Source organism: Procambarus clarkii, chromosome 88, assembly GCF_040958095.1.
Source record: "Procambarus clarkii isolate CNS0578487 chromosome 88, FALCON_Pclarkii_2.0, whole genome shotgun sequence".
In the NCBI taxonomy this organism is placed as follows: domain Eukaryota; kingdom Metazoa; phylum Arthropoda; class Malacostraca; order Decapoda; family Cambaridae; genus Procambarus; species Procambarus clarkii.
Genome location: NC_091237.1, coordinates 6571434 through 6715612, shown reverse-complemented (window position 1 = coordinate 6715612; position 144179 = coordinate 6571434).

Below are 144179 nucleotides of genomic sequence, written 5' to 3'. Positions count from 1 at the left end.
TCGTATTATTTAGATCCAAGAAAAGACATATGACAATGTTGTTTCCAATACAAATGATAAAAATCAATGTGTTTTCATTAGAATTAACTAAAATGTTCCTGATTTTCCGTTTATATTGCCGATGGAAGATGTACACGTAAAACCGCTCAATTCCGGCTGAAACGTCGATATATGCAATAAAAACCGAACTTCTCCCCTTTTCAATATCTTACTCAGTATTTCAACGAGAAACAAATAGATGATTAAAGGTGAAGTATTTAAGTTTATTATCTAATCAATTACGTGTTTGCATCATTTTTATCGTATATTTAATGAATTAATACCAATAAACTGAAAATTAAAAAAAACGTGGAAAAATGGCAAAATATTGCCTAATTCGATGATATTTTGTTTAAATCACATAGAGTAACAGAAATAAACGTCAAAATATTGCTAAATTCGATGATGTTTAGTACGAAACAAAATGCAAGAAAGCTTGCTTAAAATGCAACATTTTGCGAAAATCTGAGATATGAAGGCCAAATTACATATCGTAATACTACATGAAATAGTATCGAAATATTGGTAAAAATGAATATATTTACGTAATATCAAACTACATAAAAAACGTGAAAAAACGTCAATATTTTTCAAAATTTGAGGATTTTAACTTCGAATCATAGAGCGATGTTTCGTATTATTTAGATCAAAGAAAAGATATATGACAATGTTGTTTCCAATAACAATGATAAAAATCAATGTGTTTTCATTAGAATTAACTAAAATGTTCCTGATTTTCCGTTTATATTACCGACGGAAGATGTACACGTAAAACAGCTCTAATCCGGTTGAAACGTCGATATATGCATTACAACCCGAACTTCTCCCCTTTTCAATATCGTACTCAGTATTTCAACGAGAAACAAATAGATGATTAAAGGTGAAGTATTTAAGTTAATTATCTAATCAATTACGTGATTGCATCATTTTTATCGTATATTTAATGAATTAATACCAATAAACTGAAAATTCACCAAAAACGTGGAAAAACGGCAAAATAATGCCTAATTCGATGATATTTTGTTTAAATCACATAAAGGAAAAGGGGATGATAAGCGTCAAAATATAGCTAAATTCGATGATGTTTAGTATGAAACAAAATGCAAGAATACTTGCTGAAAATGCAATATTATGCGAAAATCTGAGATATGAAGGCCAAATCACATATCGTGATACTACATGAAATAGTATCGAAATATTGGTAAAAATGAATATATTTACGTAATATCAAACTACATGAAAAACGTGAAGAGAGTCACTATTATTTCAAATTTGTGGATTTTAACTTCGAATCATAGAGCGAGGTTTCGTATTATTTAGATCCAAGAAAAGATATATGACAATGTTGTTTCCAATACAAATGATAAAAATCAATGTGTTTTCATTAGAATTAACTAAAATGTTCCTGATTTTCCGTTTATATTACCGTCGGAAGATGTACACGTAAAACTGCTCTAATCCGGCTGAAACGTCGATATATGCAATAAAAACCGAACTTCTCCCCTTTTTAATATCCTACTCAGTATTTCAACGAGAAACAAATAGATGATTAAATGTGAAGTATTTAAGTTTATTATCTAATCAATTACGTGTTTGCATCATTTTTATCATATATTTAATGAATTAATACCAATAAACTGAAAATTCACAAAAACGTGGAAAAACGGCAAAATATTGCCTAATTCGATCATATTTTGTTTAAATTACTTAAAGGAAAAGGGGACGATAAACGTCAAAATATTGCTAAATTCGATGATGTTTAGTATGAAACAAAATGCAAGAAAGCTTGCTGAAAATGCAATATTATGCGAAAATCTGAGATATGAAGGCCAAATCACATATCGTGATACTACATGAAATAGTATCGAAATATTGGTAAAAATGAATATATTTACGTAATATCAAACTACATGAAAAACGTGAAGAGAGTCACTATTATTCCAAATTTGTGGATTTTAAATTCGAATCATAGAGCGAAGTTTCGTATTATTTAGATCCAAGAAAAGACATATGACAATGTTGTTTCCAATACAAATGATAAAAATCAATGTGTTTTCATTAGAATTAACTAAAATGTTCCTGATTTTCCGTTTATATTACCGATGGAAGATGTACACGTAAAACCGCTCAATTCCGGCTGAAACGTCGATATATGCAATGAAAACCGAACTTCTCCCCTTTTCAATATCTTACTCAGTATTTCAACGAGAAACAAATAGATGATTAGAGGTGAAGTATTTAAGTTTATTATCTAATCAATTACGTGTTTTCATCATTTTTATCGTATATTTAATGAATTAATACCAATAAACTGAAAATTCACAAAAACGTGGAAAAATGGCAAAATATTGCCTAATTCGATGATATTTTGTTTAAATCACATAAAGGAACAGAAATAAACGTCAAAATATTGCTAAATTCGAAGATGTTTAGTACGAAACAAAATGCAAGAAAGCTTGCTTAAAATGCAATATTATGCGAAAATCTGAGATATGAAGGCCAAATTACATATCGTGATACTACATGAAATAGTATCGAAATATTGGTAAAAATGAATATATTTACGTAATATCAAACTACATAAAAAACATGAAAAAACGTCAATATTATTCCAAATTTGAGGATTTGAATTTCGAATCATAGAGCGAAGTTTCGTATTATTTAGATCAAAGAAAAGATATATGACAATGTTGTTTCCAATACAAATGATAAAAATCAATGTGTTTTCATTAGAATTAACTAAAATGTTCCTGATTTTCCGTTTATATTACCGACGGAAGATGTACACGTAAAACCGCTCTAATCCGGCTGAAACGTCGATATATGCAATACAACCGAACTTCTCCCCTTTTTAATATCTTACTCAGTATTTCAACGAGAAACAAATAGATGATTAAAGGTGAAGTATTTAAGTTTATTATCTAATCAATTACGTGATTGCATCATTTTTATCGTATATTTAATGAATTAATACCAATAAACTGAAAATTCACAAAAACGTGGAAAAACGGCAAAATATTGCCTAATTCGATGATATTTTGTTTAAATCACATAAAGGAAAAGGGGATGATAAGCGTCAAAATATAGCTAAATTCGATGATGTTAAGTATGAAACAAAATGCAAGAAAACTTGCTGAAAATGCAATATTATGCGAAAATCTGAGATATGAAGGCCAAATCACATATCGTGATACTACATGAAATAGTATCGAAATATTGGTAAAAATGAATATATTTACGTAATATCAAACTACATGAAAAACGTGAAGAGAGTCACTATTATTTCAAATTTGTGGATTTTAACTTCGAATCATAGAGCGAGGTTTCGTATTATTTAGATCCAAGAAAAGATATATGACAATGTTGTTTCCAATACAAATGATAAAAATCAATGTGTTTTCATTAGAATTAACTAAAATGTTCCTGATTTTCCGTTTATATTTCCGACGGAAGATGTACACGTAAAACTGCTCTAATCCGGCTGAAACGTCGATATATGCAATAAAAACCGAACTTCTCCCCTTTTTAATATCTTACTCAGTATTTCAACGAGAAACAAATAGATGATTAAAGGTGAAGTATTTAAGTTTATTATCTAATCAATTACGTGATTGCATCATTTTTATCGTATATTTAATGAATTAATACCAATAAACTGAAAATTCACAAAAACGTGGAAAAACGGCAAAATATTGCCTAATTCGATGATATTTTGTTTAAATCACATAAAGGAAAAGGGGATGATAAGCGTCAAAATATAGCTAAATTCGATGATGTTAAGTATGAAACAAAATGCAAGAAAACTTGCTGAAAATGCAATATTATGCGAAAATCTGAGATATGAAGGCCAAATCACATATCGTGATACTACATGAAATAGTATCGAAATATTGGTAAAAATGAATATATTTACGTAATATCAAACTACATGAAAAACGTGAAGAGAGTCACTATTATTTCAAATTTGTGGATTTTAACTTCGAATCATAGAGCGAGGTTTCGTATTATTTAGATCCAAGAAAAGATATATGACAATGTTGTTTCCAATACAAATGATAAAAATCAATGTGTTTTCATTAGAATTAACTAAAATGTTCCTGATTTTCCGTTTATATTACCGACGGAAGATGTACACGTAAAACCGCTCTAATCCGGCTGAAACGTCGATATATGCAATACAACCGAACTTCTCCCCTTATTAATATCTTACTCAGTATTTCAACGAGAAACAAATAGATGATTAAAGGTGAAGTATTTAAGTTTATTATCTAATCAATTACGTGTTTGCATCATTTTTATCGTATATTTAATGAATTAATACCAATAAACTGAAAATTCACAAAAACGAGGAAAAACGGCAAAATATTGCCTAATTCGATGATATTTTGTTTAAATCACATAAAGGAAAAGAAATAAACGTCAAAATATTGCCTAATTCGATGATGTTTATTACGAAACAAAATGCAAGAAAGCTTGCTTAAAATGCAATATTATGCGAAAATCTGAGATATGAATAGTATCGAAATATTGGTAAAAATTTATATATTTACGTAATATCAAACTACATGAAAAACGTGAAGAGAGTAACTATTATTCCAAATTTGTGGATTTTAACTTCGAATCATAAAGCGAGGTTTCGTATTATTTAGATCCAAGAAAAGACATATGACAATGTTGTTTCCAATACAAATGATAAAAATCAATGTGTTTTCATTAGAATTAAATAAAATGTTCCTGATTTTCCGTTTATATTGCCGATGGAAGATGTACACGTAAAACCGCTCAATTCCGGCTGAAACGTCGATATATGCAATAAAAACCGAACGTCTCCCCTTTTCAATATCTTACTCAGTATTTCAACGAGAAACAAATAGATGATTAGATGTGAAGTATTTAAGTTTATTATCTAATCAATTACGTGTTTGCATCATTTTTATCGTATATTTAATGAATTAATACCAATAAACTGAAAATTCACAAAAACGTGGAAAAATGGCAAAATATTGCCTAATTCGATGATATTTTGTTTAAATCACATAAAGGAACAGAAATAAACGTCAAAATATTGCTAAATTCGATGATGTTTAGTACGAAACAAAATGCAAGAAAGCTTGCTTAAAATGCAATATTATGCGAAAATCTGAGATATGAAGGCCAAATTACATATCGTGATACTACATGAAATAGTATCGAAATATTGGTAAAAATGAATATATTTACGTAATATCAAACTACATAAAAAACGTGAAAAAACGTCAATATTATTCCAAATTTGAGGATTTTAACTTCGAATCATAGAGCGAAGTTTCGTATCATTTAGATCAAAGAAAATATATATGACAATGTTGTTTCCAATACAAATGATAAAAATCAATGTGTTTTCATTAGAATTAACTAAAATGTTCCTGATTTTGATGAGATATGAAGGCCAAATCACATTTCGTGATACTACATGAAATAGTATCGATATATTGGTAAAAATTAATATATTTACGTAATATCAAACTACATAAAAACGTGAAAACAGTCAATATTATTCCAAATTTGAGGATTTTAACTTCGAATCATAGAGCGAGGTTTCGTATAATTTAGATCCAAGAAAAGACATATGACAATGTTGTTTCCAAAACAAATGATAAAAATCAATGTGTTTTCATTAGAATTAACTAAAATGTTCCTGATTTTCCGTTTATATTACCGATGGAAGATGTACACGGAAAACCACTCTTTTCCGGCTGAAACGTCGATATATGCAATAAAAACCGAACTTCTCCCCTTTTGAATATCTTACTCAGTATTTCAACGAGAAACAAATAGATGAGTTAAGGTGAAGTATTTAAGTTTATTATCTAATCAATTACGTGTTTTCATCATTTTTATCGTATATTTAATGAATTATTACCAATAAAATGAAAATTCACAAAAACGTGGAAAAACGGCAAAATATTGCCTAATTCGATGATATTTTGTTTAAATCACATAAAGGAAAAGAAATAAACGACAAAATATTGTAAATTCGATGATGTTTAGTACGAAACAAAATGCAAGAATGCTTGCTTAAAATGCAATATTATGCGAAAATCTGAGATATGAAGGCCAAATCACATATCGTGATACTTCATGAAATAGTATCGAAATATTGATAAAAATGAATATATTTACGTAATATCAAACTACATAAAAACGTGAAAAAAGTCCATATTATTCCAAATTTGAGTATTTTAACTTCGAATCATAGAGCGAGGTTTCGTATTATTTAGATCCAAGAAAAGACATATGACAATGTTGTTTCCAATACAAATGATAAAAATCAATGTGCTTTCATTAGAATTAAGTAAAATGTTCCTGATTTTCCGTTTATATTGCCGACGGAAGATGAACACGTAGAAGCGCTCTAATCCGGCTGAAATGTCGATATATGCAATAAAAATCGAACTTCTCCCCTTTTCAATATCTTACTTAGTATTTCAACGAAAAACAAATAGATGATTAAAGGTGAAGTATTTAAGTTTATTTTCTAATCAATTACGTGTTCGCATTATTTTTATCATATATTTAATGAATTAATACCAATAAACTGAAAATTCACAAAAACGTGGAAAAACGGCAAAATATTGCCTAATTCGATGATATTTTGTTTAAATCACATAAAGGAAAAGGGGATGATAAACGTCAAAATATTGCTAAATTCGATGATGTTTAGTGTGACACAAAATGCAAGAAAACGTGCTTAAAATGCAATATTATGCGAAAATCGTAGATATGAAGGCCAAATCACATTTCGTGATACTACATGAAATAGTATCGATATATTGGTAAAAATGAATATATTTACGTAATATCAAACTACATAAAAATTTGAAAAAAGTCAATATTATTCCAAATTTGAGGATTTTAACTTCGAATCATAGAGCGAGGTTTCGTATTATTTAGATCCAAGAAAAGACATATGACAATGTTGTTTCCAATACAAATGATAAAAATCAATGTGTTTTCATTAGAATTAACTAAAATGTTCCTGATTTTCCGTTTATATTACCGATGGAAGATGTACACGGAAAACCACTCTATTCCGGCTGAAACGTCGATATATGCAATAAAAACCGAACTTCTCCCCTTTTGAATATCTTACTCAGTATTTCAACAAGAAACAAATAGATGATTTAAGGTGAAGTATTTAAGTTTATAATCTAATCAATTACGTGTTTTCATCATTTTTATCGTATATTTAATGAATTATTACCAATAAACTGACAATTCACAAAAACGGGGAAAAACGGCAAAATATTGCCTAATTCGATGATATTTTGTTTAAATCACATAAAGGAAAAGAAATAAACGACAAAATATTGTAAATTCGATGATGTTTAGTACGAAACAAAATGCAAGAATGCTTGCCTAAAATGCAATATTATGCGAAAATCTGAGATATGAAGGCCAAATCACATATCGTGATACTTCATAAAATAGTATCGAAATATTGATAAAAATGAATATATTTACGTAATATCAAACTACATAAAAACGTGAAAAAAGTCAATATTATTCCAAATTTGAGGATTTTAACTTCGAATCATAGAGCGAGGTTTCGTATTATTTAGATCCAAGAAAAGACATATGACAATGTTGTTTCCAATACAAATAATAAAAATCAATGTGTTTTCATTAGAATTAAGTTAAATGTTCCTGATTTTCCGTTTATATTACCGACGGAAGATAAACACGTAAAAGCGCTCTAATCCGGTTGAAATGTCGATATATGCAATAAAAATCGAACTTCTCCTCTTTTCAATATCTTACTTAGTATTTCAACGAGAAACAAATAGATGATTAAAGGTGAAGTAATTAAGTTTATTATCTAATCAATTACGTGTTTGCATCATTTTTATCGTATATTTAATGAATTATTACCAATAAACTGAAAATTCAAAAAAACGTGGAAAAACGGCAAAATATTGCCTAATTCGTTGATATTTTGTTTAAATCACATAAAGGAAAAGGGGATGATAAACGTCAAAATATTGCTAAATTCGATGATGTTTAGTATGACACAAAATGCAAGAAAACGTGTTTAAAATGCAATATTATGCGAAAATCGTAGATATGAAGGCCAAATCACATTTCGTGATACTACATGAAATAGTATCGAAATATTGATAAAATTTTTTATATATACGTATTATCAAACTACATGAAAAACGTGAAGAGAGTCACTATTATTCCAAATTTGTTTATTTTAACTTCGAATCATAAAGCGAGGTTTCGTATTATTTAGATCCAAGAAAAGACATATGACAATTTTGTTTCCAATACAAATGATAAAAATCAATGTGTTTTCATTAGGATTAACTAAAATGTTCCTGATTTTCCGTTTATATTACCGATGGAAGATGTACACGTAAAACCGCTCAATTCCGGCTGAAACGTCGATATATGCAATAAAAACCGAACTTCTCCCCTTTTGAATATCTTACTCAGTATTTCAATGAGAAACAAATAGATGATTAAAGGTGAAGTATTTAAGTTTATTATCTAATTAATTACGTGTTTGCATCATTTTTATCGTATATTTAATGAATTAATACCAATAAACTGAAAATTCACAAAAACGTGGTAAAACGGCAAAATATTGCCTAATTCGATGATATTTTGTTTCAATCATATAAAGGAAATGAAATAAACGACAAAATATTGTAAATTCGATGATGTTTAGTACGAAACAAAATGCAAGAATGCTTGCCTAAAATGCAATATTATGCGAAAATCTGAGATATGAAGGCCAAATCACATATCGTGATACTTCATGAAATAGTATCGAAATATTGATAAAAATGAATATATTTACGTAATATCAAACTACATAAAAACGTGAAAAAAGTCAATATTATTCCAAATTTGAGGATTTTAACTTCGAATCATAGAGCGAGGTTTCGTATTATTTAGATCCAAGAAAAGACATATGACAATGTTGTTTCCAATACAAATAATAAAAATCAATGTGTTTTCATTAGAATTAAGTTAAATGTTCCTGATTTTCCGTTTATATTACCGACGGAAGATAAACACGTAAAAGCGCTCTAATCCGGTTGAAATGTCGATATATGCAATAAAAATCGAACTTCTCCTCTTTTCAATATCTTACTTAGTATTTCAACGAGAAACAAATAGATGATTAAAGGTGAAGTAATTAAGTTTATTATCTAATCAATTACGTGTTTGCATCATTTTTATCGTATATTTAATGAATTATTACCAATAAACTGAAAATTCAAAAAAACGTGGAAAAACGGCAAAATATTGCCTAATTCGTTGATATTTTGTTTAAATCACATAAAGGAAAAGGGGATGATAAACGTCAAAATATTGCTAAATTCGATGATGTTTAGTATGACACAAAATGCAAGAAAACGTGTTTAAAATGCAATATTATGCGAAAATCGTAGATATGAAGGCCAAATCACATTTCGTGATACTACATGAAATAGTATCGAAATATTGATAAAATTTTTTATATATACGTATTATCAAACTACATGAAAAACGTGAAGAGAGTCACTATTATTCCAAATTTGTTTATTTTAACTTCGAATCATAAAGCGAGGTTTCGTATTATTTAGATCCAAGAAAAGACATATGACAATTTTGTTTCCAATACAAATGATAAAAATCAATGTGTTTTCATTAGGATTAACTAAAATGTTCCTGATTTTCCGTTTATATTACCGATGGAAGATGTACACGTAAAACCGCTCAATTCCGGCTGAAACGTCGATATATGCAATAAAAACCGAACTTCTCCCCTTTTGAATATCTTACTCAGTATTTCAATGAGAAACAAATAGATGATTAAAGGTGAAGTATTTAAGTTTATTATCTAATTAATTACGTGTTTGCATCATTTTTATCGTATATTTAATGAATTAATACCAATAAACTGAAAATTCACAAAAACGTGGTAAAACGGCAAAATATTGCCTAATTCGATGATATTTTGTTTCAATCATATAAAGGAAATGAAATAAACGACAAAATATTGTAAATTCGATGATGTTTAGTACGAAACAAAATGCAAGAATGCTTGCCTAAAATGCAATATTATGCGAAAATCTGAGATATGAAGGCCAAATCACATATCGTGATACTTCATGAAATAGTATCGAAATATTGATAAAAATGAATATATTTACGTAATATCAAACTACATAAAAACGTGAAAAAAGTCAATATTATTCCAAATTTGAGGATTTTAACTTCGAATCATAGAGCGAGGTTTCGTATTATTTAGATCCAAGAAAAGACATATGACAATGTTGTTTCCAATACAAATGATAAAAATCAATGTGTTTTCATTAGAATTAAGTAAAATGTTCCTGATTTTCCGTTTATATTACCGACGGAAGATGAACACGTAAAAGCGCTCTAATCTGGCTGAAATGTCGATATATGCAATAAAAATCGAACTTCTCCTCTTTTAAATATCTTACTTAGTATTTCAACGAGAAACAAATAGATGATTAAAGGTGAAGTATTTAAGTTTATTATCTAATCAATTACGTGTTTGCATCATTTTTATCGTATATTTAATGAATTATTACCAATAAACTGAAAATTCACAAAAACGTGGAAAAACGGCAAAATATTGCCTAATTCGATGATATTTTGTTTAAATCACATAAAGGAAAAGGGGATGATAAACGTCAAAATATTGCTAAATTCGATGATGTTTAGTATGACACAAAATGCAAGAAAACGTGCTTAAAATGCAATATTATGCGAAAATCGTAGATATGAAGGCCAAATCACATTTCGTGATACTACATGAAATAGTATCGATATATTGGTAAAAATGAATATATTTACGTAATATCAAACTACATAAAAATTTGAAAAAAGGCAATATTATTCCAAATTTGAGGATTTTAACTTCGAATCATAGAGCGAGGTTTCGTATTATTTAGATCCAAGAAAAGACATATGACAATGTTGTTTCCAATACAAATGATAAAAATCAATGTGTTTTCATTAGAATTAACTAAAATGTTCCTGATTTTCCGTTTATATTACCGATGGAAGATGTACACGGAAAACCACTCTATTCCGGCTGAAACGTCGATATATGCAATAAAAACCGAACTTCTCCCCTTTTGAATATCTTACTCAGTATTTCAACAAGAAACAAATAGATGATTTAAGGTGAAGTATTTAAGTTTATTATCTAATCAATTACGTGTTTTCATCATTTTTATCGTATATTTAATGAATTATTACCAATAAACTGACAATTCACAAAAACGGGGAAAAACGGCAAAATATTGCCTAATTCGATGATATTTTGTTTAAATCACATAAAGGAAAAGAAATAAACGACAAAATATTGTAAATTCGATGATGTTTAGTACGAAACAAAATGCAAGAATGCTTGCCTAAAATGCAATATAATGCGAAAATCTGAGATATGAAGGCCAAATCACATATCGTGATACTTCATAAAATAGTATCGAAATATTGATAAAAATGAATATATTTACGTAATATCAAACTACATAAAAACGTGAAAAAAGTCAATATTATTCCAAATTTGAGGATTTTAACTTCGAATCATAGAGCGAGGTTTCGTATTATTTAGATCCAAGAAAAGACATATGACAATGTTGTTTCCAATACAAATGATAAAAATCAATGTGTTTTCATTAGAATTAAGTTAAATGTTCCTGATTTTCCGTTTATATTACCGACGGAAGATAAACACGTAAAAGCGCTCTAATCCGGTTGAAATGTCGATATATGCAATAAAAATCGAACTTCTCCTCTTTTCAATATCTTACTTAGTATTTCAACGAGAAACAAATAGATGATTAAAGGGGAAGTATTTAAGTTTATTATCTAATCAATTACGTGTTTGCATCATTTTTATCGTATATTTAATGAATTAATACCAATAAACTGAAAATTCACAAAAACGAGGAAAAACGGCAAAATATTGCCTAATTCGATGATATTCTGTTTAAGCAAGTTTTCTTGAATTTTGTTTCATACTAACATCATCGAATCCTCAAATATGTAATAATATTGACGTTTTTCACGTTTTTTATGTAGTTTGATATTACGTATATATATTCATTTTTACCAATATTTCGATACTATTTCATGTTGTATCACGATATGTGATTTGGCCTTCATATCTCAGATTTTCGCATAATATTGCATTTTAAGGAAGTTTTCTTGCATTTTGTTTCATACTAAACATCATCGAATTTAGCAATATTTTGACGTTCATCATCCCCTTTTCCTTTATGTGATTTAAACAGAATATCATCAAACTAGGCAATATTTTGCCGTTTTTCCTCGTTTTTGTGAATTTTCAGTTTATTGGTATTAATTCATTAAATATACGATAAAAATGATGCAAACACGTAATTGATTAGGTAATAAACTTAAATACTTCACCTTTAATTATCTATTTGTTTCTCGTTAAAATACTGAGTAAGATATTGAAAAGGGGAGAAGTTCGGTTTTTATTGCATATATCGACGTTTCACCCGGATTATAGCGGTTTAACGTGTACATCTTCCGTCGGTAATATAAACGGAAAATCAGGAACATTTTAGTTAATTCTAATGAAAACACATTGATTTTTATCATTTGTATTCGAAACAACATTATCATATGTCTTTTTTTGGATCTAACTAATACGAAACCTCGCTTTATGATTCGAAGTTAAAATCCACAAATTTGGAATAATAGTGACTCTCTTCACGTTTTTCACGTAGTTTGATATTACGTAAATATATTCATTTTTACCAATATTTCGATACTATTTCATGTAGTATCACGATATGTGATTTGGCCATTATATCTCAAATTTTCGCATAATATTGCATTTTAAGCAAGATTTCTTGCATTTTGTCATACTAAACATCATCGAATTTAGCAATATTTTGACGTTTATCATCCCCTTTTCCTTTATGTGATTTAAACAAAATATCATCGAATTAGGCAATATTTGGCCGTTTTTCCACGTTTTTGTTAATTTTCTGTTTATTGGTATTAATTCATTAAATATACGATAAAAATTATGCAAACACGTAATTGATTAGATAATAAACCTAGATACTTCACCTTTAATCATCTATTTGTTTCTCGTTAAAATACTGAGTAAGATATTGAAAAGGGGAGAAGTTCGGTTTTTATTGCATATATCGACGTTTCAGCCGGATTAGAGCAGTTTTACGTGTACATCTTCCGTCGGTAGTATAAACGGAAAATCAGGAACATTTTAGTTAATTCTAATGAAAACACATTGATTTTTCTCATTTGTATTGGAAACAACGTTGTCATATGTCTTTTCTTGGATCTAAATATTACAAAACCTCGCTCTATGATTCGAGGTTAAAGTCCTCAAATTTGGAATAATATTGGCTTTTTTTACGTTTTTTATGTAGGTTGATATTACGTAAATATATTCATTTTTACCAATATTTCGATACTATTTCATGTAGTATCACGATATGTGATTTGGCCTTCATATCTCAGATTTTCGCATAATATTGCATTTTAAGCAAGCTTTCTTGCATTTTGTTTCGTACTAAACATCATCGAATTTAGCAATATTTTGACGTTTATCATCCCCTTTTCTTTTATGTGATTTAAACAAAATATCATCGAATTAGGCAATATTTTGCCGTTTTTCCATGTTTTTTGTGAATTTTCTGTTTATTGGTATTAATTCATTAAATATACGATAAAAATGATGCAAACACGTAATTGATTAGATAATAATCTTAAATACTTCACCTTTAATCATCTATTTGTTTCTCGTTGAAATACTGAGTAAGATATTGAAAAGGGGAGAAGTTCGGTTTTTATTGCATATATCGACGTTTCAGCCGGAATTGAGCGGTTTTACGTGTACATCTTCCATCGGTAATATAAACGGAAAATCAGGAACATATTAGTTAATTCTAATGAAAACACATTGATTTTTCTCATTTGTATTGGAAACAACGTTGTCCTATGTCTTTTCTTGGATCTAAATAATACAAAACCTCGCTCTATGATTCGAGGTTAAAATCCTCAAATTTGGAATAATATTGACTTTTTTTACGTTTTTTATGTAGTTTGATATTACGTAAATATATTCATTTTTACCAATATTTCGATACTATTTCATGTAGTATCACGATATGTGATTTGGCCTTCATATCTCAGATTTTCGCATAATATTGCATTTTAAGCAAGCTTTCTTGCATTTTGTTTCGTACTAAACATCATCGAATTTAGCAATATTTTGACGTTTATTTCTTTTACCTTATGTGATTTAAACTAAATATTATCGAATTAGGCAATATTTTGCCGTTTTTCCACGTTTTTGTGAATTTTCAGTTTATTGGTATTAATTCATTAAATATACGATAAAAATGATGCAAACACGTAATTGATTAGATAATAAACTTAAATACTTCACCTTTAATCATCTATTTGTTTCTCGTTGAAATACTGAGTAAGATATTGATAAGGGGAGAAGTTCGGTTTTTATTGCATATATCGACGTTTCAGCCGGAATATAGCGGTTTTACGTGTACATCTTCCATCGGTAATATAAACGAAAAATCAGGAACATTTTAGTTAATTCTAATGAAAACACATTGATTTTTCTCATTTGTATTGGAAACAACGTTGTCATATGTCTTTTCTTGGATCTAAATATTACAAAACCTCGCTCTATGATTCGAGGTTAAAGTCCTCAAATTTGGAATAATATTGGCTTTTTTTACGTTTTTTATGTAGTTTGATATTACGTAAATATATTCATTTTTACCAATATTTCGATACTATTTCATGTAGTATCACGATATGTGATTTGGCCTTCATATCTCAGATTTTCGCATAATATTGCATTTTAAGCAAGCTTTCTTGCATTTTGTTTCGTACTAAACATCATCGAATTTAGCAATATTTTGACGTTTATCATCCCCTTTTCTTTTATGTGATTTAAACAAAATATCATCGAATTAGGCAATATTTTGCCGTTTTTCCATGTTTTTTGTGAATTTTCTGTTTATTGGTATTAATTCATTAAATATACGATAAAAATGATGCAAACACGTAATTGATTAGATAATAATCTTAAATACTTCACCTTTAATCATCTATTTGTTTCTCGTTGAAATACTGAGTAAGATATTGAAAAAGGGAGAAGTTCGGTTTTTATTGCATATATCGACGTTTCAGCCGGAATTGAGCGGTTTTACGTGTACATCTTCCATCGGTAATATAAACGGAAAATCAGGAACATATTAGTTAATTCTAATGAAAACACATTGATTTTTCTCATTTGTATTGGAAACAACGTTGTCCTATGTCTTTTCTTGGATCTAAATAATACAAAACCTCGCTCTATGATTCGAGGTTAAAATCCTCAAATTTGGAATAATATTGACTTTTTTTACGTTTTTTATGTAGTTTGATATTACGTAAATATATTCATTTTTACCAATATTTCGATACTATTTCATGTAGTATCACGATATGTGATTTGGCCTTCATATCTCCGATTTTCGCATAATATTGCATTTTAAGCAAGCTTTCTTGCATTTTGTTTCGTACTAAACATCATCGAATTTAGCAATATTTTGACGTTTATTTCTTTTACCTTATGTGATTTAAACTAAATATTATCGAATTAGGCAATATTTTGCCGTTTTTCCACGTTTTTGTGAATTTTCAGTTTATTGGTATTAATTCATTAAATATACGATAAAAATGATGCAAACACGTAATTGATTAGATAATAATCTTAAATACTTCACCTTTAATCATCTATTTGTTTCTCGTTGAAATACTGAGTAAGATATTGATAAGGGGAGAAGTTCGGTTTTTATTGCATATATCGACGTTTCAGCCGGATTAGAGCGGTTTTACGTGTATATCTTCCGTCGGTAATATAAACGGAATTATCAGGAACATTTTAGTTAATTCTAATGAAAACACATTGATTTTTATCATTTGTATTGGAAACAACGTTGTCATATGTCTTTTCTTGAATCTAAATAATACGAAACCTCGCTCTATGATTCGAAGTTAAAATCCTCAAATTTGGAACAATATTGACTTTTTTTACGTTTTTTATGTAGTTTGATATTACGTAAATATATTCATTTTTACCAATATTTCGATACTATTTCATGTAGTATCACGATATGGGATTTGGCCTTCATATCTCAGATTTTCGCATAATATTGCATTTTAAGCAAGCTTAATTGCATTTTGTCTCGTACTAAACACCATCGAATTTAGTAATATTTTGACGTTTATCATATCCTTTTCCTTTATGTGATTTAAACAAAATATCATCGAATTGGGCAATATTTGGCCGTTTTTCCTCGTTTTTGTGAATTTTCAGTTTATTGGTATTAATTCATTAAATATACGATAAAAATGATGCAAACACGTAATTGATTAGATAATAAACTTAAATACTTCACCTTTAATCATCTATTTGTTTCTCGTTGAAATACTGAGTAAGATATTGAAAAGGGGAGAAGTTCGGTTTTTATTGCATATATCGACGTTTCAGCCGGAATTGAGCGGTTTTACGTGTACATCTTCCACCGGTAATATAAACGGAAAATCAGGAACATTTTAGTTAATTCAAATGAAAACACATTGATTTTTCTCATTTGTATTGGACACAACGTTGTCATATGTCTTTTCTTGGATCTAAATAATACAAAACTTCGCTCTATGATTCGAGGTTAAAATCCTAAAATTTGGAATAATATTGACTTTTTTTACGTTTTCTATGTAGTTTGATATTACGTAAATATATTCATTTTTACCAATATTTCGATACTATTTCATGTAGTATCACGATATGTGATTTGGCCTTCATATCTCAGATTTTCGCATAATATTGCATTTTAAGCAAGCTTTCTTGCATTTTGTTTCGTACTAAACATCATCGAATTTATCAATATTTTGACGTTTATCATCCCCTTTTCCTTTATGTGATTTAAACAAAATATCATCGAATTAGGCAATATTTTGCCGTTTTTCCATGTTTTTTGTGAATTTTCAGTTTATTGGTATTAATTCATTAAATATACGATAAAAATTATGCAAACACGTAATTGATTAGATATTAAACTTAAATACTTCACCTGTAATCATCTATTTGTTTCTCGTTGAAATACTGAGTTAGATATTCAAAAGGGGAGAAGTTCGGTTTTTATTGCATATATCGACGTTTCAGCCGGAATATAGCGGTTTTACGTGTACATCTTCCATCGGTAATATAAACGAAAAATCAGGAACATTTTAGTTAATTCTAATGAAAACACATTGATTTTTCTCATTTGTATTGGAAACAACGTTGTCATATGTCTTTTCTTGGATCTAAATATTACAAAATCTCGCTCTATGATTCGAGGTTAAAGTCCTCAAATTTGGAATAATATTGACTTTTTTTACGTTTTTTATGTAGTTTGATATTACGTAAATATATTCATTTTTACCAATATTTCGATACTATTTCATGTAGTATCACGATATGTGATTTGGCCTTCATATCTCAGATTTTCGCATAATATTGCATTTTAAGCAAGCTTTCTTGCATTTTGTTTCGTACTAAACATCATCGAATTTAGCAATATTTTGACGTTTATCATCCCCTTTTCTTTTATGTGATTTAAACAAAATATCATCGAATTAGGCAATATTTTGCCGTTTTTCCATGTTTTTTGTGAATTTTCTGTTTATTGGTATTAATTCATTAAATATACGAAAAAAATGATGCAAACACGTAATTGATTAGATAATAAACTTAAATACTTCACCTTTAATCATCTATTTGTTTCTCGTTGAAATACTGAGTAAGATATTGAAAAGGGGAGAAGTTCGGTTTTTATTGCATATATCGACGTTTCAGCCGGAATTGAGCGGTTTTACGTGTACATCTTCCATCGGTAATATAAACGGAAAATCAGGAACATATTAGTTAATTCTAATGAAAACACATTGATTTTTCTCATTTGTATTGGAAACAACGTTGTCATATGTCTTTTCTTGGATCTAAATAATACAAAACCTCGCTCTATGATTCGAGGTTAAAATCCTCAAATTTGGAATAATATTGACTTTTTTTACGTTTTTTATGTAGTTTGATATTACGTAAATATATTCATTTTTACCAATATTTCGATACTATTTCATGTAGTATCACGATATGTGATTTGGCCTTCATATCTCTGATTTTCGCATAATATTGCATTTTAAGCAAGCTTTCTTGCATTTTGTTTCGTACTAAACATCATCGAATTTAGCAATATTTTGACGTTTATCATCCCCTTTTCCTTTATGTGATTTAAACAAAATATCATCGAATTAGGCAATATTTTGCCGTTTTGCCACGTTTTTTTTAATTTTAAGTTTATTGGTATTAATTCATTAAATATACGATAAAAATAATGCAAACACGTAATTGATTAGATAATAAACTTAAATACTTCACCTTTAATCATCTATTTGTTTCTCGTTGAAATACTGAGTAAGATATTAAAAAGGGGAGAAGTTCGGTTTTTATTGCATATATCGACGTTTCAGCCAGATTAGAGCGGTTTTACGTGTACATCTTCCGTCGGTAATATAAACGGAAAATCAGGAACATTTTAGTTAATTCTAATGAAAACACATTGATTTTTATCGTTTGTATTGGAAACAACATTGTCATATATCTTTTCTTGGATCTAAATAATACGAAACCTCGCTCTATGATTCGAAGTTAAAATCCACAAATTTGGAATAATAGTGACTCTCTTCACGTTTTTCATGTAGTTTGATATTAAGTAAATATATTCATTTTTACCAATATTTCGATACTATTGCATGTAGTATCACGATATGTGATTTGGCCTTCATATCTCAGATTTTCGCATAATATTGCATTTTAAGCAAGTTTTCTTGCATTTTGTTTCATACTAAACATCATCGAATTTAGCAATATTTTGACGTTTATCATCCCCTTTTCCTTTATGTGATTTAAACAGAATATCATCGAATTAGGCAATATTTTGCCGTTTTTCCTCGTTTTGTGAATTTTCAGTTTATTCGTATTAATTCATTAAATATACGATAAAAGTGATGCAAACACGTAATTGATTAGATAATAAACTTAAATACTTCACCTTTAATCATCTATTTGTTTCTCGTTGAAATACTGAGTAAGATATTGAAAAGGGGAGAAGTTCGGTTTTTATTGCATATATCGACGTTTCAGCCGGAATTGAGCGGTTTTACGTGTACATCTTCCATCGGTAATATAAACGGAAAATCAGGAACATTTTAGTTAATTCTAATGAAAACACATTGATTTTTATCATTTGTATTGGGAACAACATTGTCATTTGTCTTTTCTTGGATCTAAATAATACGAAACCTCGCTCTATCATTCGAAGTGAAAATCCTCAAATTTGGAATAATATTGACTTTTTTTACGTTTTCTATGTAGTTTGATATTACGTAAATATATTCATTTTTACCAATATTTCGATACTATTTCATGTAGTATCACGATATGTGATTTGGCCTTCATATCTCAGATTTTCGCATAATATTGCATTTTAAGCAAGCTTTCTTGCATTTTGTTTCGTACTAAACATCATCGAATTTATCAATATTTTGACGTTTATCATCCCCTTTTCCTTTATGTGATTTAAACAAAATATCATCGAATTAGGCAATATTTTGCCGTTTTTCCATGTTTTTTGTGAATTTTCAGTTTATTGGTATTAATTCATTAAATATACGATAAAAATTATGCAAACACGTAATTGATTAGATATTAAACTTAAATACTTCACCTGTAATCATCTATTTGTTTCTCGTTGAAATACTGAGTTAGATATTCAAAAGGGGAGAAGTTCGGTTTTTATTGCATATATCGACGTTTCAGCCGGAATATAGCGGTTTTACGTGTACATCTTCCATCGGTAATATAAACGAAAAATCAGGAACATTTTAGTTAATTCTAATGAAAACACATTGATTTTTCTCATTTGTATTGGAAACAACGTTGTCATATGTCTTTTCTTGGATCTAAATATTACAAAATCTCGCTCTATGATTCGAGGTTAAAGTCCTCAAATTTGGAATAATATTTACTTTTTTTACGTTTTTTATGTAGTTTAATATTACGTAAATATATTCATTTTTACCAATATTTCGATACTATTTCATGTAGTATCACGATATGTGATTTGGCCTTCATATCTCAGATTTTCGCATAATATTGCATTTTAAGCAAGCTTTCTTGCATTTTGTTTCGTACTAAACATCATCGAATTTAGCAATATTTTGACGTTTATCATCCCCTTTTCTTTTATGTGATTTAAACAAAATATCATCGAATTAGGCAATATTTTGCCGTTTTTCCATGTTTTTTGTGAATTTTCTGTTTATTGGTATTAATTCATTAAATATACGAAAAAAATGATGCAAACACGTAATTGATTAGATAATAAACTTAAATACTTCACCTTTAATCATCTATTTGTTTCTCGTTGAAATACTGAGTAAGATATTGAAAAGGGGAGAAGTTCGGTTTTTATTGCATATATCGACGTTTCAGCCGGAATTGAGCGGTTTTACGTGTACATCTTCCATCGGTAATATAAACGGAAAATCAGGAACATATTAGTTAATTCTAATGAAAACACATTGATTTTTCTCATTTGTATTGGAAACAACGTTGTCATATGTCTTTTCTTGGATCTAAATAATACAAAACCTCGCTCTATGATTCGAGGTTAAAATCCTCAAATTTGGAATAATATTGACTTTTTTTACGTTTTTTATGTAGTTTGATATTACGTAAATATATTAATTTTTACCAATATTTCGATACTATTTCATGTAGTATCACGATATGTGATTTGGCCTTCATATCTCTGATTTTCGCATAATATTGCATTTTAAGCAAGCTTTCTTGCATTTTGTTTCGTACTAAACATCATCGAATTTAGCAATATTTTGACGTTTATCATCCCCTTTTCCTTTATGTGATTTAAACAAAATATCATCGAATTAGGCAATATTTTGCCGTTTTTCCACGTTTTTTTTAATTTTAAGTTTATTGGTATTAATTCATTAAATATACGATAAAAATAATGCAAACACGTAATTGATTAGATAATAAACTTAAATACTTCACCTTTAATCATCTATTTGTTTCTCGTTGAAATACTGAGTAAGATATTAAAAAGGGGAGAAGTTCGGTTTTTATTGCATATATCGACGTTTCAGCCAGATTAGAGCGGTTTTACGTGTACATCTTCCGTCGGTAATATAAACGGAAAATCAGGAACATTTTAGTTAATTCTAATGAAAACACATTGATTTTTATCATTTGTATTGGGAACAACATTGTCATTTGTCTTTTCTTGGATCTAAATAATACGAAACCTCGCTCTATCATTCGAAGTGAAAATCCTCAAATTTGGAATAATATTGAGTTTTTTCACGGTTTTATGTAGTTTGATATTACGTAAATATATTCATTTTTTCCAATATTTCGATACTATTTCATATAGTATCACGATATGTGATTTGGCCTTCATATCTCAGATTTTCGCATAATATTGCATTTTTAGCAAGCTTTCTTGCATTTTGTTTCGCACTAAACATCATCGAATTTAGCAATATTTTGACGTTTATTTCTTTTCCTTTATGTGATTTAAACAAAATATCATCGAATTAGGCAATATTTTGCCGTTTTTCCACATTTTTGTGAATTTTCAGTTTATTGGTATTAATTCATTAAATATACGATAAAAATGATGCAAACACGTAATTGCTTAGATAATAAACTTAAATATTTCACCTTTAATCATCTACTTGTTTCTCGTGGAAATACTAAGTAAGATATTGAAAAGGGGAGAAGTTCGATTTTTATTGCATATATCGACATTTCAGCCGGATTAGAGCGGTTTTACGTGTACATCTTCCGTCGGTAATATAAACGGAAAATCAGGAACATTTTAGTTAATTCTAATGAAAACACATTGATTTTTATCATTTGTATTGGAAACAACATTGTCATATGTCTTTTCTTGGATCTAAATAATACGAAACCTCGCTCTATGATTCGAAGTTAAAACCCACAAATTTGGAATAATAGTGACTCTCTTCACGTTTTTTATGTAGTTTGATATTACGTAAATATATTCATTTTTTCCAATATTTCGATACTATTTCATGTAGTATCACGATATGTGACTTGGCCTTCATATCTCAGATTTTCGCATAATATTGCATTTTAAGCAAGCTCTCTTGCATTTTTTTTCGTACTAAACATCATCGAATTTAGCAATATTTTGACGTTTATTTCTTTTCCTTTATGTGATTTAAACAAAATATCATCGAATTAGGCAATATTTTGTCGTTTTTCCACGTTTTTGTGAATTTTGAGTTTATTGGTAATAATTCATTAAATATACGATAAAAATTATGAAAACTCGTAATTGATTAGATAATAAACCTAAATACTTCACCTATAATCATCTATTTGTTTCTCGTTGAAATACTGAGTAAGATATTGAAAAGGGAAGAAGTTCGGTTTTTATTGCATATATCGACGTTTCAGCCGGATTAGAGCAGTTTTACGTGTACATCTTCCGTCGGCAATATAAACGGAAAATCAAGAACATTTTAGTTAATTCTAATGAAAACACATTGATTTTTATCATTTGTATTGGAAACAACATTGTCATATGTCTTTTCTTGGATCTAAATAATACGAAACCTCGCTCTATGATTCCAAGTGAAAATCCTCAAATTTGGAATAATATTGACTTTTTTCATGTTTTTATGTAGTTTGATATTACGTAAATATATTCATTTTTACCAATATTTCGATACTATTTCATGTAGTATCACGATATGTGATTTGACCTTCATATCTCAGATTTTCGCATAATATTGCATTTTAAGCAACCTTTCTTGCATTTTGTTTCGTACTAAATATCATCGAATTTAGCAATATTTTGACGTTTATTTCTTTTCTTTTATGTGATTTAAACAAAATATCATCGAATTAGGCAATATTTTGCCGTTTTTCTACATTTTTGTGAATTTTCAGTTTATTGGTATTAATTCATTAAATATACGATAAAAATGATGCAAACACGTAATTGATTAGAATATAAACTTAAATACTTCACCTTTAATCATCTATTTGTTTCTCGTTGAAATACTAAGTAAGATATTGAAAAGGGGAGAAGTTCGGTTTTTATTGCATATATCGACGTTTGAGCCGGATTAGAGCGGTTTTACTTGTACATCTTTCGTCGGTAATATAAACGGAAAATCAGGAACATTTTAGTTAATTCTAATGAAAACACATTGATTTTTATCATTTGTATTGGAAACAACATTGTCATATGTCTTTTCTTGGATCTAAATAATACGAAACCTCGATCTATGATTCGAAGTTAAAATCCTCAAATTTGGAATAATATTGACTTTTTTCACGTTTTTATGTAGTTTGATATTACGTAAATATATTCATTTTTACCAATATTTCGATACAATTTCATGTAATATCACAATATGTGATTTGGCCTTCATATCTCAGATTTTCGCATAATATTGCATTTTTAGCAAGCTTTCTTGCATTTTGTTTCGCACTAAACATCATCGAATTTAGCAATATTTTGACGTTTATTTCTTTTCCTTTATGTGATTTAAACAAAATATCATCGAATTAGGCAATATTTTGCCGTTTTTCCACATTTTTGTGAATTTTCAGTTTATTGGTATTAATTCATTAAATATACGATAAAAATGATGCAAACACGTAATTGCTTAGATAATAAACTTAAATATTTCACCTTTAATCATCTACTTGTTTCTCGTGGAAATACTAAGTAAGATATTGAAAAGGGGAGAAGTTCGATTTTTATTGCATATATCGACATTTCAGCCGGATTAGAGCGGTTTTACGTGTACATCTTCCGTCGGTAATATAAACGGAAAATCAGGAACATTTTAGTTAATTCTAATGAAAACACATTGATTTTTATCATTTGTATTGGAAACAACATTGTCATATGTCTTTTCTTGGATCTAAATAATACGAAACCTCGCTCTATGATTCGAAGTTAAAACCCACAAATTTGGAATAATAGTGACTCTCTTCACGTTTTTTATGTAGTTTGATATTACGTAAATATATTCATTTTTTCCAATATTTCGATACTATTTCATGTAGTATCACGATATGTGACTTGGCCTTCATATCTCAGATTTTCGCATAATATTGCATTTTAAGCAAGCTCTCTTGCATTTTTTTTCGTACTAAACATCATCGAATTTAGCAATATTTTGACGTTTATTTCTTTTCCTTTATGTGATTTAAACAAAATATCATCGAATTAGGCAATATTTTGTCGTTTTTCCACGTTTTTGTGAATTTTGAGTTTATTGGTAATAATTCATTAAATATACGATAAAAATTATGAAAACTCGTAATTGATTAGATAATAAACCTAAATACTTCACCTATAATCATCTATTTGTTTCTCGTTGAAATACTGAGTAAGATATTGAAAAGGGAAGAAGTTCGGTTTTTATTGCATATATCGACGTTTCAGCCGGATTAGAGCAGTTTTACGTGTACATCTTCCGTCGGCAATATAAACGGAAAATCAAGAACATTTTAGTTAATTCTAATGAAAACACATTGATTTTTATCATTTGTATTGGAAACAACATTGTCATATGTCTTTTCTTGGATCTAAATAATACGAAACCTCGCTCTATGATTCCAAGTGAAAATCCTCAAATTTGGAATAATATTGACTTTTTTCATGTTTTTATGTAGTTTGATATTACGTAAATATATTCATTTTTACCAATATTTCGATACTATTTCATGTAGTATCACGATATGTGATTTGACCTTCATATCTCAGATTTTCGCATAATATTGCATTTTAAGCAACCTTTCTTGCATTTTGTTTCGTACTAAATATCATCGAATTTAGCAATATTTTGACGTTTATTTCTTTTCTTTTATGTGATTTAAACAAAATATCATCGAATTAGGCAATATTTTGCCGTTTTTCTACATTTTTGTGAATTTTCAGTTTATTGGTATTAATTCATTAAATATACGATAAAAATGATGCAAACACGTAATTGATTAGAATATAAACTTAAATACTTCACCTTTAATCATCTATTTGTTTCTCGTTGAAATACTAAGTAAGATATTGAAAAGGGGAGAAGTTCGGTTTTTATTGCATATATCGACGTTTGAGCCGGATTAGAGCGGTTTTACTTGTACATCTTTCGTCGGTAATATAAACGGAAAATCAGGAACATTTTAGTTAATTCTAATGAAAACACATTGATTTTTATCATTTGTATTGGAAACAACATTGTCATATGTCTTTTCTTGGATCTAAATAATACGAAACCTCGATCTATGATTCGAAGTTAAAATCCTCAAATTTGGAATAATATTGACTTTTTTCACGTTTTTATGTAGTTTGATATTACGTAAATATATTCATTTTTACCAATATTTCGATACAATTTCATGTAATATCACAATATGTGATTTGGCCTTCATATCTCAGATTTTCGCATAATATTGCATTTTTAGCAAGCTTTCTTGCATTTTGTTTCGTACTAAACATCATCGAATTTAGCAATATTTTGACGTTAATTTCTTTTCCTTTATGTGATTTAAACAAAATATCATCGAATTAAGCAATATTTTGCCGTTTTTCACGTTTTTGCGAATTTTCAGTTTATTGGTATTAATTCATTAAATATACGATAAAAATTATGCAAACACGTAATTGATTAGATAATAAACTTAAATACTTCACCTTTAATCATCTATTTGTTTCTCGTTGAAATACTAAGTATGATATTGAAAAAGGGAGAAGTTAAGTTTTTATTGCATATATCGACATTTCAGCCGGATTAGAGCGGTTTTACGTGTACATCTTCCGTCGGTAATATAAACGGAAAATCAGGAACATTTTAGTTAATTCTAATGAAAACACATTGATTTTTATCATTTGTATTGGAAACAACATTGTCATATGTCTTTTCTTGGATTTAAATAATACGAAACCTCGCTCTATGATTCGAAGTTAAAATCCACAAATTTGGAATAATAGTGACTCTCTTCACGTTTTTCATGTAATTTGATATTACGTAAATATATTCATTTATACCAATATTTCGATACTATTTCATGTAGTATCACGATATGTGATTTGGCCTTCATATCTCAGATTTTCACATAATATTGCATTTTCAGCAAGTTTTCTTGCATTTTGTTTCATACTAAACATCATCGAATTTAGCAATGTTTTGACGTTTATCATCCCCTTTTCCTTTATGTGATTTAAACGAAATATCATCGAATTAGGCAATATTTTGCCGTTTTTCCACGTTTTTGTGAATTTTCAGTTTATTGGTAATAATTCATTAAATATACGATAAAAATTATGAAAACACGTAATTGATTAGATAATAAACCTAAATACTTCACCTATAATCATCTATTTGTTTCTCGTTGAAATACTGAGTAAGATATTGAAAAGGGGAGAAGTTCGGTTTTTATTGCATATATCGACGTTTCAGCCGGATTAGAGCGGTTTTACGTGTACATCTTCCGTCGGTAATATAAATGGAAAATCAAGAACATTTTATTTAATTCTAATGAAAACACATTGATTTTTATCATTTGTATTGGAAACAACGTTGTCATATGTCTTTTCTTGGATCTAAATAATACGAAACCTCGCTCTATGATTCCAAGTGAAAATCCTCAAATTTGGAATAATATTGACTTTTTTCATGTTTTTATGTAGTTTGATATTACGTAAATATATTCATTTTTACCAATATTTCGATACTATTTCATGTAGTATCACGATATATGATTTGGCCTTCATATCTCAGATTTTCGCATAATATTGCATTTTAAGCAAGCTTTCTTGCATTTTGTTTCGTATTAAACATCATCGAATTTAGCAATATTTTGACGTTTATTTCTTTTCCTTTATGTGATTTAAACAAAATATCATCGAATTAGGCAATATTTTGCCGTTTTCCCACATTTTTGTGAATTTTCAGTTTATTGGTATTAATTCATTAAATATACGATAAAAATGATGCAAACACGTAATTGATTAGATAATAAACTTAAATACTTCACCTTTAATCATCTACTTGTTTCTCGTGGAAATACTAAGTAAGATATTGAAAAGGGGAGAAGTTCGGTTTTTATTGCATATATCGACATTTCAGCCGGATTAGAGCGGTTTTACGTGTACATCTTCCGTCGGTAATATAAACGGAAAATCAGGAACATTTTAGTTAATTCTAATGAAAACACATTGATTTTTATCATTTGTATTGGAAACAACATTGTCATATGTCTTTTCTTGGATCTAAATAATACGAAACCTCGCTCTATGATTCGAATTTAAAACCCACAAATTTGGAATAATAGTGACTCTCTTCACGTTTTTCATGTAGTTTGATATTACGTAAATATATTCATTTTTTCCAATATTTCGATACTATTTCATGTAGTATCACGATATGTGACTTGGCCTTCATATCTCAGATTTTCGCATAATATTGCATTTTAAGCAAGCTCTCTTGCATTTTTTTTCGTACTAAACATCATCGAATTTAGCAATATTTTGACGTTTATTTCTTTTCCTTTATGTGAATTAAACAAAATATCATCGAATTAGGCAATATTTTGTCGTTTTTCCACATTTTTGTGAATTTTCAGTTTATTGGTAATAATTCATTAAATATACGATAAAAATTATGAAAACACGTAATTGATTAGATAATAAACCTAAATACTTCACCTATAATCATCTATTTGTTTCTCGTTGAAATACTGAGTAAGATATTGAAAAGGGGAGAAGTTCGGTTTTTATTGCATATATCGACGTTTCAGCCGGATTAGAGCGGTTTTACGTGTACATCTTCCGTCGGTAATATAAATGGAAAATCAAGAACATTTTATTTAATTCTAATGAAAACACATTGATTTTTATCATTTGTATTGGAAACAACATTGTCATATGTCTTTTCTTGGATCTAAATAATACGAAACCTCGCTCTATGATTCGAAGTGAAAATCCTCAAATTTGGAATAATATTGAATTTTTTCACGTTTTCATGTAGTTTGATATTACGTAAATATATTCATTTTTACCAATATTTCGATACTATTTCATGTAGTATCACAATATGTGATTTGGCCTTCATATCTCAGATTTTCGCATAATATTGCATTTTTAGCAAGCTTTCTTGCATTTTGTTTCGCACTAAACATCATCGAATTTAGCAATATTTTGACGTTTATTTTTTTTCCTTTATGTGATTTAAACAAAATATCATCAAATTAGGCAATATTTTGCCGTTTTTTCCACATTTTTGTGAATTTTCAGTTTATTGGTATTAATTCATTAAATATACGATAAAAATGATGCAAACACGTAATTGATTAGATAATAAACTTAAATACTTCACCTTTAATCATCTACTTGTTTCTAGTGGAAATACTAAGTAAGATATTGAAAAGGGGAGAAGTTCGGTTTTTATTGCATATATCGACATTTCAGCCGGATTAGAGCGGTTTTACGTGTACATCTTCCGTCGGTAATATAAACGGAAAATCAGGAACATTTTAGTTAATTCTAATGAAAACACATTGATTTTTATCATTTGTATTGGAAACAACATTGTCATATGTCTTTTCTTGGATCTAAATAATACGAAACCTCGCTCTATGATTCGAAGTTAAAATCCACAAATTTGGAATAATAGTGACTCTCTTCACGTTTTTATGTAGTTTGATATTACGTAAATATATTCATTTTTACCAATATTTCGATACTATTTCATGTAGTATCACGATATGTGATTTGGCCTTCATATCTTAGATTTTCGCATAATATTGCATTTTTAGCAAGCTTTCTTGCATTTTGTTTCGTACTAAACATCATCGAATTTAGCAATATTTTGACGTTTATTTCCTTTCCTTTATGTGATTTAAACAAAATATCATGGAATTAAGCAATATTTTGCCGTTTTTCACGTTTTTGTGAATTTTCAGTTTATTGGTATTAATTCATTAAATATACGATAAAAATGATGCAAACACGTAATTGATTAGATAATATACTTAAATACTTCACCTTTAATCATCTACTTGTTTATCGTGGAAATACTAAGTAAGATATTGAAAAGGGGAGAAGTTCGGTTTTTATTGCATATATCGACATTTCAGCCGGATTAGAGCGGTTTTACGTGTACATCTTCCGTCGGTAATATAAACGGAAAATCAGGAACATTTTAGTTAATTCTAATGAAAACACATTGATTTTTATCATTTGTATTGGAAACAACATTGTCATATGTCTTTTCTTGGATCTAAATAATACGAAACCTCGCTCTATGATTCCAAGTGAAAATCCTCAAATTTGGAATAATATTGACTTTTTTCATGTTTTTATGTAGTTTGATATTACGTAAATATATTCATTTTTACCAATATTTCGATACTATTTCATGTAGTATCACGATATGTGATTTGGCCTTCATATCTCAGATTTTCGCATAATATTGCATTTTAAGCAAGCTTTCTGGCATTTTGTTTCGTACTAAACATCATCGAATTTAGCAATATTTTGACGTTTATTTCTTTTCTTTTATGTGATTTAAACAAAATATCATCGAATTAGGCAATATTTTGCCGTTTTTCTACATTTTAGTGAATTTTCAGTTTATTGGTATTAATTCATTAAATATACGATAAAAATGATGCAAACACGTAATTGATTAGATAATAAACTTAAATACTTCACCTATAATCATCTATTTGTTTCTCGTTGAAATACTGAGTAAGATATTGAAAAGGGGAGAAGTTTGGTTTTTATTGCATATATCGACGTTTCAGCCGGATTAGAGCGGTTTTACGTGTACATCTTCCGTCGGTAATATAAACGGAAAATCAAGAACATTTTAGTTAATTCTAATGAAAACACATTGATTTTTATCATTTGTATTGGAACAACATTGTCATATGTCTTTTCTTGGATCTAAATAATACGAAACCTCGCTCTATGATTCGAAGTGAAAATCCTCAAATTTGGAATAATATTGACTTTTTTCACGTTTTTATGTAGTTTGATATTACGTAAATATATTCATTTTTACCAATATTTCGATACTATTTCATGTAGTATCACAATATGTGATTTGGCCTTCATATCTCAGATTTTCGCATAATATTGCATTTTTAGCAAGCTTTCTTGCATTTTGTTTCGCACTAAACATCATCGAATTTAGCAATATTTTGACGTTTATTTTTTTTCCTTTATGTGATTTAAACAAAATATCATCGAATTAGGCAATATTTTGCCGTTTTTCTACATTTTAGTGAATTTTCAGTTTATTGGTTTTAATTCATTAAATATACGATAAAAATGATGCAAACACGTAATTGATTAGATAATAAACTTAAATACTTCACCTTTAATCATCTATTTGTTTCTCGTTGAAATACTAAGATATTGAAAAAGGGAGAAGTTCGGTTTTTATTGCATATATCGACGTTTGAGCCGGATTAGAGCGGTTTTACGTGTACATCTTCCGTCGGTAATATAAACGGAAAATCAGGAACATTTTAGTTAATTCTAATGAAAACACATTGATTTTTATCATTTGTATTGGAAACAACATTGTCATATGTCTTTTCATGGATCTAAATAATACGAAACCTCGATCTATGATTCGAAGTTAAAATCCTCAAATTTGGAATAATATTGACTTTTTTCACGTTTTTATGTAGTTTGATATTACGTAAATATATTCATTTTTACCAATATTTAGATACAATTTCATGTAATATCACAATATGTGATTTGGCCTTCATATCTCAGATTTTCGCATTATATTGCATTTTAAGCAAGCTTTCTTGCATTTTGTTTCGTACTAAACATCATCGAATTTAGCAATATTTTGACGTTTATTTCTTTTCCTTTATGTGATTTAAACAATAAATCATCGAATTAGGCAATATTTTGCCGTTTTTCCACATTTTTTGTGAATTTTCAGTTTATTGGTATTAATTCATTAAATATACGATAAAAATGATGCAAACACGTAATTGATTAGATAATAAACTTAAAAACTTCACCTCTAATCATCTACTTGTTTCTCGTGGAAATACTAAGTAAGATATTGAAAAGGGGAGAAGTTCGGTTTTTATTGCATATATCGACATTTCAGCCGGATTAGAGCGGTTTTACGTGTACATCTTCCGTCGGTAATATAAACGAAAAATCAGGAACATTTTAGTTAATTCTAATGAAAACACATTGATTTTTATCATTTGTATTGGAAACAACATTGTCATATGTCTTTCCTTGGATCAAAATAATACGAAACCTCGCTCTATGATTCGAAGTTAAAACCCAAAAATTTGGAATAATAGTGACTCTCTTCACGTTTTTCATGTAGTTTGATATTACGTAAATATATTCATTTTTACCAATATTTCGATACTATTTCATGTCGTATCACGATATGTGATTTGGCCTTCATATCTCAAATTTTCGCATAATATTGCATTTTAAGCAAGCTTTCTTGCATTTTGTTTCGTACTAAACATCATCGAATTTAGCAATATTTTGACGTTTATTTCTTTTCTTTTATGTGATTTAAACAAAATATCATCGAATTAGGCAATATTTTGCCGTTTTTCTACATTTTAGTGAATTTTCAGTTTATTGGTATTAATTCATTAAATATACGATAAGAATGATGCAAACACGTAATTAATAAGATAATAAACTTAAATACTTCACCTTTAATCATCTATTTGTTTCTCGTTGAAATACTAAGTAAGATATTGAAAAGGGGAGAAGTTCGGTTTTTATTGCATATATCGACGTTTGAGCCGGATTAGAGCGGTTTTACGTGTACATCTTCCGTCGGTAATATAAACGGAAAATCAGGAACATTTTAGTTAATTCTAATGAAAACACATTGATTTTTATCATTTGTATTGGAAACAACATTGTCATATGTCTTTTCTTGGATCTAAATAATACGAAACCTCGATCTATGATTCGAAGTTAAAATCCTCAAATTTGGAATAATATTGACTTTTTTCACGTTTTTATGTAGTTTGATATTACGTAAATATATTCATTTTTACCAATATTTCGATACAATTTCATGTAATATCACAATATGTGATTTGGCCTTCATATCTCAGATTTTCGCATTAGATTGCATTTTTAGCAAGCTTTCTTGCATTTTGTTTCGTACTAAACATCATCGAATTTAGCAATATTTTGACGTTTAATTCCTTTCCTTTATGTGATTTAAACAAAATATCATCGAATTAAGCAATATTTTGCCGTTTTTCACGTTTTGGTGAATTTTCAGTTTATTGGTATTAATTCATTAAATATACGATAAAAATGATGCAAACACGTAATTGATTAGATAATAAACTTAAATACTTCACCTTTAATCATCTATTTGTTTCTCGTTGAAATACTAAGTAAGATATTAAAAAAGGGAGAAGTTCAGTTTTTATTGCATATATTGACATTTCAGCCGGATTAGAGCGGTTTTACGTGTACATCTTCCGTCGGTAATATAAACGGAAAATCAGGAACATTTTAGTTAATTCTAATGAAAACACATTGATTTTTATCATTTGTATTGGAAACAACATTGTCATATGTCTTTTCTTGGATCTAAATAATACGAAACCTCGCTCTATGATTCGAAGTTAAAATCCACAAATTTGGAATAATAGTGACTCTCTTCACGTTTTTCATGTAGTTTGATATTACGTAAATATATTCATTTTTACCAATATTTCGATACTATTTAATGTAGTATCACGATATGTGATTTGGCCTTCATATCTCAGATTTTCGAATAATATTGCATTTTCAGCAAGTTTTCTTGCAATTTGTTTCATACTAAACATCATAGAATTTAGCAATGTTTTGACGTTTATGATCCCCTTTTCCTTTATGTGATTTAAACGAAATATCATCGAATTAGGCAATATTTTACCGTTTTTCCACGTTTTTGTGAATTTTCAGTTTATTGGTATTAATTCATTAAATATACGATAAAAATGATGCAAACACGTAATTGATTAGATAATAAACTTAAATACTTCACCTATAATCATCTATTTGTTTCTCGTTGAAATACTGAGTAAGATATTGAAAAGTGGAGAAGTTCGGTTTTTATTGCATATATCGACGTTTCAGCCGGAATAGAGCGGTTTTACGTGTACATCTTCCGTCGGTAATATAAACGGAAAATCAGGAACATTTTAGTTAATTCTAATGAAAACACATTGATTTTTATCATTTGTATTGGAAACAACATTGTCATTTGTCTTTTCTTGGATCTAAATAATACGAAACCTCGCTCTATCATTCGAAGTGAAAATCCTCAAATTTGGAATAATATTGACTTTTTTCACGTTTTTATGTAGTTTGATATTACGTAAATATATTCATTTTTACCAATATTTCGATACTATTTCATATAGTTTCACGATATGTGATTTGGCCTTCATATCTCAGATTTTCGCATAATATTGTATTTTAAGCAAGCTTTCTTGCATTTTGTTTCGTACTAAACATCATCGAATTTAGCAATATTTTGACGTTTATTTCTTTTCCTTTATGTGATTTAAACAAAAAATCATCGAATTAGGCAATATTTTGCCGTTTTTCCACATTTTTGTGAATTTTCAGTTTATTGGTATTAATTCATTAAATATACGATAAAAATGATGCAAACACGTAATTGATTAGATAATAAACTTAAAAACTTCACCTTTAATCATCTACTTGTTTCTCGTGGAAATACTAAGTAAGATATTGAAAAGGGGAGAAGTTCGGTTTTTATTGCATATATCGACATTTCAGCCGGATTAGAGCGGTTTTACGTGTCCATCTTCCGTCGGTAATATAAACGAAAAATCAGGAACATTTTAGTTAATTCTAATGAAAACACATTGATTTTTATCATTTGTATTGGAAACAACATTGTCATATGTCTTTTCTTGGATCAAAATAATACGAAACCTCGCTCTATGATTCGAAGTTAAAACCCAAAAATTTGGAATAATAGTGACTCTCTTCACGTTTTTCATGTAGTTTGATATTACGTAAATATATTCATTTTTTCCAATATTTCGATACTATTTCATGTAGTATCACGATATGTGACTTGGCCTTCATATCTCAGATTTTCGCATAATATTGCATTTTAAGCAAGCTCTCTTGCATTTTGTTTCGTACTAAACATCATCGAATTTAGCAATATTTTGACGTTTATTTCTTTTCCTTTATGTGATTTAAACAAAATATCATCGAATTAGGCAATATTTTGTCCTTTTTCCACGTTTTTGTGAATTTTCAGTTTATTGGTAATAATTCAATAAATATACGATAAAAATTATGAAAACACGTAATTGATTAGATAATAAACCTAAATACTTCACCTATAATCATCTAGTTGTTTCTCGTTGAAATACTGAGTAAGATATTGAAAGGGGAGAAGTTCGGTTTTTATTGCATATATCGACGTTTCAGCCGGATTAGAGCGGTTTTACGTGTACATCTTCCGTCGGTAATATAAACGGAAAATCAAGAACATTTTAGTTAATTCTAATGAAAACACATTGATTTTTATCATTTGTATAGGAAACAACATTGTCATATGTCTTTTCTTGGATCTAATTAATACGAAACCTCGCTCTATGATTCCAAGTGAAAATCCTCAAATTTGGAATAATATTGACTTTTTTCATGTTTTTATGTAGTTTGATATTACGTAAATATATTCATTTTTACCAATATTTCGATACTATTTCATGTCGTATCACGATATGTGATTTGGCCTTCATATCTCAAATTTTCGCATAATATTGCATTTTAAGCAAGCTTTCTTGCATTTTGTTTCGTACTAAACATCATCGAATTTAGCAATATTTTGCTACATACTAAGTAAGATATTGAAAAGGGGAGAAGTTCGGTTTTTATTGCATATATCCACGTTTGAGCCGGATTAGAGCGGTTTAACGTGTACATCTTCCGTCGGTAATATAAACGGAAAATCAGGAACATTTTAGTTAATTCTAATGAAAACACATAGATTTTTATCATTTATATTGGAAACAACATTGTCATATGTCTTTTCTTGGATCTAAATAATACGAAACCTCGATCAATGATTCGAAGTTAAAATCCTCAAATTTGGAATAATATTGACTTTTTTCACGTTTTTATGTAATTTGATATTACGTAAATATATTACCGACGGAAGATGTACACGTAAAACCGCTCTAATCCGGCTGAAACGTCGATATATGCAATAAAAACCGAACTTCTCCCCTTTTCAATATCTTACTCAGTATTTCAACGAGAAACAAATAGATGATTATAGGTGAAGTATTTAGGTTTATTATCTAATCAATTACGTGTTTTCATAATTTTTATCGTATATTTAATGAATTATTACCAATAAACTGAAAATTCACAAAAACGTGGAAAAAGGACAAAATATTGCCTAATTCGATGATATTTTGTTTAAATCACATAAAGGAAAAGAAATAAACGTCAAAATATTGCTAAATTCGATGATGTTTAGTACGAAACAAAATGCAAGAGAGCTTGCTTAAAATGCAATATTATGCGAAAATCTGAGATATGAAGGCCAAGTCACATATCGTGATACTACATGAAATAGTATCGAAATATTGGAAAAAATGAATATATTTACGTAATATCAAACTACATGAAAAACGTGAAGAGAGTCACTATTATTACAAATTTTTGGGTTTTAACTTCGAATCATAGAGCGAGGTTTCGTATTATTTAGATCCAAGAAAAGACATATGACATTGTTGTTTCCAATACAAATGATAAAAATCAATGTGTTTTCATTAGAATTAACTAAAATGTTCCTGATTTTCCGTTTATATTACCGACGGAAGATGTACACGTAAAACCGCTCTAATCCGGCTGAAATGTTGATATATGCAATAAAAACCGAACTTCTCCCCTTTTCAATATCTTACTTAGTATTTCCACGAGAAACAAGTAGATGATTAAAGGTGAAGTTTTTAAGTATATTATCTTATCAATTACGTGTTTGCATCATTTTTATCGTATATTTAATGAATTAATACCAATAAACTGAAAATTCACAAAAATGTGGAAAAACGGCAAAATATTGCGTAATTCGATGATTTTTTGTTTAAATCACATAAAGGAAAAGAAATAAACGTCAAAATATTGCTAAATTCGATGATGTTTAGTACGAAACAAAATGCAAGAAAGCCTGCTTAAAATGCAATATTATGCGAAAATCTGAGATATGAAGGCCAAATCACATATTATGATATTACATGAAATTGTATCGAAATATTGGTAAAAATGAATATATTTACGTAATATCAAATTACATAAAAACGTGAAAAAAGTCAATATTATTCCAAATTTGAGGATTTTAACTTCGAATCATAGATCGAGGTTTCGTATTATTTAGATCCAAGAAAAGACATATGACAATGTTGTTTCCAATCTAAATGATAAAAATCTATGTGTTTTCATTAGAATTAACTAAAATGTTCCTGATTTTCCGTTTATATTACCGACGGAAGATGTACACGTTAAACCGCTCTAATCCGGCTCAAACGTGGATATATGCAATAAAAACCGAACTTCTCCCCTTTTCAATATCTTACTTAGTATTTCAACGAGAAACAAATAGATGATTAAAGGTGAAGTATTTAAGTTTATTATCTAATCAGTTACGTGTTTGCATCATTTTTATCGTATATTTAATGAATTAATACCAATAAACTGAAAATTCACTAAAATGTAGAAAAACGGCAAAATATTGCCTAATTCGATGATATTTCGTTTAAATCACGTAAAGGAAAATGGGATGATAAAAGTCAAAACATTGCTAAATTCGATGATGTTTAGTATGAAACAAAATGCAAGAAAACTTGCTGAAAATGCAATATTATGCGAAAATCTGAGATATGAAGGCCAAGTCACATATCGTGATACTACATGAAATAGTATCGAAATATTGGAAAAAATGAATATATTTACGTAATATCAAACTACATGAAAAACGTGAAGAGAGTCACTATTAATCCAAATTTGTGGGTTTTAACTTCGAATCATAGAGCGAGGTTTCGTATTATTTAGATCCAAGAAAAGACATATGACAATGTTGTTTCCAATACAAATTATAAAAATCAATGTGTTTTCATTAGAATTAACTAAAATGTTCCTGATTTTCCGTTTATATTACCGACGGAAGATGTACACGTAAAACCGCTCTAATCCGGCTGAAATGTCGATATATGCAATAAAAACCGAACTTCTCCCCTTTTCAATATTTTACTTAGTATTTCCACGAATAACAAGTAGATGATTAAAGGTGAAGTATTTAAGTTTATTATCTAATCAATTACGTGTTTGCATCATTTTTATCGTATATATAATGAATTAATACCAATAAACTGAAAATTCACAAAAATGTGGAAAAACGGCAAAATATTGCCTAATTCGATGATATTTTGTTTAAATCACATAAAGGAAAAGAAATAAACGTCAAAATATTGCTAAATTCGATGATGTTTAGTTCGAAACAAAATGCAAGAAAGCTTGCTAAAAATGAAATATTATGCGAAAATCTGAGATATGATGGCCAAATCACATATTGTGATACTACATGAAATAGTATCGAAATATTGGTAAAAATGAATATATTTACGTAATATCAAACTACATAAAAACGTGAAAAAAGTCAATATTGTTCCAAATTTGAGGATTTTCACTTGGAATCATAGAGCGAGGTTTCGTATTATTTAGATCCAAGAAAAGACATATGACAATGTTGTTTCCAATACAAATGATAAAAATCAATGTGTTTCCATTAGAATTAACTAAAAGGTTCTTGATTTTCCGTTTATATTACCGACGGAAGATGTACACGTAAAACCGCTCTAATCCGGCTGAAACGTCGATATATGCAATAAAAACCGAACTTCTCCCCTTTTCAATATCTTACTCAGTATTTCAACGAGAAACAAATAGATGATTATAGGTGAAGTATTTAGGTTTATTATCTAATCAATTACGTGTTTTCATAATTTTTATTGTATATTTAATGAATTATTACCAATAAACTGAAAATTCACAAAAACGTGGAAAAAGGTCAAAATATTGCCTAATTCGATGATATTTTGTTTAAATCACATAAAGGAAAAGAAATAAACGTCAAAATATTGCTAAATTCGATGATGTTTAGTACGAAACAAAATGCAAGAGAGCTTGCTTAAAATGCAATATTATGCGAAAATCTGAGATATGAAGGCCAAGTCACATATCGTGATACTACATGAAATAGTATCGAAATATTGGAAAAAATGAATATATTTACGTAATATCAAACTACATGAAAAACGTGAAGAGAGTCACTATTATTCCAAATTTTTGGGTTTAAACTTCGAATCATAGAGCGAGGTTTCGTATTATTTAGATCCAAGAAGAGACATATGACAATGTTGTTTCCAATACAAATGATAAAAATCAATGTGTTTTCATTAGAATTAACTAAAATGTTCCTGATTTTCCGTTTATATTACCGACGGAAGATGTACACGTAAAACCGCTCTAATCCGGCTGAAATGTCGATATATGCAATAAAAACCGAACTTCTCCCCTTTTCAATATCTTACTTAGTATTTCAACGAGAAACAAGTAGATGATTAAAGGTGAAGTATTTAAGTTTATTATCTAATCAAATGCAATCATTATCTAATGATGCAAACGTGTTTGCATCATTTTTATCGTATATTTAATGAATTAATACCAATAAACTGAAAATTCACAAAAATGTGGAAAAAAGGCAAAATATTGCCTAATTCGATGATTTTTTGTTTAAATCACATAAAGGAAAAGAAATAAACGTCAAAATATTGCTAAATTCGATGATGTTTAGTACGAAACAAAATGCAAGAAAGCTTGCTTAAAATGCACTATTATGCGAAAATCTGATATATGAAGGCCAAATCACATATCGTGATACTATATGAAATAGTATCGAAATATTGGTAAAAATGAATATATTTACGTAATATCAAACTACATAAAAACGTGAAAAAAGTCAATATTATTCCAAATTTGAGGATTTTCACTTCGAATGATAGAGCGAGGTTTCGTATTATTTAGATCCAAGAAAAGACAAATGACAATGTTGTTTCCAATACAAATGATAAAAATCAATGTGTTTTCATTAGAATTAACTAAAATGTTCCTGATTTTCCGTTTATATTACCGACGGAAGATGTACACGTAAAACCGCTCTATTCCGGCTGAAACGTCGATATATGCAATAAAAACCGAACTTCTCCACTTTTCAATATCTTACTCAGTATTTCAACGAGAAACAAATAGATGATTATAGGTGAAGTATTTAAGTTTATTATCTAATCAATTACGTGTTTGCATCATTTTTATCGTATATTTAATGAATTAATACCAATAAACTGAAAATTCACAAAAACGTGGAAAAACGGCAAAATATTGCCAAATTCGATGATATTTCGTTTAAATCACATAAAGGAAAAGGGGATGATAAACGTCAAAACATTGCTAAATTCGATGATGTTTAGTATGAAACAAAATGCAAGAAAACTTGCTGAAAATGCAATATTATGCGAAAATCTGAGATATGAAGGCCAAATCACATATCGTGATACTACATGAAATATTATCGAAATATTGGTAAAAATGAATATATTTACGTAATATCAAACTACATGAAAAACGTGAAGAGAGTCACTATTATTCCAAATTTGTGGATTTTAACTTCGAATCATAGAGCGAGGTTTCGTATTATTTAGATCCAAGAAAAGACATATGACAATGTTGTTTCCAATACAAATGATAAAAATCAATGTGTTTTCATTAGAATTAACTAAAATGTTCCTGATTTTCCGTTTATATTACCGACGGAAGATGTACACGTAAAACCGCTCTAATATGGCTGAAATGTCGATATATGCAATAAAAACTGAACTTCTCCCTTTTTTAATATCTTACTTAGTATTTCAACGAGAAACAAATAGATGATTAAAGGTGAAGTATTTAGGTTTATTATCTAATCAATTACGTGTTTGCATCATTTTTATCGTATATTTAATGAATTAATACCAATAAACTGAAAATTCACAAAAACGTGAAAAACGGCAAAATATTGCTTAATTCGATGATATTTTGTTTAAATCACATAAAGGAAAGGAAATAAACGTCAAAATATTGCTAAATTCGATGATGTTTAGTACGAAACAAAATGCAAGAAAGCTTGCTAAAAATGCAATATAATGCGAAAATCTGAGATATGAAGGCCAAATCACATATTGTGATATTACATGAAATTGTATCGAAATATTGGTAAAAATGAATATATTTACGTAATATCAAACTACATAAAAACGTGAAAAAAGTCAATATTATTCCAAATTTGAGGATTTTAACTTCGAATCATAGATCGAGGTTTCGTATTATTTAGATCCAAGAAAAGACATATGAGAATGTTGTTTCCAATACAAATGATAAAAATCAATGTGTTTTCATTAGAATTAACTAAAATGTTCCTGATTTTCCGTTTATATTACCGACGGAAGATGTACACGTAAAACCGCTCTAATCCGGCTCAAACGTCGATATATGCAATAAAAACCGAACCTCTCCCCTTTTCAATATCTTACTTAGTATTTCAACGAGAAACAAATAGATGATTAAAGGTGAAGTATTTAAGTTTATTATCTAATCAATTACGTGTTTGCATCATTTTTATCGTATATTTAATGAATTAATACCAATAAACTGAAAATTCACTAAAATGTAGAAAAACGGCAAAATATTGCCTAATTCGATGATATTTTGTTTAAATCACATAAAAGAAAAGAAATAAACGTCAAAATATTGCTAAATTCGATGATGTTTAGTACGAAACAAAATGCAAGAAAGCTTGCTTAAAATGCAATATTATGCGAAAATTTGAGATATGAAGGCCAAATCACATATCGTGATACGACATGAAATAGTATCGAAATATTGGTAAAAATGAATATATTTACGTAATATCAAACTACATAAAAACATGAAAAAAGTCAATATTATTCCAAATTTGAGGATTTTCACTTGGAATCATAGAGCGAGGTTTCGTATTATTTAGATCCAAGAAAAGACATATGACAATGTTGTTTCCTATACAAATGATAAAAATCAATGTGTTTTCATTAGAATTAACTAAAATGTTCTTGATTTTCCGTTTATATTACCGACGGAAGATGTACACGTAAAACCGCTCTAATCCGGCTGAAACGTCGATATATGCAATAAAAACCGAACTTCTCCCCTTTCAATATCTTACTCAGTATTTCAACGAGAAACAACTAGATGATTATAGGTGAAGTATTTAGGTTTATTATCTAATCAATTACGTGTTTTCATAATTTTTATCGTATATTTATTGAATTATTACCAATAAACTGAAAATTCACAAAAACGTGGAAAAAGGACAAAATATTGCCTAATTCGATGATATTTTGTTTAAATCACATAAAGGAAAAGAAATAAACGTCAAAATATTGCTAAATTCGATGATGTTTAGTACGAAACAAAATGCAAGAGAGCTTGCTTAAAATGCAATATTATGCGAAAATCTGAGATATGAAGGCCAAGTCACATATCGTGATACTACATGAAATAGTATCGAAATATTGGAAAAAATGAATATATTTACGTAATATCAAACTACATGAAAAACGTGAAGAGAGTCACTATTATTCCAAATTTTTGGGTTTTAACTTCGAATCATAGAGCGAGGTTTCGTATTATTTTGATCCAAGAAAAGACATATGACAATGTTGTTTCCAATACAAATGATAAAAATCAATGTGTTTCATTAGAATTAACTAAAATGTTCCTGATTTTTCGTTTATATTACCGACGGAAGATGGACACGTAAAACCGCTCTTATCCGGCTGAAATGTCGATATATGCAATAAAAACCGAACTTCTCCCCTTTTCAATATCTTACTTAGTATTTCCACGAGAAACAAGTAGATGATTAAAGGTGAAGTTTTTAAGTTTATTATCTAATCAATTACGTGTTTGCATCATTTTTATCGTATATTTAATGAATTAATACCAATAAACTGAAAATTCACAAAAATGTGGAAAAACGGCAAAATATTGCCTAATTCGATGATTTTTTGTTTAAATCACATAAAGGAAAAGAAATAAACGTCAAAATATTGCTAAATTCGATGATGTTTAGTACGAAACAAAATGCAAGAAAGCTTGCTTAAAATACAATATTATGCGAAAATCTGAGATATGAAGGCCAAATCACATATCGTGAAACTATATGAAATAGTATCGAAATATTGGTAAAAATGAATATATTTACGTAATATCAAACTACATAAAAACGTGAAAAAAGTCAATATTATTCCAAATTTGAGGATTTTCACTTCGAATGATAGAGCGAGGTTTCGTATTATTTAGATCCAAGAAAAGACAAATGACAATGTTGTTTCCAATACAAATGATAAAAATCAATGTGTTTTCATTAGAATTAACTAAAATGTTCCTGATTTTCCGTTTATATTACCGACGGAAGATGTACACGTAAAACCGCTCTATTCCGGCTGAAACGTCGATATATGCAATAAAAACCGAACTTCTCCACTTTTCAATATCTTACTCAGTATTTCAACGAGAAACAAATAGATGATTATAGGTGAAGTATTTAAGTTTATTATCTAATCAATTACGTGTTTGCATCATTTTTATCGTATATTTAATGAATTATTACCAATAAACTGAAAATTCACAAAAACGTGGAAAAACGGTAAAATATTGCCTAATTCGATGATATTTCGTTTAAATCACATAAAGGAAAAGGGGATCATAAACGTCAAAACATTGCTAAATTCTATGATGTTTAGTATGAAACAAAATGCAAGAAAACTTGCTGAAAATGCAATATTATTCGAAAATCTGAGATATGAAGGCCAAATCACATATCGTGATACTACATTAAATAGTATCGAAATATTGGTAAAAATGAATATATTTACGTAATATCAAACTACATGAAAAACGTGAAGAGAGTCACTATTATTCCAAATTTGTGGATTTTAACTTCGAATCATAGAGCGAGGTTTCGTATTATTTAGATCCAAGAAAAGACATATGACAATGTTGTTTCCAATACAAATGATAAAAATCAATGTGTTTTCATTAGAATTAACTAAAATGTTCCTGATTTTCCGTTTATATTACCGACGGAAGATGTACACGTAAAACCGCTCTAATCCGGCTGAAATGTCAATATATGCAATAAAAACTGAACTTCTCCCTTTTTTAATATCTTACTTAGTATTTCAAGGAGAAACAAATAGATGATTAAAGGTGAAGTATTTAAGTTTATTATCTAATCAATTACGTGTTTGCATCATTTTTATCGTATATTTAATGAATTAATACCAATAAACTGAAAATTCACCAAAACGTGAAAAACGGCAAAATATTGCTTAATTCGATGATATTTTGTTTAAATCACATAAAGGAAAGGAAATAAACGTCAAAATATTGCTAAATTCGATGATGTTTAGTACGAAACAAAATGCAAGAAAGCTTGCTAAAAATGCAATCTAATGCGAAAATCTGAGATATGAAGGCCAAATCACATATTGTGATATTACATGAAATTGTATCGAAATATTGGTAAAAATGAATATATTTACGTAATATCAAACTACATAAAAACGTGAAAAAAGTCAATATTATTCCAAATTTGAGGATTTTAACTTCGAATCATAGATCGAGGTTTCGTATTATTTAGATCCAAGAAAAGACATATGACAATGTTGTTTCCAATACAAATGATAAAAATCAATGTGTTTTCATTAGAATTAACTAAAATGTTCCTGATTTTCCGTTTATATTACCGACGGAAGATGTACACGTAAAACCGCTCTAATCCGGCTCAAACGTCGATATATGCAATAAAAACCGAACTTCTCCCCTTTTCAATATCTTACTTAGTATTTCAACGAGAAACAAATAGATGATTAAAGGTGAAGTATTTAAGTTTATTATCTAATTAATTACGTGTTTGCATCATTCTTATCGTATATTTAATGAATTAATACCAATAAACTGAAAATTCACTAAAATGTAGAAAAACGGCAAAATATTGCCTAATTCGATGATATTTTGTTTAAATCACATAAAAGAAAAGAAATAAACGTCAAAATATTGCTAAATTCGATGATGTTTAGTACGAAACAAAATGCAAGAAAGCTTGCTTAAAATGCAATATTATGCGAAAATTTGAGATATGAAGGCCAAATCACATATCGTGATACGACATGAAATAGTATCGAAATATTGGTAAAAATGAATATATTTACGTAATATCAAACTACATGAAAAACGTGAAGAGAGTCACTATTATTCCAAATTTTTGGGTTTTAACTTCGAATCATAGAGCGAGGTTTCGTATTATTTTGATCCAAGAAAAGACATATGACAATGTTGTTTCCAATACAAATGATAAAAATCAATGTGTTTTCATTAGAATTAACTAAAATGTTCCTGATTTTTCGTTTATATTACCGACGGAAGATGTACACGTAAAACCGCTCTAATCCGGCTGAAATGTCGATATATGCAATAAAAACCGAACTTCTCCCCTTTTCAATATCTTACTTAGTATTTCCACGAGAAACAAGTAGATGATTAAAGGTGAAGTTTTTAAGTTTATTATCTAATCAATTACGTGTTTGCATCATTTTTATCGTATATTTAATGAATTAATACCAATAAACTGAAAATTCACAAAAAATGTGGAAAAACGGCAAAATATTGCCTAATTCGATGATATTTTGTTTAAATCACATAAAGGAAAAAAAATAAACGTCAAAATATTGCTAAATTCGATGATGTTTAGTGCGAAACAAAATGCAAGAAAGCTTGCTAAAAATGCAATATTATGCGAAAATCTGAGATATGAAGGCCAAATCACATATTGTGATACTACATGAAATAGTATCGAAATATTGGTAAAAATGAATATATTTACGTAATATCAAACTACATAAAAACGTGAAAAAAGTCAATATTATTCCAAATTTGAGGATTTTCACTTCGAATCATAGAGCGAGGTTTCGTATTATTTAGATCCAAGAAAAGACATATGACAATGTTGTTCCAATACAAATGATAAATATCAATGTGTTTTCATTAGAATTAACTAAAATGTTCTTGATTTTCCGTTTATATTACCGACGGAAGATGTACACGTAAAACCGCTCTAATCCGGCTGAAACGTCGATATATGCAATAAAAACCAAACTTCTCCCCTTTTCAATATCTTACTCAGTATTTCAACGAGAAACAAATAGATGATTATAGGTGAAGTATTTAAGTTTATTATCTAATCAATTACGTGTTTGCATCATTTTTATCGTATATTTAATGAATTAATACCAATAAACTGAAAATTCACTAAAATGTAGAAAAACGGCAAAATATTGCCTAATTCGATGATATTTTGTTTAAATCACATAAAAGAAAACAAATAAACGTCAAAATATTGCTAAATTCGATGATGTTTAGTACGAAACAAAATGCCAGAAAGCTTGCTTAAAATGCAATATTATGCGAAAATCTGAGATATGAAGGCCAAATCACATATCGTGATACTACATGAAATAGTATCGAAATATTGGTAAAAATGAATATATTTACGTAATATCAAACTACATAAAAACATGAAAAAAGTCAATATTATTCCAAATTTGAGGATTTTCACTTGGAATCATAGAGCGAGGTTTCGTATTATTTAGATCCAAGAAAAGACATATGACAATGTTGTTTCCAATACAAATGATAAAAATCAATGTGTTTTCATTAGAATTAACTAAAATGTTCCTGATTTTCCGTTTATATTACCGACGGAAGATGTACACGTAAAACCGCTCTAATCCGGCTGAAATGTCGATATATGCAATAAAAACCGAACTTCTCCCCTTTTCAATATCTTACTTAGTATTTCCACGAGAAACAAGTAGATGATTAAAGGTGAAGTATTTAAGTTTATTATCTAATCAATTGCGTGTTTGCATCATTTTTATCGTATATTTAATGAATTAATACCAATAAACTGAAAATTCACAAAAACGTGAAAAACGGCAAAATATTGCTTAATTCCATGATATTTTGTTTAAATCACACAAAGGAAAGGAAATAAACGTCAAAATATTGCTAAATTCGATGATGTTTAGTACGAAACAAAATGCAAGAAAGCTTGCTAAAAATGCAATATTATGCGAAAATCTAAGATATGAAGGCCAAATCACATATCGTGATACTACATGAAATAGTATCGAAATATTGGTAAAAATGAATATATTTACGTAATATCAAACTACATAAAAACGTGAAGAGAGTCACTATTATTCCAAATTTGTGGATTTTAACTTCGAATCATAGAGCGAGGTTTCGTATTATTTAGATCCAAGAAAAGACATATGACAATGTTGTTTCCAATACAAATGATAAAAATCAATGTGTTTTCATTAGAATTAACTAAAATGTTCCTGATTTTCCGTTTATATTACCGACGGAAGATGTACACGTAAAACCGCTCTAATCCGGCTGAAATGTCGATATATGCAATAAAAACCGAACTTCTCCCCTTTTCAATATCTTACTTAGTATTTCCACGAGAAACAAGTAGATGATTAAAGGTGAAGTATTTAAGTTTATTATCTAATCAATTACGTGTTTGCATCATTTTTATCGTATATTTAATGAATTAATACCAATAAACTGAAAATTCACAAAAATGTGGAAAAACGGCAAAATATTGCCTAATTTGATGATATTTTGTTTAAATCACATAAAGGAAAAAAAATAAACGTCAAAATATTGCTAAATTCGATGATGTTTAGTGCGAAACAAAATGCAAGAAAGCTTGCTAAAAATGCAATATTATGCGAAAATCTGAGATATGAAGGCCAAATCACATATTGTGATACTACATGAAATAGTATCGAAATATTGGTAAAAATGAATATATTTACGTAATATCAAACTACATGAAAACGTGAAAAAATTCAATATTATTCCAAATTTGAGGATTTTCACTTCGAATCATAGAGCGAGGTTTCGTATTATTTAGATCCAAGAAAAGACATATGACAATGTTGTTTCCAATACAAATGATAAAAATCAATGTGTTTTCATTAGAATTAAATAAAATGTTCTTGATTTTCCATTTATATTACCGACGGAAGATGTACACGTAAAACCGCTCTAATCCGGCTGAAACGTCGATATATGCAATAAAAACCGAACTTCTCCCCTTTTCAATATCTTACTCAGTATTTCAACGAGAAACAAATAGATGATTATAGGTGAAGTATTTAGGTTTATTATCTAATCAATTACGTGTTTTCATAATTTTTATCGTATATTTAATGAATTATTACCAATAAACTGAAAATTCACAAAAATGTGGAAAAACGACAAAATATTGCCTAATTCGATGATATTTTGTTTAAATCACATAAAGGAAAAGAAATAAACGTCAAAATATTGCTAAATTCGATGATGTTTAGTACGAAAAAAAATGCAAGAGAGCTTGCTTAAAATGCAATATTATGCGAAAATCTGAGATATAAAGGCCAAGTCACATATCGTGATACTACATGAAATAGTATCGAAATATTGGAAAAAATGAATATATTTACGTAATATCAAACTACATGAAAAACGTGAAGAGAGTCACTATTATTCCAAATTTGTGGGTTTTAAATTCGAATCATAGAGCGAGGTTTCGTATTATTTAGATCCAAGAAAAGACATATGACAATGTTGTTTCCAATACAAATGATAAAAATCAATGTGTTTTCATTAGAATTAACTTAAATGTTCCTGATTTTCCGTTTATATTACCGACGGAAGATGTACACGTAAAACCGCTCTAATCCGGCTGAAATGTCGATATATGCAATAACAACCGAACTTCTCCCCTTTTCAATATCTTACTTAGTATTTCCACGAGAAACAAGTAGATGATTAAAGGTGAGGTATTTAAGTTTATTATCTAATCAATTACGTGTTTGCATCATTTTTATCGTATATTTAATGAATTAATCCCAATAAACTGAAAATTCACAAAAACGTTAAAAACGGCAAAATATTGCTTAATTCGATGATATTTTGTTTAAATCACATAAAGGAAAAGAAATTAACGTCAAAATATTGCTAAATTCGATGATGTTTAGTACGAAAAAAATGCAAGAAAGCTTGCTAAAAATGTAATATTATGCGAAAATCTGAGATATGAAGGCCAAATCACATATTGTGATATTACATGAAATTGTATCGAAATATTGGTAAAAATGAACACATTTACGTAATATCAAACTACATAAAAACGTGAAAAAAGTCAATATTATTCCAAATTTGAGGATTTTCACTTCGAATGATAGAGCGAGGTTTCGTATTATTTAGATCCAAGAAAAGACAAATGACAATGTTGTTTCCAATACAAATGATAAAAATCAATGTGTTTTCATTAGAATTAACTAAAATGTTCCTGATTTTCCGTTTATATTACCGACGGAAGATGTACACGTAAAACCGCTCTATTCCGGCTGAAACGTCGATATATGCAATAAAAACCGAACTTCTCCACTTTTCAATATCTTACTCAGTATTTCAACGAGAAACAAATAGATGATTATAGGTGAAGTATTTAGGTTTATTATCTAATCAATTACGTGTTTTCATAATTTTTATCGTGTATTTAATGAATTATTACCAATAAACTAAAAATTCACAAAAACGTGGAAAAAGGACAAAATATTGCCTAATTCGATGATATTTTGTTTAAATTACATAAAGGAAAAGAAATAAACGTCAAAATATTGCTAAATTCGATGATGTTTAGTACGAAACAAAATGCAAGAGAGCTTGCTTAAAATGCAATATTATGCGAAAATCTGAGATATGAAGGCCAAGTCACATATCGTGATACTACATGAAATAGTATCGAAATATTGGCAAAAATGAATATATTTACGTAATATCAAACTACATGAAAAACGTGAAGAGAGTCACTATTATTCCAAATTTTTGGGTTTTAACTTCGAATCATAGAGCGAGGTTTCGTATTATTTAGATCCAAGAAAAGACATATGACAATATTGTTTCCAATACAAATGATAAAAATCAATGTGTTTTCATTAGAATTAACTAAAATGTTCCTGATTTTCCGTTTATATTACCGACGGAAGATGTACACGTAAAACCGCTCTAATCCGGCTGAAATGTCGATATATGCAATAAAAACCGAACTTCTCCCCTTTTCAATATCTTACTTAGTATTTCCACGAGAAACAAGTAGATGATTAAAGGTGAAGTATTTAAGTTTATTATCTAATCAATTACGTGTTTGCATCATTTTTATCGTATATTTAATGAATTAATACCAATAAACTGAAATTTCACAAAAATGTGGGAAAACGGCAAAATATTGCCTAATTCGATGATATTTTGTTTAAATCACATAAAGGAAAAGAAATAAACGTCAAAATATTGCTAAATTCGATGATGTTTAATACGAAACAAAATGCAAGAAAGCTTGCTTAAAATGCAATATTATGCGAAAATCTGAGATATGAAGGCCAAATCATATATCGTGATACTACATGAAATAATATCGAAATATTGGTAAAAATGAATATATTTACGTAATATCAAACTACATAAAAACATGAAAAAAGTCAATATTATTCCAAATTTGAGGATTTTCACTTGGAATCATAGAGCGAGGTTTCGTATTATTTAGATCCAAGAAAAGACATATGACAACGTTGTTTCCAATACAAATGATAAAAATCAATGTGTTTTCATTAGAATTAAATAAAATGTTCTTGATTTTCCATTTATATTACCGACGGAAGATGTACACGTAAAACCGCTCTAATCCGGCTGAAACGTCGATATATGCAATTAAAACCGAACTTCTCCCCTTTTCAATATCTTACTCAGTATTTCAACGAGAAACAAATAGATGATTATAGGTGAAGTATTTAGGTTTATTATCTAATCAATTACGTGTTTTCATAATTTTTATCGTATATTTAATGAATTATTACCAATAAACTGAAAATTCACAAAAACGTGGAAAAACGGCAAAATATTGCCTAATTCGATGATATTTCGTTTAAATCACATAAAGGAAAAGGGGATGATAAACGTCAAAACATTGCTAAATTCGATGATGTTTAGTATGAAACAAAATGCAAGAAAACTTGCTGAAAATGCAATATTATGTGAAAATCTGAGATATGAAGGCCAAATCACATATCGTGATACTACATGAAATAGTATCGAAATATTGGTATAAATGAATATATTTACGTAATATCAAACTACATGAAAAACGTGAAGAGAGTCACTATTATTCCAAATTTGTGGATTTTAACTTCGAATCATAGAGCGAGGTTTCGTATTATTTAAATCCAAGAAAAGACATATGACAATGTTGTTTCCAATACAAATGATAAAAATCAATGTGTTTTCATTAGAATTAACTAAAATGTTCCTGATTTTCCGTTTATATTACCGACGGAAGATGTACACGTAAAACCGCTCTAATCCGGCTGAAATGTCGATATATGCAATAAAAACTTAACTTCTCCCTTTTTCAATATCATACTTAGTATTTCAACGAGAAACAAATAGATGATTAAAGGTGAAGTATTTAAGTTTATTATCTAATCAATTACGTGTTTGCATAATTTTTATCGTATATTTAATGAATTAATACCAATAAACTGAAAATTCGCAAAAACGTGAAAAACGGCAAAATATTGCTTAATTCGATGATATTTTGTTTAAATCACATAAAGGAAAAGAAATTAACGTCAAAATATTGCTAAATTCGATGATGTTTAGTACGAAACAAAATGCAAGAAAGCTTGCTAAAAATGCAATATTATGCGAAAATCTGAGATATGAAGGCCAAATCACATATTGTGATATTACATGAAATTGTATCGAAATATTGGTAAAAATGAATATATTTACGTAATATCAAACTACATAAAAACGTGAAAAAAGTCAATATTATTCCAAATTTGAGGATTTTAACTTCGAATCATAGATCGAGGTTTCGTATTATTTAGATCCAAGAAAAGACATATGACAATGTTGTTTCCAATACAAATGATAAAAATCAATGTGTTTTCATTAGAATTAACTAAAATGTTCCTGATTTTCCGTTTATATTACCGACGAAAGATGTACAAGTAAAACCGCTCTAATCCGGCTCAAACGTCGATATATGCAATAAAAACCGAACTTCTCCCCTTTTCAATATCTTACTTAGTATTTCAACGAGAAACAAATAGATGATTAAAGGTGAAGTATTTAAGTTTATATTCTAATCAATTACGTGTTTGCATCATTTTTATCGTATATTTAATGAATTAATACCAATAAACTGAAAATTCACAAAAATGTAGAAAAACGGCAAAATATTGCCTAATTCGATGATATTTTGTTTAAATCACATAAAAGAAAAGAAATAAACGTCAAAATATTGCTAAATTCGATGATATTTAGTACGAAACAAAATGCAAGAAAGGTTGCTTAAAATGCAATATTATGCGAAAATCTGAGATATGAAGGTCAAATCACATATCGTGATACTACATGAAATAGTATCGAAATATTGGTAAAAATGAATATATTTACGTAATATCAAACTACATAAAAACATGAAAAAAGTCAATATTATTCCAAATTTGAGGATTTTCACTTGGAATCATAGAGCGAGGTTTCGTATTATTTAGATCCAAGAAAAGACATATGACAATGTTGTTTCCAATACAAATGATAAAAATCAATGTGTTTTCATTAGAATTAACTAAAATGTTCTTGATTTTCCGTTTATATTGCCGACGGAAGATGTACACGTAAAACTGCTCTAATCCGGCTGAAACGTCGATATATGCAATAAAAACCGAACTTCTTCCCTTTTCAATATCTTACTCAGTATTTCAACGAGAAACAAATAGATGATTGTAGGTGAAGTATTTAGGTTTATTATCTAATCAATTACGAGTTTTCATAATTTTTATCGTATATATAATGAATTATTACCAATAAACTCAAAATTCACAAAAACGTGGAAAAACGACAAAATATTGCCTAATTCGATGATATTTTGTTTAAATCACATAAAGGAAAAGAAATAAACGTCAAAATATTGCTAAATTCGATGATGTTTAGTACGAAAAAAAATGCAAGAGAGCTTGCTTAAAATGCAATATTATGCGAAAATCTGAGATATGAAGGCCAAGTCACATATCGTGATACTACATGAAATAGTATCGAAATATTGGAAAAAATGAATATATTTACGTAATATCAAACTACATGAAAAACGTGAAGAGAGTCACTATTATTCCAAATTTGTGGGTTTTAACTTCGAATCATAGAGCGAGGTTTCGTATTATTTAGATCCAAGAAAAGACATATGACAATGTTGTTTCCAATACAAATGATAAAAATCAATGTGTTTTCATTAGAATTAACTAAAATGTTCCTGATTTTCCGTTTATATTACCGACGGAAGATGTACACGTAAAACCGCTCTAATCCGGCTGAAATGTCGATATATGCAATAAAAATCGAACTTCTCCCCTTTTCAATATCTTACTTAGTATTTCCACGAGAAACAAGTAGATGATTAAAGGTGAAATATTTAAGTTTATTATCTAAGCAATTACGTGTTTGCATCATTTTTATCGTATATTTAATGAATTAATACCAATAAACTGAAAATTCACAAAAATGTGGAAAAACGGCAAAATATTGCCTAATTCGATGATATTTTGTTTAAATCACATAAATGAAAAGAAATAAACGTCAAAATATTGCTAAATTCGATGATGTTTAGTGCGAAACAAAATGCAAGAAAGCTTGCTAAAAATGCAATATTATGCGAAAATCTGAGATATGAAGGCCAAATCACATATCGTGATACTATATGAAATAGTATCGAAATATTGGAAAAAATGAATATATTTACGTAATATCAAACTACATAAAACCGTGAAAAAACTCAATATTATTCCAAATTTGAGGATTTTCACTTCGAATGATAGAGCGAGGTTTCGTATTATTTAGATCCAAGAAAAGACAAATGACAATGTTGTTCCCAATACAAATGATAAAAATCAATGTGTTTTCATTAGAATTAACTAAAATGTTCCTGATTTTCCGTTTATATTACCGATGGAAGATGTACACGTAAAACCGCTCAATTCCGGCTGAAACGTCGATATATGCAATAAAAACCGAACTTCTCCCCTTTTCAATATCTTACTCAGTATTTCAACGAGAAACAAATAGATGATTAAAGGTGAAGTATTAAGTTTATTATCTAATCAATTACGTGTTTGCATCACTTTTATCGTATATTTAATGAATTAATACGAATAAACTGAAAATTCACAAAACGAGGAAAAACGGCAAAATATTGCCTAATTCGATGATATTCTGTTTAAATCACATAAAGGAAAAGGGGATGATAAACGTCAAAATATTGCTAAATTCGATGATGTTTAGTATGAAACAAAATGCAAGAAAACTTGCTTAAAATGCAATATTATGCGAAAATCTGAGATATGAAGGCCAAATCACATATCGTGATACTACATGCAATAGTATCGAAATATTGGTAAAAATGAATATATTTACTTAATATCAAACTACATGAAAAACGTGAAGAGAGTCACTATTATTCCAAATTTGTGGATTTTAACTTCGAATCATAGAGCGAGGTTTCGTATTATTTAGATCCAAGAAAAGATATATGACAATGTTGTTTCCAATACAAACGATAAAAATCAATGTGTTTTCATTAGAATTAACTAAAATGTTCCTGATTTTCCGTTTATATTACCGACGGAAGATGTACACGTAAAACCGCTCTAATCTGGCTGAAACGTCGATATATGCAATAAAAACCGAACTTCTCCCCTTTTTAATATCTTACTCAGTATTTCAACGAGAAACAAATAGATGATTAAAGGTGAAGTATTTAAGTTTATTATCTAATCAATTACGTGTTTGCATTATTTTTATCGTATATTTAATGAATTAATACCAATAAACTTAAAATTAAAAAAAAACGTGGAAAAACGGCAAAATATTGCCTAATTCGATGATATTTTGTTTAAATCACATAAAGGAAAAGGGGATGATAAACGTCAAAATATTGCTAAATTCGATGATGTTTAGTACGAAACAAAATGCAAGAAAGCTTGCTTAAAATGCAATATTATGCGAAAATCAGAGATATGAAGGCCAAATCACATATCGTGATACTACATGAAATAGTATCGAAATATTGGTAAAAATGAATATATTTACGTAATATCAAACTACATAAAAAACGTAAAAAAAGTCAATATTATTCCAAATTTGAGGATTTTAACCTCGAATCATAGAGCGAGGTTTTGTATTATTTAGATCCAAGAAAAGACATATGACAACGTTGTTTCCAATACAAATGAGAAAAATCAATGTGTTTTCATTAGAATTAACTAATATGTTCCTGATTTTCCGTTTATATTACCGATGGAAGATGTACACGTAAAACCGCTCAATTCCGGCTGAAACGTCGATATATGCAATAAAAACCGAACTTCTCCCCTTTTCAATATCTTACTCAGTATTTCAACGAGAAACAAATAGATGATTAAAGGTGAAGTATTTAAGTTTATTATCTAATCAATTACGTGTTTGCATCATTTTTTTCGTATATTTAATGAATTAATACCAATAAACAGAAAATTCACAAAAAACATGGAAAAACGGCAAAATATTGCCTAATTCGATGATATTTTGTTTAAATCACATAAAAGAAAAGGGGATGATAAACGTCAAAATATTGCTAAATTCGATGATGTTTAGTACGAAACAAAATGCAAGAAAGCTTGCTTAAAATGCAATATTATGCGAAAATCTGAGATATGAAGGCCAAATCACATATCGTGATACTACATGAAATAGTATCGAAATATTGGTAAAAATGAATATATTTACGTAATATCAAACTACATAAAAAACGTAAAAAAAGTCAATATTATTCCAAATTTGAGGACTTTAACCTCGAATCATAGAGCGAGATTTTGTAATATTTAGATCCAAGAAAAGACATATGACAACGTTGTTTCCAATACAAATGAGAAAAATCAATGTGTTTTCATTAGAATTAACTAAAATGTTCCTGATTTTTCGTTTATATTACCGATGGAAGATGTACACGTAAAACCGCTATATTCCGGCTGAAACGTCGATATATGCAATAAAAACCGAACTTCTCCCCTTTTGAATATCTAACTCAGTATTTCAACGAGAAACAAATAGATGATTACAGGTGAAGTATTTAAGTTTAATATCTAATCAATTACGTGTTTGCATAATTTTTATCGTATATTTAATGAATTAATACCAATAAACTGAAAATTCACAAAAAACATGGAAAAACGGCAAAATATTGCCTAATTCGATGATATTTTGTTTAAATCACATAAAGGAAAAGGGGATGATAAACGTCAAAATATTGATAAATTCGATGATGTTTAGTACGAAACAAAATGCAAGAAAGCTTGCTTAAAATGCAATATTATGCGAAAATCTGAGATATGAAGGCCAAATCACATATCGTGATACTACATGAAATAGTATCGAAATATTGGTAAAAATGAATATATTTACGTAATATCAAACTACATAGAAAACGTAAAAAAAGTCAATATTATTCCAAATTTTAGGATTTTAACCTCGAATCATAGAGCGAGGTTTTGTATTATTTAGATCCAAGAAAAGACATATGACAACGTTGTGTCCAATACAAATTAGAAAAATCAATGTGTTTTCATTTGAATTAACTAAAATGTTCCTGATTTTCCGTTTATATTACCGGTGGAAGATGTACACGTAAAACCGCTCAATTCCGGCTGAAACGTCGATATATGCAATAAAAACCGAACTTCTCCCCTTTTCAATATCTTACTCAGTATTTCAACGAGAAACAAATAGATGATTAAAGGTGAAGTATTTAAGTTTATTATCTAATCAATTACGTGTTTGCATCATTTTTATCGTATATTTAATGAATTAATACCAATAAACTGAAAATTCACAAAAACGAGGAAAAACGGCCAAATATTGCCCAATTCGATGATATTTTGTTTAAATCACATAAAGGAAATGGATATGATAAACGTCAAAATATTACTAAATTCGATGGTGTTTAGTACGAGACAAAATGCAATTAAGCTTGCTTAAAATGCAATATTATGCGAAAATCTGAGATATGAAGGCCAAATCCCATATCGTGATACTACATGAAATAGTATCGAAATATTGGTAAAAATGAATATATTTACGTAATATCAAACTACATAAAAAACGTAAAAAAAGTCAATATTGTTCCAAATTTGAGGATTTTAACTTCGAATCATAGAGCGAGGTTTCGTATTATTTAGATTCAAGAAAAGACATATGACAGCGTTGTTTCCAATACAAATGATAAAAATCAATGTGTTTTCATTAGAATTAACTAAAATGTTCCTGATAATTCCGTTTATATTACCGACGGAAGATATACACGTAAAACCGCTCTAATCCGGCTGAAACGTCGATATATGCAATAAAAACCGAACTTCTCCCCTTATCAATATCTTACTCAGTATTTCAACGAGAAACAAATAGATGATTAAAGGTGAAGTATTTAAGTTTATTATCTAATCAATTACGTGTTTGCATCATTTTTATCGTATATTTAATGAATTAATACCAATAAACTGAAAATTCACAAAAACGTGGAAAAACGGCAAAATATTGCCTAATTCGATGATATTTTGTTTAAATCACATAAAAGAAAAGGGGATGATAAACGTCAAAATATTGCTAAATTCGATGATGTTTAGTACGAAACAAAATGCAAGAAAGCTTGCTTAAAATGCAATATTATGCGAAAATCTGAGATATGAAGGCCAAATCACATATCGTGATACTACATGAAATAGTATCGAAATATTGGTAAAAATGAATATATTTACGTAATATCAAACTACATAAAAAACGTAAAAAAAGTCAATATTATTCCAAATTTGAGGACTTTAACCTCGAATCATAGAGCGAGGTTTTGTAATATTTAGATCCAAGAAAAGACATATGACAACGTTGTTTCCAATACAAATGAGAAAAATCAATGTGTTTTCATTAGAATTAACTAAAATGTTCCTGATTTTTCGTTTATATTACCGATGGAAGATGTACACGTAAAACCGCTATATTCCGGCTGAAACGTCGATATATGCAATAAAAACCGAACTTCTCCCCTTTTGAATATCTAACTCAGTATTTCAACGAGAAACAAATAGATGATTACAGGTGAAGTATTTAAGTTTATTATCTAATCAATTACGTGTTTGCATCATTTTTATCGTATATTTAATGAATTAATACCAATAAACTGAAAATTTACAAAAAACATGGAAAAACGGCAAAATATTGCCTAATTCGATGATATTTTGTTTAAATCACATAAAGGAAAAGGGGATGATAAACGTCAAAATATTGATAAATTCGATGATGTTTAGTACGAAACAAAATGCAAGAAAGCTTGCTTAAAATGCAATATTATGCGAAAATCTGAGATATGAAGGCCAAATCACATATCGTGATACTACATGAAATAGTATCGAAATATTGGTAAAAATGAATATATTTACGTAATATCAAACTACATAAAAAACGTAAAAAAAGTCAATATTATTCCAAATTTGAGGACTTTAACCTCGAATCATAGAGCGAGGTTTTGTAATATTTAGATCCAAGAAAAGACATGACAACGTTGTTTCCAATACAAATGAGAAAAATCAATGTGTTTTCATTAGAATTAACTAAAATGTTCCTCATTTTCCGTTTATATTACCGGTGGAAGATGTACACGTAAAACCGCTCAATTCCGGCTGAAACGTCGATATATGCAATAAAAACCGAACTTCTCCCCTTTTCAATATCTTACTTAGTATTTCAATGAGAAACAAATAGATGATTAAAGGTGAAGTATTTAAGTTTATTATCTAATCAATTACGTGTTTGCATCATTTTTATCGTATATTTAATGAATTAATACCAATAAACTGAAAATTCACAAAAACGAGGAAAAACGGCCAAATATTGCCCAATTCGATGATATTTTGTTTAAATCACATAAAGGAAAAGGATATGATAAACGTCAAAATATTACTAAATTCCATGGTGTTTAGTACGAGACAAAATGCAATTAAGCTTGCTTAAAATGCAATATTATGCGAAAATCTGAGACATGAAGGCCAAATCCCATATCGTGATACTACATGAAATAGTATCGAAATATTGGTAAAAATGAATATATTTACGTAATATCAAACTACATAAAAACATGAAAAATGTCAATATTATTCCAAATTTGAGGATTTTCACTTCGAATCATAGAGCGAGGTTTCGTATTATTTAGATCCAAGAAAAGACATATGACAATGTTGTTTCCAATTTAAATGATAAAAATCAATGTGTTTTCATTAGAATTAACTAAAATGTTCCTGATTTTCCGTTTATACTACCGACGGAAGATGTACACGTAAAACTGCTCTAATCCGGCTGAAACGTCGATATATGCAATAAAAACCGAACTTCTCCCCTTTTCAATATCTTACTCAGTATTTTAACGAGAAACAAATAGATGATTAAAGGTGAAGTATCTAGGTTTATTATCTAATCAATTACGTGTTTGCATAATTTTTATCGTATATTTAATGAATTAATACCAATAAACAGAAAATTAACAAAAACGTGGAAAAACGGCCAAATATTGCCTAATTCGATGATATTTTGTTTAAATCACATAAAGGAAAAGGGGATGATAAACGTCAAAATATTGCTAAATTCGATGATGTTTAGTATGACAAAATGCAAGAAATCTTGCTTAAAATGCAATATTATGCGAAAATTTGAGATATAATGGCCAAATCACATATCGTGATACTACATGAAATAGTATCGAAATATTGGTAAAAATGAATATATTTACGTAATATCAAACTACGTGAAAAACGTGAAGAGAGTCACTATTATTCCAAATTTGTGGATTTTAACTTCGAATCATAAAGCGAGGTTTCGTATTAGTTAGATCCAAAAAAAGACATATTATAATGTTGTTTCCAATACAAATGATAAAAATCAATGTGTTTTCATTAGAATTAACTAAAATGTTCCTGATTTTCCGTTTATATTACCGACGGAAGATGTACACGTTAAACCGCTATAATCCGGGTGAAACGTCGATATATGCAATAAAAACCGAACTTCTCCCCTTTTCAATATCTTACTCAGTATTTTAACGAGAAACAAATAGATAATTAAAGGTGAAGTATTTAAGTTTATTATCTAATCAATTACGTGTTTGCATCATTTTTATCGTATATTTAATGAATTAATACCAATAAACTGAAAATTCACTAAAATGTAGAAAAACGGCAAAATATTGCCTAATTCGATGATATTTTGTTTAAATCACATAAAAGAAAAGAAATAAACGTCAAAATATTGCTAAATTCGATGATGTTTAGTACGAAACAAAATGCAAGAAAGCTTGCTTAAAATGCAATATTATGCGAAAATTTGAGATATGAAGGCCAAATCACATATCGTGATACGACATGAAATAGTATCGAAATATTGGTAAAAATGAATATATTTACGTAATATCAAACTACATAAAAACATGAAAAAAGTCAATATTATTCCAAATTTGAGGATTTTCACTTGGAATCATAGAGCGAGGTTTCGTATTAATTAGATCCAAGAAAAGACATATGACAATGTTGTTTCCTATACAAATGATAAAAATCAATGTGTTTTCATTAGAATTAACTAAAATGTTCTTGATTTTCCGTTTATATTACCGACGGAAGATGTACACGTAAAACCGCTCTAATCCGGCTGAAACGTCGATATATGCAATAAAAACCGAACTTCTCCCCTTTCAATATCTTACTCAGTATTTCAACGAGAAACAACTAGATGATTATAGGTGAAGTATTTAGGTTTATTATCTAATCAATTACGTGTTTTCATAATTTTTATCGTATATTTATTGAATTATTACCAATAAACTGAAAATTCACAAAAACGTGGAAAAAGGACAAAATATTGCCTAATTCGATGATATTTTGTTTAAATCACATAAAGGAAAAGAAATAAACGTCAAAATATTGCTAAATTCGATGATGTTTAGTACGAAACAAAATGCAAGAGAGCTTGCTTAAAATGCAATATTATGCGAAAATCTGAGATATGAAGGCCAAGTCACATATCGTGATACTACATGAAATAGTATCGAAATATTGGAAAAAATGAATATATTTACGTAATATCAAACTACATGAAAAACGTGAAGAGAGTCACTATTATTCCAAATTTTTGGGTTTTAACTTCGAATCATAGAGCGAGGTTTCGTATTATTTTGATCCAAGAAAAGACATATGACAATGTTGTTTCCAATACAAATGATAAAAATCAATGTGTTTTCATTAGAATTAACTAAAATGTTCCTGATTTTTCGTTTATATTACCGACGGAAGATGGACACGTAAAACCGCTCTTATCCGGCTGAAATGTCGATATATGCAATAAAAACCGAACTTCTCCCCTTTTCAATATCTTACTTAGTATTTCCACGAGAAACAAGTAGATGATTAAAGGTGAAGTTTTTAAGTTTATTATCTAATCAATTACGTGTTTGCATCATTTTTATCGTATATTTAATGAATTAATACCAATAAACTGAAAATTCACAAAAATGTGGAAAAACGGCAAAATATTGCCTAATTCGATGATTTTTTGTTTAAATCACATAAAGGAAAAGAAATAAACGTCAAAATATTGCTAAATTCGATGATGTTTAGTACGAAACAAAATGCAAGAAAGCTTGCTTAAAATACAATATTATGCGAAAATCTGAGATATGAAGGCCAAATCACATATCGTGAAACTATATGAAATAGTATCGAAATATTGGTAAAAATGAATATATTTACGTAATATCAAACTACATAAAAACGTGAAAAAAGTCAATATTATTCCAAATTTGAGGATTTTCACTTCGAATGATAGAGCGAGGTTTCGTATTATTTAGATCCAAGAAAAGACAAATGACAATGTTGTTTCCAATACAAATGATAAAAATCAATGTGTTTTCATTAGAATTAACTAAAATGTTCCTGATTTTCCGTTTATATTACCGACGGAAGATGTACACGTAAAACCGCTCTATTCCGGCTGAAACGTCGATATATGCAATAAAAACCGAACTTCTCCACTTTTCAATATCTTACTCAGTATTTCAACGAGAAACAAATAGATGATTATAGGTGAAGTATTTAAGTTTATTATCTAATCAATTACGTGTTTGCATCATTTTTATCGTATATTTAATGAATTATTACCAATAAACTGAAAATTCACAAAAACGTGGAAAAACGGTAAAATATTGCCTAATTCGATGATATTTCGTTTAAATCACATAAAGGAAAAGGGGATCATAAACGTCAAAACATTGCTAAATTCTATGATGTTTAGTATGAAACAAAATGCAAGAAAACTTGCTGAAAATGCAATATTATTCGAAAATCTGAGATATGAAGGCCAAATCACATATCGTGATACTACATTAAATAGTATCGAAATATTGGTAAAAATGAATATATTTACGTAATATCAAACTACATGAAAAACGTGAAGAGAGTCACTATTATTCCAAATTTGTGGATTTTAACTTCGAATCATAGAGCGAGGTTTCGTATTATTTAGATCCAAGAAAAGACATATGACAATGTTGTTTCCAATACAAATGATAAAAATCAATGTGTTTTCATTAGAATTAACTAAAATGTTCCTGATTTTCCGTTTATATTACCGACGGAAGATGTACACGTAAAACCGCTCTAATCCGGCTGAAATGTCAATATATGCAATAAAAACTGAACTTCTCCCTTTTTTAATATCTTACTTAGTATTTCAAGGAGAAACAAATAGATGATTAAAGGTGAAGTATTTAAGTTTATTATCTAATCAATTACGTGTTTGCATCATTTTTATCGTATATTTAATGAATTAATACCAATAAACTGAAAATTCACCAAAACGTGAAAAACGGCAAAATATTGCTTAATTCGATGATATTTTGTTTAAATCACATAAAGGAAAGGAAATAAACGTCAAAATATTGCTAAATTCGATGATGTTTAGTACGAAACAAAATGCAAGAAAGCTTGCTAAAAATGCAATCTAATGCGAAAATCTGAGATATGAAGGCCAAATCACATATTGTGATATTACATGAAATTGTATCGAAATATTGGTAAAAATGAATATATTTACGTAATATCAAACTACATAAAAACGTGAAAAAAGTCAATATTATTCCAAATTTGAGGATTTTAACTTCGAATCATAGATCGAGGTTTCGTATTATTTAGATCCAAGAAAAGACATATGACAATGTTGTTTCCAATACAAATGATAAAAATCAATGTGTTTTCATTAGAATTAACTAAAATGTTCCTGATTTTCCGTTTATATTACCGACGGAAGATGTACACGTAAAACCGCTCTAATCCGGCTCAAACGTCGATATATGCAATAAAAACCGAACTTCTCCCCTTTTCAATATCTTACTTAGTATTTCAACGAGAAACAAATAGATGATTAAAGGTGAAGTATTTAAGTTTATTATCTAATTAATTACGTGTTTGCATCATTCTTATCGTATATTTAATGAATTAATACCAATAAACTGAAAATTCACTAAAATGTAGAAAAACGGCAAAATATTGCCTAATTCGATGATATTTTGTTTAAATCACATAAAAGAAAAGAAATAAACGTCAAAATATTGCTAAATTCGATGATGTTTAGTACGAAACAAAATGCAAGAAAGCTTGCTTAAAATGCAATATTATGCGAAAATTTGAGATATGAAGGCCAAATCACATATCGTGATACGACATGAAATAGTATCGAAATATTGGTAAAAATGAATATATTTACGTAATATCAAACTACATGAAAAACGTGAAGAGAGTCACTATTATTCCAAATTTTTGGGTTTTAACTTCGAATCATAGAGCGAGGTTTCGTATTATTTTGATCCAAGAAAAGACATATGACAATGTTGTTTCCAATACAAATGATAAAAATCAATGTGTTTTCATTAGAATTAACTAAAATGTTCCTGATTTTTCGTTTATATTACCGACGGAAGATGTACACGTAAAACCGCTCTAATCCGGCTGAAATGTCGATATATGCAATAAAAACCGAACTTCTCCCCTTTTCAATATCTTACTTAGTATTTCCACGAGAAACAAGTAGATGATTAAAGGTGAAGTTTTTAAGTTTATTATCTAATCAATTACGTGTTTGCATCATTTTTATCGTATATTTAATGAATTAATACCAATAAACTGAAAATTCACAAAAAATGTGGAAAAAACGGCAAAATATTGCCTAATTCGATGATATTTTGTTTAAATCACATAAAGGAAAAAAAATAAACGTCAAAATATTGCTAAATTCGATGATGTTTAGTGCGAAACAAAATGCAAGAAAGCTTGCTAAAAATGCAATATTATGCGAAAATCTGAGATATGAAGGCCAAATCACATATTGTGATACTACATGAAATAGTATCGAAATATTGGTAAAAATGAATATATTTACGTAATATCAAACTACATAAAAACGTGAAAAAAGTCAATATTATTCCAAATTTGAGGATTTTCACTTGGAATCATAGAGCGAGGTTTCGTATTATTTAGATCCAAGAAAAGACATATGACAACGTTGTTTCCAATACAAATGATAAAAATCAATGTGTTTTCATTAGAATTAAATAAAATGTTCTTGATTTTCCATTTATATTACCGACGGAAGATGTACACGTAAAACCGCTCTAATCCGGCTGAAACGTCGATATATGCAATTAAAACCGAACTTCTCCCCTTTTCAATATCTTACTCAGTATTTCAACGAGAAACAAATAGATGATTAAAGGTGAAGTATTTAAGTTTATTATCTAATTAATTACGTGTTTGCATCATTCTTATCGTATATTTAATGAATTAATACCAATAAACTGAAAATTCACTAAAATGTAGAAAAACGGCAAAATATTGCCTAATTCGATGATATTTTGTTTAAATCACATAAAAGAAAAGAAATAAACGTCAAAATATTGCTAAATTCGATGATGTTTAGTACGAAACAAAATGCAAGAAAGCTTGCTTAAAATGCAATATTATGCGAAAATTTGAGATATGAAGGCCAAATCACATATCGTGATACGACATGAAATAGTATCGAAATATTGGTAAAAATGAATATATTTACGTAATATCAAACTACATGAAAAACGTGAAGAGAGTCACTATTATTCCAAATTTTTGGGTTTTAACTTCGAATCATAGAGCGAGGTTTCGTATTATTTTGATCCAAGAAAAGACATATGACAATGTTGTTTCCAATACAAATGATAAAAATCAATGTGTTTTCATTAGAATTAACTAAAATGTTCCTGATTTTTCGTTTATATTACCGACGGAAGATGTACACGTAAAACCGCTCTAATCCGGCTGAAATGTCGATATATGCAATAAAAACCGAACTTCTCCCCTTTTCAATATCTTACTTAGTATTTCCACGAGAAACAAGTAGATGATTAAAGGTGAAGTTTTTAAGTTTATTATCTAATCAATTACGTGTTTGCATCATTTTTATCGTATATTTAATGAATTAATACCAATAAACTGAAAATTCACAAAAAATGTGGAAAAACGGCAAAATATTGCCTAATTCGATGATATTTTGTTTAAATCACATAAAGGAAAAAAAATAAACGTCAAAATATTGCTAAATTCGATGATGTTTAGTGCGAAACAAAATGCAAGAAAGCTTGCTAAAAATGCAATATTATGCGAAAATCTGAGATATGAAGGCCAAATCACATATTGTGATACTACATGAAATAGTATCGAAATATTGGTAAAAATGAATATATTTACGTAATATCAAACTACATAAAAACGTGAAAAAAGTCAATATTATTCCAAATTTGAGGATTTTCACTTGGAATCATAGAGCGAGGTTTCGTATTATTTAGATCCAAGAAAAGACATATGACAACGTTGTTTCCAATACAAATGATAAAAATCAATGTGTTTTCATTAGAATTAAATAAAATGTTCTTGATTTTCCATTTATATTACCGACGGAAGATGTACACGTAAAACCGCTCTAATCCGGCTGAAACGTCGATATATGCAATTAAAACCGAACTTCTCCCCTTTTCAATATCTTACTCAGTATTTCAACGAGAAACAAATAGATGATTATAGGTGAAGTATTTAGGTTTATTATCTAATCAATTACGTGTTTTCATAATTTTTATCGTATATTTAATGAATTATTACCAATAAACTGAAAATTCACAAAAACGTGGAAAAACGGCAAAATATTGCCTAATTCGATGATATTTCGTTTAAATCACATAAAGGAAAAGGGGATGATAAACGTCAAAACATTGCTAAATTCGATGATGTTTAGTATGAAACAAAATGCAAGAAAACTTGCTGAAAATGCAATATTATGTGAAAATCTGAGATATGAAGGCCAAATCACATATCGTGATACTACATGAAATAGTATCGAAATATTGGTATAAATGAATATATTTACGTAATATCAAACTACATGAAAAACGTGAAGAGAGTCACTATTATTCCAAATTTGTGGATTTTAACTTCGAATCATAGAGCGAGGTTTCGTATTATTTAAATCCAAGAAAAGACATATGACAATGTTGTTTCCAATACAAATGATAAAAATCAATGTGTTTTCATTAGAATTAACTAAAATGTTCCTGATTTTCCGTTTATATTACCGACGGAAGATGTACACGTAAAACCGCTCTAATCCGGCTGAAATGTCGATATATGCAATAAAAACTTAACTTCTCCCTTTTTCAATATCATACTTAGTATTTCAACGAGAAACAAATAGATGATTAAAGGTGAAGTATTTAAGTTTATTATCTAATCAATTACGTGTTTGCATAATTTTTATCGTATATTTAATGAATTAATACCAATAAACTGAAAATTCGCAAAAACGTGAAAAACGGCAAAATATTGCTTAATTCGATGATATTTTGTTTAAATCACATAAAGGAAAAGAAATTAACGTCAAAATATTGCTAAATTCGATGATGTTTAGTACGAAACAAAATGCAAGAAAGCTTGCTAAAAATGCAATATTATGCGAAAATCTGAGATATGAAGGCCAAATCACATATTGTGATATTACATGAAATTGTATCGAAATATTGGTAAAAATGAATATATTTACGTAATATCAAACTACATAAAAACGTGAAAAAAGTCAATATTATTCCAAATTTGAGGATTTTAACTTCGAATCATAGATCGAGGTTTCGTATTATTTAGATCCAAGAAAAGACATATGACAATGTTGTTTCCAATACAAATGATAAAAATCAATGTGTTTTCATTAGAATTAACTAAAATGTTCCTGATTTTCCGTTTATATTACCGACGAAAGATGTACAAGTAAAACCGCTCTAATCCGGCTCAAACGTCGATATATGCAATAAAAACCGAACTTCTCCCCTTTTCAATATCTTACTTAGTATTTCAACGAGAAACAAATAGATGATTAAAGGTGAAGTATTTAAGTTTATATTCTAATCAATTACGTGTTTGCATCATTTTTATCGTATATTTAATGAATTAATACCAATAAACTGAAAATTCACAAAAATGTAGAAAAACGGCAAAATATTGCCTAATTCGATGATATTTTGTTTAAATCACATAAAAGAAAAGAAATAAACGTCAAAATATTGCTAAATTCGATGATATTTAGTACGAAACAAAATGCAAGAAAGGTTGCTTAAAATGCAATATTATGCGAAAATCTGAGATATGAAGGTCAAATCACATATCGTGATACTACATGAAATAGTATCGAAATATTGGTAAAAATGAATATATTTACGTAATATCAAACTACATAAAAACATGAAAAAAGTCAATATTATTCCAAATTTGAGGATTTTCACTTGGAATCATAGAGCGAGGTTTCGTATTATTTAGATCCAAGAAAAGACATATGACAATGTTGTTTCCAATACAAATGATAAAAATCAATGTGTTTTCATTAGAATTAACTAAAATGTTCTTGATTTTCCGTTTATATTGCCGACGGAAGATGTACACGTAAAACTGCTCTAATCCGGCTGAAACGTCGATATATGCAATAAAAACCGAACTTCTTCCCTTTTCAATATCTTACTCAGTATTTCAACGAGAAACAAATAGATGATTATAGGTGAAGTATTTAGGTTTATTATCTAATCAATTACGAGTTTTCATAATTTTTATCGTATATATAATGAATTATTACCAATAAACTCAAAATTCACAAAAACGTGGAAAAACGACAAAATATTGCCTAATTCGATGATATTTTGTTTAAATCACATAAAGGAAAAGAAATAAACGTCAAAATATTGCTAAATTCGATGATGTTTAGTACGAAAAAAAATGCAAGAGAGCTTGCTTAAAATGCAATATTATGCGAAAATCTGAGATATGAAGGCCAAGTCACATATCGTGATACTACATGAAATAGTATCGAAATATTGGAAAAAATGAATATATTTACGTAATATCAAACTACATGAAAAACGTGAAGAGAGTCACTATTATTCCAAATTTGTGGGTTTTAACTTCGAATCATAGAGCGAGGTTTCGTATTATTTAGATCCAAGAAAAGACATATGACAATGTTGTTTCCAATACAAATGATAAAAATCAATGTGTTTTCATTAGAATTAACTAAAATGTTCCTGATTTTCCGTTTATATTACCGACGGAAGATGTACACGTAAAACCGCTCTAATCCGGCTGAAATGTCGATATATGCAATAAAAATCGAACTTCTCCCCTTTTCAATATCTTACTTAGTATTTCCACGAGAAACAAGTAGATGATTAAAGGTGAAATATTTAAGTTTATTATCTAAGCAATTACGTGTTTGCATCATTTTTATCGTATATTTAATGAATTAATACCAATAAACTGAAAATTCACAAAAATGTGGAAAAACGGCAAAATATTGCCTAATTCGATGATATTTTGTTTAAATCACATAAAGGAAAAGAAATTAACGTCAAAATATTGCTAAATTCGATGATGTTTAGTATGAAAAAAATGCAAGAAAGCTTGCTAAAAATGTAATATTATGCGAAAATCTGAGATATGAAGGCCAAATCACATATTGTGATATTACATGAAATTGTATCGAAATATTGGTAAAAATGAACACATTTACGTAATATCAAACTACATAAAAACGTGAAAAAAGTCAATATTATTCCAAATTTGAGGATTTTCACTTCGAATGATAGAGCGAGGTTTCGTATTATTTAGATCCAAGAAAAGACAAATGACAATGTTGTTTCCAATACAAATGATAAAAATCAATGTGTTTTCATTAGAATTAACTAAAATGTTCCTGATTTTCCGTTTATATTACCGACGGAAGATGTACACGTAAAACCGCTCTATTCCGGCTGAAACGTCGATATATGCAATAAAAACCGAACTTCTCCACTTTTCAATATCTTACTCAGTATTTCAACGAGAAACAAATAGATGATTATAGGTGAAGTATTTAGGTTTATTATCTAATCAATTACGTGTTTTCATAATTTTTATCGTGTATTTAATGAATTATTACCAATAAACTAAAAATTCACAAAAACGTGGAAAAAGGACAAAATATTGCCTAATTCGATGATATTTTGTTTAAATTACATAAAGGAAAAGAAATAAACGTCAAAATATTGCTAAATTCGATGATGTTTAGTACGAAACAAAATGCAAGAGAGCTTGCTTAAAATGCAATATTATGCGAAAATCTGAGATATGAAGGCCAAGTCACATATCGTGATACTACATGAAATAGTATCGAAATATTGGCAAAAATGAATATATTTACGTAATATCAAACTACATGAAAAACGTGAAGAGAGTCACTATTATTCCAAATTTTTGGGTTTTAACTTCGAATCATAGAGCGAGGTTTCGTATTATTTAGATCCAAGAAAAGACATATGACAATGTTGTTTCCAATACAAATGATAAAAATCAATGTGTTTTCATTAGAATTAACTAAAATGTTCCTGATTTTCCGTTTATATTACCGACGGAAGATGTACACGTAAAACCGCTCTAATCCGGCTGAAATGTCGATATATGCAATAAAAACCGAACTTCTCCCCTTTTCAATATCTTACTTAGTATTTCCACGAGAAACAAGTAGATGATTAAAGGTGAAGTATTTAAGTTTATTATCTAATCAATTACGTGTTTGCATCATTTTTATCGTATATTTAATGAATTAATACCAATAAACTGAAATTTCACAAAAATGTGGGAAAACGGCAAAATATTGCCTAATTCGATGATATTTTGTTTAAATCACATAAAGGAAAAGAAATAAACGTCAAAATATTGCTAAATTCGATGATGTTTAATACGAAACAAAATGCAAGAAAGCTTGCTTAAAATGCAATATTATGCGAAAATCTGAGATATGAAGGCCAAATCATATATCGTGATACTACATGAAATAATATCGAAATATTGGTAAAAATGAATATATTTACGTAATATCAAACTACATAAAAACATGAAAAAAGTCAATATTATTCCAAATTTGAGGATTTTCACTTGGAATCATAGAGCGAGGTTTCGTATTATTTAGATCCAAGAAAAGACATATGACAACGTTGTTTCCAATACAAATGATAAAAATCAATGTGTTTTCATTAGAATTAAATAAAATGTTCTTGATTTTCCATTTATATTACCGACGGAAGATGTACACGTAAAACCGCTCTAATCCGGCTGAAACGTCGATATATGCAATTAAAACCGAACTTCTCCCCTTTTCAATATCTTACTCAGTATTTCAACGAGAAACAAATAGATGATTATAGGTGAAGTATTTAGGTTTATTATCTAATCAATTACGTGTTTTCATAATTTTTATCGTATATTTAATGAATTATTACCAATAAACTGAAAATTCACAAAAACGTGGAAAAACGGCAAAATATTGCCTAATTCGATGATATTTCGTTTAAATCACATAAAGGAAAAGGGGATGATAAACGTCAAAACATTGCTAAATTCGATGATGTTTAGTATGAAACAAAATGCAAGAAAACTTGCTGAAAATGCAATATTATGTGAAAATCTGAGATATGAAGGCCAAATCACATATCGTGATACTACATGAAATAGTATCGAAATATTGGTATAAATGAATATATTTACGTAATATCAAACTACATGAAAAACGTGAAGAGAGTCACTATTATTCCAAATTTGTGGATTTTAACTTCGAATCATAGAGCGAGGTTTCGTATTATTTAAATCCAAGAAAAGACATATGACAATGTTGTTTCCAATACAAATGATAAAAATCAATGTGTTTTCATTAGAATTAACTAAAATGTTCCTGATTTTCCGTTTATATTACCGACGGAAGATGTACACGTAAAACCGCTCTAATCCGGCTGAAATGTCGATATATGCAATAAAAACTTAACTTCTCCCTTTTTCAATATCATACTTAGTATTTCAACGAGAAACAAATAGATGATTAAAGGTGAAGTATTTAAGTTTATTATCTAATCAATTACGTGTTTGCATAATTTTTATCGTATATTTAATGAATTAATACCAATAAACTGAAAATTCGCAAAAACGTGAAAAACGGCAAAATATTGCTTAATTCGATGATATTTTGTTTAAATCACATAAAGGAAAAGAAATTAACGTCAAAATATTGCTAAATTCGATGATGTTTAGTACGAAACAAAATGCAAGAAAGCTTGCTAAAAATGCAATATTATGCGAAAATCTGAGATATGAAGGCCAAATCACATATTGTGATATTACATGAAATTGTATCGAAATATTGGTAAAAATGAATATATTTACGTAATATCAAACTACATAAAAACGTGAAAAAAGTCAATATTATTCCAAATTTGAGGATTTTAACTTCGAATCATAGATCGAGGTTTCGTATTATTTAGATCCAAGAAAAGACATATGACAATGTTGTTTCCAATACAAATGATAAAAATCAATGTGTTTTCATTAGAATTAACTAAAATGTTCCTGATTTTCCGTTTATATTACCGACGAAAGATGTACAAGTAAAACCGCTCTAATCCGGCTCAAACGTCGATATATGCAATAAAAACCGAACTTCTCCCCTTTTCAATATCTTACTTAGTATTTCAACGAGAAACAAATAGATGATTAAAGGTGAAGTATTTAAGTTTATATTCTAATCAATTACGTGTTTGCATCATTTTTATCGTATATTTAATGAATTAATACCAATAAACTGAAAATTCACAAAAATGTAGAAAAACGGCAAAATATTGCCTAATTCGATGATATTTTGTTTAAATCACATAAAAGAAAAGAAATAAACGTCAAAATATTGCTAAATTCGATGATATTTAGTACGAAACAAAATGAAAGAAAGGTTGCTTAAAATGCAATATTATGCGAAAATCTGAGATATGAAGGTCAAATCACATATCGTGATACTACATGAAATAGTATCGAAATATTGGTAAAAATGAATATATTTACGTAATATCAAACTACATAAAAACATGAAAAAAGTCAATATTATTCCAAATTTGAGGATTTTCACTTGGAATCATAGAGCGAGGTTTCGTATTATTTAGATCCAAGAAAAGACATATGACAATGTTGTTTCCAATACAAATGATAAAAATCAATGTGTTTTCATTAGAATTAACTAAAATGTTCTTGATTTTCCGTTTATATTGCCGACGGAAGATGTACACGTAAAACTGCTCTAATCCGGCTGAAACGTCGATATATGCAATAAAAACCGAACTTCTTCCCTTTTCAATATCTTACTCAGTATTTCAACGAGAAACAAATAGATGATTATAGGTGAAGTATTTAGGTTTATTATCTAATCAATTACGAGTTTTCATAATTTTTATCGTATATATAATGAATTATTACCAATAAACTCAAAATTCACAAAAACGTGGAAAAACGACAAAATATTGCCTAATTCGATGATATTTTGTTTAAATCACATAAAGGAAAAGAAATAAACGTCAAAATATTGCTAAATTCGATGATGTTTAGTACGAAAAAAAATGCAAGAGAGCTTGCTTAAAATGCAATATTATGCGAAAATCTGAGATATGAAGGCCAAGTCACATATCGTGATACTACATGAAATAGTATCGAAATATTGGAAAAAATGAATATATTTACGTAATATCAAACTACATGAAAAACGTGAAGAGAGTCACTATTATTCCAAATTTGTGGGTTTTAACTTCGAATCATAGAGCGAGGTTTCGTATTATTTAGATCCAAGAAAAGACATATGACAATGTTGTTTCCAATACAAATGATAAAAATCAATGTGTTTTCATTAGAATTAACTAAAATGTTCCTGATTTTCCGTTTATATTACCGACGGAAGATGTACACGTAAAACCGCTCTAATCCGGCTGAAATGTCGATATATGCAATAAAAATCGAACTTCTCCCCTTTTCAATATCTTACTTAGTATTTCCACGAGAAACAAGTAGATGATTAAAGGTGAAATATTTAAGTTTATTATCTAAGCAATTACGTGTTTGCATCATTTTTATCGTATATTTAATGAATTAATACCAATAAACTGAAAATTCACAAAAATGTGGAAAAACGGCAAAATATTGCCTAATTCGATGATATTTTGTTTAAATCACATAAAGGAAAAGAAATAAACGTCAAAATATTGCTAAATTCGATGATGTTTAGTGCGAAACAAAATGCAAGAAAGCTTGCTAAAAATGCAATATTATGCGAAAATCTGAGATATGAAGGCCAAATCACATATCGTGATACTATATGAAATAGTATCGAAATATTGGAAAAAATGAATATATTTACGTAATATCAAACTACATAAAACCGTGAAAAAACTCAATATTATTCCAAATTTGAGGATTTTCACTTCGAATGATAGAGCGAGGTTTCGTATTATTTAGATCCAAGAAAAGACAAATGACAATGTTGTTCCTAATACAAATGATAAAAATCAATGTGTTTTCATTAGAATTAACTAAAATGTTCCTGATTTTCCGTTTATATTACCGATGGAAGATGTACACGTAAAACCGCTCAATTCCGGCTGAAACGTCGATATATGCAATAAAAACCGAACTTCTCCCCTTTTCAATATCTTACTCAGTATTTCAACGAGAAACAAATAGATGATTAAAGGTGAAGTATTTAAGTTTATTATCTAATCAATTACGTGTTTGCATCACTTTTATCGTATATTGAATGAATTAATACGAATAAACTGAAAATTCACAAAACGAGGAAAAACGGCAAAATATTGCCTAATTCGATGATATTCTGTTTAAATCACATAAAGGAAAAGGGGATGATAAACGTCAAAATATTGCTAAATTCGATGATGTTTAGTATGAAACAAAATGCAAGAAAACTTGCTTAAAATGCAATATTATGCGAAAATCTGAGATATGAAGGCCAAATCACATATCGTGATACTACATGCAATAGTATCGAAATATTGGTAAAAATGAATATATTTACTTAATATCAAACTACATGAAAAACGTGAAGAGAGTCACTATTATTCCAAATTTGTGGATTTTAACTTCGAATCATAGAGCGAGGTTTCGTATTATTTAGATCCAAGAAAAGATATATGACAATGTTGTTTCCAATACAAACGATAAAAATCAATGTGTTTTCATTAGAATTAACTAAAATGTTCCTGATTTTCCGTTTATATTACCGACGGAAGATGTACACGTAAAACCGCTCTAATCTGGCTGAAACGTCGATATATGCAATAAAAACCGAACTTCTCCCCTTTTTAATATCTTACTCAGTATTTCAACGAGAAACAAATAGATGATTAAAGGTGAAGTATTTAAGTTTATTATCTAATCAATTACGTGTTTGCATTATTTTTATCGTATATTTAATGAATTAATACCAATAAACTTAAAATTAAAAAAAACGTGGAAAAACGGCAAAATATTGCCTAATTCGATGATATTTTGTTTAAATCACATAAAGGAAAAGGGGATGATAAACGTCAAAATATTGCTAAATTCGATGATGTTTAGTACGAAACAAAATGCAAGAAAGCTTGCTTAAAATGCAATATTATGCGAAAATCAGAGATATGAAGGCCAAATCACATATCGTGATACTACATGAAATAGTATCGAAATATTGGTAAAAATGAATATATTTACGTAATATCAAACTACATAAAAAACGTAAAAAAAGTCAATATTATTCCAAATTTGAGGATTTTAACCTCGAATCATAGAGCGAGGTTTTGTATTATTTAGATCCAAGAAAAGACATATGACAACGTTGTTTCCAATACAAATGAGAAAAATCAATGTGTTTTCATTAGAATTAACTAATATGTTCCTGATTTTCCGTTTATATTACCGATGGAAGATGTACACGTAAAACCGCTCAATTCCGGCTGAAACGTCGATATATGCAATAAAAACCGAACTTCTCCCCTTTTCAATATCTTACTCAGTATTTCAACGAGAAACAAATAGATGATTAAAGGTGAAGTATTTAAGTTTATTATCTAATCAATTACGTGTTTGCATCATTTTTTTCGTATATTTAATGAATTAATACCAATAAACAGAAAATTCACAAAAAAACATGGAAAAACGGCAAAATATTGCCTAATTCGATGATATTTTGTTTAAATCACATAAAAGAAAAGGGGATGATAAACGTCAAAATATTGCTAAATTCGATGATGTTTAGTACGAAACAAAATGCAAGAAAGCTTGCTTAAAATGCAATATTATGCGAAAATCTGAGATATGAAGGCCAAATCACATATCGTGATACTACATGAAATAGTATCGAAATATTGGTAAAAATGAATATATTTACGTAATATCAAACTACATAAAAAACGTAAAAAAAGTCAATATTATTCCAAATTTGAGGACTTTAACCTCGAATCATAGAGCGAGATTTTGTAATATTTAGATCCAAGAAAAGACATATGACAACGTTGTTTCCAATACAAATGAGAAAAATCAATGTGTTTTCATTAGAATTAACTAAAATGTTCCTGATTTTTCGTTTATATTACCGATGGAAGATGTACACGTAAAACCGCTATATTCCGGCTGAAACGTCGATATATGCAATAAAAACCGAACTTCTCCCCTTTTGAATATCTAACTCAGTATTTCAACGAGAAACAAATAGATGATTACAGGTGAAGTATTTAAGTTTAATATCTAATCAATTACGTGTTTGCATAATTTTTATCGTATATTTAATGAATTAATACCAATAAACTGAAAATTCACAAAAAACATGGAAAAACGGCAAAATATTGCCTAATTCGATGATATTTTGTTTAAATCACATAAAGGAAAAGGGGATGATAAACGTCAAAATATTGATAAATTCGATGATGTTTAGTACGAAACAAAATGCAAGAAAGCTTGCTTAAAATGCAATATTATGCGAAAATCTGAGATATGAAGGCCAAATCACATATCGTGATACTACATGAAATAGTATCGAAATATTGGTAAAAATGAATATATTTACGTAATATCAAACTACATAGAAAACGTAAAAAAAGTCAATATTATTCCAAATTTTAGGATTTTAACCTCGAATCATAGAGCGAGGTTTTGTATTATTTAGATCCAAGAAAAGACATATGACAACGTTGTGTCCAATACAAATTAGAAAAATCAATGTGTTTTCATTTGAATTAACTAAAATGTTCCTGATTTTCCGTTTATATTACCGGTGGAAGATGTACACGTAAAACCGCTCAATTCCGGCTGAAACGTCGATATATGCAATAAAAACCGAACTTCTCCCCTTTTCAATATCTTACTCAGTATTTCAACGAGAAACAAATAGATGATTAAAGGTGAAGTATTTAAGTTTATTATCTAATCAATTACGTGTTTGCATTATTTTTATCGTATATTTAATGAATTAATACCAATAAACTTAAAATTAAAAAAAACGTGGAAAAACGGCAAAATATTGCCTAATTCGATGATATTTTGTTTAAATCACATAAAGGAAAAGGGGATGATAAACGTCAAAATATTGCTAAATTCGATGATGTTTAGTACGAAACAAAATGCAAGAAAGCTTGCTTAAAATGCAATATTATGCGAAAATCAGAGATATGAAGGCCAAATCACATATCGTGATACTACATGAAATAGTATCGAAATATTGGTAAAAATGAATATATTTACGTAATATCAAACTACATAAAAAACGTAAAAAAAGTCAATATTATTCCAAATTTGAGGATTTTAACCTCGAATCATAGAGCGAGGTTTTGTATTATTTAGATCCAAGAAAAGACATATGACAACGTTGTTTCCAATACAAATGAGAAAAATCAATGTGTTTTCATTAGAATTAACTAATATGTTCCTGATTTTCCGTTTATATTACCGATGGAAGATGTACACGTAAAACCGCTCAATTCCGGCTGAAACGTCGATATATGCAATAAAAACCGAACTTCTCCCCTTTTCAATATCTTACTCAGTATTTCAACGAGAAACAAATAGATGATTAAAGGTGAAGTATTTAAGTTTATTATCTAATCAATTACGTGTTTGCATCATTTTTTTCGTATATTTAATGAATTAATACCAATAAACAGAAAATTCACAAAAAAACATGGAAAAACGGCAAAATATTGCCTAATTCGATGATATTTTGTTTAAATCACATAAAAGAAAAGGGGATGATAAACGTCAAAATATTGCTAAATTCGATGATGTTTAGTACGAAACAAAATGCAAGAAAGCTTGCTTAAAATGCAATATTATGCGAAAATCTGAGATATGAAGGCCAAATCACATATCGTGATACTACATGAAATAGTATCGAAATATTGGTAAAAATGAATATATTTACGTAATATCAAACTACATAAAAAACGTAAAAAAAGTCAATATTATTCCAAATTTGAGGACTTTAACCTCGAATCATAGAGCGAGATTTTGTAATATTTAGATCCAAGAAAAGACATATGACAACGTTGTTTCCAATACAAATGAGAAAAATCAATGTGTTTTCATTAGAATTAACTAAAATGTTCCTGATTTTTCGTTTATATTACCGATGGAAGATGTACACGTAAAACCGCTATATTCCGGCTGAAACGTCGATATATGCAATAAAAACCGAACTTCTCCCCTTTTGAATATCTAACTCAGTATTTCAACGAGAAACAAATAGATGATTACAGGTGAAGTATTTAAGTTTAATATCTAATCAATTACGTGTTTGCATAATTTTTATCGTATATTTAATGAATTAATACCAATAAACTGAAAATTCACAAAAAACATGGAAAAACGGCAAAATATTGCCTAATTCGATGATATTTTGTTTAAATCACATAAAGGAAAAGGGGATGATAAACGTCAAAATATTGATAAATTCGATGATGTTTAGTACGAAACAAAATGCAAGAAAGCTTGCTTAAAATGCAATATTATGCGAAAATCTGAGATATGAAGGCCAAATCACATATCGTGATACTACATGAAATAGTATCGAAATATTGGTAAAAATGAATATATTTACGTAATATCAAACTACATAGAAAACGTAAAAAAAGTCAATATTATTCCAAATTTTAGGATTTTAACCTCGAATCATAGAGCGAGGTTTTGTATTATTTAGATCCAAGAAAAGACATATGACAACGTTGTGTCCAATACAAATTAGAAAAATCAATGTGTTTTCATTTGAATTAACTAAAATGTTCCTGATTTTCCGTTTATATTACCGGTGGAAGATGTACACGTAAAACCGCTCAATTCCGGCTGAAACGTCGATATATGCAATAAAAACCGAACTTCTCCCCTTTTCAATATCTTACTCAGTATTTCAACGAGAAACAAATAGATGATTAAAGGTGAAGTATTTAAGTTTATTATCTAATCAATTACGTGTTTGCATCATTTTTATCGTATATTTAATGAATTAATACCAATAAACTGAAAATTCACAAAAACGAGGAAAAACGGCCAAATATTGCCCAATTCGATGATATTTTGTTTAAATCACATAAAGGAAATGGATATGATAAACGTCAAAATATTACTAAATTCGATGGTGTTTAGTACGAGACAAAATGCAATTAAGCTTGCTTAAAATGCAATATTATGCGAAAATCTGAGATATGAAGGCCAAATCCCATATCGTGATACTACATGAAATAGTATCGAAATATTGGTAAAAATGAATATATTTACGTAATATCAAACTACATAAAAAACGTAAAAAAAGTCAATATTGTTCCAAATTTGAGGATTTTAACTTCGAATCATAGAGCGAGGTTTCGTATTATTTAGATTCAAGAAAAGACATATGACAACGTTGTTTCCAATACAAATGATAAAAATCAATGTGTTTTCATTAGAATTAACTAAAATGTTCCTGATAATTCCGTTTATATTACCGACGGAAGATATACACGTAAAACCGCTCTAATCCGGCTGAAACGTCGATATATGCAATAAAAACCGAACTTCTCCCCTTATCAATATCTTACTCAGTATTTCAACGAGAAACAAATAGATGATTAAAGGTGAAGTATTTAAGTTTATTATCTAATCAATTACGTGTTTGCATCATTTTTATCGTATATTTAATGAATTAATACCAATAAACTGAAAATTCACAAAAACGTGGAAAAACGGCAAAATATTGGCTAATTCGATAATATTTAGTTTAAATCACATAAGGTAAAAGAAATAAACGTCAAAATATTGCTAAATTCGATGATGTTTAGTACGAAACAAAATGCAAGAAAGCTTGCTTAAAATGCAATATTATGCGAAAATCTGAGATATGAAGGCCAAATCACATATCGTGATACTACATGAAATAGTATCGAAATATTGGTAAAAATGAATATATTTACGTAATATCAAACTACATAAAAAACGTAAAAAAAGTCAATATTATTCCAAATTTGAGGATTTTAACCTCGAATCATAGAGCGAGGTTTTGTATTATTTAGATCCAAGAAAAGACATAGGACAACGTTGTTTCCAATACAAATGAGAAAAATCAATGTGTTTTCATTAGAATTAACTAATATGTTCCTGATTTTCCGTTTATATTACCGATGGAAGATGTACACGTAAAACCGCTCAATTCCGGCTGAAACGTCGATATATGCAATAAAAACCGAACTTCTCCCCTTTTCAATATCTTACTCAGTATTTCAACGAGAAACAAATAGATGATTAAAGGTGAAGTATTTAAGTTTATTATCTAATCAATTACGTGTTTGCATCATTTTTATCGTATATTTAATGAATTAATACCAATAAACAGAAAATTCACAAAAAACATGGAAAAACGGCAAAATATTGCCTAATTCGATGATATTTTGTTTAAATCACATAAAAGAAAAGGGGATGATAAACGTCAAAATATTGCTAAATTCGATGATGTTTAGTACGAAACAAAATGCAAGAAAGCTTGCTTAAAATGCAATATTATGCGAAAATCTGAGATATGAAGGCCAAATCACATATCGTGATACTACATGAAATAGTATCGAAATATTGGTAAAAATGAATATATTTACGTAATATCAAACTACATAAAAAACGTAAAAAAAGTCAATATTATTCCAAATTTGAGGACTTTAACCTCGAATCATAGAGCGAGGTTTTGTAATATTTAGATCCAAGAAAAGACATATGACAACGTTGTTTCCAATACAAATGAGAAAAATCAATGTGTTTTCATTAGAATTAACTAAAATGTTCCTGATTTTTCGTTTATATTACCGATGGAAGATGTACACGTAAAACCGCTATATTCCGGCTGAAACGTCGATATATGCAATAAAAACCGAACTTCTCCCCTTTTGAATATCTAACTCAGTATTTCAACGAGAAACAAATAGATGATTACAGGTGAAGTATTTAAGTTTATTATCTAATCAATTACGTGTTTGCATCATTTTTATCGTATATTTAATGAATTAATACCAATAAACTGAAAATTCACAAAAAACATGGAAAAACGGCAAAATATTGCCTAATTCGATGATATTTTGTTTAAATCACATAAAGGAAAAGGGGATGATAAACGTCAAAATATTGATAAATTCGATGATGTTTAGTACGAAACAAAATGCAAGAAAGCTTGCTTAAAATGCAATATTATGCGAAAATCTGAGATATGAAGGCCAAATCACATATCGTGATACTACATGAAATAGTATCGAAATATTGGTAACAATGAATATATTTACGTAATATCAAACTACATAAAAAACGTAAAAAAAGTCAATATTATTCCAAATTTGAGGACTTTAACCTCGAATCATAGAGCGAGGTTTTGTAATATTTAGATCCAAGAAAAGACATGACAACGTTGTTTCCAATACAAATGAGAAAAATCAATGTGTTTTCATTAGAATTAACTAAAATGTTCCTCATTTTCCGTTTATATTACCGGTGGAAGATGTACACGTAAAACCGCTCAATTCCGGCTGAAACGTCGATATATGCAATAAAAACCGAACTTCTCCCCTTTTCAATATCTTACTTAGTATTTCAATGAGAAACAAATAGATGATTAAAGGTGAAGTATTTAAGTTTATTATCTAATCAATTACGTGTTTGCATCATTTTTATCGTATATTTAATGAATTAATACCAATAAACTGAAAATTCACAAAAACGAGGAAAAACGGCCAAATATTGCCCAATTCGATGATATTTTGTTTAAATCACATAAAGGAAAAGGATATGATAAACGTCAAAATATTACTAAATTCCATGGTGTTTAGTACGAGACAAAATGCAATTAAGCTTGCTTAAAATGCAATATTATGCGAAAATCTGAGACATGAAGGCCAAATCCCATATCGTGATACTACATGAAATAGTATCGAAATATTGGTAAAAATGAATATATTTACGTAATATCAAACTACATAAAAACATGAAAAATGTCAATATTATTCCAAATTTGAGGATTTTCACTTCGAATCATAGAGCGAGGTTTCGTATTATTTAGATCCAAGAAAAGACATATGACAATGTTGTTTCCAATTTAAATGATAAAAATCAATGTGTTTTCATTAGAATTAACTAAAATGTTCCTGATTTTCCGTTTATACTACCGACGGAAGATGTACACGTAAAACTGCTCTAATCCGGCTGAAACGTCGATATATGCAATAAAAACCGAACTTCTCCCCTTTTCAATATCTTACTCAGTATTTTAACGAGAAACAAATAGATGATTAAAGGTGAAGTATCTAGGTTTATGATCTAATCAATTACGTGTTTGCATAATTTTTATCGTATATTTAATGAATTAATACCAATAAACAGAAAATTAACAAAAACGTGGAAAAACGGCCAAATATTGCCTAATTCGATGATATTTTGTTTAAATCACATAAAGGAAAAGGGGATGATAAACGTCAAAATATTGCTAAATTCGATGATGTTTAGTATGACAAAATGCAAGAAATCTTGCTTAAAATGCAATATTATGCGAAAATTTGAGATATAATGGCCAAATCACATATCGTGATACTACATGAAATAGTATCGAAATATTGGTAAAAATGAATATATTTACGTAATATCAAACTACGTGAAAAACGTGAAGAGAGTCACTATTATTCCAAATTTGTGGATTTTAACTTCGAATCATAAAGCGAGGTTTCGTATTAGTTAGATCCAAAAAAAGACATATTATAATGTTGTTTCCAATACAAATGATAAAAATCAATGTGTTTTCATTAGAATTAACTAAAATGTTCCTGATTTTCCGTTTATATTACCGACGGAAGATGTACACGTTAAACCGCTATAATCCGGGTGAAACGTCGATATATGCAATAAAAACCGAACTTCTCCCCTTTTCAATATCTTACTCAGTATTTTAACGAGAAACAAATAGATAATTAAAGGTGAAGTATTTAAGTTTATTACCTAATCAATTACGTGTTTGCATCATTTTTATCGTATATTTAATGAATTAATACCAATAAACTGAAAATTCACAAAAACGAGGAAAAACGGCAAAATATTGCCTAGTTTGATGATATTCTGTTTAAATCACATAAAGGAAAAGGGGATGATGAACGTCAAAATATTGCTAAATTCGATGATGTTTAGTATGAAACAAAATGCAAGAAAACTTCCTTAAAATGCAATATTATGCGAAAATCTGAGATATGAAGGCCAAATCACATATCGTGATACAACATGAAATAGTATCGAAATATTGGTAAAAATGAATATATATACGTAATATCAAACTACATAAAAAACGTGAAAAACGTCAATATTATTACATATTTGAGGATTCGATGATGTTAGTATGAAACAAAATTCAAGAAAACTTGCTTAAACAGAATATCATCGAATTAGGCAATATTTTGCCGTTTTTCCTCGTTTTTGTGAATTTTCAGTTTATTGGTATTAATTCATTAAATATACGATAAAAATGATGCAAACACGTAATTGATTAGGTAATAAACTTAAATACTTCACCTTTAATTATCTATTTGTTTCTCGTTAAAATACTGAGTAAGATATTGAAAAGGGGAGAAGTTCGGTTTTTATTGCATATATCGACGTTTCACCCGGATTATAGCGGTTTAACGTGTACATCTTCCGTCGGTAATATAAACGGAAAATCAGGAACATTTTAGTTAATTCTAATGAAAACACATTGATTTTTATCATTTGTATTGGAAACAGCATTGTCATATGTCTTTTCTTGGATCTAAATAATACGAAACCTCGCTCTATGATTCGAAGTTAAAATCCTCAAATTTGGAATAATATTGCCTTTTTTCAAATTTTTATGTAGTTTGATATTACGTAAATATATTCATTTTTACCAATATATCGATACTATTTCATGTAGTATCACGAAATGTGATTTGGCCTTCATATCTACGATTTTCGCATAATATTGCATTTTAAGCACGTTTTCTTGCATTTTGTGTCATACTAAACATCATCGAATTTAGCAATATTTTGACGTTTATCATCCCCTTTTCCTTTATGTGATTTAAACAAAATATCATCGAATTAGGCAATATTTTGCCGTTTTTCCACGTTTTTGTGAATTTTCAGTTTATTGGTAATAATTCATTAAATATACGATAAAAATGATGCAAACACGTAATTGATTAGATAATAAACTTAAATACTTCACCTTTAATCATCTATTTGTTTCTCGTTGAAATACTAAGTAAGATATTTAAAAGAGGAGAAGTTCGATTTTTATTGCATATATCGACATTTCAGCCGGATTAGAGCGCTTTTACGTGTTCATCTTCCGTCGGTAATATAAACGGAAAATCAGGAACATTTTACTTAATTCTAATGAAAACACATTGATTTTTATCATTTGTATTGGAAACAACATTGTCATATGTCTTTTCTTGGATCTAAATAATACGAAACCTCGCTCTATGATTCGAAGTTAAAATCCTCAAATTTGGAATAATATTGACTTTTTTCACGTTTTTATGTAGTTTGATATTACGTAAATATATTCATTTTTATCAATATTTCGATACTATTTCATGAAGTATCACGATATGTGATTTGGCCTTCATATCTCAGATTTTCGCATAATATTGCATTTTAGGCAAGCATTCTTGCATTTTGTTTCGTACTAAACATCATCGAATTTACAATATTTTGTCGTTTATTTCATTTCCTTTATGTGATTGAAACAAAATATCATCGAATTAGGCAATATTTTGCCGTTTTACCACGTTTTTGTGAATTTTCAGTTTATTGGTATTAATTCATTAAATATACGATAAAAATGATGCAAACACGTAATTAATTAGATAATAAACTTAAATACTTCACCTTTAATCATCTATTTGTTTCTCATTGAAATACTGAGTAAGATATTCAAAAGGGGAGAAGTTCGGTTTTTATTGCATATATCGACGTTTCAGCCGGAATTGAGCGGTTTTACGTGTACATCTTCCATCGGTAATATAAACGGAAAATCAGGAACATTTTAGTTAATCCTAATGAAAACACATTGATTTTTATCATTTGTATTGGAAACAAAATTGTCATATGTCTTTTCTTGGATCTAAATAATACGAAACCTCGCTTTATGATTCGAAGTTAAAATCCACAAATTTGGAATAATAGTGACTCTCTTCACGTTTTTCATGTAGTTTGATAATACGTATATATAAAAAATTTTATCAATATTTCGATACTATTTCATGTAGTATCACGAAATGTGATTTGGCCTTCATATCTACGATTTTCGCATAATATTGCATTTTAAACACGTTTTCTTGCATTTTGTGTCATACTAAACATCATCGAATTTAGCAATATTTTGACGTTTATCATCCCCTTTTCCTTTATGTGATTTAAACAAAATATCAACGAATTAGGCAATATTTTGCCGTTTTTCCACGTTTTTTTGAATTTTCAGTTTATTGGTAATAATTCATTAAATATACGATAAAAATGATGCATACACGTAATTGATTAGATAATAAACTTAATTACTTCACCTTTAATCATCTATTTGTTTCTCGTTGAAATACTAAGTAAGATATTGAAAAGAGGAGAAGTTCGATTTTTATTGCATATATCGACATTTCAACCGGATTAGAGCGCTTTTACGTGTTTATCTTCCGTCGGTAATATAAACGGAAAATCAGGAACATTTAACTTAATTCTAATGAAAACACATTGATTTTTATCATTTGTATTGGAAACAACATTGTCATATGTCTTTTCTTGGATCTAAATAATACGAAACCTCGCTCTATGATTCAAAGTTAAAATCCTCAAATTTGGAATAATATTGACTTTTTTCACGTTTTTATGTAGTTTGATATTACGTAAATATATTCATTTTTATCAATATTTCGATACTATTTTATGAAGTATCACGATATGTGATTTGGCCTTCATATCTCAGATTCTCGCATAATATTGCATTTTAGGCAAGCATTCTTGCATTTTGTTTCGTACTAAACATCATCGAATTTACAATATTTTGTCGTTTATTTCTTTTCCTTTATGTGATTTAAACAAAATATCATCGAATTAGGCAATATTTTGCCGTTTTTCCCCGTTTTTGTGAATTGTCAGTTTATTGGTAATAATTCATTAAATATACGATAAAAATGATGAAAACACGTAATTGATTAGATAATAAACTTAAATACTTCACCTTAAATCATCTATTTGTTTCTTGTTGAAATACTGAGTAAGATATTCAAAAGGGGAGAAGTTCGGTTTTTATTGCATATATCGACGTTTCAGCCGGAATAGAGTGGTTTTCCGTGTACATCTTCCATCGGTAATATAAACGGAAAATCAGGAACATTTTAGTTAATTCTAATGAAAACACATTGATTTTTATCATTTGTATTGGAAACAACATTGTCATATGTCTTTTCTTGGATCTAAATAATACGAAACCTCGCTCTATGATTCGAAGTTAAAATCCTCAAATTTGGAATAATATTGACTTTTTTCAAATTTTTATGTAGTTTGATATTACGTAAATATATTCATTTTTACCAATATATCGATACTATTTCATGTAGTATCACGAAATGTGATTTGGCCTTCATATCTACGATTTTCGCATAATATTGCATTTTAAGCACGTTTTCTTGCATTTTGTGTCACACTAAACATCATCGAATTTAGCAATATTTTGACGTTTATCATCCCCTTTTCCTTTATGTGATTTAAACAAAATATCATCGAATTAGGCAATATTTTGCAGTTTTTCCACGTTTTTGTGAATTTTCAGTTTATTGGTATTAATTCATTAAATATATGATAAAAATAATGCGAACACGTAATTGATTAGATAATAAACTTAAATACTTCACCTTTAATCATCTATTTGTTTTTCGTTGAAATACTAAGTAAGATATTGAAAAGGGGAGAAGTTCGATTTTTATTGCATATATCGACATTTCAGCCGGATTAGAGCGCTTCTACGTGTTCATCTTCCGTCGGTAATATAAACTGAAAATCAGGAACATTTTACTTAATTCTAATGAAAGCACATTGATTTTTATCATTTGTATTGGAAACAACATTGTCATATGTCTTTTCTTGGATCTAAATAATACGAAACCTCGCTCTATGATTCGAAGTTAAAATACTCAAATTTGGAATAATATGGACTTTTTTCACGTTTTTATGTAGTTTGATATTACGTAAATATATTCATTTTTATCAATATTTCGATACTATTTCATGAAGTATCACGATATGTGATTTGGCCTTCATATCTCAGATTTTCGCATAATATTGCATTTTAAGCAAGCATTCTTGCATTTTGTTTCGTACTAAACATCATCGAATTTACAATATTTTGTCGTTTATTTCTTTTCCTTTATGCGATGTAAACAAAATATCATCGAATTAGGCAATATTTTGCCGTTTTTCCACGTTTTTTGTGAATTTTCATTTTATTGGTAATAATTCATTAAATATACGATAAAAATGATGAAAACACGTAATTGATTAGATAATAAACTTAAATACTTCACCTTAACTCATCTATTTGTTTCTCGTTGAAATACTGAGTAAGATATTCAAAAGGGGAGAAGTTCGGTTTTTATTGCATATATCGACGTTTCAGCCGGAAAAGAGTGGTTTTCCGTGTACATCTTCCATCGGTAATATAAACGGAAAATCAGGAACATTTTAGTTAATTCTAATGAAAACACATTGATTTTTATCATTTGTTTTGGAAACAACATTGTCATATGTCTTTTCTTGGATCTAAATTATACGAAACCTCGCTCTATGATTCGAAGTTAAAATCCTCAAATTTGGAATAATATTGACTGTTTTCACGTTTTTATGTAGTTTGATATTACGTAAATATATTAATTTTTACCAATATATCGATACTATTTCATGTAGTACCACGAAATGTGATTTGGCCTTCATATCTCATCAAAATCAGGAACATTTTAGTTAATTCTAATGAAAACACATTGATTTTTATCATTTGTATTGGAAACAACATTGTCATATATATTTTCTTTGATCTAAATAATACGAAACTTCGCTCTATGATTCGAAGTTAAAATCCTCAAATTTGGAATAATATTGACGTTTTTTCACGTTTTTTATGTAGTTTGATATTACGTAAATATATTCATTTTTACCAATATTTCGATACTATTTCATGTAGTATCACGATATGTAATTTGGCCTTCATATCTCAGATTTTCGCATAATATTGCATTTTAAGCAAGCTTTCTTGCATTTTGTTTCGTACTAAACATCATCGAATTTAGCAATATTTTGACGTTTATTTCTGTTCCTTTATGTGATTTAAACAAAATATCATCGAATTAGGCACTATTTTGCCATTTTTCCACGTTTTTGTGAATTTTCAGTTTATTGGTATTAATTCATTAAATATACGATAAAAATGATGCAAACACGTAATTGATTAGATAATAAACTTAAATACTTCACATCTAATCATCTATTTGTTTCTCGTTGAAATACTGAGTAAGATATTGAAAAGGGGAGACGTTCGGTTTTTATTGCATATATCGACGTTTCAGCCGGAATTGAGCGGTTTTACGTGTACATCTTCCATCGGCAATATAAACGGAAAATCAGGAACATTTTATTTAATTCTAATGAAAACACATTGATTTTTATCATTTGTATTGGAAACAACATTGTCATATGTCTTTTCTTGGATCTAAGTAATACGAAACCTCGCTTTATGATTCGAAGTTAAAATCCACAAATTTGGAATAATAGTTACTCTCTTCACGTTTTTCATGTAGTTTGATATTACGTAAATATATAAATTTTTACCAATATTTCGATACTATTCATATCTCAGATTTTCGCATAATATTGCATTTTAAGCAAGCTTTCTTGCATTTTGTTTCGTAATAAACATCATCGAATTTAGCAATATTTTGACGTTTATTTCTTTTCCTTTATGTGATTTAAACAAGATATCATAGAATTAGGCAATATTTTGCCGTTTTTCCTCGTTTTTGTGAATTTTCAGTTAATTGGTATTAATTCATTAAATATACGATAAAAATGATGCAAACACGTAATTGATTAGATAATAAACTTAAATACTTCACCTTTAATCATCTATTTGTTTCTCGTTGAAATACTGAGTAAGATATTAAAAAGGGGAGAAGTTCGGTTGTATTGGATATATCGACGTTTCAGCCGGATTAGAGCGGTTTTACGTGTACATCTTCCGTCGGTAACATAAACGGAAAATCAGGAACATTTTAGTTAATTCTAATGAAAACACATTGATTTTTATCATTTGTATTGGAAACAACATTGTCATATGTCTTTTCTTGGATCTAAATAATACGAAACCTCGCTTTATGATTCGAAGTTAAAATCCACAAATTTGGAATAATAGTTACTCTCTTCACGTTTTTCATGTAGTTTGATATTACGTAAATATATAAATTTTTACCAATATTTCGATACTATTCATATCTCAGATTTTCGCATAATATTGCATTTTAAGCAAGCTTTCTTGCATTTTGTTTCGTAATAAACATCATCGAATTTAGCAATATTTTGACGTTTATTTCTTTTCCTTTATGTGATTTAAACAAAATATCATCGAATTAGGCAATATTTTGCCGTTTTACCTCGTTTTTGTGAATTTTCAGTTTATTGGTATTAATTCATTAAATATACGATAAAAATGATGCAAACACGTAATTGATTAGATAATAAACTTAAATACTTCACCTTTAATCATCTATTTGTTTCTCGTTGAAATACTGAGTAAGATATTAAAAAGGGGAGAAGTTCGGTTGTATTGCATATATCGACGTTTCAGCCGGATTAGAGCGGTTTTACGTGTACATCCTCCGTCGGTAATATAAACGGAAAATCAGGAACATTTTAGTTAATTCTAATGAAAACACATTGATTTTTATCATTTGTATTGGAAACAACATTGTCATATATCTTTTCTTTGATCTAAATAATACGAAACTTCGCTCTATGACTCGAAGTTAAAATCCACAAATTTGGAATAATAGTGACTCTCTTCACGTTTTTCATGTAGTTTGATATTACGTAAATATATTCATTTTTACCAATATTTCGATACTATTTCATGTAGTATCACGATATGTGATTTGGCCTTCATATCTCAGATTTTCGCATAATATTGCATTTTCAGCAAGTTTTCTTGCTTTTTGTTTCATACTAAACATCATCGAATTTAGCAATATTTTGACGCTTATCATCCCCTTTTCCTTTATGTGATTTAAACAAAATATCATCGAATTAGGCAATATTTTGCCGTTTTTCCACGTTTTTGTGAATTTTCAGTTTATCGGTATTAATTCATTAAATATACGATAAAAATTATGCAATCACGTAATTGATTAGATAATAAACTTAAATACTTCACCTTTAATCATCTAATTGTTTCTTGTTGAAATACTGAGAACGATATTGAAAAGGGGAGAAGTTCGGGTTGTATTGCATATATCGACGTTTCAGCCGGATTAGAGCGGTTTTACGTGTACATCTTCCGTCGGTAATATAAACGGAAAATCAGGAACATTTTAGTTAATTCTAATGAAAACACATTGATTTTTATCATTTGTATTGGAAACAACATTGTCATATATCTTTTCTTTGATCTAAATAATACGAAACTTCGCTCTATGATTCGAAGTTAAAATCCTCAAATTTGGAATAATATTGACGTTTTTTCACGTTTTTTATGTAGTTTGATATTACGTAAATATATTCATTTTTACCAATATTTCGATACTATTTCATGTAGTATCACGATATGTAATTTGACCTTCATATCTCAGAATTTCGCATAATATTGCATTTTAAGCAAGCTTTCTTGCATTTTGTTTCGTACTAAACATCATCGAATTTAGCAATATTTTGACGTTTATTTCTGTTCCTTTATGTGATTTAAACAAAATATCATCGAATTAGGCAATATTTTGCCATTTTTCCACGTTTTTGTGAATTTTCAGTTTATTTGTATTAATTCATTAAATATACCATAATAATGATGCAAACACGTAATTGATTAGATAATAAACTTAAATACTTCACCTTTAATCATCTATTTGTTTCTCGTTGAAATACTGAGTAAGATATTGAAAAGGGGAGAAGTTCGGTTTTTATTGCATATATCGACGTTTCAGCCGGAATTGAGCGGTTTTACGTGAACATCTTCCATCGGCAATATAAACGGAAAATCAGGAACATTTTAGTTAATTCTAATGAAAACACATTGATTTTTATCATTTGTATTGGAAACAACATTGTCATATGTCTTTACTTGGATCTAAATAATACGAAACCTCGCTTTATGATTCGAAGTTAAAATCCTCAAATTTGGAATAATAGTGACTCTCTTCACGTTTTTCATGTAGTTTGATATTACGTAAATATATAAATTTTTACCAATATTTCGATACTATTCATATCTCAGATTTTCGCATAATATTGCATTTTAAGCAAGCTTTCTTGCATTTTGTTTCGTAATAAACATCATCGAATTTAGCAATATTTTGACGTTTATTTCTTTTCCTTTATGTGATTTAAACAAAATATCATCGAATTAGGCAATATTTTGCCGTTTTTCCTCGTTTTTGTGAATTTTCAGTTTATTGGTATTAATTCATTAAATATACGATAAAAATGATGCAAACACGTAATTGATTAGATAATAAACTTAAATACTTCACCTTTAATCATCTATTTGTTTCTCGTTGAAATACTGAGTAAGATATTAAAAAGGGGAGAAGTTCGGTTGTATTGCATATATCGACGTTTCAGCCGGATTAGAGCGGTTTTACGTGTACATCTTCCGTCGGTAATATAAACGGAAAATCAGGAACATTTTAGTTAATTCTAATGAAAACACGTTGATTTTTATCATTTGTATTGGAAACAACATTGTCATATGTCTTTTCTTGGATCTAAATAATACGAAACCTCGCTTTATGATTCGAAGTTAAAATCCACAAATTTGGAATAATAGTTACTCTCTTCACGTTTTTCATGTAGTTTGATATTACGTAAATATATAAATTTTTACCAATATTTCGATACTATTCATATCTCAGATTGTCGCATAATATTGCATTTTAAGCAAGCTTTCTTGCATTTTGTTTCGGAATAAACATCATCGAATTTAGCAATATTTTGACGTTTATTTCTTTTCCTTTATGTGATTTAAACAAAATATCATCGAATTAGGCAATATTTTGCCGTTTTACCTCGTTTTTGTGAATTTTCAGTTTATTGGTATTAATTCATTAAATATACGATAAAAATGATGCAAACACGTAATTGATTAGATAATAAACTTAAATACTTCACCTTTAATCATCTATTTGTTTCTCGTTGAAATACTGAGTAAGATATTAAAAAGGGGAGAAGTTCGGTTGTATTGCATATATCGACGTTTCAGCCGGATTAGAGCGGTTTTACGTGTACATCCTCCGTCGGTAATATAAACGGAAAATCAGGAACATTTTAGTTAATTCTAATGAAAACACATTGATTTTTATCATTTGTATTGGAAACAACATTGTCATATATCTTTTCTTTGATCTAAATAATACGAAACTTCGCTCTATGACTCGAAGTTAAAATCCACAAATTTGGAATAATAGTGACTCTCTTCACGTTTTTCATGTAGTTTGATATTACGTAAATATATTCATTTTTACCAATATTTCGATACTATTTCATGTAGTATCACGATATGTGATTTGGCCTTCATATCTCAGATTTTCGCATAATATTGCATTTTCAGCAAGTTTTCTTGCTTTTTGTTTCATACTAAACATCATCGAATTTAGCAATATTTTGACGCTTATCATCCCCTTTTCCTTTATGTGATTTAAACAAAATATCATCGAATTAGGCAATATTTTGCCGTTTTTCCACGTTTTTGTGAATTTTCAGTTTATCGGTATTAATTCATTAAATATACGATAAAAATTATGCAATCACGTAATTGATTAGATAATAAACTTAAATACTTCACCTTTAATCATCTAATTGTTTCTTGTTGAAATACTGAGAACGATATTGAAAAGGGGAGAAGTTCGGGTTGTATTGCATATATCGACGTTTCAGCCGGATTAGAGCGGTTTTACGTGTACATCTTCCGTCGGTAATATAAACGGAAAATCAGGAACATTTTAGTTAATTCTAATGAAAACACATTGATTTTTATCATTTGTATTGGAAACAACATTGTCATATATCTTTTCTTTGATCTAAATAATACGAAACTTCGCTCTATGATTCGAAGTTAAAATCCTCAAATTTGGAATAATATTGACGTTTTTTCACGTTTTTTATGTAGTTTGATATTACGTAAATATATTCATTTTTACCAATATTTCGATACTATTTCATGTAGTATCACGATATGTAATTTGACCTTCATATCTCAGAATTTCGCATAATATTGCATTTTAAGCAAGCTTTCTTGCATTTTGTTTCGTACTAAACATCATCGAATTTAGCAATATTTTGACGTTTATTTCTGTTCCTTTATGTGATTTAAACAAAATATCATCGAATTAGGCAATATTTTGCCATTTTTCCACGTTTTTGTGAATTTTCAGTTTATTTGTATTAATTCATTAAATATACCATAATAATGATGCAAACACGTAATTGATTAGATAATAAACTTAAATACTTCACCTTTAATCATCTATTTGTTTCTCGTTGAAATACTGAGTAAGATATTGAAAAGGGGAGAAGTTCGGTTTTTATTGCATATATCGACGTTTCAGCCGGAATTGAGCGGTTTTACGTGAACATCTTCCATCGGCAATATAAACGGAAAATCAGGAACATTTTAGTTAATTCTAATGAAAACACATTGATTTTTATCATTTGTATTGGAAACAACATTGTCATATGTCTTTACTTGGATCTAAATAATACGAAACCTCGCTTTATGATTCGAAGTTAAAATCCTCAAATTTGGAATAATAGTGACTCTCTTCACGTTTTTCATGTAGTTTGATATTACGTAAATATATAAATTTTTACCAATATTTCGATACTATTCATATCTCAGATTTTCGCATAATATTGCATTTTAAGCAAGCTTTCTTGCATTTTGTTTCGTAATAAACATCATCGAATTTAGCAATATTTTGACGTTTATTTCTTTTCCTTTATGTGATTTAAACAAAATATCATCGAATTAGGCAATATTTTGCCGTTTTTCCTCGTTTTTGTGAATTTTCAGTTTATTGGTATTAATTCATTAAATATACGATAAAAATGATGCAAACACGTAATTGATTAGATAATAAACTTAAATACTTCACCTTTAATCATCTATTTGTTTCTCGTTGAAATACTGAGTAAGATATTAAAAAGGGGAGAAGTTCGGTTGTATTGCATATATCGACGTTTCAGCCGGATTAGAGCGGTTTTACGTGTACATCTTCCGTCGGTAATATAAACGGAAAATCAGGAACATTTTAGTTAATTCTAATGAAAACACGTTGATTTTTATCATTTGTATTGGAAACAACATTGTCATATGTCTTTTCTTGGATCTAAATAATACGAAACCTCGCTTTATGATTCGAAGTTAAAATCCACAAATTTGGAATAATAGTTACTCTCTTCACGTTTTTCATGTAGTTTGATATTACGTAAATATATAAATTTTTACCAATATTTCGATACTATTCATATCTCAGATTGTCGCATAATATTGCATTTTAAGCAAGCTTTCTTGCATTTTGTTTCGGAATAAACATCATCGAATTTAGCAATATTTTGACGTTTATTTCTTTTCCTTTATGTGATTTAAACAAAATATCATCGAATTAGGCAATATTTTGCCGTTTTTCCTCGTTTTTGTGAGTTTTCAGTTTATTGGTATTAATTCATTAAATATACGATAAAAATGATGCAAACACGTAATTGATTAGATAATAAACTTAAATACTTCACCTTTAATCATCTATTTGTTTCTCGTTGAAATACTGAGTAAGATATTAAAAAGGGGAGAAGTTCGGTTGTATTGCATATATCGACGTTTCAGCCGGATTAGAGCGGTTTTAGGTGTACATCTTCCGTCGGTAATATAAACGGAAAATCAGGAACATTTTAGTTAATTCTAATGAAAACACATTGATTTTTATCATTTGTATTGGAAACAACATTGTCATATGTCTTTTCTTGGATCTAAATAATACGAAACTTCGCTCTATGATTCGAAGTTAAAATCCACAAATTTGGAATAATAGTGACTCTCTTCACGTTTTTCATGTAGTTTGATATTACGTAAATATATTCATTTTTACCAATATTTCGATACTATTTCATGTAGTATCACGATATGTGATTTGGCCTTCATATCTCAGATTTTCGCATAATATTGCATTTTCAGCAAGTTTTCTTGCATTTTGTTTCATACTAAACATCATCGAATTTAGCAATATTTTGACGCTTATCATCCCCCTTTTCCTTAATGTGATTTAAACAAAATATCATCGAATTAGGCAATATTTTGCCGTTTTTCCACGTTTTTGTGAATTTTCAGTTTATTGGTATTAATTCATTAAATATACGATAAAAATGATGCAATCACGTAATTGATTTGATAATAAACTTAAATACTTCACCTTTAATCATCTATTTGTTTCTCGTTGAAATACTGAGAACGATATTGAAAAGGGGAGAAGTTCGGGTTGTATTGCATATATCGACGTTTCAGCCGGATTAGAGCGGTTTTACGTGTACATCTTCCGTCGGTAATATAAACGGAAAATCAGGATCATTTTAGTTAATTCTAATGAAAACACATTGTCTTTTATCATTTGTATTGGAAACAACATTGTCATATATCTTTTCTTTGATCTAAATAATACGAAACTTCGCTCTATGATTCGAAGTTAAAATCCTCAAATTTGGAATAATATTGACGTTTTTTCACGTTTTTTATGTAGTTTGATATTACGTAAATATATTCATTTTTACCAATATTTCGATACTATTTCATGTAGTATCACGATATGTAATTTGGCCTTCATATCTCAGATTTTCGCATAATATTGCATTTTAAGCAAGCTTTCTTGCATTTTGTTTCGTACTAAACATCATCGAATTTAGCAATATTTTGACGTTTATTTCTGTTCCTTTATGTGATTTAAACAAAATATCATCGAATTAGGCAATATTTTGCCATTTTTCCACGTTTTTGTGAATTTTCAGTTTATTGGTATTAATTCATTAAATATACGATAAAAATGATGCAAACACGTAATTGATTAGATAATAAACTTAAATACTTCACCTTTAATCATCTATTTGTTTCTCGTTGAAATACTGAGTAAGATATTGAAAAGGGGAGAAGTTCGGTTTTTATTGCATATATCGACGTTTCAGCCGGAATTGAGCGGTTTTACGTGTACATCTTCCATCGGCAATATAAACGGAAAATCAGGAACATTTTAGTTAATTCTAATGAAAACACATTGATTTTTATCATTTGTATTGGAAACAACATTGTCATATGTCTTTTCTTGGATCTAAATAATACGAAACCTCGCTTTATGATTCGAAGTTAAAATCCACAAATTTGGAATAATAGTGACTCTCTTCACGTTTTTCATGTAGTTTGATATTACGTAAATATATAATTTTTTACCAATATTTCGATACTATTCATATCTCAGATTTTCGCATAATATGGCATTTTAAGCAAGCTTTCTTGCATTTTGTTTCGTAATAAAGATCATCGAATTTAGCAATATTTTGACGTTTATTTCTTTTCCTTTATGTGATTTAAACAAAATATCATCGAATTAGGCAATATTTTGCCGTTTTTCCACGTTTTTGTGAATTTTCAGTTTATTGGTATTAATTCATTAAATATACGATAAAAATGATGCAAACACGTAATTGATTAGATAATAAACTTAAATACTTCACCTTTAATCATCTATTTGTTTCTCGTTGAAATACTGAGTAACATATTAAAAGGGCAGAAGTTCGGTTTTTATTGCATATATCGACGCTTCAGCCGGATTAGAGCGGTTTTACGTGTATATCTTCCTTCGGTAATATAAACGTAAAATCAGGAACATTTTAGTTAATTCTAATGAAAACACATTGATTTTTATCATTTGTATTGGAAACAACACTGTCATATATCTTTTCTTGGATCTAAATAATACGAAACCTCGCTCTATGATTCGAAGTTAAAATCCACAAATTTGGAATAATAGTGACTCTCTTCACGTTTTTCATTTAGTTTGATATTATGTTGTGACAATAATCTCCTTCAAGAGATTGAGCCTGCTCTTCCCTCCACAATTACGTCGTTACAACTATATAAAACTACTATGGAAGAAATGTCCAACAACGACAACAACACCAGCAAGGTTTGCCAGAGAGCAAAACGTATGCAGCCAGGGACACCTGCTCAGACTCAAACCGCCAAACTACCTGTCTTACTGCCGGCTCCCCGCTGATTGGTCGCCGGTCTGGCTGCAACTGCACTCGCCCCCCCCCATACTACTTGATGTCTGGGGCCGCCACGACCTCAGTCCTCAGAATATTCCGTGCTTTCACAGTTAATACTTCTCCCTGCTAAACGTAAGCTTTGGCGTACGTGTACTAAGAGAGGTGATAGCTTAAAGCCAATATTCCAGCACCTTTCATTTACTTGTATATTGCACTTCTTGTTATTTTGCTCACTTGTCTTAACGTAACTTTTCATTGTGTCATTTAATTATTCTTATTATTTTGATTGATTAATTTTATTATACGAATTTGTTTGACCATTTTATTCATGTTTTATTTCTTTAACGTAATTAAAATTGCATTGTTAAAGTTTACTTGTGTTTTGTGTGTCTTCTCCTTACCTTACCACAGACGAAGTTCCAGATTTTCTATTTTTTTTTAATACTATGTGACGAGGCCATACCCCTAGCTTTGAACAGCCGAACACCAACGCGTTACCGTCACATATTATATGGGGGCCTGTCCTAGGAGCTTCACTCAGGTACTGGTGCCAAGTGGTAATTTATGGTAAGCGTATTTAACTTTGTTAACGTAGCTTTTACTATTTTTCATATTCAATTTCATTTTTTATAAGGTGCGGTGTATTGTGCATTACGAGAGTAACATATGGTGAAGGTGAGACAACTTTGGATTACGTGGTGACTGTAGGCCTCAGTCATACTCTTAATTGGTCATCTCTCCCTCCGTGTTATTACTCGTGTTTACCATCTTTGTCCCTTTGATATTTCTCATTTAGACAGATCATCATATTGGTACCCTGGTACTGTGGTCTGCCCCGGGTCAAGAGTACCCAATCTTCTGCAATCTGACTGTAGGAGGACAAAGAGGGCCATAGTTCCTCTAGCTCGAACTTTAGTTGCTGAATTGGGACCTCAGCAGCAGTTCTCGTCACCAGTTGACACCTCGCACCCCTACACGTCAGTCAGAGATGATGATACATACAACGGTAGGGAATTAGCTTATTTTTTCAGAGCACAAAAGTTCGCTAATTCTGTAAGTATCATATTAAATTCAGTAGGAAAAACTTGCTTTATGTCCTATAGAGACTTGGCAAGGTATGCCTACATCCTTGGACTACCAATTTTACTTTTGAGGCAATTAACTGTTTCATTTGTTTTCGAAACTCTGTTTCATTTGTTAGTAGGATTTTCTTGCCCTTATCCTCTTACATGAGTACCGGGTACAAGATTTCCTGCGCCCTTGATTTAATTTAATCATTTAACATCTTTTACTTAACTTTAATTGTTAAAGATCTCACAGGATAGGTACCAGTTGCCACGTTGTCCTGTTTCTGACATTCACTATAACTGAATATTCGTTGTACCTTTATTTGCTAATTTCATCATGTTTCGTCTCCAAGCTTTCCGTGCAGATCCAGCAGGTGCAATAGGGACTTTAAGTCATGCCAAGAAGACTGAATTACAAACTCTTGCACATGAGTATCAGCTAACAGTTCCCTACCAATCCAAAAAGAGTGAAATATACAATCTGTTGCTGGATCATTTCTTAGAGCAAGGTAAGATAGACTCTGAAACTCATGAAACTTACTATATTGCAGATAAAACTGATTTGGCGACGATGAAACTCAAACTAGAGCTGGCCAAGATTGAACGTGAGCAGCAAAGGGAAGCCCGCGAACAGCAAAGGGAAGCCCGCGAACAACAAGAACGAGCAGCTGCCATACGAAGGGAAGAACACGAACGTGAGGCTGCTTTGAGGAGAGAAGAACACGAACGCGAAGCTGCCTTGAGGAGAGAAGAACACGAACGTGAGGTCGCATTACTCCGTGAACGTGAACGAGTACAGCTTGAAACACTCCAGGAGCGGGAACGAGTACAGCTTGAAACCAAACAACGCGAGTTGGAGATGCAACGCGAACATGACAAGCAACAAGCGACTCTGGCTCTAGAGTGTCGTCAACGAGAAATCGCCTTGGAAACTTCACACTTCACTCAACGCAAACAAGCTACTGCCAATCTTCCCGTCAGTTTTAATATATCACATGCAAGTAAGTTAATGCCATCCTTTGTAGAAGCAGAAGTTGATGTGTTTTTCACCACCTTTGAAACCCTTGCTAATCAACTCAGTTTGCCTGTCGACCAATGGGCCACACTTCTCAGAGTCCATCTTACAGGTAGAGCTGCAGTCACACTCAGTACTCTGGCGTCTGAGAATGACTACCAGACTCTGAAACAAGCAGTGTTAGACGCCTACCTACTTTCCACAGAAAGTTATAGAAGGAAATTCCGTGACCACCTGAAGGCAAGTACCACTACCTTCCTCGAGTTTGCTAACACGAAACGGAGGTATTTCATGAAATGGCTGGAAGCAGCACAGGTCTCTACTTTTACAGAACTCGTCAACCTGATGCTTGTTGAAGAATTCTTGAGACGTGTGCCGCCTCCTGTCCGCCTCTACTTAGCAGATAAAGAAGAAACCGACTACCTGAAGTGTGCTAAGTCGGCTGACACTTACAGCCTCATCCACCGGCTGACACCCGAACCATCCTCCAGTAAGAAGTCGTGGTACAGTTACGAGAAAGTGAGCCCCGATCAAGCTGGTTCACAACTGTACTGCAAGTATTGTAGACTCTATGGACATACCATAGACAAGTGTGGTAAGTCTCAATACAAGGGAACCACTGACCAACAAAAACCCAAACCAACTCCTCCTAAGTCCGGTAAGCCTGTGATGAATGTTGGTGTTAATGTTAATGATCTTTCTCTTTTCAGTAACCACCTGTATACTGGAACTGTCTCTGCCAACGGGTCGAATCCGGAGGGACGTTTCAAATTGAAGATCTTGAGGGACACAGCGGCTCTTCAATCGATCATCTTGAAGTCGGCTGTGCCCAACATCACCTACACCGGAGAAACTGTCTTCATCACTGACCTCACTGCTACCACTCCATACCCTCTCGCCAGAGTCCACCTGGATTGTCCCTACGTGAACGGGGAAGTCCAAGTCGCCGTCAGGGAAAAGCCTTTTCCCATGCCTGGAGTGCAACTTCTCCTAGGCAACGACTTGGCAGAAGACCTGCAACTGACCAACCTCATCGTCATGGACAAACCCCAGGTGTGTAACTCTGTGCCAAGTAACCCTATTCTAGAGTATGTTCCAGCAGAGGTTCAAGAGAGTGATGAAGTTTCTCCTCCGGTTCTCGTGACCACCCGTGCACAAGCCGCACGTCCACAGCCAGCTGACTCTACTGCTACCGCTGTCCCTCAAGACCCTCAGAAACTCCCCCCGCATCTGACCAAGTTGGAGTTCCGTAAGTTGCAGAGGGAAGATCTTACTTTAACACCATTGTTTTTCCAGGCTGAGACTCAACCCGACAGTATTCCTGGGTTCTTCCTAGAGAACAACTTGCTCTACCGTAGATATAGACCCAGTAAACTGAAGGAGGAGGACGATTGGGCCAACATCGAACAACTTGTGATTCCTACCAGCCTGCGGCCCACTATTCTACACCTGGCCCACGGAGCACTCTCCCACTACGGCTTCAACAAAACTTACCATGGAATTCGTCAAGACTACTACTGGCCAGGTATGGTAAATAACGTCAAACAGTACGTAAAACAGTGTCATACATGTCAGATGGCAGGCAAACCGAACATCTCCATTCCCAGAGCGCCACTGATTCCCATACAGGTGCCTGCGGAACCTTTCCACAGACTCATAATAGACTGTGTTGGTCCTTTACCTCGGACCAGTTCAGGTAACGCCTACATCCTAACCATCCTGAGTCCTACCACCAGATTTCCCATAGCAGTTCCAGTAAAGAACATCACGGCTGCTACGGTTATAAAACATCTATTGAAGATCTTCACTCAATACGGATTTCCCAGGGAGATTCAGAGCGACTGTGGTACCAACTTCACCAGTGATCTCTTCAAAAAGACACTGGAGGAGTTCAACATCAAACAGGTATTGTCCAGCCCCTATCATCCTGCTTCACAGGGTTCTCTTGAACGTAGTCATCAGACTATCAAAGCACTCTTGAAAAAGTTTTGTGGTGAAACCTCTAAGGATTGGGATAAGCAGATTGACCTTATAATGTGTATTTACAGAAGTCTCCCCAATGAGTCCCTAGGAGTATCTCCTTATGAGATGCTCTACGGCCGTAAGTGCCGTACTCCCCTTAAGGCTTTCAAAGACTCTCTCAGAGATGCCACCTTCCGTGAGCATCAGAATGTGCCCCAGTTTCTTCAAAACCTTTAACACATTCTAGAGAGAGTCCACCGTTTTGCCCATGATAATCTATTGAAAGCCCAGGAGAGAATGAAGACTCATTATGACCAGACCAGCAAAGTAAGAAAATTCAAGCCGGGAGACTTCGTCCTTGCATATTTCCCTATCCCAGGTTCACCTTTACAAAACAGGTTTTCAGGACCCTACCGCGTCAAAGAGTGCAGGAATAATAACAACTACGTAATAGAGACTCCAGATAGGCGGCGGAAGACCCAGCTGTGCCACGTCAACCTCCTGAAGCAATATAATGGTACTCCTCCCACTGTCCTAATAAACTGTTCTACCTTCACAGAACCCTACGTCCACAGTGAGACCTTCCCAGCTTCTCCTCCCGAAAGCACTGACAAGGAGTCAGCGCTTTCTAATTCCGAAATCCTTAATGATCTTCCCAAATACTTTCAGGATAATAATCGTGCTCCTTGGCCATATTCTAATTCCACTCTCACCTCGTCAGATAAGCCCTTCATCCTCCATGTCAACGCCAGTGGTACCGACGTTGGTGGTGTCGTGATGCAGCAACGAGGCGAGAAGAATACACCTGTCAGCGACTACTGCTACAAGGAACTACGGAACAATTGGCAAGGAGCTACTCTTCCTCATCCTGAAGCTTCAGCACTTCACTCCACACCTGAAAAGTGCTCGGTCCACCATCAACACGGACCACACCACCCTACACCTCCTGCAGCACGCCCACTTCTCATTTCAACGTCTTCTACTATGGGCTTGCTAACTGCAGAAATTCAACCTGGAGACACGCTATACCAAGAGTCTGACAACATCTTAGCCCATGATCTCTCCAGAGTTTATGAAGTAGAAGCGACTCCATCTAATATTCCACCACATAACGACGTACTTCTTCCAGAACCGCAGGCTTCGGGGGAGAGTTGTGACAATAATCTCCTTCAAGAGATTGAGCCTGCTCTTCCCTCCACAATTACGTCGTTACAACTATATAAAACTACTATGGAAGAAATGTCCAACAACGACAACAACACCAGCAAGGTTTGCCAGAGAGCAAAACGTATGCAGCCAGGGACACCTGCTCAGACTCAAACCGCCAAACTACCTGTCTTACTGCCGGCTCCCCGCTGATTGGTCGCCGGTCTGGCTGCAACTGCACTCGCCCCCCCCCATACTACTTGATGTCTGGGGCCGCCACGACCTCAGTCCTCAGAATATTCCGTGCTTTCACAGTTAACACTTCTCCCTGCTAGACGTAAGCTTTGGCGTACGTGTACTAAGAGAGGTGATAGCTTAAAGCCAATATTCCAGCACCTTTCATTTACTTGTATATTGCACTTCTTGTTATTTTGCTCACTTGTCTTAACGTAACTTTTCATTGTGTCATTTAATTATTCTTATTATTTTGATTGATTGATTTTATTATACGAATTTGTTTGACCATTTTATTCATGTTTTATTTCTTTAACGTAATTAAAATTTCATTGTTAAAGTTTACTTGTGTTTTGTGTGTCTTCTCCTTTCCTTACCACAGACGAAGTTCCAGATTTTCTATTTTTTTTTAATACTATGTGACGAGGCCATACCCCTAGCTTTGAACAGCCGAACACCAACGCGTTACCGTCACAACGTAAATATATTCATTTTTACCAATATTTCGATACTATTTCATGTAGTATCACGATATGTGATTTGGCCTTCATATCTCAGATTTTCGCATAATATTCCATTTTCAGCAAGCTTTCTTGCATTTTGTTTCGTACTAAACATCATCGAATTTAGCAATATTTTGACGTTTATTTCTGTTCCTTTATGTGATTTAAACAAAATAACATCGAATTAGGCAATATTTTGCCGTTTTTCCACGTTTTTGAGAATTTTCAGTTTATTGGTAATAATTCATTAAATATACGATAAAAATGATGCAAACACGTAATTGATTAGATAATAAACTTAAATACTTCACCTTTAATCATCTATTTGTTTCTCGTTGATATACTGAGTAAGATATTTAAAAGGGGAGAAGTTCGGTTTTTATTGCATATATCGACGTTTCAGCCGGAATTGAGCGGTTTTACGTGTACATCTTCCATCAGCAATATAAACGGAAAATCAGGAACATTTTAGTTAATTCTAATGAAAACACATTGATTTTTATCATTTGTATTGGAAACAACATTGTCATATGTCTTTTCTTGGATCTAAATAATACGAAACCTCGCTTTATGATTCGAAGTTAAAATCCACAAATTTGGAATAATAGTCTCTCTCTTCACGTTTTTCATGTAGTTTGATATTACGTAAATATATAAATTTTTACCAATATTTCGATACTATTTCATGTAGTATCACGAAATGTGATTTGGCCTTCATATCTCAGATTTTCGCATAATATTGCATTTTAAGCAAGCTTTCTTGCATTTTGTTTCGTACTAAACATCATCGAATTTAGCAATATTTTGACGTTTATTTCTTTTCCATTATGTGATTTAAACAAAATATCATCGAATTAGGCAATATTTTGCCGTTTTTCCACGTTTTTGTGAATTTACAGTTTATTGGTATTAATTCATTAAATATACGATAAAAATGATGCAAACACGTAATTGATTAGATAATAAACTTAAATACTTCACCTTCAATCATCTATTTGTTTCTCGTTGAAATACTGAGTAAGATATTAAAAAGGGGAGAAGTTCGGTTTTTATTGCATATATCGACGTTTCAGCCGGATTAGAGCAGTTTTACGTGTACATCTTCCGTCGGTAATATAAACGGAAAATCAGGAATATTTTAGTTAATTCTAATGAAAACACATTGATTTTTATCATTTGTATTGGAAACAACATTGTCATATATCTTTTCTTGGATCTAAATAATACGAAACCTCGCTCTATGATTCGAAGTTAAAATCCACAAATTTGAAATAATAGTGACTCTCGTCACGGTTTTCATGTAGTTTGATATTACGTAAATATATAAATTTTTACCAATATTTCGATACTATTTCATGTAGTATCACGATATGTGATTTGGCCTTCATATCTCAGATTTTCGCATAATATTGCATTTTCAGCAAGTTTTCTTGCATTTTGTTTCATACTAAACATCATCGAATTTAGCAATATTTTGACGCTTATCATCCCCTTTTACTTTATGTGATTTAAACAAAATATCATCGAATTAGGCAATATTTTGCTGTTTTTCCACGTTTTTGTGAATTTTCAGTTTATTGGTATTAATTCATTAAATATACAATAAAAATGATGCAAACACGTAATTGATTAGATAATAAACTTAAATACTTCACCTTTAATCATCTATTTGTTTCTCGTTGAAATACTGAGTAAGATATTGAAAAGGAGAGAAGTTCGGTTTTTATTGCATATATCGACGTTTCAGCCGGAATTGAGCGGTTTTACGTGTACATCTTCCATCGGCAATATAAACGGAAAATCAGGAACATTTTAGTTAATTCTAATGAAAACACATTGATTTTTATCATTTGTATTGGAAACAACATTGTCATATGTCTTTTCTTGGATCTAAATAATACGAAACCTCGCTTTATAATTCGAAGTTAAAATCCACAAATTTGGAATAATAGTTACTCTCTTCGCGTTTTTCATGTAGTTTGATATTACGTAAATATATAAATTTTTACCAATATTTCGATACTATTCATATCTCAGATTTTCGCATAATATTGCATTTTAAGCAAGCTTTCTTGCATTTTGTTTCGTAATAAACATCATCGAATTTAGCAATATTTTGATGTTTATTTCTTTTCCTTTATGTGATTTAAACAAAATATCATCGAATTAGGCAATATTTTGCCGTTTTTCCACGTTTTTGTGAATATTCAGTTTATTGGTATTAATTCATTAAATATACGATAAAAATGATGCAAACACGTAATTGATTAGATAATAAACTTAAATACTTCACCTTTAATCATCTATTTGTTTCTCGTTGAAATACTGAGTAAGATAATAAAAGGGCAGAAGTTCGGTATTTATTGCATATATCGACGTTTCAGCCGGATTAGAGCGGTTTTACGTGTACATCTTCCGTCGGTAATATAAACGTAAAATCAGGAACATTTTAGTTAATTCTAATGAAAACACATTGATTTTTATAATTTGTATTGGAAACAACACTGTCATATATCTTTTCTTGGATCTAAATAATACGAAACCTCGCTCTATGATTCGAAGTTAAAATCCACAAATTTTGAATAATAGTGAATCTCTTCACGTTTTTCATGTAGTTTGATATTACGTAAATATATTCATTTTTACCAATATTTCGATACTATTTCATGTAGTATCACGATATGTGATTTGGCCTTCATATCTCAGATTTTCGCATAATATTGCATTTTCAGCAAATTTTCTTGCATTTTGTTTCATACTAAACATCATAGAAATTTAGCAATATTTTGACGCTTATCATCCCCTTTTCCTTTATGTGATTTAAACAAAATATCATCGAATTAGGCAATATTTTGCCGTTTTTCCACGTTTTTGTGAATTTTCAGTTTATTGGTATTAATTCATTAAATATACGATAAAAATGATGCAAACACGTAATTGATTAGATAATAAACTTAAATACTTCACCTTTAATCATCTATTTGTTTCTCGTTGAAATACTGAGTAAGATATTAAAAAGGGGAGAAGTTCGGTTTTTATTGCATATATCGACGTTTCAGCCGGATTAGAGCGGTTTTACGTGTACATCTTCCGTCGGTAATATAAACGAAAAATCAGGAACATTTTAGTTAATTCTAATGAAAACACATTGATTTTTATCAATTGTATTGGAAACAACATTGTCATATATCTTTTCTTTGATCTAAAAATTACGAAACCTCGCTCTATGATTCGAAGTAAAAATCCTCAAATTTGGAATAATATTGACGATTTTCACGTTTTTTATGTAGTTTGATATTACGTAAATATATTAATTTTTACCAATATTTCGATTCTATTTCATGTAGTATCACGATATGTGATTTGGCCTTCATATCTCAGATCTTCGCATAATATTGCATTTTCAGCAAGTTTTCTTGCATTTTGTTTCATACTAAACATCATCGAATTTAGCAATATTTTGACGTTTATCATCCCCTTTTCCTTTATGTGATTTAAACAAAATATCATCGAATTGGACAATATTTTGCCGTTTTTCCTAGTTTTTGTGAATTTTCAGTTTATTGGTATTAATTCATTAAATATACGATAAAAATGATGCAAACACGTAATTGATTAGATAATAAACTTAAATACTTCACCTTTAATCATCTATTTGTTTCTCGTTGAAATACTGAGTAAGATATTGAAAAGGGGAGAAGTTCGGTTTTTATTGCATATATCGACGTTTCAGCCGGAATAGAGCGGTTTTTCATGTACATCTTCCATCGGTAATATAAACGGAAAATCAGGAACATTTTAGTTATTTCTAATGAAAACACATTGATTTTTATCATTTGTATTGGAAACAACATTGTCATATGTCTTTTCTTGGATCTAAATAATACGAAGCCTCGCTTTATGATTCGCAGTTAAAATCCACAAATTTGGAATAATAGTTACTCTCTTCACGTTTTTCATGTAGTTTGATATTACGTAAATATATAAATTTTTACCAATATTTCGATACTATTTCATGTAGTATCACGAAATGTGATTTGGCCTTCATATCTCAGATTTTCGCCTAATATTGCATTTTAAGCAAGCTTTCATGCATTTTGTTTCGTACTAAACATCATCGAATTTAGCAATATTTTGACGTTTATTTCTTTTCCTTTATGTGATTTAAACAAAATATCATCGAATAAGGCAATATTTTGCCGTTTTTCCTAGTTTTTGTGAATTTTCAGTTTATTGGTATTAATTCATTAAATATACGATAAAAATGATGCAAACACGTAATTGATTAGATAATAAACCTAAATACTTCACCTTTAATCATCTATTTGTTTCTCGTTGAAATACTGAGTAAGATATTAAAAAGGGGAGAAGTTCGGTTGTATTGCATATATCGACGTTTCAGCCGGATTAGAGCGGTTTTACGTGTACATCTTCCGTCGGTAATATAAACGTAAAATTAGGAACATTTTAGTTAATTCTAATGAAAACACATTGATTTTTATCATTTGTATTGGAAACAACATTGTCATATATCTTTTCTTTGATCTAAATAATACGAAACCTTGCTCTATGGTTTTCTTGCATTTTGTTTCATACTAAACATCATCGAATTTAGTAATATTTTGACGTTTATCATCTCCCTTTTCCTTTATGTGATATTAACAAAATATCATAGAATTAGGCAATATTTTGCCGTTTTTCCACGTTTTTGTAAATTTTCAGTTTATTGTTATTAATTCAATAATTATACGATAAAAATGATGCAAACATATAATTGATAAGAAATTAACCTTAAATACTTCATTTTCAATTTACTATTTGCTTGTCGTTAAAATACTGAGTACGATATTGAAAAGGGGAGAGTTTCTGTTTTTATTGCATATATCGCGCGTTTCAGCCGGATTAGAGCAGTTTTACGTGTATATCTTCCGTCGGTAATATAAACGGAAAATCAGGAACATTTTAGTTCATTCTAATGAAAACACATTGATTTTTATCATTTGTATTGGAAACAACATTTTCATATGTCTTTTCTTGGATCTAAATAATACGAAACCTCGCTTTATGATTCAAAGTTAAAATCCACAATATTGGAATAATAGTGACTCTCTTCACGTTTTTCATGTAGTTTGATATTACGTAAATATATTCATTTATACCAATATATCGATACTATTTCATGTAGTATCACGAAATGTGATTTGGCCTTCATATCTCAGATTTTCGCATAATATTGCATTTTAAGCTAGTTTTCTTGAATTTTGTGTCATACTAAACATCATCGAATTAAGCAATATTTTGACGTTTATCCCCTTTTTCTTTATGTGATTTAAACAAAATATCATCGAATTAGGCAATATATATACGTTTTTCCACGTTTTTGTGAATTTTCAGTATATTGGTATTAATTCATTAAATATACGATAAAAATGATGCAAACACGTTATTGATTAGATAATAAACTTAAATACTTCACCTTTAATCATCTATTTGTTTCTCGTTGAAATACTAAGTAAGATATTGAAAAGGGGAGAAGTTCGGTTTTTATTGCATATATCGACGTTTCAGCCGGATTAGAGCGATTTTACGTGTACATCTTCCGTCGGTAATATAAACGGAAAATCAGGAACATTTTAGTTAATTCTAATGAAAACACATTGATTTTTATAATTTGTATTGGAAACAACATTGTCATATGTCTTTTCTTGGATCTAAATAATACGAAACCTCGCTTTATGAATCGAAATTAAAATCCTCAAATTTGGAATAATATTTACTTTTTTCACGTTTTTATGTAGTTTGATATTACGTAAATATACTCATTTTTACCAATATTTCGATACTATTTCATGTAGTATCACGATATGTGATTTGGCCTTCATATCTAAGATTTTCGCATAATATTGCATTTTAAGCAAGCTTTCTTGCATTTTGTTTCGTACTAAACATCATCGAATTTAGCAATATTTTGACGTTTATTTCTTTTCCTTTATGTGATTTAAACAAAATATCATCGAATTAGGCAATATTTTGCCGTTTATCCACGTTTTGGTGAATTTTCAGTTTATTGGTATTAATTCATTAAATATACGATAAAAATGATGCAAACACGTAATTGATTAGATAATAAACTTAAATACTTCACCTTTAATCATCTATTTGTTTCTCGTTGAAATACTGAGTAAGATATTGAAAAAGGGAGAACTTCGGTTTTTATTGCATATATCGACGTTTCAGCCGGAATAGAGCGGTTTTACGTGTACATCTTCCATCGGTAATATAAACGGAAAATCAGGAACATTTTAGTTAATTCTAATGAAAACACATTAATTTTTATCATTTGTATTGGAAACAACATTGTCATATGTCTTTTCTTGGATCTAAATAATACGAAACCTCGCTCTATGATTCGAAGTTAAAATCCACAAATTTGGAATAATAGTGACTCTCTTCACGTTTTTCATGTAGTTTGATGTTACGTAAATATATTCATTTTTACCAATATTTTGATACTATTTCATGTAGTATCACGGTATGTGATTTGGCCTTCATATCACAGATTTTCGCATAATATTGCATTTTAAGCAAGTTTTCTTGCATTTTGTTTCATACTATACATCATCGAATTTAGTAATATTTTGACGTTTATCATCTCCCTTTTGCTTTATGTGATTTAAACAAAATATCATCGAATTAGGCAATATTTTGCCGTTTTTCCACGTTTTTGTGAATTTTCAGTTTATTGGTATTAATTCATTAAATATACGATAAAAATGATGCAAACACGTAATTGATTAGATAATAAACTTAAATACTTCACCTTTAATCATCTATTTGTTTCTCGTTGAAATACTAAGTAAGATATTGAAAAGGGGAGAAGTTCGGTTTTTATTGCATATATCGACGTTTCAGCCGGATTAGAACGGTTTTACGTGTACATCTTCCGTCGGTAATATTAACGGAAAATCAGGAACATTTTTAGGTAATTCTAATGAAAACATATTGATTTTTATCATTTGTATTGGAAACAATATTGTCATATGTCTTTTCTTGGATCTAAATAATACGAAACCTCGCTCTATGATTCGAAGTTAAAATCCTGAAATTTGGAATAATATTGACTTTTTTCACGTTTTTATGTAGTTTTATATTACGTATAAATATTCATTTTAACCAATATTTCGATACTATTTCATGTAGTATCACGATATGTGATTTGGCCTTCATATCTCAGATTTTCGCATAATATTGCATTTTAAGCAAGTTTTCTTGCATTTTGTTTCATACTATACATCATCGAATTTAGTGATATTTTGACGTTTATCATCTCCCTTTTCCTTTATGTGATATAAACAAAATATCATCGAATTAGGCAATATTTTGCCGTTTTTCCACGCTTTTGTAAATTTTCAGTTTATTGTTATTAATTCATTAATTATACGATAAAAAGGATGCAAACATATAATTGATAAGAAATTAACCTTAAATACTTCATTTTCAATCTACTATTTGCTTCTCGTTAAAATACTGAGTAAGATATTGAAAAGGGGAGAATTTCTGTTTTTATTGCATATATCGACGTTTCAGCCGGATTAGAGCGGTTTTACGTGTACATCTTCCGTCGGTAATATAAACGGAAAATCAGGAACATTTTAGTTCATTCTAATGAAAACACATTGATTTGTGTCATTTCTATTGGAAACAACATTTTCATATGTCTTTTCTTTGATCTAAATAATACGAAACCTCGCTTTATGATTCAAAGTTAAAATCCACAAATTTGGAATAATAGTGACTCTCTTCACGTTTTTCATGTAGTTTGATATTACGTAAATATATTCATTTATACCAATATTTCGATACTATTTCATGTAGTATCACGAAATGTGATTTGGCCTTCATATCTCAGATTTTCGCATAATATTGCATTTAAGCTAGTTTTCTTGCATTTTGTGTCATACTAAACATCATCGAATTAAGCAATATTTTGACGTTTATCCCCTTATCCTTTATGTGATTTAAACAAAATATCATCGAATTAGGCAATATTTTGCCGTTTTTCCACGTTTTTGTGAATTTTCAGTTTATTGGTATTAATTTATTAAATATACGATAAAAATGATGCAAACACGTAATTGATTAGATAATAAACTTAAATACTTCACCTTTAATCATCTATTTGTTTCTCGTTGAAATACTGAGTAAGATATTGAAAAGGGGAGAAGTTCGGTTTTTATTGCATATATCGACGTTTCAGCCGGATTAGAGCGGTTTTACGTGTACATCTTCCGTCGGTAATATTAACGGAAAATCAGGAACATTTTAGTTAATTCTAATGAAAACATATTGATTTTTATCATTTGTATTGGAAACAACATTGTCATATGTCTTTTCTTGGATCTAAATAATACGAAACCTCGCTCTATGTTTCGAAATTAAAATCCTCAAATTTGGAACAATATTGACTTTTTTCACGTTTTTATGTAGTTTGATATTACGTAAATATACTCATTTTTACCAATATTTCGATACTATTTCATGTAGTATCACGATATGTGATTTGGCTTTCATATCTCAGATTTTCGCATAATATTGCATTTTAAGCAAGCTTTCTTGCATTTTGTTTCGTACTAAACATCATCGAATTTAGCAATATTTTGACGTTTATTTCTTTTCCTTTATGTGATTTAAACAATATATCATCGAATTAGGCAATATTTTGCCGTTTTTCCATGTTTTTGTGAATTTTCAGTTTATTGGTATTAATTCATTAAATATACGATAAAAATGATGCAAACACGTAATTGATTAGATAATAAACTTAAATACTTCACCTTTAATCATCTATTTGTTACTCGTTGAAATACTGAGTAAGATATTGAAAAGGGGAGAAGTTCGGCTTTTATTGCATATATCGACGTTTCAGCCGGATTAGAGCGGTTTTACGTGTACATCTTCCGTCGGTAATATAAACGGAAAATCAGGAACCTTTTTCGTTAATTCAAAGAAAACACATTGATTTTTATCATTTGTATTGGAAACAACATTGTCATATGTCTTTTCTTGGATCTAAATAATACGAAACCTCGCCCTATGATTCGAAGTTAAAATCCTCAAATTTGGAATAATATTGACTTTTTTCACGTTTTTATGTAGTTTTATATTACGTAAATATATTCATTTTTACCAATATTTCGATACTATTTCATGTAGTATCACGATATGTGATTTGGCCTTCATATCTCAGATTTTCGCATAATATTGCATTTTAAGCAAGCTTTCTTGCATTTTGTTTCATACTAAATATCATCGAATTTAGTAATATTTTGACGTTTATAATCTCCCTTTTCCTTTATGTGATATAAACAAAATATCATCGAATTAGGCAATATTTTGCCGTTTTTCCACGTTTTTGTAAATTTTCAGTTTATTGTTATTAATTCATTAATTATACGATAAAAATTATGCAAACATATAATTGATAAGAAATTAACCTTAAATACTTCATTTTCAATCTACTATTTGCTTCTCGTTAAAATACTGAGTAAGATATTGGAAAGGGGAGAATTTCTGTTTTTATTGCATATATCGACGTTTCAGCCGGATTAGAGCGGTTTTACGTGTACATCTTCCGTCGGTAATATAAACGGAAAATCAGGAACATTTTAGTTCATTCTAATGAAAACACATTGATTTGTATCATTTCTATTGGAAACAACATTTTCATATGTCTTTTTTTGGATCTAAATAATACGAAACCTCGCTTTATGATTCAAAGTTAAAATCCACAAATTTGGAATAATAGTGACTCTCTTCACGTTTTTCATGTAGTTTGATATTACGTAAATATATTCATTTATACCAATATTTCGATACTATTTCATGTAGAATCACGAAATGTGATTTGGCCTTCATATCTCAGATTTTCGCATAATATTGCATTTTAAGCTAGTTTTCTTGCATTTTGTGTCATACTAAACATCATCGAATTAAGCAGTATTTTGACGTTTATCCCCTTATCCTTTATGTGATTTAAACAAAATATCATCGAATTAGGCAATATTTTGCCGCTTTTCCACGTTTTTGTGAATTTTCAGTTTATTGGTATTAATTCATTAAATATATGATAAAAATGATGCAAACACGTAATAGATTAGATAATAAACTTAAATACTTCACCTTTAATCATCTATTTATTACTCGTTGAAATACTGAGTAAGATATTGAAAAGGGGAGAAGTTCGGCTTTTATTGCATATATCGACGTTTCAGCCGGATTAGAGCGGTTTTACGTATACATCTTCCGTCGGTAATATAAACGGAAAATCAGGAACATTTTAGTTAATTCAAATGAAAACACATTGATTTTTATCATTTGTATTGGAAACAACATTGTCATATGTCTTTTCTTGGATCTAAATAATACGAAACCTCGCTCTATGATTCGAAGTTAAAATCCACAAATTTGGAATAATAGTGACTCTCTTCACGTTTTTCATGTAGTTTGATATTACGTAAATATATTCATTTTTACCAATATTTCGATACTATTTCATGTAGTATCGCGGTATGTGATTTGGCTTTCATATATAATAGATTTTCGCATAATATTGCATTTTAAGCAAGTTTTCTTGCATTTTGTTTCATACGAAACATCATCGAATTTAGTAATATTTTGACGTTTATCATCTCCCTTTTCCTTTATGTGATATAAACAAAATATCATCGAATTAGGCAATATTTTGCCGTTTTTCCACGTTTTTGTAAATTTTCAGTTTATTGTTATTAATTCAGTAATTATACGATAAAAATGATGCAAACATATAATTGATAAGAAATTAACCTTAAATAATTCATTATCAATCTACTATTTGCTTCTCGTTAAAATATTGAAGAAGATATTGTAAAGGGGAGAATTTCTGTTTTTATTGCATATATCGACGTTTCAGTCTGATTAGAGCGGTTTTACGTGTACATCTTCCGTCGGTAATATAAACGGAAAATCAGGAATATTTTAGTTCATTCTAATGAAAACACATTGATTTGTATCATTTGTATTGGAAACAACATTTTCATATGTCTTTTCTTGGATCTAAATAATACGAAACCTCGCTCTATGATTCGAAGTTAAAATCCTCAAATTTGGAATAATATTGACTTTTTTCACGTTTTTATGAAGTTTTATATTACATAAATATATTCATTTTTACCAATATTTCGATACTATTTCATGTAGTATCACGATATGTGATTTGGCCTTCATATCTCAGATTTTCGCATAATATTGCATTTTAAGCAAGCTTTCTTGCATTTTGTTTCGTACTTAACATCATCGAATTTAGCAATATTTTGACGTTTATTTCTTTTCCTTTATGTGATTTAAACAAAATAACATCGAATTAGGCAATATTTTGCCGTTTTTCCTAGTTTTTGTGAATTTTCAGTTTATTGGTATTAATTCATTAAATATACGATAAAAATGATGCAAACACGTAATTGATTAGATAATAAACTTAAATACTTCACCTTTAATCATCTATTTGTTTCTCGTTGAAATACTATGTATGATATTGAAAAGGGGAGAAGTTCGGTTTTTATTGCATATATCGACGTTTCAGCCGGATTAGAGCGGTTTTACGTGTACATATTCCGTCGGTAATATTAACGGAAAATCAGGAACATTTTAGTTAATTCTAATGAAAACATATTGATTTTTATCATTTGTATTGGAAACAACATTGTCATATGTTTTTTCTTGGATCTAAATAATACGAAACCTCGCTCTATGATTCGAAGTTAAAACCCACAAATTTGGAATAATAGTGACTCTCTTCACGTTTTTCATGTAGTTTGATATTACGTAAATATATTCATTTATACCAATATTTCGATACTATTTCATGTAGTATCACGAAATGTGATTTGGCCTTCATATCTCAGATTTTCGCATAATATTGCATTTTAAGCTAGTTTTCTTGCATTTTGTGTCATACTAAACATCATCGAATTATGCAATATTTTGACGTTTATCCCCTTATCCTTTATGTGATTTAAACAAAATATCATCGAATTAGGCAATATTTTGCCGTTTTTCCACGTTTTTGTGAATTTTCAGTTTATTGGTATTAATTCAATAAATATACGATAAAAATGATGCAAACACGTAATTGATTAGATAATAAACTTAAATACTTCACCTTTAATCAATTATTTGTTTCTCGTTGAAATACTAAGTAAGAAATTGAAAAGGGAGAAGTTCGGTTTTTATTGCATATATCGACGTTTCAGCCGGATTAGAGCGGTTTTACATGTACATCTTCCGTCGGTAATATAAACGGAAAATCAGGAATATTTTAGTTAATTCTAATGAAAACTCATTGATTTTTATCATTTGTATTGGAAACAACATTGTCATATGTCTTTTCGTGGATCTAAATAATACGAAACCTCGTTCTATGATTCGAAGTTAAAATCTTCAAACTTGGAATAATATTGACTTTTTTCACGTTTTTATGTAGTTTGATATTACGTAAATATATTCATTTTTACCAATAATTCGATACTATTTCATGTAGTATCACGATATGTGATTTGGCCTTCCTATCTCAGATTATCGCATAATATTACATTTTAAGCAAGCTTTCTTGCATTTTGTTTCGTACTAAACATCATCGAATTTAGCAATATTTTGACGTTTATTTCTTTTCCTTTATGTGATTTAAACAAAATATCATCGAATTAGGCAATATTTTGCCGTTTTTCCACGTTTTTGTGAATTTTCAGTTTATTGGTATTAATTCATTAAATATACGATAAAAATGATGCAAACACGTAATTGATTAGATAATAAACTTAAATACTTCACTTTTAATCATCTATTTGTTACTCGTTGAAATACTGAGTAAGATATTGAAAAGGGGAGAAGTTCGGCTTTTATTGCATATATCGACGTTTCAGCCGGAATAGAGCGGTTTTACGTGTACATCTTCCGTCGGTAATATAAACGGAAAATCAGGAACATTTTAGTTAATTCAAATGAAAACACATTGATTTTTATCATTTGTATTGGAAACAACATTGTCATATGTCTTTTCTTGGATCTAAATAATACGAAACCTCGCTCTATGATTCGAAGTTAAAATCCTCAAATTTGGAATAATATTGACTTTTTTCACGTTTTTATGTAGTTTTATATTACGTAAATATATTCATTTATACCAATATTTCGATACTATTTCATGTTGTATCACGAAATGTGATTTGGCCTTCATATCTCAGATTTTCGCATAATATTGCATTTTGAGCTAGTTTTCTTGCATTTTGTGTCATACTAAACATCATCGAATTAAGCAATATTTTGACGTTTATCCCCTTATCCTTTATGTGATTTAAACAAAATATCATCGAATTAGGCAATATTTTGCCGTTTTTCAACGTTTTTGTAAATTTTCAGTTTATTGTTATTAATTCATTAATTATACGATAAAAATGATGCAAACATATAATTGATAAGAAATTAACCTTAAATACTTCATTATCAATCTACTATTTGCTTCTCGTTAAAATATTGAAGAAGATATTGTAAAGGGGAGAATTTCTGTTTTTATTGCATATATCGACGTTTCAGTCGGATTAGAGCGGTTTTACGTGTACATCTTCCGTCGGTAATATAAACGGAAAATCAGGAATATTTTAGTTCATTCTAATGAAAACACATTGATTTGTATCATTTGTATTGGAAACAACATTTTCATATGTCTTTTCTTGGATCTAAATAATACGAAACCTCGCTCTATGATTCGAAGTTAAAATCCTCAAATTTGGAATAATATTGACTTTTTTCACGTTTATATGAAGTTTTATATTACATAAATATATTCATTTTACCCAATATTTCGATACTATTTCATGTAGTATCACGATATGTGATTTGGCCTTCATATCTCAGATTTTCGCATAATATTGCATTTTAAGCAAGCTTTCTTGCATTTTGTTTCGTACTTAACATCATCGAATTTAGCAATATTTTGACGTTTATTTCTTTTCCTTTATGTGATTTAAACAAAATATCATCGAATTAGGCAATATTTTGCCGTTTTTCAACGTTTTTGTAAATTTTCAGTTTATTGTTATTAATTCATTAATTATACGATGAAAATGATGCAAACATATAATTGATAAGAAATTAACCTTAAATACTTCATTTTCAATCTACTATTTGCTTCTCGTTAAAATACTGAGTAAGATATTGAAAAGGGGAGAATTTCTGTTTTTATTGCATATATCGACGTTTCAGCCGGATTAGAGCGGTTTTACGTGTACATCTTCCGTCGGTAATATAAACGGAAAATCAGGAACATTTTAGTTCATTCTAATGAAAACACATTGATTTTTATCATTTGTATTGGAAACAACATTTTCATATGTCTTTTCTTGGATCTAAATAATACGAAACCTCGCTTTATGATTCAAAGTTAAAATCCACAAATTTGGAATAATAGTGACTCTCTTCACGTTTTTCATGTAGTTTGATATTACGTAAATATATACATTTATACCAATATTTCGATATTATTTCATGTAGTATCACGAAATGTGATTTGGCCTTCATATCTCAGATTTTCGCATAATATTGCATTTTAAGCTAGTTTTCTTGCATTTTGTGTCATACTAAACATCATCGAATTAAGCAATAATTTGACGTTTATTTCTTTTCCTTTATGTGATTTAAACAAAATATCATCGAATTAGGCAATATTTTGCCGTTTTTCCACGTTTTTGTGAATTTTCAGTTTATTGGTATTAATTCATTAAATATACGATAAAAATGATGCAAGCACGTAATTGATTATATAATAAACTTAAATACTTCACCTTTAATCATCTATTTGTTACTCGTTGAAATACTGAGTAAGATATTGAAAAGGGGAGAAGTTCGGCTTTTATTGCATATATCGACGTTTCAGCCGGATTAGAGCGGTTTTACGTGTACATCTTCCGTCGGTAATATAAACGGAAAATCAGGAACATTTTAGTTAATTCAAATGAAAACACATTGATTTTTATCATTTGTATTGGAAACAACATTGTCATATGTCTTTTCTTGGATCTAAATAATACGAAACCTCGCTCTATGATTCGAAGTTAAAATCTTCAAATTTGGAATAATATTGACTTTTTTTCACGTTTTTATGAAGTTTTATATTACGTAAATATATTCATTTTTACCAATATTTCGATACTATTTCATGCAGTATCACGATATGTGATTTGGCCTTCATATCTCAGATTTTCGCATAATATTGCATTTTAAGCAAGCTTTCTTGCATTTTGTTTCGTACTTAACATCATCGAATTTAGCAATATTTTGACGTTTATTTCTTTTCCTTTATGTGATTTAAACAAAATATCATCGAATTAGGCAATATTTTGCCGTTTTTCCTAGTTTATGTGAATTTTCAGTTTATTGGTATTAATTCATTAAATATACTATAAAAATGATGCAAACACGTAATTGAATAGATAATAAACTTAAATACTTCACCTTTAATCATCTATTTGTTTCTCGTTGAAATACTAAGTAAGATATTGAAAAAGGGAGAAGTTCGGTTTTTATTGCATATATCGACGTTTCAGCCGGATTAGAGCGGTTTTACGTGTACATCTTCCGTCGGTAATATTAACGGAAAATCAGGAACATTTTAGTTAATTCTAATGAAAACATATTGATTTTTATCATTTGTATTGGAAACAATATTGTCATATGATTTTTCTTGGATCTAAATAATACGAAACCTCGCTCTATGATTCGAAATTAAAATCCTCAAATTTGGAATAATATTGACTTTTTTCACGTTTTTATTTAGTTTGATATTACGTAAATATACTCATTTTTACCAATATTTCGATACTATTTCATGTAGTATCATGATATGTGATTTGGCCTTCATATCTCAGATTTTCGCATAATATTGCATTTTAAGCAAGCTTTCTTGGATTTTGTTTCGTACTAAACATCATCGAATTTAGCAATATTTTGACGTTTATTTCATTTCCTCTATGTGATTTAAACAAAATATCATCTAATTAGGCAATATTTTGCCGTTTTTCTACGTTTTTGTGAATTTTCAGTTTATTGGTATTAATTCATTAAATATACGATAAAAATGATGCAAACACGTAATTGATGAGATAATAAACTTAAATACTTCACCTTTAATCATCTATTTGTTACTCGTTGAAATACTGAGTAAGATATTGAAAAGGGGAGAAGTTCGGCTTTTATTGCATATATCGACGTTTCAGCCGGATTAGAGCGGTTTTACGTGTACATCTTCCGTCGGTAATATAAACGGAAAATCAGGAACATTTTAGTTAATTCAAATGAAAACACATTGATTTTTATCATTTGTATTGGAAACAACATTGTCATATGTCTTTTCTTGGATCTAAATAATACGAAACCTCGCTCTATGATTCGAAGTTAAAATCCTCAAATTTGGAATAATATTGACTTTTTTTCACGTTTTTATGAAGTTTTATATTACGTAAATATATTCATTTTTACCAATATTTCGATACTATTTCATGCAGTATCACGATATGTGATTTGGCTTTCATATCTCAGATTTTCGCATAATATTGCATTTTAAGCAAGCTTTCTTGCATTTTGTTTCGTACTTAACATCATCGAATTTAGCAATATTTTGACGTTTATTTCTTTTCCTTTATGTGATTTAAACAAAATATCATCGAATTAGGCAATATTTTGCCGTTTTTCAACGTTTTTGTAAATTTTCAGTTTATTGTTATTAATTCATTAATTATACGATGAAAATGATGCAAACATATAATTGATAAGAAATTAACCTTAAATACTTCATTTTCAATCTACTATTTGCTTCTCGTTAAAATACTGAGTAAGATATTGAAAAGGGGAGAATTTCTGTTTTTATTGCATATATCGACGTTTCAGCCGGATTAGAGCGGTTTTACGTGTACATCTTCCGTCGGTAATATAAACGGAAAATCAGGAACATTTTAGTTCATTCTAATGAAAACACATTGATTTTTATCATTTGTATTGGAAACAACATTTTCATATGTCTTTTCTTGGATCTAAATAATACGAAACCTCGCTTTATGATTCAAAGTTAAAATCCACAAATTTGTAATAATAGTGACTCTCTTCACGTTTTTCATGTAGTTTGATATTACGTAAATATATACATTTATACCAATATTTCGATATTATTTCATGTAGTATCACGAAATGTGATTTGGCCTTCATATCTCAGATTTTCGCATAATATTGCATTATAAGCTAGTTTTCTTGCATTTTGTGTCATACTAAACATCATCGAATTAAGCAATAATTTGACGTTTATTTCTTTTCCTTTATGTGATTTAAACAAAATATCATCGAATTAGGCAATATTTTGCCGTTTTTCCACGTTTTTGTGAATTTTCAGTTTATTGGTATTAATTCATTAAATATACGATAAAAATGATGCAAACACGTAATTGAATAGATAATAAACTTAAATACTTCACCTTTAATCATCTATTTGTTTCTCGTTGAAATACTAAGTAAGATATTGAAAAAGGGAGAAGTTCGGTTTTTATTGCATATATCGACGTTTCAGCCGGATTAGAGCGGTTTTACGTGTACATCTTCCGTCGGTAATATTAACGGAAAATCAGGAACATTTTAGTTAATTCTAATGAAAACATATTGATTTTTATCATTTGTATTGGAAACAATATTGTCATATGATTTTTCTGGATCTAAATAATACGAAACCTCGCTCTATGATTCGAAATTAAAATCCTCAAATTTGGAATAATATTGACTTTTTTCACGTTTTTATTTAGTTTGATATTACGTAAATATACTCATTTTTACCAATATTTCGATACTATTTCATGTAGTATCACGATATGTGATTTGGCCTTCATATCTCAGATTTTCGCATAATATTGCATTTTAAGCAAGCTTTCTTGGATTTTGTTTCGTACTAAACATCATCGAATTTAGCAATATTTTGACGTTTATTTCATTTCCTTTATGTGATTTAAACAAAATATCATCGAATTAGGCAATATTTTGCCGTTTTTCTACGTTTTTGTGAATTTTCAGTTTATTGGTATTAATTCATTAAATATACGATAAAAATGATGCAAACACGTAATTGATGAGATAATAAACTTAAATACTTCACCTTTAATCATCTATTTGTTACTCGTTGAAATACTGAGTAAGATATTGAAAAGGGGAGAAGTTCGGCTTTTATTGCATATATCGACGTTTCAGCCGGATTAGAGCGGTTTTACGTGTACATCTTCCGTCGGTAATATAAACGGAAAATCAGGAACATTTTAGTTAATTCAAATGAAAACACATTGATTTTTATCATTTGTATTGGAAACAACATTGTCATATGTCTTTTCTTGGATCTAAATAATACGAAACCTCGCTCTATGATTCGAAGTTAAAATCCTCAAATTTGGAATAATATTGACTTTTTTCACGTTTTTATGAAGTTTTATATTACGTAAATATATTCATTTTTACCAATATTTCGATACTATTTCATGCAGTATCACGATATGTGATTTGGCTTTCGTATCTCAGATTTTCGCATAATATTGCATTTTAAGCAAGCTTTCTTGCATTTTGTTTCGTACTTAACATCATCGAATTTAGCAATATTTTGACGTTTATTTCTTTTCCTTTATGTGATTTAAACAAAATATCATCGAATTAGGCAATATTTTGCCGTTTTTCCTAGTTTTTGTGAATTTTCTGTTTATTGGTATTATTTCATTAAATATAAGATAAAAATGATGCAAACACGTAATTGATTAGATAATAAACTTAAATACTTCACCTTTAATCATCTATTTGTTTCTCGTTGAAATACTGAGTAAGATATTGAAAAGGGGAGAAGTTCGGTTTTTATTGCATATATCGACGTTTCAGCCGGAATAGAGCAGTTTTACGTGTACATCTTCCATCGGCAATATAAACGGAAAATCAGGAACATTTTAGTTAATTCTAATGAAAACATATTGATTTTTATCATTTGTATTGGAAACAACATTGTCATATGTTTTTTCTTGGATCTAAATAATACGAAACCTCGCTCTATGATTCGAAATTAAAATCCTCAAATTTGGAATAATATTGACTTTTTTCACGTTTTTATGTAGTTTGATATTACGTAAATATACTCATTTTTACCAATATTTCGATACTATTTCATGTAGTATCACGATATGTGATTTGGCCTTCATATCTCAGATTTTCGCATAATATTGCATTTTAAGCAAGCTTTCTTGCGTTTTGTTTCGTACTTAACATCATCGAATTTAGCAATATTTTGACGTTTTTTCTTTTCCTTTATGTGATTTAAACAAAATATCATCGAATTATGCAATATTTTGCCGTTTTTCCACGTTTTTGTGAATTTTCAGTTTATTGGTATTAATTCATTAAATATACTATAAAAATGATGCAAACACGTAATTGAATAGATAATAAACTTAAATACTTCACCTTTAATCATCTATTTGTTTCTCGTTGAAATACTAAGTAAGATATTGAAAAAGGGAGAAGTTCGGTTTTTATTGCATATATCGACGTTTCAGCCGGATTAGAGCGGTTTTACGTGTACATCTTCCGTCGTGTAAAATTGGGATCATGTACACCTGCCAGCTGATGTAAGTGGGCAGGTAGAATTTCCTTCACAAGGTCGTCGGATGCTGATAAGGAGGACAGGAAGGCTGGAACAGCGATTTGCGTTGCTGTTCGAACTCCGAGGCTCCCAAGTCTTACGGGAAGAGAGGCTTGTTTCCACTGTAGGTCATCGAGAGAGAGGTTAAGGGCTTTTTCTAGCATTGATTTCAGTAACCGGTCATACTCACTTAGTTTTTGGCTACTGTAAGATGGTGAACACCTCAGAAAGTAGGTTAACCTGGGGAGGGACAGACATCTGGTGATGAGGTAGAGTGCATCATGAGCATCAATATCCTCAATCCTCCCATCCATCCTCTTAAGGTCGGCGATTTTCTTATCAAGGACCTCATCGATGGCTTTCAACCCCAGGGGAGCTCCTAGGAGTGTGCTGTCTTCAGGTTTAGTTTTATGGATATTTGGCAGAAGACCCTCTATTCTCTCTACGATGCCCTGGTTGGAACATATTATTTCACATTTAGAAGGGTTCAGGGTGAGGCCTAAAACTGCACCTTGCTCCTGGATTTTTCTGATGTCCTCCAGGAGGGAGTCTTGGGAACCAGCTAGGGTACCATCATCCAAGAACCAGATGTTAAGCTCGCTGGACAGGACCTCTGTGACTTGTTTGATGACTAAGCAGAAAAGGAGAGGAGCGAGGGGGTCACCCTGTTGGACGCCTTCTCGCGAGTCAATTTCATGTTCGCCAAAAAGTAGCTTAAGATCCATACTGTAGCATGAATGTACAAAAGGGTAGAGGGAAGGGAAATGACTATGAACCGCACGGAGTACAGCATCCCTCCGCACCAAATTGAAGGCATTTTTGAAATCTAGCTTGATAAGGGCCTTTTCGTCTGTGATGTTGGCGATGAAGGCTCGAGCTGCATGGGCTGCCGCCTCACACCCTTGTGGAATGCCAAACCCGAGCTGTTTTGGCTTCAGCATGTTGGCCGCTGCATCACTAACTGTTCTTGCAGCTGCCTTTGCGACGAGACGCCGGAGAGAATTGCCCACAGCTATTGGCCTGATCCCTCCATCCTTTTTCTTTAGAGCACAGAGAGATGCTCCAAAAAAGATAGGTCTTATGGACGCTGGTATGTTGCCAGCTAGACATGTGTTGGTGAATCTGGTTAGTTCCACCAAGAGGTTCTTTGCAATGTCACCCAGTGCAGGGTTGAGCATTTGCTTGAGGTGGTTGGGTTTTAGTCCTGTGAACCCACCTGCTGATCCTGTAGGGAAGGACATGGCTGCTTTATGGACCACAGATTCAGCCACCCAGAGAGGTTCTGCTCCGGTAGCCCCCACTTGTACAATGTCGTCCTCACGCGGAGCCCTGGGTGGGTGTTTCTCCCTTAGGGCTTGAGCTGTTGCGGCATCTCTGTCGGCAATTGAGTCCTCACTGGTGATGACTCGTATTGCGCCAATAGTGTTTCCTTCTTCTATTTTCTTGGTGACTGATGTTCTGATTTTTGATGTCTCGGATATGCCACTGTTGCTCTTCCTGCCGTGGGTGTTTCTCGCGCGAGTGGGAAGGCGCACCTGGTTGTCCTCCCTGGGAAAATCATTTATAGCTTTGATGACTGAGGCAGCTAAGGTTTTGTCTCTCCTTGCAGGGGTGGCTAGACATATGTTGCCAAACATTAGGAGGTTGTGCCATGCTTGGGTCGTTCCAGGAGAGTCGTTGACCTTTCTCAGGAGGGCAGATAATTTGGCTGCTGCATGGGGGCGGGCTGCTTTAGGGATGTGTTGCAATGTTCTGGCCGATGTTGCTTTGATAGCTTCTAATAAATTTTCTGTGGGAATGAAGGTCTGGGAGGTGTTTTGCCTTACGGGAGGTGTGGGCTGTTGATTGGTGTTCTCCCTGGGAGGGCGCCCAGAACCCAAACACCTGGCTCCGTTAAAGTAATGAATGCGCACATTATCGTCACTCAACCGGATATAGCATACCCGGTCACACGTCTGACATCTACCTTGTCTACCCCTGTTTGATGGCTCATCTAGGCTTGGAGAAGCCTGGCTATCTGTTGGGAGCTGCGACATGGGCGGGCGCTGGGCTGGCGCTGGGCGGGAAGGTGGACGGCGGGTGGAGACTGGAGGGTGGGCGGCGGTTGGAGGCTGGGGGGGTGATCAGCTGGCCGTGGCACTTACTACTCAGCTGAGTGGTAATACATATACCACCTCTATACAAAGTGTGGGTATACACCCACTACACAATATGTGGGTATACATTGGGTGGGTGGGTAGCGTAGACACACATGGGAGCCTCCCGGCTTCTATGGGCGGGTGGCAAGGTGGCCTCGTGGGTGGGTATATATATATATATATATATATATATATATATATATATATATATATATATATATATATATATATATATATATATATATATATATATATATATATATATATAAATAATCTTTGGACAACACCCACCAGTGGGCCTAGAACCCAGAAAGCACAACTACCTTCCAGTAGCTGCCATTACTAGTACGCTTTAACCCACTACACCATCAGACCCTACAAAAGAAGTAGAGACTTCGAGATATATATACACCTCAAATATCTCCACTTCCCGAGGACACTAGACAAGTGCCCTCGGGAAGGCAGCTACTGGAAGGTAGTTGTGTTTTCTGGGTTCGAGGCCCACTGGTGGGTGTTGTCCAAAGATTGTTAATCTTCACTTGTGGTTTATGCAAGTATAGGCTTATAGCATGGACACGAGTTCTCTCACATTGACAGTGGCTTGATGAAAAACGCAGAGTAACCTCACACTTGTCTAGTGCCCTCGGGAAGTGGAGATATATGAGGTGTATATAAATCTCGAAGTCTCTACTTCTTTTGTAGGGTCTGATGGTGTAGTGGGTTAAAGCGTACTAGTTATGGCAGCTACTGGAAGGTAGTTGTGCTTTCTGGGTTCGAGGCCCACTGGTGGGTGTTGTCCAAAGATTGTTAATCTTCACTTGTGGTTTATGCCAGTATAGGCTTATAGCATGGACACGAGTTCTCTCACATTGACAGTGGCTTGATGAAAAACGCAGAGTAACCTCACACTTGTCTAGTGCCCTCGGGAAGTGGAGATATTTGAGGTGTATATATATCTCGAAGTCTCTACTTCTTTTGTAGGGTCTGATGGTGTAGTGGGTTAAAGCGTACTAGTTATGGCAGCTACTGGAAAGTAGTTGTGCTTTCTGGGTTCGAGGCCCACTGGTGGGTGTTGTCCAAAGATTATTAATCTTCACTTGTGGTTTATGCAAGTATAGGCTTATAGCATGGACACGAGTTCTCTCACATTGACAGTGGCTTGATGAAAAATGCAGAGTAACCTCACACTTGTCTAGTGCCCTCGGGAAGTGGAGATATATGAGGTGTATATATATCTCGAAGTCTCTTATTCTTTTGTAGGGTCTGATGGTGTAGTGGGTTAAAGCGTACTAGTTATGGCAGCTACTGGAAGGTAGTTGTGCTTTCTGGGTTCGAGGCCCACTGGTGGGTGTTGTCCAAAGATTGTTAATCTTCACTTGTGGTATATGCAAGTATAGGCTTATAGCATGGACACGAGTTCTCTCACATTGACAGTGGCTTGATGAAAAACGCAGAGTAACCTCACACTTGTCTAGTGCCCTCGGGAAGTGGAGATATTTGAGGTGTATATATATCTCGAAGTCTTTACTTCTTTTGTAGGGTCTGATGGTGTAGTGGGTTAAAGCGTACTAGTTATGGCAGCTACTGGAAGGTAGTTGTGCTTTCTGGGTTCTAGGCCCACTGGTGGGTGTTGTCCAAAGATTGTTAATCTTCACTTGTGGTTTATGCAAGTATAGGCTTATAGCATGGACACGAGTTCTCTCACATTGACAGTGGCTTGATGAAAAACGCAGAGTAACGTCACACTTGTCTAGTGCCCTCGGGAAGTGGAGATATATGAGGTGTATATATATCTCGAAGTCTCTTATTCTTTTGTAGGGTCTGATGGTGTAGTGGGTTAAAGCGTACTAGTTATGGCAGCCACTGGAAGGTAGTTGTGCTTTCTGGGTTCGAGGCCCACTGGTGGGTGTTGTCCAAAGATTGTTAATCTTCACTTGTGGTTTATGCAAGTATAGGCTTATAGCATGGACACGAGTTCTCTCACATTGACAGTGGCTTGATGAAAAACGCAGAGTAACCTCACACTTGTCTAGTGCCCTCGGGAAGTGGAGATATTTGAGGTGTATATATATCTCGAAGTCTCTACTTCTTTTGTAGGGTCTGATGGTGTAGTCCGTTAAAGCGTACTAGTTATGGCAGCTACTGGAAGGTAGTTGTGCTTTCTGGGTTCGAGGCCCACTGGTGGGTGTTGTCCAAAGATTGTTAATCTTCACTTGTGGTTTATGCAAGTATAGGCTTATAGCATGGACACAAGTTCTCTCACATTGACAGTGGCTTGATGAAAAACACAGAGTAACCTCACACTTGTCTAGTGCCCTCGGGAAGTGGAGATATTTGAGGTGTATATATATCTCGAAGTCTTTACTTCTTTTGTTGGGTCTGATGGTGTAGTGGGTTAAAGCGTACTAGTTATGGCAGCTACTGGAAGGTAGTTGTGCTTTCTGGGTTCGAGGCCCACTGGTGGGTGTTGTCCAAAGATTGTTAATCTTCACTTCTGGTTTATGCAAGTATAGGCTTATAGCATGGACACGAGATCTCTCACATTGACAGTGGCTTGATGAAAAACGCAGAGTAACCTCACACTTGTCTTGTGCCCTCGGGAAGTGGAGATATTTGAGGTGTATATATATCTCGAAGTCTCTACTTCTTTTGTAGGGTCTGATGGTGTAGTGGGTTAAAGCGTACTAGTTATGGCACCTACTGGAAGGTAGTTGTGCTTTCTGGGTTCGAGACCCACTGGTGGGTGTTGTCCAAAGATTGTTAATCTTCACTTGTGGTTTATGCAAGTATAGGCTTATAGCATGGACACGAGTTCTCTCACATTGACAGTGGCTTGATGAAAAACGCAGAGTAAGCTCACACTTGTCTAGTGCCCTCGGGAAGTGGAGATATTTGAGGTGTATATATATCTCGAAGTCGCTACTTCTTTTGTAGGGTCTGATGGTGTAGTGGGTTAAAGCGTACTAGTTATGGCAGCTACTGGAAGTTAGTTGTGCTTTCTGGGTTCGAGGCCCACTGGTGGGTGTTGTCCAAAGATTGTTAATCTTCACTTGTGGTTTATGCAAGTATAGGCTTATAGCATGGACACGAGTTCTCTCACATTGACAGTGGCTTGATGAAAAACGCAGAGTAACCTCACACTTGTCTAGTGCCCTCGGGAAGTGGAGATATTTGAGGTGTATATATATCTCGAAGTCTCTACTTCTTTTGTAGGGTCTGATGGTGTAGTGGGTTAAAGCGTACTAGTTATGGCAGCTACTGGAAGGTAGTTGTGCTTTCTGGGTTCGAGTCCCACTGGTGGGTGTTGTCCAAAGATTGTTAATCTTCACTTGTGGTTTATGCAAGTATAGGCTTATAGCATGGACACGAGTTCTCTCACATTGACAGTGGCTTGATGAAAAACGCAGAGTAACCTAACACTTGTCTAGTGCCCTCGGGAAGTGGAGATATTTGAGGTGTATATATATCTCGAAGTCTCTACTTCTTTTGTAGGGTCTGATGGTGTAGTGGGTTAAAGCGTACTAGTTATGGCAGCTACTGGAAGGTAGTTGTGCTTTCTGGGTTCGAGGCCCACTGGTAGGTGTTGTCCAAAGATTGTTAATCTTCACTTGTGGTTTATGCAAGTATAGGCTTATAGCATGGACACGAGTTCTCTCACATTGACAGTGGCTTGATGAAAAACGCAGAGTAATCTCACACTTTTCTAGTGTCCTCGGGAAGTGGAGATATTTGAGGTGTATATATATCTCAAAGTCTCTACTTCTTTTGTAGGGTCTGATGGTGTAGTGGGTTAAAGCGTACTAGTTATGGCAGCTACTGGAAAGTAGTTGTGCTCTCTGGGTTCGAGGCCCAATGGTGGGTGTTGTCCAAAGATTGTTAATCTTCACTTGTGGCTTATGCAAGTATAGGCTTATAGCATGGACACGAGTTCTCTCACATTGACAGTGGCTTGATGAAAAATGCAGAGTAATCTCACACTTGTCTAGTGCCCTCGGGAAGTGGAGATATTTGAGGTGTATATATATCTCGAAGTCTCTACTTCTTTTGTAGGGTCTGATGGTGTAGTGGGTTAAAGCGTACTAGTTATGGCAGCTACTGGAAGGTAGTTGTGCTTTCTGGGCTCGAGGCCCACTGGTGGGTGTTGTCCAAAGATTGTTAATCTTCACTTGTGGTTTATGCAAGTATAGGCTTATAGCATGGACACGAGTTCTCTCACATTGACAGTGGCTTGATGAAAAACGCAGAGTAACCTCACACTTGTCTAGTGCCCTCGGGAAGTTGAGATATTTGAGGTGTATATATATCTCGAAGTCTCTACTTCTTTTGTAGGGTCTGATGGTGTAGTGGGTTAAAGCGTACTAGTTATGGCAGCTACTGGAAGGTAGTTGTGCTTTCTGGGTTCGAGGCCCACTGGTGGGCGTTGTCCAAAGATTGTTAATCTTCACTTGTGGTTTATGCAAGTATAGGCTTATAGCATGGACACGAGTTCTCTCACATTGACAGTGGCTTGATGAAAAACGCAGAGTAACCTCACACTTGTCTAGTGCCCTCGGGAAGTGGAGATATTTGAGGTGTATATAAATCTCGAAGTCTCTACTTCTTTTGTAGGGTCTGATGGTGTAGTGGGTTAAAGCGTACTAGTTATGGCAGCTACTGGAAGGTAGTTGTGCTTTCTGGGTTCGAGGCCCACTGGTGGGTGTTGTCCAAAGATTGTTAATCTTCACTTGTGGTTTATGCAAGTATAGGCTTATAGCATGGACACGAGTTCTCTCACATTGACAGTGGCTTGATGAAAAACGCAGAGTAACCTCACACTTGTCTAGTGCCCTCGGGAAGTGGAGATATTTGAGGTGTATATATATCTCGAAGTCTCTACTTCTTTTGTAGGGTCTGATGGTGTAGTGGGTTAAAGCGTACTAGTTATGGCAGCTACTGGAAAGTAGTTGTGCTTTCTGGGTTCGAGGCCCACTGGTGGGTGTTGTCCAAAGATTGTTAATCTTCACTTGTGGTTTATGCAAGTATAGGCTTATAGCATGGACACGAGTTCTCTCACATTGACAGTGGCTTGATGAAAAACGCAGAGTAACCTCACACTTGTCTAGTACCCTCGGGAAGTGGAGATATATGAGGTGTATATATATCTCGAAGTCTCTTATTCTTTTGTAGGGTCTGATGGTGTAGTGGGGGAAAGCGTACTAGTTATGGCAGCTACTGGAAGGTAGTTGTGCTTTCTGGGTTCGAGGCCCACTGGTGGGTGTTGTCCAAAGATTGTTAATCTTCACTTGTGGTATATGCAAGTATAGGCTTATAGCATGGACACGAGTTCTCTCACATTGACAGTGGCTTGATGAAAAACGCAGAGTAACCTCACACTTGTCTAGTGCCCTCGGGAAGTGGAGATATTTGAGGTGTATATATATCTCGAAGTCTTTACTTCTTTTGTAGGGTCTGATGGTGTAGTGGGTTAAAGCGTACTAGTTATGGCAGCTACTGGAAGGTAGTTGTGCTTTCTGGGTTCTAGGCCCACTGGTGGGTGTTGTCCAAAGATTGTTAATCTTCACTTGTGGTTTATGCAAGTATAGGCTTATAGCATGGACACGAGTTCTCTCACATTGACAGTGGCTTGATGAAAAACGCAGAGTAACCTCACACTTGTCTAGTGCCCTCGGGAAGTGGAGATATATGAGGTGTATATATATCTCGAAGTCTCTTATTCTTTTGTAGGGTCTGATGGTGTAGTGGGTTAAAGCGTACTAGTTATGGCAGCCACTGGAAGGTAGTTGTGCTTTCTGGGTTCGAGGCCCACTGGTGGGTGTTGTCCAAAGATTGTTAATCTTCACTTGTGGTTTATGCAAGTATAGGCTTATAGCATGGACACGAGTTCTCTCACATTGACAGTGGCTTGATGAAAAACGCAGAGTAACCTCACACTTGTCTAGTGCCCTCGGGAAGTGGAGATATTTGAGGTGTATATATATCTCGAAGTCTCTACTTCTTTTGTAGGGTCTGATGGTGTAGTCGGTTAAAGCGTACTAGTTATGGCAGCTACTGGAAGGTAGTTGTGCTTTCTGGGTTCGAGGCCCACTGGTGGGTGTTGTCCAAAGATTGTTAATCTTCACTTGTGGTTTATGCAAGTATAGGCTTATAGCATGGACACAAGTTCTCTCACATTGACAGTGGCTTGATGAAAAACACAGAGTAACCTCACACTTGTCTAGTGCCCTCGGGAAGTGGAGATATTTGAGGTGTATATATATCTCGAAGTCTTTACTTCTTTTGTTGGGTCTGATCGTGTAGTGGGTTGAAGCGTACTAGTTATGGCAGCTACTGGAAGGTAGTTGTGCTTTCTGGGTTCGAGGCCCACTGGTGGGTGTTGTCCAAAGATTGTTAATCTTCACTTGTGGTTTATGCAAGTATAGGCTTATAGCATGGACACGAGTTCTCTCACATTGACAGTGGCTTGATGAAAAACGCAGAGTAACCTCACACTTGTCTAGTGCCCTCGGGAAGTGGAGATATTTGAGGTGTATATATATCTCGAAGTCTCTACTTCTTTTGTAGGGTCTGATGGTGTAGTGGGTTAAAGCGTACTAGTTATGGCAGCTACTGGAAGGTAGTTGTGCTTTCTGGGTTCGAGTCCCACTGGTGGGTGTTGTTCAAAGATTGCTAATCTGCACTTGTGGTTTATGCAAGTATAGGCTTATAGCATGGACACGAGTTCTCTCACATTGACAGTGGCTTGATGAAAAACACAGAGTAACCTAACACTTGTCTAGTGCCCTCGGGAAGTGGAGATATTTGAGGTGTATATATATCTCGAAGTCTCTACTTCTTTTGTAGGGTCTGATGGTGTAGTGGGTTAAAGCGTACTAGTTATGGCAGCTACTGGAAGGTAGTTGTGCTTTCTGGGTTCGAGGCCCACTGGTAGGTGTTGTCCAAAGATTGTTAATCTTCACTTGTGGTTTATGCAAGTATAGGCTTATAGCATGGACACGAGTTCTCTCACATTGACAGTGGCTTGATGAAAAACGCAGAGTAACCTCACACTTGTCTAGTGCCCTCGGGAAGTGGAGATATTTGAGGTGTATATATATCTCGAAGTCTCTACTTCTTTTGTAGGGTCTGATGGTGTAGTCGGTTAAAGCGTACTAGTTATGGCAGCTACTGGAAGGTAGTTGTGCTTTCTGGGTTCGAGGCCCACTGGTGGGTGTTGTCCAAAGATTGTTAATCTTCACTTGTCGTTTATGCAAGTATAGGCTTATAGCATGGACACAAGTTCTCTCACATTGACAGTGGCTTGATGAAAAACACAGAGTAACCTCACACTTGTCTAGTGCCCTCGGGAAGTGGAGATATTTGAGGTGTATATATATCTCGAAGTCTTTACTTCTTTTGTTGGGTCTGATGGTGTAGTGGGTTAAAGCGTACTAGTTATGGCAGCTACTGGAAGGTAGTTGTGCTTTCTGGGTTCGAGGCCCACTGGTGGGTGTTGTCCAAAGATTGTTAATCTTCACTTCTGGTTTATGCAAGTATAGGCTTATAGCATGGACACGAGATCTCTCACATTGACAGTGGCTTGATGAAAAACGCAGAGTAACCTCACACTTGTCTTGTGCCCTCGGGAAGTGGAGATATTTGAGGTGTATATATATCTCGAAGTCTCTACTTCTTTTGTAGGGTCTGATGGTGTAGTAGGTTAAAGCGTACTAGTTATGGCAGCTACTGGAAGGTAGTTGTGCTTTCTGGGTTTGAGGCTCGCTGGTGGGTGTTGTCCAAAGATTGTTAATCTTCACGTGGGGTTTATGCAAGTATAGGCTTATAGCATGGACACGAGTTCTCTCACATTGACAGTGGCTTGAGGAAAAACGCAGAGCATTCTCACACTTGTCTAGTGCCCTCGGGAAGAGGAGATATTTGAGGTGTATATATATCTCGAAGTCTCTACTTCTTTTGTAGGGTCTGATGGTGTAGTGGGTTAAAGCATACTAGTTATGGCAGCTACTGGAAGGTAGTTGTGCTTTCTGGGTTCGAGGCCCGCTGGTGGGTGTTGTCCAAAGATTGTTAATCTTCACGTGGCTTGATGAAAAACGCAGAGTAAGCTCACACTTGTCTAGTGCCCTCGGGAAGAGGAGATATTTGAGGTGTATATATATCTCGAAGTCTCTACTTCTTTTGTAGGGTCTGATGGTGTAGTGGGTTAAAGCGTACTAGTTATGGCAGCTACTGGAAGGTAGTTGTGCTTTCTGGGTTCGAGGCCCACTGGTGGGCGTTGTCCAAAGATTGTTAATCTTCACTTGTGGTTTATGCAAGTATAGGCTTATAGCATGGACACGAGTTCTCTCACATTGACAGTGGCTTGATGAAAAACGCAGAGTAACCTCACACTTGTCTAGTGCCCTCGGGAAGTGGAGATATTTAAGGTGTATATATATCTCGAAGTCTCTACTTCTTTTGTAGGGTCTGATGGTGTAGTGGGTTAAAGCGTACTAGTTATGGCAGCTACTGGAAGGTAGTTGTGCTTTCTGGGTTCGAGGCCCACTGGTGGGTGTTGTCCAAAGATTGTTAATCTTCACTTGTGGTTTATGCAAGTATAGGCTTATAGCATAAGACACGAGTTCTCTCACATTGACAGTGGCTTGATGAAAAACGCAGAGTAACCTCACACTTGTCTAGTGCCCTCGGGAAGTGGAGATATTTGAGGTGTATATATATCGCGAAGTCTCTACTTCTTTTGTAGGGTCTGATGGTGTAGTGGGTTAAAGCGTACTAGTTATAGCAGCTACTGGAAGGTAGTTGTGCTTTCTGGGTTCGAGGCCCACTGGTGGGTGTTGTCCAAAGATTGTTAATCTTCACTTGTGGTTTATGCATGTATAGGCTTATAGCATGGACACGAGTTCTCTCACATTGACAGTGGCTTGATGAAAAACGCAGAGTAACCTCACACTTGTCTAGTGCCCTCGGGAAGTGGAGATATATGAGGTGTATATATATCTCGAAGTCTCTGCTTCTTTTGTAGGGTCTGATGGTGTAGTGGGTTAAAGCGTACTAGTTATGGCAGCTACTGGAAGGTAGTTGTGCTTTCTGGGTTCGAGGCCCACTGGTGGATGTTGTCCAAAGATTGTTAATCTTCACTTGTGGTTTATGCAAGTATAGGCTTATAGCATGGACAAGAGTTCTCTCACATTGACAGTGGCTTGATGAAAAACCCAGAGTAACCTCACACTTCTCTTGTGCCCTTGGGAAGTGGAGATATTTGAGGTGTATATATTTCTCGAAGTCTCTACTTCTTTTGTAGGGTCTGATGGTGTAGTGGGTTAAAGCGTACTAGTTATGGCAGCTACTGGAAGTTAGTTGTGCTTTCTGGGTTCGAGGCCCACTGGTGGGTGTTGTCCAAAGATTGTTAATCTTCACTTGTGGTTTATGCAAGTATAGCCTTATAGCATGGACACGAGTTCTCTCACATTGACAGTGGCTTGATGAAAAACGCAGAGTAACCTCACACTTGTCTAGTGCCCTCGGGAAGTGGATATATTTGAGGTGTATATATATCTCGAAGTCTCTACTTCTTTTGTAGGGTCTGATGGTGTAGTGGGTTAAAGCGTACTAGTTATGGCAGCTACTGGAAGGTAGTTGTGCTTTCTGGGTTCGAGTCCCACTGGTGGGTGTTGTCCAAAGATTGTTAATCTTCACTTGTGGTTTATGCAAGTATAGGCTTATAGCATGGACACGAGTTCTCTCACATTGACAGTGGCTTGATGAAAAACCCAGAGTAACCTCACACTTCTCTAGTGCCCTCGGGAAGTGGAGATATTTGAGGTGTATATATATCTCGAAGTCTCTACTTCTTTTGTAGGGTCTGATGGTGTAGTGGGTTAAAGCGTACTAGTTATGGCAGCTACTGGAAGGTAGTTGTGCTTTCTGGGTTCGAGGCCCACTGGTGGGTGTTGTCCAAAGATTGTTAATCTTCACTTGTGGTTTATGCAAGTATAGGCTTATAGCATGGACACGAGTTCTCTCACATTGCCAGTGGGTTGATGAAAAACGCAGAGTAACCTCACACTAGTCTAGTGCCCTCGGGAAGTGGAGATATTTGAGGTGTATATGTATCTCGAAGTCTTTACTTCTTTTGTAGGGTCTGATGGCGTAGTGGGTTAAAGCGTACTAGTTATGGCAGCTACTGGAAGGTAGTTGTGCTTTCTGGGTTCGAGGCCCACTGGTGGGTGTTGTCCAAAAATTGTTAATCTTCACTTGTGGTTTATGCAAGTATAGGCTTATAGCATGGACACGAGTTCTCTCACATTGACAGTGGCTTGATAAAAAACGCAGAGTAACCTCACACTTGTCTAGTGCCCTCGGGAAGTGGAGATATTTGAGGTGTATATATATCTCGAAGTCTCTACTTCTTTTGTAGGGTCTGATGGTGTAGTAGGTTGAAGCGTACTAGTTATGGCACCTACTGGAAGGTAGTTGTGCTTTCTGGGTTCGAGGCCCACTGGTGGGTGTTGTCCAAAGATTGTTAATCTTCACTTGTGGTTTGTGCAAGTATAGGCTTATAGCATGGACACGAGTTCTCTCACATTGACAGTGGCTTGATGAAAAACGCAGAGTAACCTCACACTTGTCTAGTGCCCTCGGGAAGTGGAGATGTTTGAGGTGTATATATATCTCGAAGTCTCTACTTCTTTTGTAGGGTCTGATGGTGTAGTAGGTTAAAGCGTACTAGTTATGGCAGCTACTGGAAGGTAGTTGTGCTTTCTGGGTTCGAGGCCCGCTGATGGGTGTTGTCCAAAGATTGTTAATCTTCACGTGGGGTTTATGCAAGTGTAGGCTTATAGCATGGACACGAGTTCTCTCACATTGACAGTGGCTTGATGAAAAACGCAGAGCATTCTCACACTTGTCTAGTGCCCTCGGGAAGAGGAGATATTTGAGGTGTATATATATCTCGAAGTCTCTACTTCTTTTGTAGGGTCTGATGGTGTAGTGGGTTAAAGCGTACTAGTTATGGCAGCTACTGGAAGGTAGTTGTGCTCTCTGGGTTCGAGGCCCACTGGTAGGTGTTGTCCAAAGATTGTTAATCTTCACTTGTGGTTTATGCAAGTATAGGCTTATAGCATGGACACGAGTTCTCTCACATTGACAGTGGCTTGATGAAAAACGCAGAGTAATCTCACACTTGTCTAGTGCCCTCAGGAAGTGGAGATATTTGAGGTGTATATATATCTCGAAGTCTCTACTTCTTTTGTAGGGTCTGATGGTGTAGTGGGTTAAAGCGTACTAGTTATGGCAGCTACTGGAAGGTAGTTGTGCTTTCTGGGTTCGAGGCCCACTGGTGGGTGTTGTCCAAAGATTGCTTAATCTTCACTTGTGGTTTATGCAAGTATAGGCTTATAGCATGGACACGAGTTCTCTCACATTGACAGTGGCTTGATGAAAAACGCAGAGTAACCTCACACTTGTCTAGTGCCCTCGGGAAGTGGAGATATTTGAGGTGTATATATATCTCGAAGTCTCTACTTCTTTTGTAGGGTCTGATGGTGTAGTGGGTTAAAGCGTACTAGTTATAGCAGCTACTGGAAGGTAGTTGTGCTTTCTGGGTTCGAGGCCCACTGGTGGGTGTTGTCCAAAGATTGTTAATCTTCACTTGTGGTTTATGCAATGTATAGGCTTATAGCATGGACACGAGTTCTCTCACATTGACAGTGGCTTGATGAAAAACGCAGAGTAACCTCACACTTGTCTAGTGCCCTCGGGAAGTGGAGATATATGAGGTGTATATATATCTCGAAGTCTCTGACTTCTTTTGTAGGGTCTGATGGTGTAGTGGGTTAAAGCGTACTAGTTATGGCAGCTACTGGAAGGTAGTTGTGCTTTCTGGGTTCGAGGCCCACTGGTGGGTGTTGTCCAAAGATTGTTAATCTTCACTTGTGGTTTATGCAAGTATAGGCTTATAGCATGGACACGAGTTCTCTCACATTGACAGTGGCTTGATGAAAAACCCAGAGTAACCTCACACTTCTCTAGTGCCCTTGGGAAGTGGAGATATTTGAGGTGTATATATATCTCGAAGTCTCTACTTCTTTTGTAGGGTCTGATGGTGTAGTGGGTTAAAGCGTACTAGTTATGGCAGCTACTGGAAGGTAGTTGTGCTTTCTGGGTTCGAGGCCCACTGGTGGGTGTTGTCCAAAGATTGTTAATCTTCACTTGTGGTTTATGCAAGTATAGCCTTATAGCATGGACACGAGTTCTCTCACATTGACAGTGGCTTGATGAAAAACGCAGAGTAACCTCACACTTGTCTAGTGCCCTCGGGAAGTGGATATATTTGAGGTGTATATATATCTCGAAGTCTCTACTTCTTTTGTAGGGTCTGATGGTGTAGTGGGTTAAAGCGTACTAGTTATGGCAGCTACTGGAAGGTAGTTGTGCTTTCTGGGTTCGAGGCCCACTGGTGGGTGTTGTCCAAAGATTGTTAATCTTCACTTGTGGTTTATGCAAGTATAGGCTTATAGCATGGACACGAGTTCTCTCACATTGACAGTGGCTTGATGAAAAACGCAGAGTAACCTCACACTAGTCTAGTGCCCTCGGGAAGTGGAGATATTTGAGGTGTATATGTATCTCGAAGTCTTTACTTCTTTTGTAGGGTCTGATGGCGTAGTGGGTTAAAGCGTACTAGTTATGGCAGCTACTGGAAGGTAGTTGTGCTTTCTGGGTTCGAGGCCCACTGGTGGGTGTTGTCCAAAAGATTGTTAATCTTCACTTGTGGTTTATGCAAGTATAGGCTTATAGCATGGACACGAGTTCTCTCACATTGACAGTGGCTTGATGAAAAACGCAGAGTAACCTCACACTTGTCTAGTGCCCTCGGGAAGTGGAGATATTTGAGGTGTATATATATCTCGAAGTCTCTACTTCTTTTGTAGGGTCTGATGGTGTAGTAGGTTGAAGCGTACTAGTTATGGCACCTACTGGAAGGTAGTTGTGCTTCTCTGGGTTCGAGGCCCACTGGTGGGTGTTGTCCAAAGATTGTTAATCTTCACTTGTGGTTTGTGCAAGTATAGGCTTATAGCATGGACACGAGTTCTCTCACATTGACAGTGGCTTGATGAAAAACGCAGAGTAACCTCACACTTGTCTAGTGCCCTCGGGAAGTGGAGATATTTGAGGTGTATATATATCTCGAAGTCTCTACTTCTTTTGTAGGGTCTGATGGTGTAGTGGGTTAAAGCGTACTAGTTATGGCAGCTACTGGAAGGTAGTTGTGCTTTCTGGGTTCGAGGCCCACTGATGGGTGTTGTCCAAAGATTGTTAATCTTCACTTGTGGTTTATGCAAGTATAGGCTTATAGCATGGACACGAGTTCTCTCACATTGACAGTGGCTTGATGAAAAACGCAGAGTAATCCTCACACTTGTCTAGTGCCCTCGGGAAGTAGGAGATATTTGAGGTGTATATATATCTCGAAGTCTCTACTTCTTTTGTAGGGTCTGATGGTGTAGTGGGTTAAAGCGTACTAGTTATGGCAGCTACTGGAAGGTAGTTGTGCTCTCTGGGTTCGAGGCCCACTGGTAGGGTGTTGTCCAAAGATTGTTAATCTTCACTTGTGGTTTATGCAAGTATAGGCTTATAGCATGGACACGAGTTCTCTCACATTGACAGTGGCTTGATGAAAAACGCAGAGTAATCTCACACTTGTCTAGTGCCCTCGGGAAGTGGAGATATTTGAGGTGTATATATATCTCGAAGTCTCTACTTCTTTTGTAGGGTCTGATGGTGTAGTGGGTTAAAGCGTACTAGTTATGGCAGCTACTGGAAGGTAGTTGTGCTTTCTGGGTTCGAGGCCCACTGGTGGGTGTTGTCCAAAGATTCTTAATCTTCACTTGTGGTTTATGCAAGTATAGGCTTATAGCATGGACACGAGTTCTCTCACATTGACAGTGGCTTGATGAAAAACGCAGAGTAACCTCACACTTGTCTAGTGCCCTCGGGAAGTGGAGATATTTGAGGTGTATATATATCGCGAAGTCTCTACTTCTTTTGTAGGGTCTGATGGTGTAGTGGGTTAAAGCGTACTAGTTATAGGCAGCTACTGGAAGGTAGTTGTGCTTTCTGGGTTCGAGGCCCACTGGTGGGTGTTGTCCAAAGATTGTTAATCTTCACTTGTGGTTTATGCAATGTATAGGCTTATAGCATGGACACGAGTTCTCTCACATTGACAGTGGCTTGATGAAAAACGCAGAGTAACCTCACACTTGTCTAGTGCCCTCGGGAAGTGGAGATATATTGAGGTGTATATATATCTCGAAGTCTCTACTTCTTTTGTAGGGTCTGATGGTGTAGTGGGTTAAAGCGTACTAGTTATGGCAGCTACTGGAAGGTAGTTGTGCTTTCTGGGTTCGAGGCCCACTGGTGGGTGTTGTCCAAAGATTGTTAATCTTCACTTGTGGTTTATGCAAGTATAGGCTTATAGCATGGACACGAGTTCTCTCACATTGACAGTGGCTTGATGAAAAACGCAGAGTAACCTCACACTTGTCTAGTGCCCTCGGGAAGTGGAGATATTTGAGGTGTATATATATCTCGAAGTCTTTACTTCTTTTGTAGGGTCTGATGGTGTAGTGGGTTAAAGCGTACTAGTTATGGCAGCTACTGGAAGGTAGTTGTGCTTTCTGGGTTCGAGGCCCACTGGTGGGTGTTGTCCAAAGATTGTTAATCTTCACTTGTGGTTTATGCAAGTATAGGCTTATAGCATGGACACGAGTTCTCTCACATTGACAGTGGCTTGATGAAAAACGCAGAGTAACCTCACACTTGTCTAGTGCCCTCGGGAAGTGGAGATATTTGAGGTGTATATATATCTCGAAGTCTTTACTTCTTTTGTAGGGTCTGATGGTGTAGTGGGTTAAAGCGTACTAGTTATGGCAGCTACTGGAAGGTAGTTGTGCTTTCTGGGTTCGAGGCCCACTGGTGGGTGTTGTCCAAAGATTGTTAATCTTCACTTGTGGTTTATGCAAGTATAGGCTTATAGCATGGACACGAGTTCTCTCACATTGACAGTGGCTTGATGAAAAACGCAGAGTAACCTCACACTTGTCTAGTGCCCTCGGGAAGTGGAGATATTTGAGGTGTATATATATCTCGAAGTCTCTACTTCTTTTGTAGGGTCTGATGGTGTAGTGGGTTAAAGCGTACTAGTTATGGCAGCTACTGGAAGGTAGTTGTGCTTTCTGGGTTCGAGGCCCACTGGTGGGTGTTGTCCAAAGATTGTTAATCTTCACTTGTGGTTTATGCAAGTATAGGCTTATAGCATGGACACGAGTTCTCTCACATTGACAGTGGCTTGATGAAAAACGCAGAGTAACCTCACACTTGTCTAGTGCCCTCGGGAAGTGGAGATATTTGAGGTGTATATATATCTCGAAGTCTCTACTTCTTTTGTAGGGTCTGATGGTGTAGTGGGTTAAAGCGTACTAGTTATGGCAGCTACTGGAAGGTAGTTGTGCTTTCTGGGTTCGAGGCCCACTGGTGGGTGTTGTCCAAAGATTGTTAATCTTCACTTGTGGTTTATGCAAGTATAGGCTTATAGCATGGACACGAGTTCTCTCACATTGACAGTGGCTTGATGAAAAACGCAGAGTAACCTCACACTTGTCTAGTGCCCTCGGGAAGTGGAGATATTTGAGGTGTATATATATCTCGAAGTCTCTACTTCTTTTGTAGGGTCTGATGGTGTAGTGGGTTAAAGCGTACTAGTTATGGCAGCTACTGGAAGGTAGTTGTGCTTTCTGGGTTCGAGGCCCACTGGTGGGTGTTGTCCAAAGATTGTTAATCTTCACTTGTGGTTTATGCAAGTATAGGCTTATAGCATGGACACGAGTTCTCTCACATTGACAGTGGCTTGATGAAAAACGCAGAGTAACCTCACACTTGTCTAGTGCCCTCGGGAAGTGGAGATATTTGAGGTGTATATATATCTCGAAGTCTCTACTTCTTTTGTAGGGTCTGATGGTGTAGTGGGTTAAAGCGTACTAGTTATGGCAGCTACTGGAAGGTAGTTGTGCTTTCTGGGTTCGAGGCCCACTGGTGGGTGTTGTCCAAAGATTGTTAATCTTCACTTGTGGTTTATGCAAGTATAGGCTTATAGCATGGACACGAGTTCTCTCACATTGACAGTGGCTTGATGAAAAACGCAGAGTAACCTCACACTTGTCTAGTGCCCTCGGGAAGTGGAGATATTTGAGGTGTATATATATCTCGAAGTCTCTACTTCTTTTGTAGGGTCTGATGGTGTAGTGGGTTAAAGCGTACTAGTTATGGCAGCTACTGGAAGGTAGTTGTGCTTTCTGGGTTCGAGGCCCACTGGTGGGTGTTGTCCAAAGATTGTTAATCTTCACTTGTGGTTTATGCAAGTATAGGCTTATAGCATGGACACGAGTTCTCTCACATTGACAGTGGCTTGATGAAAAACGCAGAGTAACCTCACACTTGTCTAGTGCCCTCGGGAAGTGGAGATATTTGAGGTGTATATATATCTCGAAGTCTCTACTTCTTTTGTAGGGTCTGATGGTGTAGTGGGTTAAAGCGTACTAGTTATGGCAGCTACTGGAAGGTAGTTGTGCTTTCTGGGTTCGAGGCCCACTGGTGGGTGTTGTCCAAAGATTGTTAATCTTCACTTGTGGTTTATGCAAGTATAGGCTTATAGCATGGACACGAGTTCTCTCACATTGACAGTGGCTTGATGAAAAACGCAGAGTAACCTCACACTTGTCTAGTGCCCTCGGGAAGTGGAGATATTTGAGGTGTATATATATCTCGAAGTCTCTACTTCTTTTGTAGGGTCTGATGGTGTAGTGGGTTAAAGCGTACTAGTTATGGCAGCTACTGGAAGGTAGTTGTGCTTTCTGGGTTCGAGGCCCACTGGTGGGTGTTGTCCAAAGATTGTTAATCTTCACTTGTGGTTTATGCAAGTATAGGCTTATAGCATGGACACGAGTTCTCTCACATTGACAGTGGCTTGATGAAAAACGCAGAGTAACCTCACACTTGTCTAGTGCCCTCGGGAAGTGGAGATATTTGAGGTGTATATATATCTCGAAGTCTCTACTTCTTTTGTAGGGTCTGATGGTGTAGTGGGTTAAAGCGTACTAGTTATGGCAGCTACTGGAAGGTAGTTGTGCTTTCTGGGTTCGAGGCCCACTGGTGGGTGTTGTCCAAAGATTGTTAATCTTCACTTGTGGTTTATGCAAGTATAGGCTTATAGCATGGACACGAGTTCTCTCACATTGACAGTGGCTTGATGAAAAACGCAGAGTAACCTCACACTTGTCTAGTGCCCTCGGGAAGTGGAGATATTTGAGGTGTATATATATCTCGAAGTCTCTACTTCTTTTGTAGGGTCTGATGGTGTAGTGGGTTAAAGCGTACTAGTTATGGCAGCTACTGGAAGGTAGTTGTGCTTTCTGGGTTCGAGGCCCACTGGTGGGTGTTGTCCAAAGATTGTTAATCTTCACTTGTGGTTTATGCAAGTATAGGCTTATAGCATGGACACGAGTTCTCTCACATTGACAGTGGCTTGATGAAAAACGCAGAGTAACCTCACACTTGTCTAGTGCCCTCGGGAAGTGGAGATATTTGAGGTGTATATATATCTCGAAGTCTCTACTTCTTTTGTAGGGTCTGATGGTGTAGTGGGTTAAAGCGTACTAGTTATGGCAGCTACTGGAAGGTAGTTGTGCTTTCTGGGTTCGAGGCCCACTGGTGGGTGTTGTCCAAAGATTGTTAATCTTCACTTGTGGTTTATGCAAGTATAGGCTTATAGCATGGACACGAGTTCTCTCACATTGACAGTGGCTTGATGAAAAACGCAGAGTAACCTCACACTTGTCTAGTGCCCTCGGGAAGTGGAGATATATTGAGGTGTATATATATCTCGAAGTCTCTACTTCTTTTGTAGGGTCTGATGGTGTAGTGGGTTAAAGCGTACTAGTTATGGCAGCTACTGGAAGGTAGTTGTGCTTTCTGGGTTCGAGGCCCACTGGTGGGTGTTGTCCAAAGATTGTTAATCTTCACTTGTGGTTTATGCAAGTATAGGCTTATAGCATGGACACGAGTTCTCTCACATTGACAGTGGCTTGATGAAAAACGCAGAGTAACCTCACACTTGTCTAGTGCCCTCGGGAAGTGGAGATATTTGAGGTGTATATATATCTCGAAGTCTCTACTTCTTTTGTAGGGTCTGATGGTGTAGTGGGTTAAAGCGTACTAGTTATGGCAGCTACTGGAAGGTAGTTGTGCTTTCTGGGTTCGAGGCCCACTGGTGGGTGTTGTCCAAAGATTGTTAATCTTCACTTGTGGTTTATGCAAGTATAGGCTTATAGCATGGACACGAGTTCTCTCACATTGACAGTGGCTTGATGAAAAACGCAGAGTAACCTCACACTTGTCTAGTGCCCTCGGGAAGTGGAGATATTTGAGGTGTATATATATCTCGAAGTCTCTACTTCTTTTGTAGGGTCTGATGGTGTAGTGGGTTAAAGCGTACTAGTTATGGCAGCTACTGGAAGGTAGTTGTGCTTTCTGGGTTCGAGGCCCACTGGTGGGTGTTGTCCAAAGATTGTTAATCTTCACTTGTGGTTTATGCAAGTATAGGCTTATAGCATGGACACGAGTTCTCTCACATTGACAGTGGCTTGATGAAAAACCCAGAGTAACCTCACACTTGTCTAGTGCCCTCGGGAAGTGGAGATATTTGAGGTGTATATATATCTCGAAGTCTCTACTTCTTTTGTAGGGTCTGATGGTGTAGTGGGTTAAAGCGTACTAGTTATGGCAGCTACTGGAAGGTAGTTGTGCTTTCTGGGTTCGAGGCCCACTGGTGGGTGTTGTCCAAAGATTGTTAATCTTCACTTGTGGTTTATGCAAGTATAGGCTTATAGCATGGACACGAGTTCTCTCACATTGACAGTGGCTTGATGAAAAACGCAGAGTAACCTCACACTTGTCTAGTGCCCTCGGGAAGTGGAGATATTTGAGGTGTATATATATCTCGAAGTCTCTTACTTCTTTTGTAGGGTCTGATGGTGTAGTGGGTTAAAGCGTACTAGTTATGGCAGCTACTGGAAGGTAGTTGTGCTTTCTGGGTTCGAGGCCCACTGGTGGGTGTTGTCCAAAGATTGTTAATCTTCACTTGTGGTTTATGCAAGTATAGGCTTATAGCA